We start from the raw sequence: 143,586 nt of genomic DNA on the forward strand, positions 1-143,586 counted from the left end.
GCTTGCATAGTACTAGATGGGTAAATCCACATCCCTAACCTTAAATTACTTAATGATTAAAATGTTAACTTTGGCATTACATTAGGAATGGACTAAACCCTTCTCCTCATAATATGTGACACTAGAATAGAAATATTCATGTGATCAAAGCTGAATTTTCAGCATTCAGTGTCACATGATCTTTTAGAAGTCATTCTAATATGCTGATTTGGATAGTACACTGTATATTAGGGCTCTAACAAAACACGATTCAGTAACAAGTCATGATTTGGTTGATACATGACACTGATCTCACGATTCAATATGTTAAATAAAACCCAATTTGAGTTAAATTTATAAGTTTAATTTTTATTCTATAGTCTATAACACACAATAAACAGTTTAAAAAAATTACTTAATGATTAAAATGCTAACTTTGGCATTACATTAGGAATGGACTAAACCCTTCTCCTCATAATATGTGACACTAGAATAGAAATATTCCTGTGATCAAAGCTGAATTTTTAGCATTCAGTGTCACATGATCTTTTAGAAGTCATTCTAATATGCTGATTTGGAGCTTAACTATTAAGCATTCTCAATTATTAATTAATAGTTGAGCTTACTACTCTTATTATTCTATTCATATTTCATAATATTACTGTTTTGCAGTAGTTTTCATCAATAAATGCAGCCTTGGTGAGAAAAACAGAAAATATCTTAATTATTCCAAACCTTTAATCTGTTGTCTATGCTATAATTATTTAGCCACTGTATGAAAAATACCTTTGATTTTTGATTTTTAAATAAAAAAACTGACAGAACAACATGTTGAAATGACAAGATGGTTTGGAAAAATGTCATATTTCATGTCTATTCCTTTAACACTTTGCATACATAAGAAGCAGTGAAATATGCCTTTAACATTCTCTTTAAAATGAATTCATTTCAATATATATTTTAAAATGGATTTATGTCAAGTCAGGGAGAAATGTAGATTTTATCTATTCAAAACTAATTCATGTCTATAAATAAGATGAGGTCTCATTCTCTCTCATGATATCAAATGCCTAATCCACTCTCCTGATGTTATCCTATTTCATCCATCAGCTGATCTGCAGTGGTCTTCATGCCTGTCCACTCTGCCCATCTCTAAATGCCCAGCCGCGCCAGCTGGGCCTGCTTTCTGTTGTTCTGCCAGTAAACACACACAGGCCACACTCTAATGGTGATGCTTGAACATACTTGTGAGTCTTTGCAACCTCTAGCGTTCAGTTATTAACATAAAGCGAGAAGTGGATCATTAACCTTTTAAAGAAATGAAAGTGGATTGCTTCTATAAACGCATATGCTCAATTAATTCCAGTTGATTTGAAAGCTCTGATGATGGTTGTGGGCTATATTCAATTTTGGGTCATGCATCTAGAGGTTTTCTAATCCCTGTCTGTGCTCTTGACCCATTGAAGAGGTTTTAGAAGATTACCGGTTCAAAGACAGAACATGTTCAGACAAGCATATTGCTTAGAGCACAGTAAACACTATAAAACAAACTGCTGCTGTTAAAAATAGCATGCAAACCAGTATATATTACACAATGCTAAACAATACAAAAAATAGTATGATACACTGTTGTGACATGCTAAGAGAGTCCAATCAAATCATTTTCCATTAAAATAAAAAAAGATCTAACCAAGCACATAGATTGTCTGCACATTTTTGTGGCAGATCATTAAGGTAAATCATGCATACAGAAAAGGTGGATACTGTGCAAAGTATACAAGTTGCATGTCATGAAGTAAAAATCACAACTGATAGTAGATGGTGAAGTCAAGTTGCATGCATTACAGTGTGGGATACAGTATTCCACGCAATGTGCCTGAGTCTATACTGCTATTTTTAACAAATTTAGTAGGTCATTCTAGTATTCTGTGCACAGAGAAATTCTGCAAAATGTGCTTGCATAGTACACTGTATATTAGGGCTCTAACAAAACACGATTCGGTAACAAGTCATGATTTGCTTGATACATGACACTGATCTAACGATTCAATGTTAAATAAAACTTAAAATAAAAGTTAAATTTTTATTCTATAGACTATAACACACAATAAACATTTTAAAAAATTACTTAATGATTAAAATGCTAACTTTGGCATTACATTAGGAATGGACTAAACCCTTCTCCTTATAATATGTGGCACTAGAATAGAAATATTCATGACTTTGCTTTGCAAAAATACACACACACACACATATATATATATATATATATATATATATATATATACATACATATTCATTATGCTAGACACACATGCTTGCACTCTGTGTGTGCTTATATATATATATATATATATATATATATATATATATATATTTATGAGGCACCAAACAGGAAACAATTATATAAAATCTGAAAATATAAATGTAAACTGTGAATATATAGAAGTGAATCAGAATATATAGGTAAGGCAAGGCAAGTTTATTTATATAGCACATTTCATACACAAAGGTAATTCAAAGTGTTTTACATAAAAGGAAGTAGAATAGTCATAAAAACAATAATAAAAACAATAATCACAAAAAAGGAAGTACAATAATCATAAAAACAATGATTACAAGACAGTTACAAATAGAAAATAATTATACATAATGCAATCAGTTTGGACACAGCACAGTGCTCAGTCAGTAAATGCACAGCTAAACAGATGAGTTTTGAGTCTAGATTTCTATGTAGCTAATGTTTTAGCACATTTGATCTCTTCTGGAAGCTGGTTCCAATTGCGGGCAGCATAATGGCTAAAAGCGGATTCCCCTTGTTTTGTGTGAACCCTTGGTATTTCTAACTGACTCGATCCTAATGATCTTGGTGGTCTGTTAGGTTTATATTCAGTGAGCGTATCTGCAATGTATTTAGGTCCTAGGCCATTGAGTGATTTATAAATGAGTAAAAGTACTTTAAAATCAATTCTAAATGTAACTGCAGCCAGTGTAGTGACTTGAGGATTGGTGTGATATGCTCAGATTTTCTGGTTCTAGTCAGAATCCTGGCAGCAGCGTTCTGGATGAACAAAACATTTAATTCTTGCAATGTTTTTGAGATGACAGTATGCTGATTTAGTTACTGCTTTGACATGACTACTGAAACTAAGGTCTGACTCCAGAATCACACCAAGATTCCTGACTTGATTTTTAGTTGATTGACCCCTAGAGCCAAGGTATGCATTCACCTTAAGAACTTCCTCTTTTTTTCCATTTATATATCGAGATTTTTTATTTGATATTCAGACTTACAACTATATATTCTGTTACATTTATATATTCAGATTTGTATTTATGTATTCTGAGTTACATTTATATATTCAGATTTTAAAATACATATTCTGATTTAATTTTATATATTCAGACTTACAAGTATATATTCAGACTTACAACTATATATTCTCAGTTTACATTTATATATTCAGATTTGTATTTATGTATTCTGAGTTACATTTATATATTCAGATTTTAAAATACATATTCTGATTTAATTCTATATATTCAGACTTACAAGTATATATTCTGATTTTTATTTATATATTCTGGTTTGCATTTATATATTCTGATTCACTTTTACATATTCAGACTTACAACAATATATTCAGATTTACTACTATATATTCTCAGTTTACATTTATATATTCAGATTTGTATTTATGTATTTTGAGTTACATTTATATATTCAGAGTTTTAAATATATATTCTGATTTATTTCTATATATTCAGACTTACAACTATATATTCTGTTACATTTATATATTCAGATTTGTATTTATGTATTCTGAGTTACATTTATATATTCAGATTTTAAAATACATATTCTGATTTAATTTTATATATTCAGACTTACAAGTATATATTCTGATTTACTACTATATATTCTCAGTTTACATTTATATATTCAGATTTGTATTTATGTATTTTGAGTTACATTTATATATTCAGATTTTTAAATATATATTCTGATTTATTTCTATATATTCAGACTTACAACTATATATTCTGATTTTTATTTATATATTCTGGTTTGCATTTATATATTCTCATTCACTTCTACATATTCAGACTTACAACAATATATTCAGATTTACTTATCTATTTTCTCAGTTTACATTTATATATTCAGGTTTGTATTTATGTATCCTGAGTTATATTTATATATTCAGATTTTTAAATATATATTCTGATTTATTTCTATATATTCAGACTTACAACTATATATTCTGATTTTTATTTATATATTCTGGTTTGCATTTATATATTCTCATTCACTTCTACATATTCAGACTTACAACAATATATTCATATTTACTTCTATATATTCTGAGTTTACATTTATATATTCAGATTTTTAAATATATATTCTGATTTAATTCTATATATTCAGACTTACAAGTATATATTCTGATTTTTATTTATATATTCTGATTCACTTCTACATATTCAGACTTACAAGTATATATTCAGATTTACTTCTATATATTCTCAGTTTACATTTATATATTCAGATTTGTATTTATGTGTTCTGAGTTACATTTATATATTCAGATTTTTAAATATATATTATGATTTAATTATATATATTCAGACTTACAAGTATATATTCTGATTTTTATTTATATATTCTGATTCGCTTCTACATATTCAGACTTACAACAATATATTCATATTTACTTCTATATATTCTCAGTTTACATTTATATATTCAGATTTTTAAATATGTATTCTGATTTAATTCTATATATTCAGACTTACAAGTATATATTCTGATTTTTATTTATATATTCTGATTCGCTTCTACATATTCAGACTTACAAGTATATATTCAGATCTACTTCTGTATATTCTCAGTTTACATTTATATATTCAGACTTTATAGAATTATTTCCTGTTTGTCGCCCCATATTATATATCCACACATATGCATATTCATCAGCACTTAGGATCACACGATAAACTGCTGTGTAATCTGTATCCATTGTGCATAGTTACCATTCTCTGAAGGAAAAGCTTGAGCTGGAGAAGCGTCTCCTTCCCTTCAGTTTGTAATGGTTATGTCTCCTGCTGTTTCAGAGTGAATCTCTTGACATGATTCACATATTTTGAAGTGTTCCTGAGTATCTGAATGCCAACGGACACCTTTCTGCGGGTATATTAACATACTTAGCGCACAGGTTAAAAACAGGTTACTACGACTTTAAATGCCGCGCGTGGTCGCTGTACAGGAAGTGGCGTCAGAGGAAGACGTCTGTATATGCGGAAGTGTCCGTCTCCCTGTGTTTTCTGTGATGTGGTGTGTGTGATAGCAAAGTAATTCATTTGATTGTGATGTCGGTGCTCCACATGGATAAATTAAGTCGTATTTATGAGCGTTATGAGGAGTATGTGAAGTCGAACCCGGCAGCCGCGTCTCATTTGGAGAGCGCAGTGCGAGCGCTGAGTTACCTGATCGCAGGTGAGAGACTCTGCATGTCAAAGTGAAAGTAAACACACTCGCTAATAGCTTATATAACAGTGTCGTGCAAGACTGAAGTTAGATGTATGGTTATTCAGTATGCAAATGTATGTATTATATTGTTATCTTCTGTATCTAACGTTAGTTACTTGTTTTCTTCCAACAGCATTAAAATGTGTCAAATGTATGCGGGAGGTGGATTTTGGATGCATTATTGTTGCTGTTTACATAAATACGTTTATACAAGTACAAATGTTTTATGTAGCCTAATTAACATGGGATTATAAAATGTAGAAAATGTTGTTTCAGTAGTTTAGATAAAGTTTAGCATGCCACTATGTGGAACATGGCTGTCACTGTTTGACTTGTCAAGCCAACGCGTTTATTGTACAATAACTTATTTTTTATTTTTATTTTTCCACAATATTTTTATGTTATTTTCATTTTTTAAACACTTTGAAATACAGCAATTTACAATCGTACATTTTTCCATATACCATACAACCACAAGATTGCTGCATTTACTCTAGAGGAATAAATCAAAATAAAACAAACAAAACAAGAACAAAAAGAAAAACACAACAACACTGAACAAGAATGTTACTCCTGTTTTAGCCCATGGTAATCTATTCAAAGTTTGCTTTTATAATCATACTGAATACAAAATGAAACAAGTATGTTAAAGATTTTATCAGTCTATGTGGTCGGAACTGCTTTTGTCCATAAAGATTAGTCATCCACTTCTTCATCCGTTAAATCCAAATCTTTAATATAATTAATGAAAGGACTCCATATGCTTTCAAACACATACTCCAATAAGTTATTTATTAGTTTGGATACACCTACTCATTTTTATTATTAGCTGCACTCTCAAAAAGGATGTGTTATTTTTTGTGTGGACTATTTTAACCCTTTAACTGTCACTCCTATTTTTGAACACAGTCATAAAAATGCACTATCCAGACTTAATTTTTTATAAATGAAAACCCAAATTTTGTGTAACTGATGCAAGCACAGTAGTGTGTTGTCCTTAACTAGACTTTTTAAGAGTGTACTGTATTCACATTTTAGAATAAAAGTCTTCAAAACTATAAAATAAACGGAAGTATGGAAACTTTACATTGACTTATCAATGCAGTCATCATTTTTATTTAAAATAATAATATAATAATATAATATTTATGAAATATTTTTAAGGATTTTTTTTAATTTAATAAATACCTTTTAAAGTCCAGACTTTTTAGTTTCGTTTTCTATGCACTGATTAAAATGTAACGCAAATCTACTGTATTTAATTTTTTTTTGTAAATAAGCTCTTCAAAGTAACCAACCTTTAGATTCTAGTTCTAGACGCACACAGGTTTTGGTGAAATTTTCCTCTTTTGCACTTTGTAATGCTTTCATCATTTTGATGATATAAAATTGTGACTTTTTTTCATGACAGGTCGCTTCTCAGACTCTCATGAAATCTCGGAGTTGGGTAGGATTCACTGCTTTATATCATCTTCTTTTGGATTAATATTGCTCTAAGAGCAAGTCTCTTTATGAATTCTGTTGTAAATTGTAAGTTTCTCACTTTGATTTGCAGTCTACTCAGCATCTAACCTTCTAGTGCTGCTGAACGATGGTATCCTGAGGAAGAATCTCTCTCGGACATTGCCTGTGGTAATGCACGTCCCTTAAAGGGATTGTATTATAAATTATTAACCATTTTCATCTTGCTAGTAAATGTTTTTGTTTCATTTTCCACCTCCCGATTTGCATTTTTATGCTGTCGTGCGTTTAGGAAACAGTGTTATCGCACATTAAATGATCCTTTCGCACAAAACTGCATTACTGTATATCTGTACTGCATTATGAAAACAATTAGTCAGAATGAAATGATTAGGGACTTAGTTAAAAGTAATCTTCAATTGGTCTTTGACGTTAGAAAATTTGCTTTAAGTGTTTTAAATGCTCTTTTTGAACTGGAGAGTTCTGACAGTTACAGTACATTATGTTGTCATGGTACATCAAACTCTTTTATCTGTTATCTAAGGATCCAGGAAACTTTGGTTTTCCATAAAATGACCCATTCTGATACATTTTCTCTTTTTTCCCTACTTTATCATCACACTTGTATAAGCACTGATATGTGCATTTGCAGTTGGCATGGCAACTACCATAAAATTGTCTACGAATGAGAGTTCTCTGTGGTGAAACTTTAGAACAGCACAGTCTGTTACTGCTTCAAGAGAGGAGATTCAAAGTTGTGGCAAGCTTTAAGTGTTCAAAGTCACAGGCTGCTGCTTTCTTTGCCTGCACATTGTCAAAGAATTTATTTTGCTCCAACTCTGTCACTGTTCTGCAATAGACTTGTTGTTACCCATCTTTTTGCTCCGCTGATGACAGCCTGATATTGCTCAAAACAGTTTTGAAATGGGCAGCATGTGAAAAATACGTCTGACCCCTGCAGACAAACGCACTCGTTTTTGGGAGCAAGCACAGTTTACTAAGCTCTTTTATTGTTTTTTTTCCCTTTATGTTTGTACTTGAGAGACATATTTATCTTTGCAGGTTGCATTGTCACGAATAAATGCTTTTAAAGACAGAGCTACTTTCACAGCGGCTCAGCCATGGGGACAGGAGGAATGAGTTTGCGTTTACAGCCATGGGCATTTGAGTCGTGACCTTAATGGACCTCCTCGGAGGCTGTTTGACTTTATATTGAGTTTATGATAGTTCAGCTAGTCTTCAGCCAGACTGAACGGCATGAAATCTAGTCCTTATTGCAACTTATTTAACCACCATTTAGACCAATATATATATATATATATATATATATATATATATTTGTGAAAGTAATGCACATAATGTAATGTTTTTATTGATATTTTTAACTAAATTAATTTTTTTTTTTTCCTCAAGATGCAGTGCTGTATAATTTATTTGAATTCACTCTGAGACTGAGATTACAGTACAGCTAACCTTTTTTAATGTTGAATGAAACATTCAAAAATATTCAACATTTCTCTGTGTTCCTGATTTAATGTTTTGTGTGTGTGTGTGTGTGTGTGTGTGTGTGTGTGTGTGTGTGTGTGTGTGTGTGTGTGTGTGTGTGTGTGTAGTGTCTATCTCAACAGAGGCTGTTAACCTGGCTGTCTGTACTGGAGTATGTGGAGGTTTTCACTGAGATGGGGGCTGCAAAGCTGTGGGGACAAGCTGGACGTTGGCTAGTTATTGTTCTTATTCAGATTGCCAAGTAAGGGCCCTGTTTCAGAGGCATTATACTTAAAGGAGAAGTCCACTTCCAGAACAACAAGTTACAAATTTATTATAATTATAATGTACTCATGTCTTTCTTTCTTCAGTCATAAAGAAATTGTTTTTTGAGGAAAACATTCATCATTTTTCCCCATATAATGGACTGCTATGGTGCCCCGAGTTTGAACTTCCAAAGTGCAGTTTAAATGCGGCTTCAAACGATCCCAAATGCGGTTGTAAAGGATCCCAGCCGAGAAAGAAGGGTCTTATCTAGCGTAACGATCGGTTAGTGTTCTGGAAGTGGACTTCTCCTTTAAGGATAGTTTACCAAGAGAATATTATCACCATTTGCACATCCTCATGTCATTTCAAACCTATATGGCTTTATTTTGTGGGACATGAAGGACATGTTTAGCAGAATGTTCCGGGTGCTCTTTTCTATACAGCGAAAGTAAATGGGGGCATTAAAGTACTATAAAAATAGTCCATATGACTGCATCATTTTCTAAGATTTTTGAAGCCATACAATAGCTTTGTTTAAAAAATGCAAAATTTGAAGTTATTTTCCACAAATCTTCTCCTCTGCTATGGCTTTTTCACTGACGCAATTGTCATGTTCAGTTAATCTGATAATAATTGCTTTATTCTAATATATGGCCTCCCATTTCTCCATTCTCTGCTGTGTTTCAGAGCGATCCTGCGTTGTCTCCTGCTTTTCTGGTACAAATCAGGCATCCAGACGTCACCACCTATAATTCCACTGGATAGAGATTCTCAGCTCGGCAGTCAAGGTGAGATGTCATAGACAAGAATCACAAGTGTATTAATATTTCAAAACAGATTTGCAAAAATAAATAGAAAACAAACAATGGAATGTTGACTTAAAGCCTTGTCTGAAAATGCATTTTTATTTGCAAGAACAAACTGACAAAGCACAAAACAAATTCGCAAATTTATTAAAAGTAAAACACTGAAATAAGTACATTGCATAAGTATTCATACACTTAACTCGGTACTTAGTTGAAGCACGTTTACAGCCTCAAGTATGATGCAACAAGTTTTGCACGTCTGCATTTGGCAATTATCTGCCATTCTTCACCTCACCACTTCACCTCTCAAGCTCTGTCAGCTTGGATGGGGCCAGATGCACATTTTCAGGTTTTTCCAGAAATTTTTGATTGTGTTCAAGCTCAGGCTGTGTCTGGGCCACTCAAGGACATTCACAAAGTTGTCTATAAGCCACTCTTGCTGTGTGTTTAGGCTCATTGTCCTGTTGGAAGGTGAACCTTCTGCCCAGTCTGAGGTTTTGAATGCTCTGGGCTGAGAGGCTTTATATTTTGGTGCATTGAGCTTTTCTTCTACTCTAATGAGTTCCTCAGTCCCTGCGGCAAAAAACAGCCCAACAACATGAGGCTGCTACCAGCACACTTTACTGTTGAAATGCTACTGTGCAGGTGATGAGCAGTGCCTGGTTTCCTTCAAACATGATGCTTGGAATTGAGGTTCATCAGACCAGAGAATCTCATTTCTCACAATCTGAGAGTCCTTTAGGCTCTGGTGCAAAGTGGGTTTTCATGTATCTTCACTGAGGAGAAGAAAGAAAGACCGGATCGGTAGAGTGTTGCAGTGATGTTTGTCCTTCTGTAAATTTCTTCCATCTGCATATATGATCTTGGGGCTTAACTAGAGTGACCCTCAGCTTCTTAGTCACCAGTCTAACCAAGGTCCTTCTTCATCAATTGCTCAGTTTGGCCAGGAGGCCAGCTTTAGGATGGGTCCTGGTTGTTTTAAACTTGTTCCATTAAGGGTAACCTAGATTACATGCTTCTGTGAAACTTCAATGCAGCTGAGTTTTCTCCACTCTTCCCCAGTGCCTTTCCAGATCATACAATCATACTCATTCAAGTGACTTTGCCACAGGTTAACACCACTCAAAGTGTAGTAATATCAACAAGTGATATGAATGCTCCTGAGCTAAATTTTAAGCGTCCCAGAAAAGGGTTTGAATACCTACGCAATGGGATAATTTCAGTTTTTTTTTTTTTAAGAAATTTGCAAAGCTGTTACAAACCTTTGCTTTGGAAAAAATTAATTATAGCAGTTTAACATAAAGCTGCAACATAACAAAACATGAAAAAAATAATACTTTCGTAAGGCACCATATATATATATATATATATATATAGATAGATAGATAGATAGATAGATAGATAGATATGTATATGTTTGACCTCAGTAAACTTAAAATGACTTAAAATGTTTTTTTAAATCTAACTCAATTAAAATGCTAAAAACTCATTTATTTGTAACTGTTGTTATTAAAGAATATACAGAGTCCAAATCTTGAATCATCTGTAATCACAAAATGAATCATGGTTAATTATTTTAATATATCAGGACTCCAAATTTCTGTTTTTTGAAAGCAAGCAGAATAGTCGTAATTACAGCAGAATTATCAGAGGAAACAGCTGAGAACCACTGCTGTAGGTAATTGTATTTATTTTTATTCATGATATTGCTGGCAATATGAAATTACACCACATTGTGTGAATTTCCAGTTGACAAAAGCACTGTGTTATATGCATATTAATTTATATACATATGATTTAAGTTATTAAATAAAATTAATCCATGTGTTTGTTTAGTGAAAAACTCTGTGGGTAATTAAGTTGATTATTTAAAACTAGATTTTTCATTGATAAAGTCACTCACCTGCAATGATCTTTGCTACTAAGTGTTCCTGGAGCTCAAACAGTAAACCATGGTGCTAGCAAGGCCAATGTCATGGGTTTGTTTCCCAAAGAATGCAAGAAGTAATAAAATGTACACCTTCAATACAATGTAAGTGAAAAGTCTGCAAAATGCATAAAGGGAAGTTATACTAACACAAAGGTTGCACACTCAGAAGTCAAAGATAATTTATTGCTGTTTTGCCGCTGCGTGACAGGAAACAAAACGAACTGAAGTGTCCCTGGAAACCACAATTCAGGACATTTAGCACAGTCACAACAAACAATTAACGCACAGCAATAAGTACAAAAACACTTCTACTGGTGACAATAAATAAACAGTGTGTGAGACAATAAGTACAGTGTATGGCCTGTACAGATAAGCTGTGATTGTGTAGTTCATTTGAGCCAGAGCCCGTCGAGCTTCTGCGGTGTGCCCTTGAGCCTAAGACCGGGAGACTTAAAAGAAACTGTCTGTTCCTGCAGTCAATGTGCTGTGGGTTTTATGTGTCTTCTGCACCGCTCATACAGTGATCTGTTGCACAGAGAACAATGGAGAAGAAGATGAGGAGGACACTTCTTTCGTAGGCCAGCGTTCAGGAAGAGTGGTGAGACCACTGGGAAGTGGTAAGACCTGACAGTTCAACCCAGTGTATCAAAAAGATCTGTGTCAATGGAAAGTTGGATTGTGTATGTTTTTTCCCTAGCACCATCATTGCAGTCTCGCCTTTGGGGTCTCCCTCGGAAAAACAAAAGTAGGAATCGAGAAGAGGAGCTTCACTCGAGCCCCACGCCTCTCGGTCTGCAGGAAACCATTGCAGAGTCCCTGTACATCGCAAGACCGCTTGTTCATTGTATCCTTACTGCTAATTCAGTTTTATGACAGCTTTCACAACAGTGGAGAGACAAAATAGTTCATTTATTCCCAAAGGTCTAGGAATAATCTGAAAGCTCAAGTGACATTTTATGTGATTGACTACATATTTTTCCCTCACAACATGGTCAAAAAACTCTAAAAATTACCAAAAAAAAAAAAAAAAAGGATGCTCTGGATGCAGTGGTTCGCAATCATTTTGTCTCCAAGGCCTCCTCTTGTCTAAAACAATATTTGAAGGTCAACGCTTCTAGTTTTTGTAATAAAAAAAAAAAAAAATTATGATTCCTGAAGTTATATAAGCTGAATGTTTTTCAAGGTTCCCAGTTTTAAGCCTGTGAATTTATATGGCTTCTTCAATCGTGATTTACTGAATAAGGATTAAGGATAAGGGTTTTTAATTTCTACCCAATAAAAGATTGTGGAGTTTTGTAATGATGCCAAAATGTAGGTTCATTATAAAATCCCCTAGAAGTTTTAAATTTCAGTAATTTATAGGACCTTTCCAGGCCTTTAAATCACACAAAAATTGGGCTACCTCATACAGTATATCCAGGATTTCCAAGACAGTTGTTGAGGGTGTGAATTAATATAAGAAATGGCTTGGATTTGAGTTTTTGCTTATTTTGATGCTTATTTTATATTGAAATGTTTAAATCATCTTGAAACCTCCTTAGAAGTTTCCTTGGTGTGTGCACATTTAATAGAATTTAGATTAAAAAGAAATCAGTAACATTTACAGTAAGACGTCATTTGTTAACATTAGTTAATGTATTACCTAACATAAACATGCTTTTAACAAAACATTTATTACAGTATTTATTAATCTTTGTTAACGTTGTTCATTGTTTATGTTAGTTCAGTGCATTAAGTAATGTTAACAAACACAACTTGTGGTTTTAATAATGTAGTAGTAATTATTAGTAGTAATGTAGTAGTAGTAGTAGTAGTAGTAAATGTTGAAATTAACATTAACTAAGATTAATAAATGCTGTAGAAGTATTGTTAATTTTTAGTTCATGTTAAAGTAGTTGAAGAAACTAATTATAACCTAATGAAACCTTATTGTAAAGTGTTACAAAAATATCTGAACATACTATAAACAAGATTAATTTACTTGAGAAGCAGAGCTGCTTATTTTAGAGAATATAACTCAGTTTAAGTTATTTTTTATTCCCAATTGGCAAATACTTTTTTCCTTTTTTTATGCAGTAATCCAACATTTATTTATTTATTTATTTTTGCAGTTAATACTTTAAAAGTTAGTGCATTGTGATTTATATTGTATGATTAAGATGTTAGTGATACTCAGCCCAAGTTGGTTTATTTTTAATGGGAAAAAAAAGATTAATCTGGATTTATTAAAATATTTATTTTTTTATTTTTTGCAGTGATGATTAAATTTATTTTAATGTTTTGACAGTTTGTCATCCATCATCCTTAACATTTGTAAGTGGCCAGTCTTGGGATTTGCGGAAAACGTTCCTGGAAACCCTGGATCATCTCTGGTCTCTTAGAGATAACCAGGTACAGAGTGCTTTGCATCTCTCGTTCACTCTGGCTGTCTTTCTCAGTCTGTCTTTGAAGGTTTAAAGAAAGTTCAGTCTGATGCTGTTTTCTGTCCAGTTTCAGTCTGTTGAGCGACATCAAGACGCTGAACCGCAGAGAAAGGGCTGAGATGAGGAGACGGGCCTTCCTGCTCTGCTACTACCTGCTCCGCTCTCCCTTCTATGACCGATACTCTGAGTCAGTGTCTCTTTTGCTGCATCTGTTGCATTAGTCTAGACTTCTCATGTGATGCACTTCTGATAGTGTATTATTCAAATACTTAAAGAAATATTTTATGCAAAATTAAAAAATGAATTAAAATGTACTTACTCTCAGTCTATCCAAGACATAGATCAGTTTGTTTCTTAAAGGAGAAGTTCACTTCCAGAACAAAAATTTACATATAAGTTACAGCACTCACCCCCTTGTCATCCAAGATATTGATGTCTTTCTTTCTTCAGTCGATAAGAAATTATGTTTCTTGAGGAAAACATTTAAGGAATGTTCTCCATATAGTGGATTTCTATGGTGCCCCAGAGTTTGAACTTCCAAAATGTAGTTTAAATGCAGCTTCAAAGGGCTCTATCCGATCCCAGACAAGGAAGAAGGGTCTTATCAAGTGAAACGATTACAATTTATATACTTTTTAAACTTAAATGCTCATTTTGTCTAGCTCTGCGATGTGTAATCCGGGTCAATACAGTTAGGGTATGTCGAAAAACTCCCATTTCATTTTCTCCTCCAATTTCAAAATCATCCTACATCGCTACAGAAGTACTGCCCCAGTGTTTACAAAGTGAACGCGCAAGGAGGGTCAAACACGCTTTACAAAAAAGGTAAAACAGCGATGTAGGACAATTTTGAAGTTGGAGGAGAAAATGAGATGGGAGTTTTTTGACATACCTTAACTGTATTGACCCGGATCACACACAGTACACATGCACATCGCAGAGCTAGACAAGACAAGCAATTTGAGGTTAAAAAGTATATAAACTGTAATTCTTTTTTTAAAGAAAATTGTCTAGAGCCCTTTAGAGCTGTATTTAAACTGCATTTTGGAAGTTGAAACTCACGGGCACCATTGAAGTCCACTATATGTAGAAGATTCCTGAAATGTTTTCCTCAAGAAACAGAATTTCTTTACAACTGAAGAAATGAACATCTTGAATGACAAGGGGGTGAGTAAATTATCTGTAATTTTTTGTTCTGGAAGTGAACTTCTCCTTTAATGGGAACAGAATTGGACAAATGTAGCATTAAATCACTTGCTCACCAATGGATCCTTTGCAGTGAATGGGTGCCGTCAGAATTAGAGTCCAAACAGCTGATAAAAACATCACAAGTAATCCAAACCACTCCAGTCCATCAATTAACGTCTTGTGAAAAGCTGCATGTTTGTAAGAAACAAATCCATCAAGATGTTTTTAATTTTAAACCATTGAAAAATACAAATCCCCTATCTATATGATTGCTTCCTCCAGTGAAAAGGTTGTGAGAGAAATATTCACAGACCAAACACTTCTAAGCAAATACTGGAGGAATTGTTATGGATTATGTTGCTGCCGGAATCAGCAGTTTGAAGTTTTTCACTTCACAAGATGTTAATTGATGGACTGGAGTGGTGTGGATTATCAGATGTTTCGACTCTCGTTCTGATGGCACCTATTCACTGCATTGGTGAGCAAGTGATGTACTAATCTCAGCTAATCAGTTTTATTTTGCACCTGCCAGACAGTAAAATTGGGAAAATATAATAAAATCCGATACAGGCTTAGCAACCACTTATCCAGTCCTAGGCCTGCATCACACGGCTATATTTTCTCAAGAAAATATAAAAGTTGAGTTTAATAACAGATCTGTTTAGATTTCACAATGTGCACTTTTACTGCATAATGGTGCTTTTTATTCCCTGATCTAATGTCTCTTTTACACTCACAGGACGAAGATCCTCTTCCTCCTTCGCTTCTTGGCAGATTATGTTCCTGGAGTCGGTTTGGTTGCACGTAAGTGCCGTATCCATCTCACCCAACGGATGTTCGATGCTGTCACACTAAAAGCTTTAGAAAAGCTCCGAGATATGTGCTGACTGGATTTCTTTTCCTGTCCTCTCAGGTCCACTGATGGAGTACTTGCCCATTTGGCAGAAGATCTACTTTTATAACTGGGGCTGACGTCAAAGTGAATCTTTCACAGGTCAGCACCGCCAAGATTTTAGCAGAATGAAAGGAAACCATTTAGAGGATGCGACAGCAACACACGAGGACTCAAATCACACCTGTGCCAGAACATTATCACATTTATTGACAAGATTTGCAGTCAGGCAGTTACAGGTACACTGCTGCCTTATGATTTTCAGAATGCGGTTTTTCGTTCTATTTTAGCTTTGCAATTTTATGCATCTGAGCCTTTTTCTGACACATTTTTTGCACTTAGAAGCATCTGTTATCAAATGACTTTTGGCCAAACTTCAAGCTCTCCTATCCCATAATCTGTATCTCAACACGAATGCCTTCCTTTTAATTTAGATGTTTATTTCCGAGGAGAATAGTTTTATTGAACACAATAATTGACTAGCTGAAATGAAGTCAATTAGACAGATGTTTGGGTTTTTATTTGTTCTGTTTTGTCAAGTTTTGTGCCACGACTGAGATGAAGTTGAATGTGATACTTTTAATTGTAGCTACAATTGCTCATTAAACAGAATGATGCATCAAATATAAAGGTCCCTCATCGTTTCACAGGACTCCAATGAGACTTTTGTACTTAAACGAGCATTATGAGCCTGTTTTTTCACTGTGTGAAATAAACTCTTTCGAGTTTTAAAACCCTTTGTTATTTTGATTGAAAGACCTGAAGCAGAAATGAAAAGCATGACTGTATTGAAATGCTGAAATTGGATAATTGGTTTTGTATATACCTCTATGCATTTAATAAATCTTTAAATAATAAGAGTCCTCATGCCTCAAGTGTTTTCCATCAGAGAGCAGAATTTATAATGCTGCTAAGAGCTGCTCGTACACATATGGGCCATAACTCAAGGTCTGATCTCACAATGTTTTCGTTCAGCTTTTCAAATCAATGTTTGAATTAAACATAAATGTGATGTATGTCCTTCAGATTCCCCCCCTCGCTCTGCTGTACTTTATACACTCATGAAAAAAGCCCTGAACTACAGTATCAGCAATGCTGAAGATGATAAACTGCTTCCTAAAGGAAGGCAAAAAAAAAAAGCGTTAGGAACAGCCAAGCTATCCGTTATAAATCCCTGTGAGGTTAAAAGATATCTCTCTTGAATTGTGCCCCTAGATATTCACTAGCTCCCCATTGCAATCCATCTCTCTTTTGCTATTTTCACTTCATGCTGAGTTCATATATTGTGGGATCCACCAGTGCTTTTGTAAGATTGCACATAACAGTCATGTAATCTGTCTAACCATGATATAATGCAATTAGTGTAATAAATTTAAAGACTTTTCACCACTAGCAAATTACCTTCCGTGTTGGGAAGGGATCAATATCTAAATCAATTCAAAAACAATTAAACCTTTATAGAGTTCATTAATCACGCCTAGAATTGATTTCCTGATAAAATGCATTTGCTTTTGTGGTGTTCCTAAATAATTTTATTGACACAAATGAATAGATGTAAAGTAACACATATGCTTTTTCAGGTATATATTATAGATACATTGCTGAATGGGCCAAAACAAAAAAATCTATCTATCTATCTGTCTGTCTGTCTGGAAATGGTTAAAAATATTTTTATTTAGTTGAATTTTAATTCTCCCCATGGCAAATAAATAAATAAATTTAAATTTAAATTAAATTAATTGAATTTTAATTCTCCTCATGACAAATAAATAAGTACATTTGAAGTTAAATTAAATTAAAGTGTCCTATATATATATATATATATATATATATAGACCATTTCATCAGATGTAAACATACTGGTCCCGATACACTTCCTGTTTCTTTTTTTTTTTTTAACTTTACACAAACATCACAAAAAAATACAACCAACATAACATTTGACTGGAAGAAAATGTTACATTAGCACCTTTAAGATGTATTTGTATATGTGAAATAAAAAAAAAAAAATAAAAAACAAAAAAAAGGAAGTGCTTCTGGACCAGTGTTGTTTACATCTAGCGAAATGGTCTATAGATAGATTTTCTAGGGCGTTGTGTGTGTGTGTATCAATATATATATATATATTGATACACACACACACAACGCCCTAGAAAATTTTTGGACAATATTGGCATGAATCCTTTTTAATTTGTGAGAATTTTGCACTGATAAGGGACAACACAAACTACGAAAACATATTGTACATAAACAGTTTATACATAGAAAAATATCCAAAATATCCACCATTAGCAGCTATTGCAGCTCTGCATAATCTGGGCCTAAATTCACTATATTCTAAACTTAATTGCCAATCAATTGTTGAAGCTATTAAGGTGTGCTGACCCAAAAATATTTTAAAAACCTGGGCCAGGTTTAAAACAGTAACCAGGCATCACAGCTGGCAAAGGGGCATGTCTGACTTTGACATATACAGTCATGTGAAAAAGTTAGGACACCCTACTGAATTCCATGGTTTTCCGAATCAGGACATCATTAAAACAAAACTGGTACTTGGCTGCTCTTAAAATTTCGAAAATAAAACCTCAGATGAACAACAATGCATGACAAATTGCACCGTGTCATTATTTACTGAACAAAAATAAAGCCAAAATGGAAAAGCCATGTGTGACAAAGTTAGGACACCCTTACTGTTAACATTGGAATTAAGAGGGTAAATAACAGTCAAGCACTGCTAATCAAATACCTTTGATTAACTGATCATCAGCAAGTCTGAGCGCTTCTATAAACGCAAAAGCTTTGGCAGTTTGCTGGTCTGGAGCCTTCAGGTGTGTGTTAACACATTGCCAAGGAGGTAAGACATCAGCAATCATCTTAGAGAAGCAGTTGTTGCTGCCATCAATCTGAGAAGAGTAATATGGCCATTTCCAAAGAATTTGAAGTTTATTCACAAGTGGAAGACATTTAAACAGACACCTCTCCTTTCAGGAGTGGACGTCCCAGAAAATTCACCCCAAGATCAGACCGTGTAAAGCTGAGAAATGGCAGACAACCCAAGAACTACACCTCAGACTCTACAAGCCTCAGTTAACATGTTAAATGATAAAGTTCATGACAATATCATTATAAAAATATGGGACAAAAATGGCATGTTTGGAAGACTTGGCAGAAGAAAGCGTCTTCTATATAAAAAAAAACAATGCAGCACAGTTTAGGTCTGCAAAGTTACATCTGAACAAAACACAAGTCTTCTAGAATAATGTCCTTTGAACAGACGAGACCGAAGTGGAGATGTTTGGCCATAATGCACAGCGCCAAGTTTGGTGAAAACCTAAAGAGCATATCAACACAAACACCTCATACCAAAAGACAAGCATGCTGGAGGAGGGCTGATCATTTTGGGCTTGTTTTGTAGCCACAGGACCTGAGCACCTCACAGTCATTGAGTTGGCCATGAACTCCTCTGTATATCAAAGTATTCTAGAGTCAAATGCGAAGGCATTTGTCCGACATCTAATATTGGGCCAAAATTGGGTCTTGCAACAGGACAATGATCCCAAGCACACCAGCAAATCTACAACAGAATGGCTGAAAAGAAAAGAATCAAGGTGTTGCAATAGCCCAGTCAAAGTCCAGAGCTCATCCTGACTCAAATACTGTGGTGAGAGCTGTGCATAAGCAAATGCCCACAAACCTCAATAAACTGGTGCAACGTTGAAAAGAAGAGTGGTCCAAATTCCTCCAGAACGATGTGAGAGACTGATAAAGTCACACAGAAAATTAATGCTTCAAGTTTTTGCTGCTAAAAGTGGATCTACAGGCAATTGACTCATAGGGTGTCCTAACTTTGTCACACATGGCCTTTCCCTCTTGGCTGTATTTTTCTTAAATAAATAATGACACTGAGGATTTATTTTCCAAATGTTAAGACCTGCCAAGGACCAGATAATTTTTTATTATGTCCTGATACAGAAAACCATGAAATTCAACAGGGTGTCCGAACTTTTTCACATGACTTTATATATTGCCATTATTATATAATCAAAATGAAAATGATTATTGCTGGTCTTCAATGATAATGTCAAGTTACTTAAATGTACTTGCACCAAAAAATGAGAAATTTATGCTGATATCTTCCAAAACCACACTTTGCCAGGGTGTTTCCAAACTTTTGGAGGGCAGTGTATATATATACATATATATATATATATATATATAGGGTTGGGAAGGTTACTTTGGAAATGTAATAGGTTACAGATTACAAGTTACTCTGTTTAAAATGTAATAAGTAGTGTAACTTTTCAATTACTTTATAAAAGTAATGTAACTTATTGAATTGTTAATATTGAGATTTAATATTTTATTAGCTAACCAAAAGCAAAGCTTCCACCAAGAAAAACTATCAAGCGCATAGCACTGACTTATGATAAATCTGATCAGTCCGGATGAGTCTGAGTTATTAGCTTTTACCAGTTGTTATTGGGGAATAACATACCTTGGAATGTCATGACTGACCAATCAGAATCAAGCGTTCCACAGAGCTGTGTAATAATTTAATTTAAAGCACAGCCACACAAATTCAGACTTATTATTAAAGTTAGTAAAGTGTTAAAGTTATTATTTACTTTGAGATAATTCTGAGGTTAAATACAGATTTGAAATCATAACAAGAAATAGTTATAACAGCTATGATACTGGTTTTGAAAACAAATGTTTGCATAAATATGACAGAAAACACTAGAATCAGTGTCTTGGAAAAAAGTAAAAAATTAATATTAAAAAATAAACTATATGCCCAAATAGGAAATAAAACGTCGTCGCCTTAGAATTATAAGGTTCTATCTGCATTCTGAGCATTTTTTATATACCGAGCTTCAAAGTTTTTGCGTTCCATAGACTTCTGTAGATAGAACCATTTTTATTTTCTAAAAAAAGGCCCAAAATGTACACAGCTTACAAAAGAAACATCACATAATGTAAATAAGTTGTCACCCAATAAGAATATGTCAATAACTCAATTTTTTAAAAAAAAAGTCAGATAGAACCTTCAAATTCTAAGGTGACGATGTGTCCTATTCTGTGTCCTAAACTCCTGAAACATTGGTGTGTCATTTTAGAGCAGTCACAATGCAATTTTAGAAAGAAGTCAATTAAATCTGTATGTGGGTGTGTGTATGTGAAAAAATTCAGATGTAACCTCCTTTGTAATCATTAACATTTTCAAAAGTAACTGTAATTTAATTACACATTTTTTCTCAGTAACTGTAACTAATTACAGTTACATTTATTTTGTAATTAAATTACGTAATTCCGTTACATGTAACTAGTTACTCCCCAACACTGTATATATATATATATATATATATATACATATATATATATACACACTGCTATATAACAATAAAAACATGATAACATAATAAAAAACATTATCAGTTATCAGTTTTTGCAATAATCTGTATAATGATTTTGTATAATCTTTAGAAAATCACATTTAAATAATGCTTTATTAATGGTTTGTTTCAATATTTTGAATGGGTGGTGATGGTGACATTGAGATGTTCGGTACAGCAGCCATGTAAAACTCTAGTTATGGGCGGAGCCAGTGACGTTAAACGTGCAGTGTTGTTTTGTCTGTTACACTACGTGCGTGCACCAACTCTAATGTCACAGTAAGTACATTACATGCGTCATTTTGTCACTTTTTAATTTTAATATTAAATTCAGGTTTTGAAACAGGAACGAGCGATTATGGTTTAGTAAATAAAGACGAAAATGTCTCTTTAACTGCTTGCGTCGTTGTTACTTCAAGTTAAGTTAACCTTAACTTTGTGTCGACGTTAGCGGGGCAAAACTATTTCAGGTAACGTTAGATTTATTATTTTTGTTATTTTTTATGTTTAGTACACATATTGGTGGCTTTTCGCTGTGCTGAAAGGAGTTCCTCAGGTCTGTATCTGTTTTTAAAATCAGTTCCTCCTCAGACAAGTTTTAACAAGTTTACATTGTGTTTCTTCTATGGCCTTATTTCGTGGAATATATTTATTTGTGGGGTAATATTTCAACTTTCACCCAATAGAGAAATGAAACCGGGAAAGTGTGGTTTCGTGGTGGGTCATTTTGTGGTTTCCGCTGATTATTCGCTTCATCCTGCGTCCGTCATGACAGCACACATACTTCATGCTGAGAGTTATACACACACACACCAACACTAATCACACACTGTGAAGAATGTATGTAAGGCATTAGTTTTGGTAGCCACAGGCATGCATGACACATTGTAATACATAACATATAATGTACTTTACATGCTATTACAGTTATTTATGAGAATATATAATGGATTGCAATGTGTATTGCAAGGCATTATGAATAACTTTTGAATGCATTATAAATACATGCTTCACAGTAAATGTTTGCATGGTTTTTCCTCCCATCTGACAATATAAGATCACAGTCTAGCCATAATGAAAATGTGGTTACATTTTACCTTTTTGAATGCATTATAAATACAGGCTCCACAGAAAATGTTTGCATGTTTTTTTTCTCCCATCTGACAGTATAAGATCACAGTCTATGTGGTTGCATTTTATTTTATACTGTCCCTGTAATAGTGTAATTACACAAATAAGTACTATGTAATAAGTAATATGTAATATTAAAAATGTGCACTTTCTGTAAAGTTTGGGTTTAGGGTTGGTTGCTTGTAATTATGAAACTTTTTGTTTTTACTATAGTAAATACTCAGTCAAAAGTTAAAATAGAAAACAGTCCTTACCATGTTTTTGATCCTTGGTGAGTTTTTTTCTTGCAAAAACATGAAAATATATTAATATTCCAAACTTTTAACAGTTAGTGTACATGTAATACTGTAAAATAAAGTGTTGCTTTGTTGCAAATTATGAAGGATTATTTTAGTATTATTGAGATATTATTGTAGTTTTCATTTATAGTTTAAATTACTTTTAGTAATTTTTTTGTTTTCCATTTCAATTAAGGTTTAAGTCATTTGTTGTGTTTTTGTCTTTTTTTAGGGTTTTGTTTTGTCTGCATAGTTTTCATTAATTTTTACTTTAATTATTTTAGTATGTAACATTAAACTAATGAAGATGATAAATGTTTTAATTTTAGTTTAAGGTTATATTTTATTTTAACGTGTTTTATAGTTTAATTAACTGTAATAGGAACATTAGGGGCTGCATTATGCCTACTATTAACATATTGGCTGTTTATTAATGCTTTTAAATCACCTATTTTGCATGACCATATTCTACATTCCTAATTCTACCCAATACTTCCTTGCTAACTATTAATAAGCAGCAAATTAGAATTTTTTTGAGGAAAAAGCCATAGTTAATGACTTGTTAATACCGAGAGTTGGACCTTAAAATAAAGTGTGACCTAATTTTTACTAATTGGGACCATCTGTACAATAAACTGAAATAGAAGCTCATCTGTCTTATTTTTCACATCATTCTCACATCATGTTTCTTCATTTTTTTTCCGCAGTCCTTTGTGTTTATATATATGTATAATGGAGGGAAAAAAATAATCTCTAAATATGGACCTCTCTAAATATTGTAAAAAGAATGTTGCCCCAAAAAATACGGCAGCTGTGGTAAAAAAAATAAATAAAATAAAATAAATCTCAGAAATGCAATTTGTTCTTTCTAGATGAACAGGGAATTGACTTGCACTTGTATTTTCTCTCTCTCTCTCTCTCACACAGAAGCTAGAAAATGAGTGAGGATGTATATGAGGTCCCTGAGGGGACGGAGTATCGTTATCTAGTGCAGGACGAAGAAGAGGAACAGATACAGTATGTCCGCCGCCACTATGTCAGTCCATTCCTGGTGGTGTCACGCAGGTGCATGTTCTTCATCGCCTGTGGTGTGATTGCGCTCCTCTCCCTCGCGGGTTACCTAGCTTATGTGGCTGAGACTCCGCCTCCAGGAGTGGCAGAGGTAGAGACGGAGTGCGGTTGGCTGCGTGGGAGCTGGAAAGGCGGAGCTTATTCTTTCAAAGGCATCCCATACGCCGTACCACCGGTGGGTGAACGTCGCTGGCGGCCCCCAGTGGATCTACTGGAGGCGGGACAGTGTTGGCAGGGCGTGTACGATGCTACTCGACCCCGTAGCGTCTGTGCGCAGGTGCAGCCCCTCCGAAAAAACGGGCGGGTCATGGGACAGGAGGACTGTCTGCATCTCAGCGTGTGGACGCCGAGTCTACAGCCCGCCAAACCCTTGCCCGTAATGGTGTGGATCCACGGAGGGTACCTCCACATGATGAGTGGCCAGGAGACAGGATACTCACCCACGGAAGAGCTGGCGGCCCGCACGCAGACGGTGTACGTCAGTCTGAATTACAGGCTCAATGCTTTCGGCTTCATGGCTCTGGAGGTGCTTAGGGAAGGCTCTCCCACCAACACCTCAGGTAAGACCGGTACCTGTCCAGTTCACTCAGGACTGCTGTCCATCTCATTAGCTCTCTGCTTGTCACTACAGCATATTAAAATTCATCAGACATCATGACATGAATGGTCTAAACTGTAGTTCACTTACTGGCCTCTTTCTGTTTGCTGTCAAAGGGAATTATGGCTTCATGGACCAGATCCAAGCACTTCAGTGGGTCCAGAGAAATATCCATAACTTCGGTGGTGATGCTGGAAGGGTTACCATATTTGGTCAAAGCTCAGGTACAACATATAATGACACCGAAAAGTATTTGAACACTTGACATGTCACGCAAGTCAGGGTTTTTCAAACATTTTGATGCCAAGGACCACCAAAATATAAGTTTAAAATCTCTCAAGTCTGTAACATGTTATATGTTATATAACTTTTTCATGCTGTCTTTTTTAAGATTTTATATTTTTTAAATATTATCTGGAAAATATTGACTTTCTAATCAGTTTTACTTTACTTTCTAATAAAACAGTAATTGTTTTCCACCCACTTGTACAATTAGTGTATAAACCTTTAAAATGAAAGCTAAATTAAATTTTATTTCTAACTGGTAAATGTACTGTTAATAGAACAGAACAAAATAATTATGATCTAGTCTCAATCCCAACCATACAGACAGTAAATGTGGTAAAAACTGTTATGCTAAAATATTTACTTTTATTTTACTTTTTTTTGTATCTACGTGCATATAATGAGCTCAGATACAGGAAAGACTGTACCTCATTTTAGTTTCATAAGGGTTACATAATCAGAGAATATTCGTTTTCAATTTGATTTCTGTAATTTCAAGCTTTTACACTTCAAGCTTTCTATAGACATATTTCTAATGTCTCTGTGTCAAGTGCGTAGAAAGTTGCTCATGGAGACCGAGATGGCAGAAAGCACACCCTGTTTGTTTTGTTTATTTTACAAAAGCACAATGTTTTGTTGTTGTTGTCAGTGTACACAAATAAAAGTAGGCCATGTCTTGTCCCAAATCACTATGATACACTTATAATAAGTGCTTATATTTGGACTATTGTAACTTGGTTGGGTCATCACCGCTGCAGAATAACACATACCTGCGTGAATTGGCATAGACAAACCTAGAGAAGTAGTTCTATTTATTAACAGCTAAAGTGCAAAAGGTTACATAGTGTTGCTTTAAGGTCAGTAACAGCATTGAAGGCTGTTATTTTTGTTTTCAAAAAGTATTCTCGTAGCCTCATAACATTACGGTTGAACCACTGATGTCACATGGACTATTTTAACAATGTTCTTACTACCTTTCTGGGCCTTGAACGTGTCAGTTGTATTGCTGTCTATGCAGGGTCAGAAAGCACTCGGATTTCATCAAAAATATCGTAATTTGTGTTCAGAAGATGAATGATACACTCTGAAAAATGCTGGGTTGTTTCATCCCAATTTTGGGTCAAATATGGACTAACTTAACTGTTAGGTTATACATTTAATTTAGAAAAAAATTTAACCCAACAGGGTTAGTTCATACCTGACCCAAAGTTGGGCTGAAACAACTCAGCATTTTTCAGAGTGTAAAGTTAATAAAAGCACATTGTTGTTGCAGATGAGATATAACAGATAACATTAAATTAATATTTTTTACCAGGCTAAAATAAAGTTTAGGCTCTGCACAGTATTGACAATTTGCTGGTTTTTATTTGAATATAATATATTTGTGACCATGATCATTGAAAGGAGGTGTGAGATATGAACTAGCAGAAGCTACAGTATATATTGTAAAGAAATACATTTGAGCAAATGAATCAAGTGTTAAACAATGTGGAATATCTCAGAAAGAAGCTGGCGATTTTAGATTGATCAGAGTGTCAGCGATAAAAGAGAAGCACAGCTGCTTCAGTTATCTCTTTAGAAGCACTCCATCCTGTATTAGTACCATAGCCATCCCAGTCCAAGCTCGTAAAGTCCCCACACTGTCTAGGGACGGCCTCAGGAAAGTGTCCACCTCCACCAATACAGAACTGCAACGATATGAGTACATTACTAACAACAAAACAGATCTACACACTTCTTCTGTTGACACTGGTGACACGATTATTTCCATTGCAAATGTATTCCTATCAATGCATTATGTGGTGATTAACAGCATGTCACAAATGCTGTCCATACATATTGATTTAAAGGGGTCATTGCATGCCCATTTTCCACAAATTGATATGATTCTTTAGGGTCTCAATGAAAAGTATATAACATACTTTGGTTAAACTTTCTCAATGGTTTTGTAAAACAACACCCTTTTTATCTTGTCAAAAACAGCTCTGTTCACAGCAAACCATTTTAGTGCACGTCCTTTTAAATGCTAATGAGCTCTGCTCACCCCGCCCCTTTAGCCACGAAACTTGCTAACTAGCACATTATTAGGAAAGGCGATTTGCAAAGATTCATAAAAACCCTTATATTTACTTCTTCTGTAAGTGAAGCTGGATCACGAATGATTTGCGTGAACATAGACGCGTTTAGGTAGATCGGAGGGCGCATTCCCTTCATAAACAAAAGTAATCCTCACCATCTTCAGCAACTCAGATATTGGAAGTAAATGACGACTGCTATGTTCATTATTATCTAAAAACAAAATGCCTCAATTGCTTAGGAGCCATTCTTGTCTACTCTTGCTCCGGCGTCAAAACAATGGCGGACTGTTCACAGCTCACTTAGGGCGTGTCTGTGCTAAAACGGCCGTGTCATTCAATAGTCGTGGGAAGGGCCTGTGCAGAACTACGTCATTCTGCCAGGAGTCTCAGAACAGCTTGATCTGAGAAAGGGATTATTATTGGGGATTTTAAAAAAAATTGGGGGAATTTTTATCATTATAGGATGTTTGTGTACACACACTGCCAACACAGATTTATGTTCAAACAACATGTAAAAGTGAATTTTGCATCCAATGACCCCTTGAGGTAATCCAGAATATTATGTTAACTCACATGTTCAGTGTGGCAGCCGGTTGGTTTGACACCTGAACAAAGAGCCATGGCTGCCTTTTCGGTATTAAAGACTCTGAATGCGATGAATCCAGGGGTAAATATTGCTACAGAAATTCAGAGAATATATCACATATGGCTTTCATTTATTAAACTGATTGAGTCTCAACAACGATGCCTTGTAAATTGCAGACTATCACTGATTAAAGCACAGATGTAGCTACTTTCTTTAAAAATATTAGAAAAATACTGGCTCAAGACAATTTGCCATACTTCTTGAATTGGGACCATACAAATTTTTGTTGAAATCCACATTTCCAGTATCATACACTATTGGAATAGCAGGTCCATTATTAGTGAGGCATGCCCCTAATCCAAACCTCACAGGGAATTTCTGGAAAAATGAAGATAAAAATTCAGTTCAATTCAGTATTTTTGTAAATAAAAAAATAAGTAGTTTTTCAAACTCAAAACTGGCATCCAGGTTCATCTGACCTTGAATAAATTGAAAAGGTTTCCTCCGTAGAGATTTAAGAAGTGATTTTCAGTGTGATATCGCAGGATGGCGGTAGCAGACCACAGTTCCAAATCATTATTATTAGGAACATGCCACACAGACACATCTTGTGCTGTAATGTCATAGTATCCGGGATTCTGTGACAGAAAGGAAACAGACTGTCATTTCAAATTCCACATAAACATCATTTTGATTGTCTGTCTAGTGCACAGGTGTCAAACCCAGTTCCTGGACGGCCGCAGCCCTCCACTGCAGAGTTTAGCTCCAACCCTGCTCCATCACATATACAGTTTTCAAATAATCTTCAGTGTTTCCCACAGAATTACACTCTATGTGTGGCAGGGCTTCCCCTATATATAACGGTTCAGCTCTGCGTGTTTCCTGCATAAAACCATCAGCTGATTTTCGTGTTGGTCTGAATGAAAATGCAAATTCATTATTTGCCACTAGGTGCCGCTTTTGGAGCGGCAAAAATAGCTGTCTCCCCGGTAAAGGCTGTACATAAACCAGCACTTAGCTCTCGAAGGCTGCTTAATCAGGCATTACAGGCATGATGAAATGGAAATGAAATCAATCATTTCCTGAAGACAGTCAGTTTCCTTCAGATAATATAACACTAATATAAAAACACTAGCGCTGCGTTTTGATTTTAAAACATGCAGTGCTCATGTTTATTCAGCGATGTCAAAGCCTTTTGAAAGATCTATTTGTGGCGGTCAGTTCTGATATTATTTGTGGCTGGCCGCCACAAATAAATCAATGTAAGGAAAACACTGAAGCCTAAAGGACTTGATTAGCTGGATCAGGTGTTTTAATTAGGGTTTATACAACGGGGCCGTTGAATGCGTGAATCTGATTGGTTGGTGAACGTTCTAAGGTGTGCAATTATTTTCAGGGAAATGCACTGCGAACATAGTTCCAGGCAGGTCTTGACTGCATTACATGTCTGTATCACTTCGCCACATGATTTTAGTCATTTCAAAGGTCCTTACTGCCTAAAACAGCACAATAACCAAAACCTACAACGACAGTGGCAAAACAAATAAATATAGTAAACAATAGGATAAAAAAGACAGATTATTTTCATGTTTTTGCCACAAAATTACGTAAATTACTTATATAAACTGTGCAGGGCTGTGCAGAGTGTGACACCCCTGGTCTAGTGTCTCAGTGAACTTTATGTTGCTCCTGTTTAACTAGATTTATAAAGTCAGAAATGTAATAAAAATACCTTATAATCATCGCTTGTAGAGGACTCTGCTGTTCCGAATGTGACTGTGTTTGCCCATGTCCCTTCACCATCAGGCCGGTTTGGGTCACTGCCCTGCTGATTAGACCAGCGATCACCAATAGTACACTTTCCGTACATGTTGTTTTCATGAACACTGGCAACCAGCGTCCAGCCACCACCAGCAGTGGTCATATCACAGAACGTCTGGTAAAGGACTCCTCTTGATGAGTTCAGGTAGTATAGGCCATCTGCAGGAACAGAAGAAGAGTTACTAAAATGCAGTTGTTTCTTAAGACAAAATAATAACATTAAATGAGCGTACCATCATAAATCTGATGCTTTTCATGCAGTTCCTTGCAGCTTCGGGCAGCATGTTTAATTCTGCCCTGAAGTATTGCATCCTCAAGTCTGGCATTGGTATCACCAGTTTTGACATATGGTACTTCTTGTTGATCCACTACAATGTGAAACACAAAGACTTAGTGGAATGTATTGTGCTTTAAAAAAAATTCATTTCAATCCAAACAAATTATTACATTTATTACTTACAAATGATCACACTTGCAGCCTCACAGAGACATAAATTCAGTGAGAGACTGAAAAGGACCTCTAAAAACACTGGCGCAAGAATCATAGTCTGCAAACAAAAGGAGAAAAGTTCTTCTGATTGCTTACTACAAGCATATAGGCTTTGTATATTTTAAAAGTTCATTTTTATGGTACAACAATGTTTGTTTCTTGTCTTGTGTTTCTCACCTCTGAGTTGGTGAGCGCTGTTGAGGTTATTGGCTTCTGGCTGGTCTGAGAATAAAGCTCAGACATACTCACTCAGGTTACTTATACTTCCTCTGAGGCATAAGTGGAACGTAGAATGAGGAAGTATACTTGAGCCAGAGCCAAAAGTGTGTTCAGCTCCGGCTTTTGGAATATGTTACTGTAGTGGGGTTTTTTAGGGGCAGCCTATATTTTGTTTTCCGCATTCCGTCTTGTCTCATTAGGCCCTGAACAAAGGTTGGCCACAAAGGTCCACATCCCCCACGTTGAATGTTTTGGTGGGATCAAGGCCTTTAATTGGAGTAAATAAGTTCATAAATAAAATAGGACTGAAACCGATAACAATATATATTATTAAATAGACTACAAATGCAGTCAACAATGTTAATATTGGATTTTGTCACACAGAAACGGACATTTGACAACAAAGCACTGATTTTGAGCTAGGATGCTACAAAGTGATATTTTGAAGAATGTTTGTAACAAAACCATTCTGGTTACCATTGACTTCTACTGTATGGGCAAAAACAGACTTTTTTTTTTATACGGGGTTAGAATAACATGAGGGTGAATAAATTATGACAGATTTTTTTTTTTTTGGATGAACTACCCCATTCATCAACAATAACATTTATTAAAAGCTAACACCTAATTTATGTAAACATTGATATTGATCTTTCATCAGATTCTTATTTAATTATTTTCAATAATTTAAATCTACAGTACGGGTAAATAAACAAAGCAAATTTGCCTGTGAACACATTTTATAAATACAAAATAGGTTGGCCTTATCTGTGTGATCACTTATATCAACGTTATATATATATAACATATTTCTCTTATATATTTACATAATGGTGCTTGTATTTATATATACATAATAATTACACACACATTATATATCGTCATATCATCCAGCTTAAAAATGTATATAGTTTTTGTCAGTGTTTATGTAAAAACACCCAGTTATGCCGAATATAAGATGGTAAATATTTAATTGAGTTGTCAACATGATATATTAAAATTAGGGCTGGCAAACAATTAATCGCATACAAAATAAAAGTTTAAGTTTGTCTAATATATGTGTGTACTGTGTGTAATAAATACAAGCACATTCATGTATATATATATATATATATATATATATATATAAGAAATATTTACAAGTATATGTATTTATTATAGTTTTTATATCATTTATATTATATATAAATCTAAATATTTTGCACATAAATAACATATTTCTCTTAAATATATACATGAATGTGCTTGTATTTATATATACATAATTTTTATTTTGTATGCTATTAATCGTTTGCCAGCCCTAATTATAATACAATATATAGGGTATGATTTTACTGAAAAATGTAACATATTAACATAAAATGATAACTGCAAATCTGTGTTTTGCTGCCTGGAGTCCATTTGTTTCTGTGAATTGCAGGAATCCATTTGCTTCTCTTTTCTGTAGTGTTTCATTGGGTACCGCTGTTAAGACGGCAGTGCTTCGCATGTTAACCACTGATCTATAATAGAGAGCATGGTTCAGTGGTATTAACAGTAAATGATAATGATAATGTAAATGTAAATGTATTAATTGAAATGCATTATACAAAGGCAAGATGAAGTTTCCCTCAGAAACACATCCATATAAAATTCAGTATTTAGGATTTTCTTCCTATGTTTTGCACATCGTGATCAGTGATCTTGTTCTGCCTGCTATAGTATTTTCTATCTTTGCGTTCATCTTCAGCGTCTCTAGCCTCTGTTAACGGCCGTTTACTCATACTCTTTTCCACATGCTATGCTTTGGGAGACAGTTATTCTAATCTCACATACTATTTAGGATCGCTTTCCCAACTCCTTTTTGTGTTCGCATCTTAGAGGGAACATTGCTACAAAGTCACTGTATGGATTAAATACACAATTATTCTTATTAAAGCTACAAAAAAAGTCAAGAACAGTGAGCTTTTAATTCACATTAATGGCACAGACAGCATGGCCTAATGCACGGATGCAATATACTGACACATATCCCATTTTCTCTCAACTGGTTATGTTCACTTAATACAAAGCCAACTGTCTAAATACAGACAGGCAGTTTGACATTTTGTGTGTATTTGGCCATTTAGATGCAGAGCCACAGACATGACATACAGGGGAAAACAAAATATATCACAGCAATAAATTAAGGATTTGTTTCCACAACTTATTAATTCATTCCCTCACGAGGCGACGTAACTGATTCTTTTAAGGCTGTCAAAAAAGAAGATTCATAGCAAGCAAATAGTGGAGAATAAACAAAGCACTGCAATGCATTTGTTATTCAGGTGTCAACAGAAAGGTTAATTTGCAGTGTTACACCCGTCTCTGCAAACATTTGCTAAACATGTTTTATGAACACGTTTGCCATAAATCAGTATCAAAACTCTTCTTGAAGCTGCTCTTCTGCTATGCATAAAGGGTGAATGCTATAACCTGTTTTTATGGCTTACATTTATAGTTTAGATTTATATTAAATGCAATTAGTTTTAAGTGCTATTTAAGTAATCCATTCAAGTACATTTAGAATTTGACAATGTGAAGAAAAGTTTTTCCTGTTTTTCCCAAAATCCCAAACATGACCTTACATAGCTGCTTTGAAACATCTATATTGTATAAAGTATAGAACTATAGAAATGTGATCTGTAGGAATATGTGCATAAAATACCATCTATGTTTGCTAATGTCCACTATGTTATCTTTACTGGGTAACACAGTTGACAGGGAACTTAGTTGACTTTTTTAGCGTTTTGGGCCTGTACTCAACATGGAAGCCTAGAACTACTGAGCATATGGTTTGTTTAGAAATATATTTTCATAAACAAAACATAAGTTTTAGTTAAATTGTCTTGTTAAAATTTGCAATAATACTTGTGTAATACTGTTGACAGTCAATTAATCCACTCTTGAAACAGGTTTGCTAGTTTAACCAATATTAGGGGAAAGAGAGAGAACACAACTTCTAGTGTTTCATCCATGTGCTGCTGGAGGAAATATCGTCATACTGTGCAAATTATGCGAGAATGGGACAAACTCTTCCTTTTTAAGGTGAGGTTTCTAGTGTTTAACTTAGTGGACAATGATTTTTCGGACACAAATAAAACAACAGTTATATCACAATAAACACTTATTATTTTTGAAGCGCACACCCAAATGTCTTGATAAGCTAATCTAACTGAAGGCAAAACTATGAAATGAATTTATATTTGAGGTAATTTTTTTGCTTAAATGCAGAGTAGAATTAACAACTTACAAAATCGGATAGCTAAATACCAGGGTTGTATGTGATATGAACATTTTTGAACTAAAGATATGGGTTTTTCAACATATAGTGATTGGGGATATATAATTGTGTAATGGAAAATTAAGCCTCAGGGCTTTAAATTGATGAAAATATATTCAAAATATACTTCACGGACATGAATGTAATTTCATAATTACTTCTGTTGTTTTTGAAATGCGGTTAAAGGGGTCATTGGTTGCAAAGTTCACTTTTACATGTTGTTTGAACATTAATGTGTGTTGGCAGTGTATGTACAAATCTACCCTATAATGATAAAAATCCATGCAGTGGTTTTTAATTAATCTGTAAAAATAATATCCCCTTTTTCAAATCGAGCCTTTCTTAGATGCCTGTCATTGTGGCATCACACCAACAGAGGCCGCTCCCACAATAGTTGATTGACATGAGCGTCTTACCTCAGATCAGCTTTCACAGTCCGACCTCCATTATTTCGATGCTGGAGCAGGAATGTAAGTTAGACAAGAATATCTCTGAGCGATATATTATGTTCGCACAAATCATTCGTGATCCAGCTTCACTTACAGCAAAAGTGAGTATAAGGGGTATTTTATGAATCCCTGCAATCAGCTTTCCTAATAACGTGCTAGTTAGCAAGTTTAGCAGCTAAATGCGGCTAAAGTAAACAGGCTCGTCAGTCCACAGAGAGAAGAGAGGGGTGGGGCGAGCAGAGCTCATTAACATTTAAAGCAGCCTGGATGATTTTTGCAGAGCTGATTTTGGCAAGGTAAAAAGAGTGTTGTTTTACACAACAATTGAGAATTTTTAACCAAAGTATATTATAGACTTCTCATTAAGACCCTAAAGAATCATATCAACTTGTGGAAAATGGGCATCTGATGACCCCTTTAAAATGTATTGCCAAATGTACTGACAAGCATTTATGGTAAACTAAAACATACTTTAATGTCATTTGTACCGAGACTTGTCATGTATTTAAATATATTTGGAAAAATATACATTTATAATGATGAAGCATACATGCAGAACGATGTATTATTACAACAGTTAATATAAGATTATTATTATGTACATGTGTTTAGTATATTAGTAAACTCAATAAAAATTAAAGTACTTTAAACACATTTTAAACAGTGATTTAAAATGATTTAAGTTTTTAAAAGTGTACTAAAGTATATTAAGAAACATGAAAGTGTACTATTTTTAAGTACATTAAGGTGGCCTTTATTTCATTAATATCATAATATATTATCTGCACGTACAGTTTTTTTAAAATATACGTTTAAGATTTGAAGTTCACTACAAGTTACATTCAGTATAATTAAATGCACTTCTTTTCAACAAGGTTTGCCTTATACATGTATGGTATGTATTTCTGTCCTTGTGTGATCATCAGGAGGAACTTCGGTTTGGACCTTGATGATGTCTCCACTAGCCAAAGGACTCTTTCATGGCGCGATTGACATGAGCGGCTCGTATGTGTATAATGCTTCCCTGGAGTCAGCAGAAAAAGACAACTTAGAATTCCTGAGGAGAACGGGCTGCAAGGACGCCATCTGCCTGAGAGGACTACACATCGCTCAAGTCCTTCAGGTGAGAAATTTATGGCCGAGCTTGTAACCTTCCTCAGCAAGGCAGCTGCAGAGTCATGGCTGACTAACAACAGATTCAACCTTTTGGCCCCTTCGTCCGTAAACTCTCTTTGATAAATCATCAAACCTCGACCGCCTGCCAGGTCTCGCCGAACGCTCAATGAATTCCCGATGAAAATCTGCCGATGAGGTTTAATTTCTCTAAATGGTGGTAATATATCAGAAATGGGTCTGTAGTTGAATTAATGTCAGTGATTTGTATCTGACTCAGGCAATCCCATGGCAGGAGTACCCATCATGGGCAGCCGACGAATTAACCGATGTTCCAGTCAAAGGTGTTTTTATTGGCCCAGTTGCAGTAGTTGACAACCATGTTCTCAAAGCTCCTCCGTTCGAGACCTGGGAGAAGGGTGGACCCGGATCCTATAACGACGTCCCGTTTGTGGTTGGAACAACTGAACAGGAGACTGATTTTGCGTAAGCTGCTTTTTTCAGTTATCAGCTGTAAAATGAAAAAACTGTCTTCAATGTTCACGAATTTGAATGTTGTCAGGATGCAGAATTATAATTTGGAGTTGAATTCAATGAATGAAATGCAAAGAAACATTATACATCACAAAATTATAATTATTTAAAGTTAATGTATTTAAATGTTATGTGTGTGTGTGTATGAAATTCATATAAATTAATATTCATTAAGTATTATTAGAATCTCAATACATTATATTTCATTAATAAATTAATATGCTGCATCTAAATAAAATTATATATATACAAATACAAAAATGATTATATTATTTAATATTATAATTCATATAATTAAGCATTATTATAAACACACACACACATATATATATATATATAATTATTTAGAATATATATCTTTTATTTCATTAAGACATATACTACCGTTCAAAAGTTTGGGGTCAGTACATTTTTATTGTTTCTTTTTTTTTTAAGAAATTAATACTTTTATTCACCAAGGATGTATTAAGTTAATAATTAAAAGTTTATTAAAAGTTAATAATAAATAATTTACATTGTTATAAAATATTTATATTTTGAATAAACACTGTACTTTTTACACTTGTTATTCATGAAAGAATCCTGAAAAAAAAAAAATCACAGGTTCCAAAAAATATTTGGCAGCACAACTGTTGATATTATCCAGCATTGATCATTCTAATAATAAATCTGCATATTAGAATGATTTCTGAAGGATCATGTGACACTTAAGACTGGAGTAACAGCTGATAAAAATTCAGCTTTTCATCACAGGAATAAATTCTATTTTAAAGTGTGTTAAAATAAAAAACATTATTTTATATTGTAAAAACATTTTGCAATATTACTGTTTTTTTTCTATATTTTTAATCAAATAAATGCAGCCTTGATGAGCATAAGAGACTTCTTTAAAGACTATTACAAGTCTTAATTTTTAATATAATAATTTATATAAATTATTATCTATTAAGTATTATAATCTGAATAAATAATAGTTCTAATATTTCATTAATAAATTAATATGCTGCATCTAAATAAAAAAAAATACAAATACAAAAATTATTATATTATTGAATATAATAATTCATAATATAATCATATATAGATATATACCCACACATATGTATATATATATATATTTCATATCTAACATAATATTTACATAAATTATATTTTATTATTAAATATGCTGCATCTAAATAAAATTATATATATATTTAATATAATAATTTATATAAATTAATATTTATTTTCATATTTATTTATTTATTTTCATATTTATTTTAAGTATTATAATCTGAATAAATTATATTTTATTAATAAACTAATATGCTGCATCTAAATACATTTATATATATATATATAGTATTATTATATATATATTGATTATATAATTAATGCCTCATTAATACATTAAGGCACTACGTCTATTATTCTACAGGGAATAAATAAGCATAATTAATCAACATATGTGTAATTAATCATTACATATAATTTTTCATAGACTAATAACATTTTTCTAAATCAAATGAGTTAATCACTCTTCCTGTCATTCCTATTTAAATTCTGATTTTAACATCCTGTGGAGAGTGGCCAATTCAATTCAAATTAATTTTCAGAAGCCAATTCATTACATTCAGATTTTACCCAACCCTGAAAATTACATTTTGAACATGACATTATATACATTTACTCTAGTCCTCCATATGAAAACATCTCAGCATGGACTTGGGGGGACTATCGGTGGATTGTGACAAGTAAGTCACTCAAAACAGACATTTGAAAAAAATATGAACAAGTTTCTATATAGGTGAACATGTTTTTCCTCACCATATCTCTGTTGATTGGTCACTCAGACAAACTGACGCCTTTCGGAGAGGCCGTGACCAATCAGACGCTGAGGCTGTACAATAGCTCCGCCCCGTGTCCGACCTCTGACCGGTGTACAGAGAGGCTCTTCACCACCATGGTCTCTGACATGAGGGCCACCTGTCCCATGAACGACCTGGCTAAGAGAGCAGCAGGTTCAAATGAATTTTTCATTGCACAGTTCACAATTAAAAAAGGAACTGAGCTTTATCAGCACTCTGAATATTTTATCATTTGTGAGCTCCAATAAATATTTCATGGTAAGTGGCTGTATAATAAGCAGGATAATGAACAGTGAGCTGATCATTATCGCAAAATAAACCCCTTCAGGATCATACAAGACCTCTCTGCTACTGACTGTACGTTATGTTTAAATTTGTGTTTTATAGTCAGCTGTTTAAATCTAAATCTTTTCATTGATGTCTCATGTATTCCAGGAGCCTTAAAGAGCCCAGTGTACCGTTATCTGGTGACTTACACTCCATCAAAGCAGGCAAACGCCTCCAGCTGGCTTCCCTTCCCCAGTCGCTTTTCCTTTCATCTTCTAGACAGCCTGGCCTTCTTCGAGGGTCTTGAAATGGTGCTGGGGACCCTGTCACCGGCTGATGTCAACTTCCAGGAAATGATCACCAAGTATTTTGTACATTTTGCCAAAGAAGGTAAGCGTAATGTGAGATCTCCCATATTACTGCTTGACCCTGTTTCTTGAGATTTAATGTTTTGAGTATATTCGCTAACGTTCAAAAGTTTGGGGTCAGTAATTATGTAGTTGTTGACAGAAAACAAATCTTTTATTCAACAAGGATGCATTATATTGATCAAAATTGGCAGTAAAACGTGTATATTACAAATTAAAAATAAAATAATAAATTCAGTTCTTTAAAACTTTCTATTCATCAAAGAATCTTGAAAAAATGTGTGATGGCTTCTAAAACAATATGAAGGAGCACAACTGTTTTCAGCATTGATAATAATCAGAAATTGGTTTCTTGAGCAGCAATGAGGCATATTAGAATGATTTTTAAAGGGTCATGTGACACTGAAGACTGGAGTAATGATGCTGAAAATTTAGCTTTGATCATGGGAAAAAATTACATTTTACAATACAGTTGAGGTCAACAGTTTACATACGCCTTGCAGAATTTGCAAAACGTTAATTATTTGACCAAAATAAGAGGGATCATACAAAATGCATGTTATTTTTTTATGTAGCACTGACCTGAATAAGATATTTCACATAAAGACGTTTACATATAGTTCACAAGAGAAAACAATAGATGAATTTATAAAAATGACCCCGTTCAAAAGTTTACATCCCCTTGATTCTTAATACCGTGTTTTTACCTGAATGATCCACAGCTCTGTTTTTTTGTTTAGCGATGGTTGTTCACAAGTCCCCTGTTTGTCCTGAACAGTTAAACTGCCTGTTGTTGTTCAGAAAAGTCCTCCAGGTCCCACAAATTCTTTGGTTTTTCAACATTTTTGTGTATTCGAACTCTTTCAAACAATGACTGTATGATTTTGAGATCCTTTTCACACTGAGGACAACTGAGGGACTCATATGCAACTATTACAGAAGGTTCTATCGCTCACTGATGATCCACAAGGAGAGGCAATGCATTAAGAGCTGGGGGGTGAAAACTTTTGAACACAATAAAGATGTGTACGTTTTTCTTATTTTGCCTAAATATCATATTTTTTCATTTAGTACTGCCCTTCAGAAGCTACAGAAGATACTTACATGTTACTCAGAAGACAAAATAAGTTACATTTACCCTGATCTTCAAATTCAAAAAGTTTTCACCCCCCAGCTCTTAATGCATCGTTTTTCCTTCTGGAGCATCAGTGAGTGTTTGAACCTTCTGTAATTGTTGCATATGAGTCCCTCAGTTGTCCTCAGTGTGAAAGATGGATCTCAAAATCATACAGTCATTGTTGGAAAGGGTTCAAATACACAAAAATGCTGGAAAACCAAAGAATTTGTGCGACCTGAAGGATTTTTCTGAAGAACAGTGGGCAGTTTAACTGTTTAATCTTGCCCATAACAACCCAAAACTCTTGCTAACCTCACAGGTAGGATGCCAGAGGACTGGCCGGAGTACCCCTCACACGTCGCCCTGCTGGACAAGAACATTTCTTTCGTAACAAGCTACTCACGCGAGAGGTGTGACTTGTGGGAGAAGAACGGCTTCTACTCGTACGCCTGGATCAACTGAGCCACAACATCATCATCATCATACTCACTGGTTATATCCATCCACTGTATTTTCATCTGACCGTGTGACACCAGCAAAGCTTTAGTGTGTGATTATACAGTACTGACACATTTTATAGGACTTCGCAGAGCGTAGAGTGCATTTAGTACGCGGTTGTTTGCACCTACAGGAAAAGAGGTCAGTTCATAGGAAATGAAAATCACAGAGACCTCTTCAGTGTCTCAATAGTCTATGAAAGTCTATGGGGAAAGTCTATGACACTACAAAATCTATTTTTTTCCAAGACCAAATTATCTGAGCTATTTTATAGCTTGTTTTTGGGACAAACATCCCAGACAAAGTTAGGGATAAAAGGGGATAAAGGGATAACTCACCCAAAATGTCTGTTTCTGTACATATAATGAAAGTCAGTGCAGTCCAACATTGTTGTGGACCCCATTGACTTTGTTGTTCTATTGTCTAATCTATCATCCTCTCTACCATTCCTTCATTCTATCTATTTGTTCTATTGTTTTATCTATCATTCTTTTTTCTATCTGTCATTCTTTCATTCATTGTTATTTCTTCTGTTCTATCATCTTTTCACCTAAGCTGCGAGTGAGCTACTTCTGCATTTAATTTAACTTCCACAAGCTGAGAATGGAATTGAATTTACTCAGCGAGTCTGAATGTGCATTTGAATGAGTGAATCCGAAGGCTGTTTTAAGCCATAAATCCCCATTATTCAGGTTTTCCCTTGATTGTTTGTTACACTAATCGGCTCCTTTCATATATTTACCGAATATAGCCAGTCTGCTGTTTCTAAACCTGTTATTCTTTGATTATGTGACTAAGCAAATCCAAGGCTTTGACATGGATGAGAAGCCAGAGACACAATGAGGGTCTACAAAGGGATAATGCGGCTCTCTGATCGGCCTCTTTTAATTTAACTGCTGTGCAAATAAGACCGAAGGAGGACTTACGCTTACATTGATCTTTTGTTTGTATGTAGATGCCGTAGATCCTCGCTATCGATGCAGTAACAGAAGGTGACATTTATGTGTGTTTTTGTACCTGTGATCAAAGTGTCTTGTACCACTCCTGAACAGACGTAAGAATCAAGGCCTTCGGAAGCAGGAACGTGTAACGCCTGAAGCGCTATCAAACTAAATCTGATCTAGTTGTGTTTTATAATACAGACCCATTTCCCTGGCATGCCTGAATGAATGGAGAGGTCAGAGGCCGCTCTGCCCCTGTGCAACAGGATGAAAGACGTCTGTTAAATGAGAGCACATGAAAGCCCTGACCTGCATACAGACTGTTTTTAATCCTGTAAAGCCTGACATATTAAAGGAGAAGTTTCCTGATAATTTAATCACCCCCACATCATCCAAGATGTTCATGTCTTTCTTTCTTCGGTCAAAGAGAAATTACGTTTTGAAGAAATCCATATGGTGGACTTTAATGGAGATCAACAGTTTGAAGGTCCAAACTGCAGTTTCAATGCAGCTTCAAAGGGCTCTAAACGTTCCCAGCTGAGGAATAAGGGTCTTATCTAGCAAAACGATCTGTAATTTTCTTTGAAAAAAAAAAAAATTATACCCTTTTTAACCACAAATGCTCACCTTGCACTAGCTCTACACTGCGCACTTTTACACATTACGTAATCACGTTGACAAGGTCACGCATGGTTAGTTCTTCAACTGTGTACTTCTGTTCAAAAGCGTAGGGTAAGGTGAAAAACTCTGTCTCATTGTCTCCTCAAACCTTAAAAAAGTCTGACTTTCTTTGCACGTTGGCTTTATAAACACTGGGTTCATACTTCTGCCTACATCAAACATTTGTATTTGAAAATTACCAATCGTTTCTCTAGATAAGATATTTATTCCTCGGCTGGGATCATGTAGAGCCCTGCAGTTTGGACCTTCAACCTGTTGGCTCCCATTGATGTCCACTATGTGGAGAAAAATCCTGGAATGCTTTCCTCAAAAACCTTCATTTCTTTTCGACTGAAGACAGAAAGACATGAACATCTTGGATGACATGGGGGTGAATAAATAATTAGGAAATTTTCATTCTGAAAGTGAAATAATCCTTTAAATAATAGTGTGAAAATGTGAATTTTTGACATTGAACAGTTTAGTGAATCATCAAAGTTGATCACGTAGAAATTCATATATTATATATGATACCATAGGCTTTATAGGGTTAAAGGAGTAGTTCACTACCAGAACAAAAATTTACAGATAATTTACTCACCCCCTTGCCATCCAAGATGAAAACACTTCGGGAATGTTCTCCATAGAGGACGTATATGGTACCCGTGAGTTTAAACTTCCAAAATGCAGTTTCAGTGCAGCTTCAAAGGGCTCTAAACGATTCCAGCCGAGGAAGAAGGGTCTTATCTAATGAAACGATCGGTTATTTATAAAAAAAAAAAAATTACAATTTATATACTTTTTAACCTCAAATGCTCGTCTCGTCTATTCTCTGCGATGCGCATTCATATTCTGTGTATTGTGGCTCAATATAGTTAGGGTATATAAAAAAACTCCCATCTCATTTTCTCCTCAAACTTCAAAGTCTTCCTGTTTCGATGTTGAAGTTGTTTTCCAAAATCGCTGTTTTACCTTCTTTGCATGTTCACTTTGTAAACACTGGGTCGGTGCTTCTGCAGTGATGCAGGATGATTTTGAAGTTGGAGGAGAAAATGAGATGAGAGTTTTTCCACATACCCTAACTATATTGACCCGGATTACACAGTTCACATGCGCGTCGCAGAGATGTTAAAAAATATATAAATTGTCTATTTGTTTCAAAAATAACGGATCGTTTCGCTAGATAAGACCCTTCTTCCTCACCTCATTTATAGCCCTTTGAATATGTATTTAAACTGCATTTCGGATGTTCAAAATCGCAGGCACCATAGAAAAATTCTGTAATGTTTTCCTCAAGAAACTATTTCTTTACGACTGAAGAAAGAAAGACATGAACATCTTGGATGACAAGGGGGTGAGTAAATTATCTGTAAATTTTGGTCTGGAATTGAACGTCGTCCACACACGTTACTGTTACTGTATTAGGGTTAAAGTGTCAACACTTACTTTGTATGCGTTAATTGTGCCATTACCACTCTTGTTTGTTTTGCACTTTATCTGTAAGCCTTCTGTCATGAAATGATTGTTGTGTTTATTGAATCAAAGTCTTAAGCAGCTGTTGTGGGCGATTTCAGTCTTTATTCACACAAATCTCAATAGATTCCTCTTAACAGGCTACAATAAATAGCTTTTATTCCAGATGGTAGTTGGATTGTTGTTCTTTATTTTCAAATTTAGCATCGGGATACAAACGGACAGGCAGACAAATACCATTCGCCAATCTGGCAAAAACCCAAAAGAAAAGGAAAGAAAGGCTGTAATGCATGTACTAGGAAACAATATCGCACATGCACATTACCAGAAAACAGACGACAGTGGGTGAATTTTAAATAAAAAACAAATTTTGTCAGCTGTCACTTTATCATTTAAACTGAGGGCGTCTTATTTAATTGTCGTTGTTTAAATCGCATCACTGTAAACCTCCTCAATCCGCTTGGCGTCTTGAGCATTTTCTCTGCAAATACGAGTGAATGCTGGAAATCTGATACAGCACCAGTGTCTTCGGCTTATGCTGGCATGCAAAACAAACACGATTCAGTTTAAAATCATCGGCCCTGAAAACTCAAACTCCAGGAATCACTCACACATCCTCAAGAACTCGTCCTTGACATGACAGGACATATTGCACAACATTACTGTTAATTAATGTCACTCAAACTTTGTCATTATAATAACTAATAATGTAAAATCATCATAACGCATTAAAATCTTATAGATTGCATTTAGGAAATGGGCTCAAAATATTCAAAATGTATAAATATACCATACGGGGTTCCCTTTCCTTGTTTACTCAATGCACTGACGTCTTCCGTTACCGTTAAAATACAAAAAGAATGTCATGAGAACATATTAACGCTCTAAGTTTAGTTATACGTTTAATTCCAGACAGAATACTTTTCAGATCCATACCTATTTGAAATCAAAGACCGGTACATGGCATAGAAAACAGGACTGTTAGTTCAGACAGAAAGCACTGCAATTCTGAAAACAAACTTTACACTCTTCCCAGTGCTTCTGTTGTCATCTGAAAATAAAACAAGAGTCTTCGAAAAGAAATTAAAATACTGTCAGCGAGAGTGTCTACAGTGGTCTGGGGAGAGATTGGGAGCTCCCGGGTCTTGGTCTTCCTCTCTCTCTCTCTCAGATGTGTGTTCATGTAAGAAAGACAGACCAGAGCCAATCAGCAGTGATGTGCGTCCTGTTTGATGCAACTTCCGTTTCAGTCTGATGCGGTCCTTTCAGTAAGATCCATAGCGATCCTTAACGCACACAATCAAACAGAGTTAATACAGCTGATGTGGAAGTGTTAAATATGTATATAGTCAAGACTGAAATGTGTGCGTTTACCTGAATGGTGTTCATAACTCCATTAGCCAGCACTGCCATCTTTCCTGCAACAGTCTTCACTCCTTGTTTGAACTGGGCAATATCTGGACCGGAGGGAAGCACGCTGTCAAATCCTGATGAGCCTACAAGGACACGCACATAATCGGAACAGAGTGAGCACCAGAGCTGAAGTCTTGTTATATTACATTGCATCAAATATAAGATATTTGTCCATGTTTACCAGAGGAACGGACACTTCCATCACCAAACAGGTCAGCAGAGCTGATGGAGGTGCTTCCAGACATGCCTTCTAGACGAGTCTTTGCTTCATACTAGTGAGGAAAAATACAAAATGTAAATGAATATTAAAAAAAAAAAAAAAAAAAAATTATATTATATTTATATATATATATATATATATATATAGAAAACATTGCATGTTAAAAAAAAAAAATTCATTTCCATATGTAAATGAATATGTTTCAAAAAATAATAAAAATCACAAATTAGTGGAACTTTTTTGTGGAAACCTGGGATAAGTAAGATTAAGTAACTTTATTACTGTGACCTTGATGAATAAAGACATTCATAAATTCTGAAATTAATGCTCTAATTTTCAATTCATCTAAGAACCCAGAAAAAAAAAAAAAAGCAGCAGCTAAAACTTTCATTATATTACATATAGCATATTATATCATTTATAGTATGTGTATTTCTTATGTATATTAGGGGGGAAAAAACATGTACTAAAATATTTAGATTGTATAAATACGAGTAAATTGTAATTGTATAAAAATGTATAAAAATAGTAAAAAAAAAAATATATATATATACAATTTATATAATACAAATTACATATACACATACATATACATATATATACACAAATTAGGTGTTTTCTATTTAAGATTTATTTTAAAATGGAATTTATTCCTATAATGCAAAGCTAAATTTTCAGCATCATTATTTTAGTCTTAAGTGTCCTTACATGATCCTTCAGAAATCATTTGAATATGCTGATTATCAATGTTGAAAACAATTGTGCTGCTTAATATTTAGTTGGAACCTGTGAAACTTTTTTCAGGATTCTTTAATGAATAAAAAGTTAAAAATAACTGCATTTATTTAAAATGGAAATCTTTTGTAACAATATAAACTACCATTTAAAGGTTTGTGGTCAGTAAATTTTTCTTCTCTTCTTTTGAAAGAAATGAAGACTTTTATTCAACAAGGATGTGTTAAATTGATAAAAAGTGATAGCAAAGACTTAAACTGTTAGAAAAGATTTCTATTAAAAAAAAAAAAAAAAGCTGTTCTTTTTAAACTTTCTATTCATCAAAGAATCATGGAAAAAAAGAATCACAGGTTCCACAAAAATATTAAGCAGCACAACTGTTTCCAACACTAGAATGATTTCTGAAGAATCATCATCAAGCCTGGAGTAATGATGTTGAAAATTCAGCTTTGCATTACAGGAATAAATTACATTTTAATGTATTCAAATACATAATGTGATCAAGTAGCCTAGATGGGCATAAGAGAATTCGATGGAACTCAATGTACTAAAGGTTTACTGTGCTCACTGTACCTCTGGGTTGCTCTCACGGCCAAAGAACATGTCCGATGAGATTGCTTTAGCATTGGCAAACTTCTGTCGTGCTTCACTGGACTCCGTGACTGGCACGGACACGTCAGGCTTCCGTCGGCTGGGCAACCTGAGACAAATTGTCAACAGTCATAAACCTGGCCACAAATCACATCACCGTCTACTGGAACAGGACTTTGTTCAGAACGGCAGAAAGACGCACCGTTCTCCGATTGGCTGGATGCTTGAGATGGTGACCTCACTCTCTTTAGGCTCCTCCTTCTCCAGAGCCCAGGAAGAGAACGATGATCCTCCATCATTGTCCCATCGTGAGCCAAAGCTGTCTCCTGATGTAAAAGGGTTGTCCTTGTACCTGAGATCACAATGATTGACAAATTACACACGTGGAACCACATTCACAAATGCTGTCTGAAACAAACATACTTTGGCGGTCCGGAGGCGAACCCGGGCTCATCAAACATGTCCAGCTTAGAGCGAGAAGAGGATTTGACTCCCACCGGGGTCTCCTGCTCGATCACCTGCATCTCAGCCATCACGGAATGAGACACGGCACTGCGGAAGATCAAAGTCACATCGTATGAGCCTCATTAAGCTGAACGTACAATAAAATTAACAAAACAAACATCCAGACACACATCGCTCAGCATTCTGGGCTATTAATCTGCCGCAGACAGTGATGTCACGCTCGAGGGGAGTGATGTAATTAACGTGACAGAGGTTTAATCGAGGTTGCCGCCGTGTCTTTACCTCCTGTTGCCAAATCCCATGCCCAGCCTCTCCGCCTGCTCCTTCTTCTTCCCCTCTAGGTTCTTCAGTTTCTTCTCCTCCATCTTCCTGTCAATCTCCAGCTCTTTGTAGGCCAGTCGCATCGAGGCCACTCTGTGAGAAAAGAGGGAACGCAATCAGGAAAAGCTGTGCTTCAACTACAGAAGCTATAGTTCTGACTGCACTGCTAGAGGAGCCATCGCCTTACTCATACATACGGTTGACCGTTCAACAGAAAATATTCAAAATCCTTTAAGAGAAAAAATATCTGCAAATGTCCACTGTTGAATTTGTGGCATCTGGAGACTCACATGGACTCTTCGGCTTGTTTCTTGGCCTCAGCGACCTGTTCCTCTCTCATCTTCTCTGCCACCTGGGCTTGTTTTTCCACCTCAGTGAAGCTCTTGCTGCTCACCTTCTGGGCACCAAGACCTTTTTTAGCACCAAGCTAAAACCAAAATGATAATAGAGTGTTAAGACATTATTTATTACATTTTGAACAAAGTAGCACCTGCAAAGTGACAGTATATGCTTCTATAAATGGTTTATATTTTATATGGGCCATTCTATAGAATTGGTCCAAAGTCAGAGATGGACATTTTCCAAATAATCTGTATGTATGCAAATTGTATAATATCTAAGGTACACATTTCAAGTAATTGTGCAGTTAATTCTCATATTGCATTTTCAGGAAGTTTTGGAATATTTGTCCATCTTCAAATTTGTCACTACAAATTTTTAAACAATATTTCAAGTGTAATTTATGAGATTTGTTGTATTTTGAATCCAGTTTTTCTTTGTAAAAGGCAAAAAGTTGATCATACTGATTTAAAAGGTAAGGATTCATTAGTTTAAATATACATTGAACCAAAAATCATAACATCTTAGCTGATAATTTAGTATACTTTCTTTTTGACAAAACATCCCATGTTTTGGTAGTGACAGCACATTTTCAGTAGTGACAGTAATGATTTGGTAGTGACCACATCACATTACAGAATTTTAACTTGCATACTAAAACACTACTAAAACATACTAAAATACTAAAAATTTGCATAACAGTACGAAAATTGTTTATTTCCCCCCGAATATGAGGATTGTGTCTTCCCTTTTGCCACTGCTGAAACAATGATGACATGTTTCAGTCGTGACTGTTTAAGTAGTGACAATTTTATGAGATGACACCCAAAAAAAAAAAAAAAAAAAAAACCTACGAAACTGCACCAAATGTTTCGGTGGTGACAATTTTAGACACATTTGAAGCTAGCTTACAGATGACGATCAGTATATGTTTTGCTAAGCACAGTTCTGAACAGCTGTACACATAAAAACCAAATTTTTTGGAATAGCTCCCAAAAAAGTGTGCTTAATTGCAGAAAAAAAAAAGGTGTTTGGTAGTTACATTCCCTAAACTTGCAGATTTTTCAGACTTTTGAACACATTTACCTCAAAATGATGAGACCTATCTACTTGTACCTTGTGGCTGTGAGAGAGAGAGAGAGAGAGGGACACAGGAATATTTCCTGATCATAAATTTATAGGCCTCGCCAATGGACTAAAACATACACTGTGTGCAGAATTATTAGGCATGTTGATATTCTGGTCATATTTTTTTTCCAAACACATTTTACCAATTCCAAACCACATCAGTCTTAATAACTACTGTCAATTTTGTATTTAATCATTTATGTGATATATAATTGTCCGTGAAGGGTGGAAGTGAAAAACTCCTTATATTCAGGTGTGCATAATTATTAGGCATGTTTTCTTTTACAGATAAAATGAGCCAAAAAAGATATTTAACCCAGACTGAAAAGTCCAAATTATTTCGCTGTCCAATGGTCAAGCCTTAACTTTGCAAATTCTTGTATTGCATTAGTATTGCATTCTTCTCACGGGCATTTAATAATTTGGACTTTTCAGTCTGGGTTAAATATCTTTTTTGGCTCATTTTATCTGTAAAAGAAAACATGCCTAATAATTATGCACACCTGAATATAAGGAGTTTTTCACTTCCACCCTTCACGGACAATTATATATCACATATAAATGATTAAATACAAAATTAACAGTAGTTATTAAGACTGATGTGGTTTGGAATTGGTAAAATGTGTTTGGAAAAAAAATATGACCAGAATATCAACATGCCTAATAATTCTGCATACAGTGTACACTGTTTTGATAGTGACATTAAAATGCAGGATACTTTTTAAAAAAAAATTATATATATATATATATATATATATAAGAGTGCCTAATGAAACTCATGTAAATACTAACACACACATATATACTGTATATTATAAAACATGTTATAATCATGTTTTTTTATTGTGCATTCCAATATATTCCATTCCACAAAAAAAAAGAAAGATGGGGAAAACAATCACCAAAAAAGTATATTAGCACACATTCAATGGATTAATCTAAATACTATTAGAAGAATTAATCAGAGTAAGGCATGTGAATAATTATTGATTTTTTTAGTTTTAGTTAGAGCCACTGTTTTAGCTTATGCTAAAACAAGACTGCAGCAAGACTGACACCTGCTGACAGAACAAAAACTGAACACTGCAAGATCAGGAAGCACAACTCCCTCAACAGGAAGTGACTGAGAGCACTGATTGTTCACTTACCCCTTTCTTTGCAGCGACTGGTTTCTTCTTTCCAATAATGGAGGGTTTCACTTCTGAAAACAGACAGCACAGTAAGAAAAAAGTAAACAGAAAACCATTTCCTCCTACATTATTCCAGAGAACACAACTTCTCCAGACAAGGATCATTAGTGCATGGCGATAGAGGCCACAGCCAACAGCGCCCTGAGAAATATCATGCCGGCAAAGCCTGAGGAAAGGGGAAAAAAGGTCACGCCTCACACAATTAATTCCATTATAAGAGCAAGAGTGTGTTTAAAGTGCACACATGAACACTGGGAACATTCATGCAGCCTTACTATGGCATACTGAACCAATGAGTTACATAAATCAGCAGAAAATTGGGGCTAAGACGAATGCTGAAATTGGTTTTAAGATTTACACCCTCTGCATCCTGATCAACAATGAAAAGCTGCTCTAATCTCATTCTGGATCGGAGGCTCACTTCAGAAATAACACGGCGTAAGTCTGAGTCCAGACTGGAAAGTGTCTGAGAGCTCCTTATGAGATCAGGAAACCCTACACTACACCCTTCGTGTCAGTGAGCCAGAGGGAAAAGTGAGGTCAGATACACCACTTCTGAGTTAAAGTAACAGTTCACCTAAAATAAAAACTTGAGCCCAAACAGCTGATAAAAACATGACAATGACCCAAAGTAATCCACATCACTGCAGTCCATCAGTTAATGACTTGTGAAGAGAAAAGCTGCGTATTAGTAGGAAACTAACCCTTTATTAAGACATTTTAACTTTACACTGTCACTTGTGGCCAAAATAGTCCATAATCCATAAAAATACTTCCTCCAGTGAAGTCCATCCCCTTTCTGCTTTTGAGGAGACAAGTTTGTCACTGTAGAAAGCAATAGTACAAATCAAGGACTTATTTTAGAAAAAAAAAAATAAAGGCTTGATTTGTTTTTTCTTTTTACAAATACACAGCTTTTTACTTCACAGGATGTTGACTGATGAACTGGAGTGGTGTGGATTACTTGTGGATAATTGTGATGTTTTTAATCAACAGTTTGGACTCATTCTGACGGCACCCATTCACTGCAGATGAACCACTGGCAAATCATGTAATGCTACATATCTCCAAATCTGTTCTGATGAAGAAAAACTCAGGCCACAAAACATGGTCCGGTGACATGTTAGAAGTAAGAACTGGCAAATACCTTGTAAATTTGCATAATTATATAGTATATGTGTTAGTTCTGCTACAAATACAGATACAAGGGATGTCCACATCAGCAGAAATGTTTGTAGTTTAGTCATTAAAATGATAAATTCCAAGCAATGTTCCAGGTTCAACAGAAGTGCAGCCCAAAGTATAGTTCAGTTTCTGTGTGTAAACTAAGGTATAAATACAGTGCACATAATGTTATCATCAGCATAGTATGAATGTATTGTATGCTCTCAGCCAGATTTTGGATACTCTGTACGCCCATCCCATACATGTGCAACCACAGTTGACTCTTTTCACATTTTTAGGGTTCTCAGAAGCAGGAAAAAAAAAAAAAAAAAAAAAAAAATATATATATATATATATATATATATATATATATATATATATATATATATATATATATATATATATATATATATATATATATATATATATATATATATATATATATATATATATATATATATATATATATATATATATATATATATATATATATATATATATATATATATATATACACATATATATATACACACACACACACACACACACACACACACACACACACACACACACAGGGTACGGAAAGTATTCAGACCCCCTTAAATGTTTCACTCTTTGTTATATTGTAGCCATTTGCTAAAATCATTTAAGGTCAAAACAGAGAAAGCACTGAATCTGTTGTCACTCCCTCAGTTGAAGTGTTACACACCCACACACTAGCATTAACTAGTTTCCTAAAATTCATTAACAATGTAATACATATAAAACAATGTATAGTGTCATAAATGCATGTGAATTTTCATTTCAAATGAAAATATAAAGAAATGCATCATCAGTCTATAAACTACTGGAGACAGCAACTAACTATATGGACGGTCATGTTGACGAGCACTTCTGTGAGAGAATACCCACAACTCTAGTTTAAGCAAGTACAAAGACATTTTTACTGCTCATAAGAAATTAGCAAGAAATATCGCAGACACTGGACAAGGATGAAACCATCTTCAGATGTTTGCATACGCTAAGCATCCGTGTCAAAACTGATTTATACTTTGGGCTTTAAGGTCTATTAAAGGTGAAGTTCACTTCCAAAACAAAAATGTACAGATAATTTACTCACCCAGTTGTCATCCAAGATGTTCATGTCTTTCTTTCTTCAGTCGTAAAGAAATTATGGTTTTTGAGGAAAACATTTCAGGATTTCTCTATATAGTGGACTTTAAAGGTGCTCATGAGTTTGAACTTCCAAAATGCAGTTATATATTATATGCAGCTCCAAAGAGCTCTAAACAATCCCAGACGAGTAATAAGGGTCTTATCTAGTGAAACGATCTGTCATTTTATAAAATTTTTTTTTTTACAGTTCATATAATTTTTAACTTTAAATGCGCGTCTTGTCTAGCCCTGGGAATTGTGTATTCTAATTCAAGACAGTTAGGGTATAAAACCCTCATTTCAAAATCACCCTACATCGCTGTTTTACCTTTTTTGTAAAGGGCATTTGATCTTCTTTGCATGTTCACCAAGTTTGAGGAGAAAATGAGATGGGAGTTGACATACCCTAACTGTGTTTGAATCGGAATACACAGAGTTCACGCAGAGCTAGACAAGATGAGGTTAAATGAGGTTAGAGCATTTGAGGTTAAAAAGTATATAAATTCTCAACTTGTTTAGAAAACAGCTGTTCGTTTTGCTAGATAAGAGCCTTCTTCCTCAGCTGGAATCGTTTAGAGCCCTTTGAAGCTGCATTTAAACTGCATTTTGGAAGTTCAGACTTGCGGGAACCACAGAAGTCCACTATATGGAGAGAAATCCTTAAATGTTTTCCTCAAAAAACTATTTCTTATCAACTGAAGAAATACATGAACATCTAGGATGACAAGGGGGTGAGTACATTATCTGTAAATTTTTGTTCTGGAAATGAACTTCAACAGCATATTTCATAATGTTGATCAGCACTGAATTTCTCAATTTTAAATTAAACAAATTAAATCCCAGTCAGCAACTGTGTCAGTGCAATATATACTGTACATTGTCCCTGATGACACCCAGAATAAATACGAACTGTAAGAAAATGCATTATTATCTAAAAGCAGTATGAATACTGTTTGTACAGTAACACCAAGCTTTAAAATATGAGCAGCTTTGCATTAATCATTATTATGATAAAGAGGAAGGGGTGGAGCCAAAGCGGCACACACACTCAAATTAAGTGTCAGTCAAGCGCAGAACCATGCTGCTTCATTCTCAACAGCCAATAGGCCTCCTGGCTTTTCAAAATCATTCAAATCACCTTTAGAAGACTCTTCAGACGTCAATCTCATTGAGTCATCTACATTAACAGAACAGACAGTTTCAATTCATTTGCAAAAAAAATGTTGCAGAACTGCATTTACTGGCTTGCCATTACACACAAAAATGATTTTAAAGAGACTTACGTGTTTTTGTCATATTTATACAATGTTTTTAAACTTTGCAATTTCACAAGTAACAAGCATTTTTTTTCCATTATTCACTGTTGTCCCTAAAATGTTGGTTGATACTTCATTAGTTTTCCAACCAGGTCCTGGAGCTTGACTTACTTAAGTGATTCATCAGTGTTTGGTGAGAAATATGGGGAATTAGGTAGTGAAGGGAGAAACAGAAACGTGGGGATGATGTGATGATAATGCACATTCTGCCTGAGCACTCAAACACACAAGCCCCAAACACTCACCTATTGTAGCTTTAGGACTTGTGCTCAGTCCTTCGATGCTCGGACCCTCTTCAGACTCTGCATCACATGGACAAGAAATTATTACATGTAGGACAAAATGCATGTGTTATGATGCATAATGAGAAACACTCACGAGTGCTGGTCTCTGAACTCTTAGGATTGCCCTGCTCCAGTTGAGGGGTAACAGTTTCAGCTCCATTCTGGTCCGTTAGGGATGGGGATGCCATGTTCCAGCTGTTGGCAGGCTGCAGGTAAGAGAACAATGATCAAATTTAACACATCAAGCCATAATTAAAAGCGACATATCTGCATGAGCACAATCGTAAACAGATACAAACTGAACTAAAATCCTGAAATGTTTTCCTCAAAAACTAAAACTTCTTCACGACTGAAGACAGAAACACACAAACATCTTGGATGACAAGGGAGTGAGTAAATTACTTGTAAATTGTTGTTTCAGCTGTTGTATTAGAAACTTCTACAGTGTTAACTAGTATTATGTAATTTAATGCAAGGTAATATAACACATGGTATGATGTTAAAATTGCATATGAATTTTGAACGTAATTTCAATAGGAATTTTTCACACATTTAAATACAAGAAACTGCTAGATTTACTATGTTATTAACTGTGGAACAGCATCACTGAAGTCTGTAAAAGGGCTTCAGTACAAAATTCCCTGATATTTCTAGGTTTCTTAAAACTTTGAGAATCCTGTTTCTGGCACTAAAAAATTATCAGGCACTAAAAAAATTATCAGGCAACTTGAGGGCTTAGTCAAACTTTTTTTTTTAATAAATACATCAAAACTCATTTACAATTCAAAATGCACAACTCTGTGTGTCCTACCTGTGTGTGCTCATCAAAGAAATCAGTCTCTCTCTTCTCCACAGGTGATTGCTGAGCACAGCTTGAGTTGTCAATCCACAGCTAAATGATAAAAAGGGGGAGAAAAAGAGTCTAAATAAATGTCTCCAAACACACTGGCTGTCTGTTGTGCTTTCATAAATAGTGAGTCTGGCCATATTGTGACTGTGTACGACGTGGAGTTTGTTCAATGATTCAAGTTCAAAGTCTACTCAATATCACAAACACAACAGATGCATATTAGGAGATAAAATTCAAACAACTCTTTGCATTACAACAACATACAGTTGAGGTCAAAAGTTTATTATTTGAGCAAAATAAGAGGGATCATACAAAATGCATGTTATTTTTTATTTAGTACTGACCTGAATAAGATATTTCACATAAAAGATGTTACATATAGTCCACAAGAAAAAAAATAATAGTTGAAAGAAATTCAAAAATCAGGGTAAATTTCACTTTTTTTTTTTTCTTGGGAACATGTAAGTATCTTCTGTAGCTTCTAAAGGACAGTACTGAATAGGAAAAAAAGAGATATGTAGGTAAAATAAGAAAAATGTACACATCTTCATTCTGTTCAAAAGTTTACACCCCTGGCTCATAATGCATTGTTTTTCATTCTGGAGCACAGTGAGCGTTTGAACCTTCTGTAATAGTTGCACATGAGTCCCTCAGTTGTCCTCAGTGTGAAAAGATGGATCTCAAAATCATACAGTCTTTCTTGGAAAGGGTTCAAATATACAAAAATTTGTATTTTGTCTTTTATGTGAAACATCTTATTCAGGTTAGTACTAAATAAAAAAAAACATGAATTTTGTATGATCCCTCTTATTTTGGTAAAATAGTTAACATTTTGCAGATTCTGCAAGGTGTATCTAAACGTTTGACCTCAACTGTATATTCAAATATATTAAGATCTATATGAATATATATATGACCCAGACTACATTAAATACAAGTTAATTTACAACAAGTATAAACATGGTTTGTGCTAACCACAAATGTGTAGTTCTGTGAATTATTGGGGGTTTAGAAACTAAACATTCAGGCTACTTAAATAAATAAAGACAGGTCTGTTGTAATACAATATAAGGATGTGGTCCAATGTAAAATCTTGGCCATCTGGAAGGCTCTGCTTTAAGAGTAATGTTAATAGCATGACACTAAAATATCTATTAATAACCAATACTGACAACACATCCAGGAGGCACTGTTTATTTTCTAGGCAGTGATAATGTTGGAACAGTATGAGGTTTGTATACTCACATCAGTGCCATACTTTGAGAGCGCAGCGTTGGCAAGCTGTCGAATCTTCTCTCTGTACATCTGAGCCGCACGACTGTTATACTTCGCATTGGTGTCATTGGTGGTACAGCCATGTTGGCGGAAAAATCCCATCTGTGCACAAAAGAAAAAAAAATGGAGTGATGAAGTGACTTAACATGTACAGTGTCTACACTATAGGTTAAGTTTTAATAACAGAACTGATGCAACTACATGCATATTACAGGGTAGGGAAAAAGAACTAACCGCGTTGGCATTTCCTCCAACCTGCATACATCTCAGCTGAAACCAGCTCCAGTTGGAATCCAGCTCTGTGGATCTGATAAGACAACACCCTACACTCACTAACTCACATTCTAAGTCTTAATAAACGAATTAAGGAATGAATGAAACATTCTGTGACACCACGGATGAATAAAAACTTTGGCAGACATTCACATGACTACATAATTTAAAAACAATAGAGATCCAGACTGACCTGATAAAGCTCAAGTGCACTCCCAATGAGCGATGTATCCCAGAACAGTCAATGCACAGAAACACTCCATATGGAATACTGGCCCAACTCGGGTTCTTAGCAGCACAATCAAAGCATGCCTAAAAACAAACACATTTAATTTCATTACATTTCCTTCATTAAAAACTCCATAAAGTATAGTCAATCCTCAAAATCACAATTCCCTCATGTGTCTCATGCTAAATGGTTGAAAAGCACTTAAAGACTGTAGACAGACAGATGTTATGGTTCAAACATGTTAAAAAATATATATACAGTAATATATTGAAATATGAGATAAAACAGTTTTAACTAAAAACACTTTTAACTAAACTGAATGTACATTAATTCAAGATTTCATTCTCTAATATACATATTTTACGATTGTGTACGAGTTTGATCCATCTTTGGGACATTCCGCACAGGCAACTCCATGGGTTTTGAAGTACATTATTACAGGGTGAGTCATTTTCCATCGCCACTGCGTCATTCTCGTGTAACAGATAGAGCCGGTAAACACGCAAAAAACTGATTTCTTTCAAGACAACTCATTTAGTCCTAATATCCCGTCGATATTAAGTCATTAGTGTTTGATAAGCTGACACAGGTCTGTTTTTCAGGTGTGAAGTTGACAGTAAACATTACGTTCTAGGTAAGACCCAGGCCCCATCAGCACCGGCTTAACGACAAACAAATGACACGTAATCCCACACGAAACACACATATGGATATCTCTGAATAGGCTAGAACGACAATTAAAACATTCAGAGATACATTTCAATATGAGTTCGTATGTTACCTTGTTTGTAGGTATGGAGCGCAAACGTTTAAATATGGTGAGAATTTCTGTCTTGTTCGGTTCCGACGCCATCTTGCCAACTGAGCAGAGGGAAAACAGAAACCAGAAAGACGGTTAAAAGACCTACCGGAAGTGATGTGTGTGGAAAATACAACATTGCAACACGAGACAACATTATATACTACAGAAAACACATTATATAATACAGAATAAACTAATAAACTAAATGTCATAAAACGTGAAAATACATATACAATATTGAGTTTAATTTGGGCCCTACTGCTTTATGCACAAACGTGCAAAAGAATGCAAAGCACGCGAAAATAAAATAGAAAAAAATACAATAAAAATTGGAGAATCAGTGTATTATTAAAAGTGGATTTTTTTATGTATTTGGAGTTGTTTTCTTTTTAGAAGAATAAATTTGCATTTAGAAATCAAATATTGATTCAAAACGTATTTTAAGTATTCGTTAGAAAATTGGAATTTTCTTATGTATTAAATATAAAATAATAAAAAAATAAAAATTTTATTTTATTTTTTTTATTGAAGAACATGTAAACAACATTATTACAGAAAAACAGGCATCAAAAACAGAAGCTCTAAAGATGTTTAAAGAACAAAAACAAAAAGGAAGACATTCACAGGACGAGAAAAATACAGATTCGTAATAAAAAATAAATAAATAAATAAATCTTAACCAGATACAGATCAACACAATAATGGATGACAATATAATAAAATAAAACAGGAAGACAACAAAGGCAAAACAACAACAAAAAATAAAAATAAAAATAATAATAATAATAAGAGTAACAGAGGTTGCATCTCAGATTACACATTCATCAAATCAGTACAGATTTTCACAAATTTGACACTTTTTTTGTTGTTAATGTTTTTAAGTGTTAAAATTAGGTAGTTGAGGTCACAAAGAAAATTATGTAATTTGGGTAATGTTGAAGAAAATGTACATTTATGAATATAATATTTTGCCAGTAAAATAAATACATTTTCTATATATTCTATGTCATGTTTACAATGAGAGAAATAACAGAATACATCGCACACAGTGAAATCAATGTTTAAATTGGATTTTGAAGCAAGGAATTTTGACAAATCAATCCAAAGATTTTTAACAAGTGGGCATTTGAAAAAAAGATGATCAGTTGACTCAGTATTGAAATTAAAGTGAGCATTACCAAACTTGGAAGTAATCTCATTAGTGGGATATATATTATGCACAATTTTTAAATGTAATTCTTTAACTTTGTTGGGTACACAAAATTTATAAGGTAAGAGCCATGCTTTTTTCCAGTTAATCTTATCTATTAAAGAATTCCCCCAAAAAATTCCCCTCGATGTAACTCTTTTGTTTGACTGAAACATATTTCTTATATTTTTGTTACTACATCCTGGGTCGTAAATATTTTTGCCATCAACCAAAAACGTCTGCTCACTTTTAAATAAATCATTTTTTTTTACAAATCGCTCCACGGGAAGTTGCGTCACTTCCTCACTGAGCCACTGACGTGTCTGATCGTGAGCTGAGTGTTCATACTGACGGCAGGCAGCGCTGCGCACGTTAGCTCAAGCGCAGAACAACTTTTGGGCACTTATTTATTTTTTACACGTTTTGTTTTTTTGTCGAACGGTGTTTGTTTTGTTCCTCGTAGTATTGGGTTCGTTCGTGATTGGCAAAGATGCTGGACTTCTTCGCCATCTTCAGTAAAGGGGGGATCGTGTTGTGGTGTTTTCAAGGGGCCGGAGTGACTGAATCCTTCACCGGGCCCGTCAACGCTCTCATCCGCTCCGTCATTCTGCAGGTAAAGTCCCCGCACGGCCTGCCGTGGGTTCAAACCATCCTATTACTGTGGTGTCCAGTGTATCTATGGCACCAGGGCAGATATGAGCTGTCTGGCCAAAGCAAACACATGGGTTGAGCTGTGAGGGGGTAATGTAGGTTACTATAGTTACTGTGTAGGATGGTGTAAAACAGCGCGAATATTGACAGGTGAATACAGGTCAATTTGAGTCAGAGTTTCGTGTTGGACAGTCATTTGTGTTGCGTAATACTGCATGAGCCAGCCCAGACAAACAGAGAGGAGGGAGACCTCAAAGTAGACGATTTTCATATTCATAATAAATATATTCTTATTATTATTCCTTGTAAAAACAAATTATATAATTTTTTTTTTTCAGGGTGTTGATATACAGTACTGTGCAAAAGTCTTAGGCCACTAGTATTTTCACCAGCTAAAAAATGGTTTAAAGTAAGTTATTTCTATCTTTTGCTGTAGTGTGTCAGTAAAAATTACCGGTTAACATTTCCAAACATTCTGTTTGCCATTAATTGTAATAATCTAGTGAGATTTTTGTCTCAAAAACAGCCAGTGCTCCACACAGAGATCTGTTCTCACCATCATCCAGTCTGTCTCTGGAATGACATGACGAAACAGAAAAACTGAGACAGACTAAATCCAGAAGAACTGTGGCAACATCTCCAAGATGTTTCAAGTAACCTATCTGCAAAGCTACCTGAAAAAGTGCACATAGGGCAAAAGCTGCTTTAAACGCTAAGGATGGTCACATCAAATGCTTATTTATTTTAGTTAATAGAAGTTCATTGATAAAGAAAATCTATTTATGACATTGTTTTTGACAGCATCCTCATTTTATGTGCCTAACTGCCTAAAAATGTTAACAGTACTGTAGCTTTGTAGGTGTAGATCTCTTAAAGCATCTTGGAGATGTTGCCACAGTTCTTCTGGATTTAGTCTGTCTCCGTTTTTTCTGTTTTTTTAAGACAGACTGGATTGAATGATGGAGAGATCAGATCTCTGTTTGCACAAGAAGTTTGACAACAGCCTGTGCTCCATACAGAAAATCTCACTGGATTATTACAATGAATGGCAAAATGAATGTTTAGAAATGTAAACTGGTATTTCCTACTAACACACTACAGCAAAAGACTGACTTCAACTGACTTTGAACCATTTTTAGCTGATGAAAATACTAGTGGCCTAAGACTTTTGCACAGTACTGTATATCTGAATTCTTTAAAGGACTCTAAAATAAATTGTAAGATTCTGTGGTGTAAAACAAGTTCTTAGTTAATTTCAGAATTTAATGTATATTGATTTTTTGCTTGTATTTTTTCTTGCAGTAAAAAAGAGAGAGCTTAGACTGTCAAATCAAAGTTTATTGGTTGTATTATAAGTATACAGCAAAAATAATTACTCTTATGATGAATATAATTACTTTTATAAAATATTTTGTCATATACACTAAAGTATTTAAACTGTAAAATTTTTAATGTTTTTAAAGAAGTCTCTTCTGCTCACCAAGCCTGCATTTATTAAAAAACAAAACAAAAAAAAAAACAGCAAAAGCAGTAAATTGATGTGAGAGATTTATATTTCAGATAAATGCTGTTTTTTCTGAACTTTCCATTCATTAACGAAAGCTGAAAAAATCCTATTCAGCTGTTTTCAACATAATATTAATAATAATAATAATTATTATTATTATTATTTTTTTTATTATTATTATAAATGTTTTTTAGCGGTAAATCAGAATATTAGAATGATTTCTGAAGGATAATGTGACAGGTGTAATGATGCTAAAATTTCATCCTTGAAATGTACAATTTACAGGCTTGGTGAACAGAAGAGACTTCTTTAAAAACGTAAAAAAAATCTTACTGTCCAAAAACTTTTGACTGGCACAGGAAAAAAAAATAGGTTATTTATTTTACAATTTGCACTGTTCCTCACAATTCTGAGTTTATATCTCACGTTTCAGAGTGGAAAAAAGTCAGAGTTGTGACAAACTCGGAATTGGGAGATAAAAACTCACAATTCTGAGAAGAGAAGTATGAACTTTGAGAAGAAAAGTCTCAAAAATTATATATTTTTTATTCTCTGGTGGAGAATTATGAGAAACAAGTTGCAATTGCACTCAGAAATTGGAGAAAATCAGAATTCTCGGTTGAAAACGCATCAAGTGTCTGTATCACGTCCTTCAAAATTATAATTTTATTTTGTTCCACCTCCTCAACCACATCCAACAGTAAATATGATGAAAGATTTCAGGTTGAACTCTATATTCAAAGAATATGTTAAGACACATTTAAAGTTGAATGTTTGCTTTTTTGTGTTCTTTTCTGTTTGCAGGAGAGGAGTGGGAATAACTCCTTCAACCACAATGCCCTCAGCCTTAAATACAAGCTGGACAATGAGTTTGAGCTTGTGTTTGTGGTGAGTGTTTCTTTTCCTTTCAAGGCAAATCATGTGATTCATCATGTCAGTCAGTGTCCGTATGTCTGATCGTGTGCTTCTGCTGTCTCAGGTGGGTTTTCAAAAGATCCTGACGCTGACGTATGTGGACAAGTTTATAGATGATGTCCAGCTTCATTTCAGAGATCGATACAAGAATGAGCTGGAGCAGAGAGGCGCTCTAAAGTTTCTGCTCAATAATTTCGAGTTTGGAGATGACTTCCACAGACTTCTGCGGTGAGCTAGACCTTTTTTCTGGGTCAATAAATGCAAATGTCTTTCGAAAAGCAAAGATGTTTAATGTATGCCACATTTGAAATTCTAGACATGTTCATATAAACAGCCACATTAACACTAAAAAGTTTGGGGTCAGTAAGTTTGACGTTTCATGAAGTCTTTTTTTTTTTTTTTTTTTTTTTAATCATTATCAAATAGTTTTTTTCTCTTTTTTTTTTTTTTTTTAAGAAGAAGTAGAAAGTCATATTTTTCTTTAGCAAGAATGCATTAAATTTAATCAAAAGTGACAGTAAAGACATTTATAATATTACAAAATATTTCTATTTCAAATAAATGCTGTTAACCTGCTGCGAATTAGAATGATCTCTGAAGGATCATGTGACACTGAAGACTGAAGTAATGATGCTGAAAATTCAGCTTTTATCACAGAAATAAATTACAGTTTAAAAAAAAATTGTTCATGTAAAAAATTGCACTGTATTATGCAACATTTTCAGTTTGCAAAAGGAACTATTTATCTAAAAACTATTTTAATAATTAAAAATGTACAAGTTTTATTTTTGACCCAGTTGTTGCTACATGAGGACTGTGTGACAGTCACTGAAGAATTGGATCAGTAGAAACCCATATGTGTCCACATTGTAATATTATTTTCAGCACTTGAGCTCTAGATATCATCATTTATATGATGTGTGTGTTTTGCAGGGAGGCGGAGGACAGCAGCAAAACCAAGGCCCCCGTCTACATGAGGACTTTCAAGGACTCCGAGAAATCCAAGAAAACTGTGAAGTCTATGATTGAGACAAAAGATGGAGACAAAAACAAGGAGCAAGGAGGCAAGAAAAGTAAAAATGCCAAAAAGGAAGGTGAGAAATGTGAGAGACGATTAAAAAAAGCTATACAGGTAGGTTTGTTAATGTAACCGTTCTTTCATTTCTTCTCTTCCACCCGTTGTCAGCTGAATCAGGAGGGGATCAGGCTAAAGCTGCTTCACAGACTGCCTCAAAAAAAGCTGTGGAGAATGGAAACGAGGGCTTGACCCAAGAGGAGATTATTTTGCAGAACCGTGCCAGGTTCATCAGCAAGCAGTTGGGTGGTGGAAAAGTAGAAAAGCCCAGGTAGGACACATGATAAATTGTGAGAATTTTTTTTTTTTTAAACCATAAAAAATTAATTACTTGAAATAATTACCTAAAAATAGAATGTGTGTGTGTATTGAATATTTGTTTCTAACTAGTTAGCAGTTAGTTAGCAACTAGTTAGTTATATTTCTTACTTGTTTAGTAGTAAAAATATTAAATGCAGTATAGACATAAAAAATGTAATAAAAATGTCAAAAACACACCAAAATACATTTTATAACTTTAACTTAAAGGAGAAGTCCACTTCCAAAACAAAGATTCGTAGATAATGTACTCACCCCCCTTGTCATCCAAGATGTTCATGTCTTTCTTTCTTCAGTCGTAAAAGAAATTCTGTTTTTTGAGGAAAATTTTTTTGCCTTTTTCTCCATATAATGGACTGATATGGTGCGCCAGTTTTGAACTTCCAAAATACAGTTTAAATGCGGCTTCAAACGATCCCAAATGCGGTTGTAAACAATCCCAGCCAAGGAAGAAGGGTCTTATCTAGCGAAATGATTGGTTATTTTCATTTAAAAACTACAATTTAAATACTTTTTAATCTCAAACGCTCGTCTTGCCTTTCTCTGTGTATTATGGTTCAAGGCAGTTAGGGTATGTCGAAAAACCCCAATCGTATTTTCTCCCTCAACTTCAAGAATAATTTCAAAATCATCCTACATTGCTGCAGAGGTACAGACCCAGTATTTGCAAAGTGAACATGCAAAAAAAGATCAAACACCCTTAACAAAAAAGGTAAAACAGCGAAATAAGACGATTTTGAAGTTGATGGAGAACATGAGATGGGAGTTTTTCGTCATACCCTAACTGTCACGAACCGGAAAAAAACCAGTCCAGGCAGAGCAAGACAAGACGAGCATTTGGCATTAAAAAGTATATAAATTGTATTATTTTTATTAAAATAACTGATTGTTTCGCTAGATAAGGCCCTTCTTCCTCAGCTGGGATTGTTTACAACCTCATTTGGGATTGTTTGAAGCCACATTTAAACTGCATTTTGGAAGTTCAAAATCGGGGCACCATATCAGTCCAGTATATGGAGAAAAATGCTGAAATGTTTTCCTCAAAAAACATAATTTCTTTATGGCTGAAGAAAGAAAGACATGAACATCTTGGATGACGAGGGGGTGAATACATTATATGTGAATCATTATATGTGAGTCCTTTAAACTGAAAATGTAGCAATTCTAAATATTTACAAAAATTATAATAGTATGTTAATGATACTAAAATAACATTGGTTTAGATGGGCCATATGATGTTGCTAAAAAGAACATTATTTTGTGAATTTGGTGTAATGCAATGTGTTTCCGTGGTTTGAGGTTAAAAAAAAACATTATTTTCCACATATTGTACATTATTGTTGCTCCTCTCTGGCCCACATGTCTGAAGCATCCAGTGAGGACATAATTACGGACTATAATGAGTCATACTGTCTTTTTATGCGTTGCCATGCCACGTAAACATGACACCATGTCTGCATTTGTGATTGTAGAAATGAGAAAAACTGCTCAACTGGTGTTTGAATAGCCAGTAGCAAATTCTTAAAATATAAAAAAGTTTGTGCATAGCTGGCATTGTAGGCTACTCTCCCAGGTTCAAAAAAACAGTCCTTTGTCAAATGCGCAGCACATACTCAAATATTTGCATTGTACTGTTCTGGCACAGTGTTGTAAATATGACTTGACCATTGATTTCTAGTTGTGTCCTCATTTGGAAGGCCAAACAAAGTAGTTTCACTTTCACAAAGAAACACACAGCGTCTCTACAACATGCCGGCGACTGCAACAATACTATAGTGGGCCTTCTTTCTTTGCGTATACATTTGGACAGTGTCATGCAAATCTTCCCACACCATGACGTAGACATGTTTGAACAGAGACGTGTTTGAATGAGCCGTTTTAGGAAGGTGTGGCTGAGTCTTAACTTTTATAAAGAATATCTCTTTGGGTTTGAGACTTTAATCTTTGCATTCTTTACAGATCTTATATGTGCACGAAAAGCTTGTAACACTCCAAAAACAAAGGAAACATGAAATCGCATCGTATGACCCTTTTAAAGTGAAATCTTTTTATTTCTGTTGCATTGCACAGTAAGTCCCCTAAACCCCAGAAGCCAAAAGGGAAGGCGAACCGGGTGTGGGATATGAGCGGGAGGAGCACTGGAGATCTGGACTACAGCGGAACCAATGGCAACAACTTCAGTGATGCACAAAACCAAGACCCTGATGCCACAGTTGAACCAGTGAGCAGTCCATTATTACTCCTGACAAAAAGTCTAAAATTCACTGCACCATCATGGTTGTAATTTGCATTGCTTTTCAGTGAAATTCAGATATTGCAGATGAAATTAAGTAACACACTGTTTCTCCCAGATGATCCAGGTGGATTCAATGAAAGGGGACCTGCGAGGTGTTGATTACGAGTCCTCAGATGATGAGGAAGAAGAAGTACAAGAAGAGGAGAGAGTTGTGGTGGCAAACACTAACAAGAAAGGGTAAGATTTTAAACTCACTATTACTCTGCTTTTTTTAACATGGGCTCAAAATGTAAAATTTCTTCATCCGAATTTGTTGCTGCTGCACATACAAACATACATTCTGTGTGTTTTCTCTGCAGAGCTAAAAAGGGTGGTTTTGGGGGAATGTTTGGGATGCTGAAAGGCCTGGTGGGATCTAAAAATCTGACTCAGGAGGACATGGAGCCAGTTTTGGACAAGATGAAGGATCATCTCATCAGTATGGCATTGCTCATTCCCTATGGCACCTCATTCAAAACACGTTTTGTTTTTTAGAATAGAATTTATTTTTTCCTGTCATTGAAAAACTGGGAAAATTGTAAAATGGTGTTTTCTATGCCTGGAAAAGTCATGGAAATTTTTACTGTACATATATATGCTTTGTTCTAACATATTTAATTAGTTAGATCAGGGGAGTAGGGTAAGGGCTAGGATTTAAAAAAAATGTTTAAATAAATAATCTGGAAAATTAATTAAATCATTAGAAGAAGTTAAAATAAATAAATGATATAATTAAAAATTAATTCATCCAAAATTACAGTACTACATGTAGAAAATTTGTAATAAAGTTTTGATTACAAAAGTTTGAGTAAATTAATAATTTCTTAAAAAATAAAAATTGATATAAATGAATAATGTAAATAAACAATACAGTAAAAGAAAACCATAATATTTTTATTAAAATAAAAAGATTGAGTAAAATAAATAAAAATTATGCAAATGCATAAAAATAATTTATTTAAATATTTTTTATTTTATTTTTTAGTATTTTTAGAATTTTAAAATTTTCAACTTTAAAAGTTTAATTTTAAAAGTATATCATTTGAATCTGTTTTATTTCACTTATCTTCTACCTTTAGATTTATAACAGTACAGTATTAAAGGTAAAAGATAAGTGAAATAAAATGTATTCAAATTACATTATTTTGATTAAAAAAAAGTCAATGAGGATAAATTATTTAAATAAAATGACAAATAATACATCTAATAGTACAGTATGATACATAGCAAATAAGTAAAATTTTATTAAATAAACATTTATTTAAATAAATACATCCAACAATTTAATAAAAAAAAAAGCGATTAAAATAAATTAAAATGAGATTAAATAAAAATAGATAAAAATGACATATAATATTAGAGTAATACAGGTTAAAAAAAATATATTTTACACATTTATAATATTAAATTGTTTTACAGATAAATAAATCAGATGTTTATTCGTGGAAACTTTTCTGTTCTTTTCAGTCAGTAGTTTTAATGAATTTATTGAAAAGTTCACAAATCAGTCTTAATGATTCTTTAGTGATTCTGGCCTGATCAAAATAATGCTTTAAGATTCTAGAATCACCAAAAACTAGAAACTAGTCTATATATTGTGTGTGACATCCTACATTATAAATGGATCAAGCCAGTTGCTAGTTGCAAACTGTCATTTTATTATTTTTTTTTGTTTTGTTTTTCCAGCCAAGAATGTAGCAGCCGAAATAGCCTCCCAGCTCTGTGACTCTGTGGCCAAGAAACTGGAAGGCAAAGTCATGGGCACTTTCACCAGTGAGTACAGTGCACACCTGCTGAACAGCCCGTCCAAACAAGAGCTTTCCCACACACGTGTTTGTCTTCTGTCTTGATTTTTGGCCTTCCTGAAATATTTTGCTCTTCTAAATCTTTTCTTGCCTTTTCTGTCTCCAGCTGTGGCCTCTACAGTAAAGCAGGCTCTGCAGGACTCTCTGGTGCAGATCCTGCAGCCCAAGCGGCGTGTGGACATCTTGAGGGACGTGCTGGAGGCTCGTTCTCAGCGCAAACCCTTCGTCATCACCTTCTGTGGGGTGAACGGCGTCGGCAAATCTACCAACCTTGCCAAGGTAAAAAAAAAAAAAAAAACTCACAAGGTCCTTAAAAAGCTTGAATTTGGCTTATAGAAATGTAAGGTCTGGAAGAATTGAAAATTGGCTTTTGTTAAGAAGTGTTTATATTTTAAAGAAATGTGTATGCTGTTTTTATGTTTTCTGTTTTCATGCATGCAAAATGCATTACAGGTCAAAAGTTTTAAGTAATTTATTTTTTTAATGTTCTTGAAAGAAGTCTCTTATTCTCAAGGCTGCATTTATTGGATCAAAAATGCTGAAAAATATTATTACAACTAAAACTTTTATATTACCAACTAACTTTTATATTTTAAAATATAACAAGAATATATTTTAAAATGTAATTTATTCCTGTGATCAAAGCTGAATTTTTAGCATCATTACTCCAGTTTTCAGTATCACATGATCCTTCAGAAATCATTCTAATATGCTGATTTGCTGTTCAAGATTTTTTCTTCTTCTTATTATTATTATTATCAATATTTAAAACAGTTTAACAGAGTTTTTTTTTTCAGGATTCTTTGAATAAAAAGCATTTATCTGAAATAAAAAGCTTTTGTAACATTATACACTATACCATTTAAAAGTTTGGAGTCAGTACAATTTTTATTTTTATTTTTGGGGGTGAAAGAAATTATTGAAATTAATACTTTTATTTAGCAGGGATGTTTTAAATTGATCAAAAGTGATGATAAAAACATTCATAATTTTACTAAAGATTTCTGTTTCAGATGAATCCGTTTTTCTGAACTTTTTACTTGATACATTTCTACTCGGCTGTTTTCAGCGTAATAATAATAATAATAAATGTTTTTAAGCAGCAAATCAGCATATTAGAATGATTCTGAAGGATCATGTGACACTGAAGACTGGAGTAATGATGCTGAAAATGTAGCTTTGATCACAGGAATAAATTACATTTTAAAATATATTAAAATGGAAAACAGTTATTTTAAATAGTAAAAATATTTAGAAATGTTACTGTTTTTTTCTGTACTTTGGATCAAATAAATGCAGGCTTGGTGAGCAGAAGAGACTTCTTTAAAAAACAAAAAATTCTTACTGTTCAAAAGCTTTTCACTGGTAGTATACATTTGAAACAGACATTTGTAACATTACAAATGTATTTACTGTCAGTTATCATTCTTATAAAAATATTAAATCTTAAATATTTAAATATTAAGCAGCACAACTGTTTTCAACATTGATCATAAATATTTCTTGAGCATCAAATCAACCACTGAATATAAAATAAAGATCACAGAGGTCATGTAACATGTATTTTGTGTGTGTGTGTACAGATCTCTTATTGGTTGATCGAGAACGGCTTCACGGTGCTCATCGCGGCCTGTGACACGTTCCGTGCTGGTGCCGTGGAGCAGCTGAGGACTCATCAGCGTCGTCTAAACTCTCTGCACCCCCCTGAGAAACACGGTGGACGTCATGCCGTACAGCTCTTCGAGAAGGGCTACGGCAAGGATGCTGCTGGGATCGCCATGGAGGCTATCGCCTTTGGTAAAAACCATGTGATTATAGAGAAAATTAAACTTTACAAGAATTCATTTGTTAACACCTCTTTCCTTCTATCGCTACAGCTCGTAACCAGGGCTTTGATGTGGTGTTGATCGATACCGCCGGCCGTATGCAGGATAACGCTCCTCTGATGACGGCTCTGGCTAAGCTGATCGCGGTCAACACCCCGGACCTCGTCCTGTTTGTGGGGGAAGCACTGGTGGGCAATGAGGCTGTGGATCAGCTGGTAGGTGTAATGCCATTGTATCGCCTGTAGAAGGCAGCGTGTCATAGTGATACTTCCAGTTTTATGAAGTGTCTGTCTTTGGAGAGCAACTGTTTCTTGACAGTACAAAGTGATTTTGCACTAGGGAGTGCTTGATGTTTCAGAAAGCCATTTATGCACTAAAATAGAGGGTTGTGACAAATAACAGCCTGCTGGTGGACAGCTTTTCAGTTAATTTAATGATGCTTTTGTACCATTTATCAACCCCGGTCTGCTTCTGCTTTTATTAAATTGAAAAGTGTGGCAAAGAAATTTACACTTGTGTCGTTCAAGGAAGAAAGCCATTCAAGTTCAGAATGAATTTTCAGAGTTTTTTTAATAGATGTTGATATTTTTAGTAAGCAAGGATGCATTAAATAAATCAAGTTACAGTAAATACACTACCAGTCAAAAGTGTTTGAACAGTAAGATTTTTAATTTTCTAAAGAAGTCTCTTCTGCTCACCAAGCCTGCATTTATTCGATCAAAAGTACTGCAAAACCAGTAACATAATACAAAACAAATAATTTTACTATTTAAAATAACTGCTTTCTATTTGAATAAATTTTAAAATGTAATTTATTCCTGTAATTTCAAAGCTGTGTTTTCATCATTACTCCAGTCACATGATCCTTCAGAAATCATTCTAATATTCTGATTTGCTGTTCAAAAAACAGTTTTTATTATTATGTTGAAAAAGCTGAGTAGTTCAGAAGAACAGCATTTGTCTGCAACATTATAAATGTCTTTATCGTCACTTTTGATCAATTTAAAGCATCCTTGCTAAATAAAATTGTAATATTTTATGGACCATTCTCACATTTCCGGGTTTCTCATAGCGGAAGTCATCATAGTTGGGTTAAATCCAAGAGCAGTGAATGGGAGAGTACCACTAATATTTTTTTTTTTGCGTTCCTATTTGCTCAAATAACAAAAGTAAATCTCCATGATTTTTTCTTTTTGACTTGCAAACAATGGAAAAAAATTGAGAGATTGATATCGGCAGTCGGAAGAGAGAACGATGTCAAATTTACTGTCCCATAGACGTGGCATTAGAAACACCCTCGCATAAGCATTTAAAAAAAGAAATTTGTTTTGTAACTTGATGAAAAGGTGATGTATTTCATATAAGTATCGTGTTATAAATTTTACATTAATTTAAAAAAAAAAATCTAAATATGAAAAATTTAAGGATTTATGATGATGATGACCATTGAAACACATTATCATAGTCTTGTGAAAAAGATCCATTTAAATTTTACTTCTTTTTATTTCAGATAAATGCTGATTTTTGGTTCTTTTCTATTCATCAAAGAATCCTGAAACAAAAAATTTACTCTTTTAAATATTGATAGTAATAATAATAATAATACATGTTTTTCAAGCAGTAAATCAGAATATTACACAGTAATATTCTGATACAGTTTTTGATAAGTTACGTAAAGTAAATTACAGTTTTTGTTACTATTTATTTTCTATTTTCAGGTTATTTTTTAAGTTTTAGTAATTTTGTGTGTGTGTTTTTTTTTTTTTTTTTTTTTTTTTTAAATCTATATTGGATAGGATTTTAGTAGTTTGCTATTTTTAGTTTAGAGAAATGTTGTCCTGGCAAGTTTGGCAACTAGCTGAATTTTTATAGTAACCCTGCACTGGAGTAATGGTGGGCCCTGGAAAGTTTTTGAAAATGAAAAAAAACATATATACAGGTCCTTGAAAGTGCTTGAATGTGTTTTGTGCAAGAAATTTTATGGAATAATTCCATATTATTCTCTCCGGTCCACTAATGTGTTATTTTGCCAACACTTAGTGGCCTATGCATACTAGCTTTCCTGATTTTACATTAGTTACGTGCATTTACATGTTACGTTAATTTAACGTTACGTGAGCCTAAGCTCTTTTCAGTAATTAAAAGTTAATATCAAATCATTTTAGAATACAGGGTAGGATGTACAAAATATTCTTTGGTTTTATGCAAAACAGAAATACGACAAATAGAATATCGTATCTATGTCACATTGCCAAAAACAAACAAAAAAAAATGCTTTTGTGCATAGTTGTGTTTGACACATGAAAACTGTAACAATGTATCTTATAAGATAACACGATGTAACACTTGAAATGTGTCCCCAGAATAAATCCTTGAAGTTGAGGGTATTGGACCTGGAAAGTCCTTGAAAGGTCCTTGAATGGTCCTTGAATTTGAAGTTAACCAAGGTGTGGGAACCCTGCATCACAGAAATAACATTTTTAAAACAGAAAACTGACATTTTAAATTGTAGTAACATTTCACAATATTACTATAAATGCAGGCTTGGTAAGCAAACATACAATTGAGGTCGAAAGTTCAGCACATCTTACAGAAACAGCAAAATGTTAATTATTTGACCAAAATAAGAGGGATCATACAAAATGCATGTTATTTTTATTTAGTACTGACCTGAATAAGATATTTCACATAGAAGACGTTTGCATAAAGTCTACAAGAGAAAATAATAGTTGAATTTATAAAAATGACCCCGTTCATAAGTTTACATACACTTGATTCTTAATACTGTGTTACATGAATGACCCACAGCTGTGTTTTTTTTTATTTAGTGATAGTTGTTCATGAGTCCCTTGTTTGACCTGAAGTTAAACTGCCTGCTGTTCTTCAGAAAAATCCTTCAGGTCCCACAAACTCTTTGGGTTTTTTTTTTTAGCATTTTTGTGTATTTGAACCCTTTCTGGCAATGACTGTATGATTTTGAGATCCATCTTTTCACACTGAGGACAACTGAGGGACTCATGTGCAACTATTACAGAAGGTTCAAACGCTCACCGATGCTTCAAAAGGAAAAACCATGCATTAAGAGTCGGGGGGGGAAAACTTTTTGATTTTGAAGATCAAGGTAAATTATTTTGTCTTCTGGGAAACTACCTTCTGAAGAGCAGTACTAAATGAACAATCTATGATACATAGGCAAAATACGAAAAATCCACACATCTTCAAAAGTTTTCACTCCCAGCTCTTAATGCGTTGTGTTTCCTCCTTCAGCCCTGAGCTTCTCAGAAATATTCCAGATCATTATGTAGTGAATGTTTTCTGCTTTGTTGTAGGTTAAATTTAATCAAGCGCTGGCTGATCATTCCAAGACTGACAAACCCAGGCTTATCGACGGCATCGTTCTCACCAAGTTTGACACCATTGATGACAAGGTATGAGTTCGGGACCCTTTTTCATTGCACGTTCTTATAAAACGGATGTTTGTTAGTAAAAACTCCACATTGTCTCCTGTAGGTGGGTGCTGCTATCTCCATGACCTACATCACAGGTCAGCCCATCGTGTTTGTGGGCACCGGGCAGACGTACAGCGACCTGCGCAGCCTCAACGCCAGGGCTGTGGTCAGCGCGCTCATGAAGGCCTAAGAACCTACAGGACCTGCCTCTGCTGCTCCAGCCACTTTCACGGTTTCGCTACAGCTAGATATGAGACCCTGTGACCCTCTCAGCTTCCCGTGAATGCAGACATGCCTATGTGTTGAAGTACTAGGTGTTTTTTTGCTTTCCAACAGGTTTAACTGAAATTCAGTTCACATTAGGATCCTTCTTGTGTTTTGTTTCAGAAAAAAGTGTTTAATTCAGTTTAATGAGTGGAAGGAATATCATCACCTCAGCAGACATTTTTGATTGACATGCAACAGACAGCAGCGGTTTGGTTTTCAGAAAGAGAATGAGAATAAGGAAAGTATTTTTGCACTTTTCCGCATCTGTTCTCTACGATTAAGTGGTGTTGTATTTCCTGCCCACCAAAAAATGATGGACTGAGGTGTTATTCCAATGTTATAACAGAGATATAATATATTCTAAATGTATTTTGTCTACTTTTTATTTGATTAATGTAGGTATATTCAGATGTTGGCCCGCCACCCAAACTGTCTCATGAAATCACTACCATAGTGCCTCAGCTCATTAGCCGTTGTTCCCGAATCAATTCTGTACAAGCGCTGCCTTTTCTCATTCTTCCTTTTATACTCAGGCTTTTCATGTCTCTGGATATGAAAGGTGTTATAAGGTATTGTAAGATTTGGTGCTGGAGGTTTAAAGGCGCCTCAGCAGAACGTTCTAAAATGCTGTGTATACCAAACTATCTGAAGCCCTACGATGTTACATATTTGTTTTAATTCAGTCACTGTACTGCCATTTTGTTTTCTTTCGGATCCTTTCATCCTTTCATTTTAGAACAAAGTCAGGTCTTAATTCTCTTTCACCTCATATTAATTTGTGCTAGCACAATGGCAAGACTGGAGAGCTTCATAGAGAAGATTTGTTGTACTTTGAGAATGTGTAATATTTCTTAAATAAAGCTGCTATAATAGCTTGTATTGACTTGTCATGTTTGGTACTAGTAGTTTGTAAATATTCACCAAAGCTTAATTCTAAGAAAGCCCTTTCTGCCATGCTGTAAAAAAATGTAATTGCAAGTTTTTATCTTGCAGTTCTGAACTTTTAAAGATGATATAAACTCAAGAGTTTTGACTTTTCTCACAACAATTCTGTTTTTTTCCCCTCTCTCTTTCTCAAAGGAGAAGTTCACTTCTAGAATAAAAATTTACACTTAATTTACTCACCCCCTTGTCATTCAAGATGTTCATGTCTTTCCTCAGTCGTAAAGAAATTTTTTTTTTTTTTTTTTTTTTTTTTTTTTTTTTTTTAAGGAAAACATTTCAGGATTTCTCTCCATATAGTGGATGCCTATGGTTTCTGTGAGTTCGAACTTCCAAAATGTAGTTTAAATGACACTTTAAAGGGCTCTAAATGATCCCAGCCGAGGAAGAAGGGTCTTATCTAGCAAAACGATTGGTTATTTTCAAAAAAAAAAAAATTACAATTTCTATACTTTTTAACCTCAAATGCTCAGCTTGTCTAGCTCTGTGTGAAATCTGATTTAATACAGTTAGGGTATGTTGGAAAAACTCCCATCTCACTTTCTCTTCCAACTTTAAAGGAGAAGTCTACTTCCAGAACAATTTACAAATAATTTACTCACCGCCTTGTCACTCAAGATGTTCATGTCTTTTTGTCTTCAGTCGTAAAGAAATTATGGTTTTTGAGGAAAACGTTTCAGCATTTTTCTCCATATAATAGACATTGGTGCCCCGATTTTGAAATGTAGTTTAAATGCAGCTTCAAAGGGCTCTAAAAGATCCCAGCCAAGAAAGAAGGGTCTTATCTATCATCAATTTTTTCGAAAAATATAAATTTGTATATTTTTTTTTAAGCACAAAAGCGGCTAAAGAACTGGAAGTCTTACCCATAGGCTTACTTCCGCAGTGAGGGAAATATCCTGGATTTCTATTCAAGTCATAATTGTGAGACATAAAACAGGAATTGCATAAACTGAGTCATAAACTGATCAAATTAGCAGTTACCTATTTCATTCATTTATTCCGCTGTGAAAATAAGCTTCCACATAATTCACATTCAGTGCATTTTTACTGAAATAATACAAATGTTTATGTCTATTGCATTGCAAAACAAAATTTACCTCACGTGTAGTCTGATTCTCTAAAATCATGACTTGTGAATTACAAATAAATGAGTTATAGATTATGTTTGAGATGCACCCTACCTGCAAATCAGTCATCAAAGCTACGCCTCCTTCAAAACACAAACACCCACAAGCAGACGTTGGTGGACAGTTGAATGCAACGCTGTCAGATTACCTCATGGTGAGAAAACATTACCGTACAAAGCGCATAATAGGCCTATTACCAGTGTTGGGGAGTAACGGAATTACGTAATTTAATTACAAAATAAATGTAATTGTAATTAGTTACAGTTACTGAGAAAAAATATGTAATTTAATTAGAGTTACTTTTGAAAAATGCCAGTGATTACAAAGGGGATTACATCCGAATTTTTTCACACACCCACCCCCACTAACAGATTTAATTGACTTCTTTTAAATTGCATTGACTGCTCTAAAATGACACCAATGTTTCAGGAGTTTAGGACACAGAATAGGACACATGCTTATTCGATAACTGTTTTATTTCCTATTTGGGTTTATGTATAAACTTTATTTTTTAAGATTGTTTTCCCCAGGTATTGTTAAATGCTAGTGTTTTCTGTCATAACTATGCAAACATTTGATTTTTAAACCCAGTATCATAGCTATTAAACTATTTCTTGTTATGATGTTATTTATGTTATGATCTTGTTATGACATATGGCGCAACTGCGCTCACGGTGACCCGAGTTCGATTCCCGTCTCGAGGTCCTTTGCCGACCCCGCTCCCCTCTCTCCTCCCAGCTCTTTCCTGTCATCTCTCTACTGTCCTATCACAATAAAAGGCATAAAAAGCCCAAAAATATAAGTAAAAAAAAAAAAAAAGTCTGAATTTGTGGAGGCTGTGCTTTAAATTAAATTATTACACAGCTCAGACTATTTTGGGGCAACTTAAGTCAGTGCTATATGCTTGATCATTTTTCTTGGCGGAAGCTTTGTGTTTGGTTAGCTAATAAAATATTAAAGCTTAATTCAATATTATGTGGACAATTTCTTAATTCTGTCATCCTGGTATTGTGGACTTGCTCTATTGTTTCATACAAAAGCAGCCGCTGACTTTTTTTTTTTTTTTTTTTTTGTACATTGTAATGGATTATAAGATAACTAACAAACTAGTACTACTACTTAATTATTTATGTGGTGAAATGTTGTGTAAGAAAACTGGTATGACTGCACTGTTTCCCTAAAATGTCTAGTTTGAACTTGCCGTTTGCTGGCAACTGATTTCTTCATGGAAACTTTGCGTTCAAATATTTCAACTCAGATCAGTGTTTCGTGTCTAATAATTTTGACACGGAACATCTAAATAATCTATCAAGCAGCTGTGTAATAAGTGAGGTAATGTACATTCAGCCAGTTGTTATCGCAAAATAAAGATGTATGTTATCCCTTACTTATTATAATCTTAATTCAAGTGATAAAGGATTTTAAAAGTCTGACAGTAATCAGTGTTAAGTGCTACTGTAAGGTTAACTCTGCCTGGTTTAAATGTTTCAAAATGATTAACAGTTGAAAATATTAGAAATTTAGAAAAGTAATCAAAAAGTAATTAAAAGTAATGTTACATTACTTTAATAAAGTAATTGAAAATTTACACTACTTATTACATTTTAAATCAAGTAACTTGTAATCTGTAACCTATTACATTTCCAAAGTAACCTTCCCAACACTGCCTATTACAATAATAACGCCTCCTATTCTCGTTCGGTCTGCAATAGAGCAATGGAGCTTTATCAGTATAGTCACCAAATCCAGCAGGGTGGTTACTGAGCTAACAGTTGATTCACTGACTGGAAGTTTATGACAGCATACAATCAAACATTTTCACAGAAAAAGTTCTGATGCAACGTAGTACTGTTCAGTTAAGTATGTAGATGCTGCTTGATCCACCTTATTTTGCAAAGCTATTTTCTTTGACTGTATGAGACTGCGATTCATTAGCCTCTATAGATAAAGTGAAAAACGGTTACTATTTTCTACAAACCCGTGTGTTTATGATTACTATAATAAATTAAAATAATCTAAAAAAATACCTAAAGCAGCATAACAAGCTGTTTTGTACAGGTAACGTAAAGTAACTGGAAGAAGATGACACCGGAAGTCTCGCACGTTAAAGGGTTACTCCACCCCAAAATGAACATTTTGCCATTAATCACTTACCCCCATGTCGTTCCAAACCCATAAAAGCTTTGTTCGTCTTCGGAACACAATTTAAGATATTTTGGATGAAACCCGGGAAGATTTTGACTGTCCCATTGACTGCCAGGTGAATACCACTGTCAAGACCCCAAAAAAAAAAAAAATGATGACTTTATTCAACAATAACGACTTTATTCAACGATTCGTCTCCTCCGCGTCACCTTGCGTATCCAAAATGGCACAGAGGTGACGTGGAGGAGACGAATTGTTGAATAAAGTCATTGTTTTTACTTTTTTTGCGTACAAGAAGTATTCTCGTCGCTTCATAAAATTCAGATTGAACTACTGATGGCAGATGGACTATTTTGACGACATCTTTCATACTTTTCTGGACCTTGACAGTGGGTATTTACCTGGCAGTCAATGAGACAGTCAAAATCCCCCAGTTCTCATCCAAAATATCTTAAATTGTGTTCCGAAGACGAATGAAGCTTTTACGGGTTGGGAGCAACAAGGGGGTAAGTGCTCAATGGCAAAATGTTCATTTTGGGGTGGAGTAACCCTTTAAAGTTAAAAATGTCTGCTCTCGCTCATGCGTTAAAAAATGAGGTGTGTCGATGTAATTTCTGAAAACAAATTCACTGCATGTATTTGCTTTCATTAATGACAACAACACATTTGGTACCAAACAGATGCTTTATTTTAAAATAGCATATAAATACCTAAAAGACATTTGTGGACAGAGATGATAAAACAGTGGACCACTGGAGTTAAAATACAAAAGAGTTATAAACAACTGTTCACATATCTTCTTTTGAGCATTACTGACCAAGCATTTATATGACTATAAATGGGGACTGTCAAAGTGCAATAAAATGTATTGAAAGTTGTGTGGCTTGAGAAGAATGATGGCATTACATCATTATCCTCAGTCTCGTGACAAGTTCAAGTAGATTGAAGGAAGCTGAGATGCTTCTAAGTAAAGCCTGAGAAATCACATGAATTTTGATTCACATCTCAGTCACCGTGACCGTGCTTTTATTGCATTTCCTCCTTACAGGACGTATTTAGTAATAAAGGAATGTCCTGAGTCATCGTTCAACCAATAAAAAACAATGTGTGTGTATACTGTAATATGGAAGCTTGTTTCCACAACAGAATAAAAAATAAAAAGGTAAATGCAACTTTTTATCTTATACTTTTAGTGCATTTGCGAGTTTATATCTAACATTTCAGACTTTTCTTAAAATTACAAGCTTATATCTCAAGCTTATATCTTGCAATTCTGACTTTTATCTTAAATTTTTGAGAAAAAAAAGTGAGATACTGTGAGACAAAACGTCACAATTTGCTTTTGTGTGTGTATATAGACTACCAGTCAAATGTTTTTAAAAAGTAAGATTTTTAATGTTTTTAAAAGTCTCTTCTGCTCACCAAGCCTGCATTTATTTGATCCAAAATACACCAGAAGCAGTAATATTGTGAAATATTTTTACTATTTAAAATAACTGCTTTTTATTTAAATATATTTTAAAATGTAATTTATTCCTGTGATCAAAGCTACATTTTCAGCATCATTACTCCAGTCTTCAGTGTCACATGATCCTTAAAAAATCATTCTAATATGCTTATTTGCTGCTCAGGAAACATTTATTATTATTATTATCAATATTTAAAACAAAAGCTTTTGTAATATTATACACTATACCATTCAAAAGCCTGGAGTCAGTATAATTTTTTTTATAAGAAATTATAGAAATTAATATGTTTATTTAGCAAGGATGCTTTAAATTGATCAACAGTGATGATAAAGACATTTAGATCTTTTTTAGATCTATTTCTATTTCTATTCATCAAAGAATCCTGAAAAAAAAATCAGCTGGTTTCAACATAATAATAATAATAATAATAATAATAATAATAATAATAATAATAATAATAAATGTTTCTTGAGCATCAAAGCAGCATATTAGAATGAAGACTGGAATAATGATGCTTAAAATTCAGCTTTGAAATCACAGGAATAAATTACATTTTAAAACATATTCAAATAGAAAATAGTTTTTTTTAAATAGTAAAAATATTTCATTTTTTGCTGTACTTTGGATCAAATAAATGCAGGCTTGGTGAGCAGAAAAAACTTATTTAAAAAACATTAAAAATCTTACTGTTCAAAAACGTTTGACTGGTAGTGTACGGTATTGCCTTTTCTCTTATTTGCAAAAGTAATGAAAACTACATTTTTATAAAATCAGTATTTCAATTCATTATTCAGCACAGCAAATGCTATTATTAAACATACAATTGTACTGTACTATGTAAAATAGTACAAATACTTTTTTTTTTTTTTTTACAGAAATTAGGATTTTTTTTTTTTACATTCCAGTAAATGCAAACATAAAGGTGGGCAGTTTTTAAGTTTGATAAGAAATAATGTTGCAATGCAAAATTAATTGTGTTAACAGTCCAAAATTGATACACACACACATTCTTATTTAGGTGTGAAATATGACATGGACATTTCTTGATAATTTTGTGTGGTTCACACAATGACCATTTAAATATTGCTGGTGCATTTACTGATGTGAAAAATGGGAAGTGACACTGCACTGCTACAACTCTCCAGTTCAACTGTTTTGGTATTTGACAGTTCATGTTTAAGATCAGACTGGCCTTAAACATCATTCTTGGTCCACACTTCACTTAAAACCACATTTAAAAAAAATCTCCCTCACTCACATAAACATTTTCTGAGTTGCAGGAGTTCACAGTTTGCTTGGTGGTGCTTTTACTGACGCCTTTCCCGCGTGAAGCGAACCGGTACTGGCGGCGCTCGGCTTAAGTATGAGAAATGAGTCTGTTGTGCGTGAAGATCTAGTCATACCAGATCCGAGCGGAACGGGGCGACGGAGCTGTGGAAACGTTCCCAGACTGCCACTTGTGTCACGAGTGGTAGTCTGGACAGGGAGAGAGGAAGAGCTACAATGAAGATCTCGTTACAACAGTACGCATCAGCTCATTTCATCACGGGAAGCCACGGGTGCAGAGGACAGTGGGAAGGTGAGTATAAAACAACAGAAGCTCTTGTGCTGCATTCATGGTTCTATGGTTCTAGAAGCATGCACTGAAAGAAAGAAGGGAAAAGGAAAAACGCGTCGTCATGCTCCAGTCAAATGCCCTTTAGCATGCAAGCTGATTGAGATGCCAACACAAAAGCTGTCCTAACCTTGCACGAGGTTTTTCTGGGTCGTAAAGCCATTTTGGCTTTCTTCGCCTTGTGAGATGGGAGATCCTGAATCAATCCAGCAAATGAATAAGTGAAAAAAAACACTGATTGTATGTAATCTAAAATGTAAAATCAACTTACCCCAACCATTGATCACCACGTCCCGGTCCACATCCCGGTTGCAAATCTCATTGGCCAGTCGTTCAAAGTACTCCGGCAGGTCGGCGTATTCGTTGCCATATGAGATGACCTTAATGCCCTTGTCCAGCATGTTGTCTCGGAGCTTCTTGAATTCGCCCACGTCCTCTCGCCGCACCAGCATGAAATGCTCCAGGTCGGACTTGTGTTTGACCGCCTCGAGAAACAGCGCCTGGAAGGTGGTGTCGTCCACTGTCCTTCCGCAGCCCAGGAACACAAAAGACTTTGTTTCGTAGAGTTTCTGGATCTCCCTCTGCAAAAACATGCAACAATTTAATGACTGAAGTTGTGGACTAATGATTTCCTAAAACTTTGAACACATTTGTGTCTATGCAAAAAAAGGTCAAATTATCTGATAATTTGAGAGACTTGTTAACCTTGACATACAATCATGAAGGGGTTTTTATTATATAATTTATTTTATTTTGCATGTTAGTCTCACCACCAGTTTTCATTTCATTAATTTAATTCTTTCTTTTCTTCATTTTGATAGCAGAACTATTTTGGGGGGGGTTAAAAACCCAGGTGTGGTTTGCTTGTTTATAAAGTAAACTTGTAAAGTTTTGTGATTATACATCAATATGGCTATAAAATAATATAAAAAAAATAAATGAATAATAATAATAATACTAATAATATAACTTTTTACATTTTATTTATTTATTATTATTTGATCTTTTTTTTTTTTACTATTATTTTAATAATATTACTACTAAATAAAAAAAATGGAAAAAAAATATTACTATTGTAATGTCACTGTAAAATAAAAAAGATTACTTAAGGAAATCAATATTTAATCATTTAAGACTTTATTATTATTATTATTTGATCTTTTTATTATTTTTATTTTACTACTACAACAAAAATATATAAATAACAAAAAAGAAATATTACTACAGTAATATTTCACTGTAAACAAAATATTACTTAAAAACTTTTTATAAATAATAAAAACAATTTTTTTTATTACTATTTTAGTACTACTACTACATAAAAAATATAGAAATAACAAAAAGAAATATTACTAGTGTAATATTTCACTGTAAATATAAAAAAATAAATACAGCATTAATTGATTTAACATTTTATTATTATTATTTGATCTTCTTTATTATTACTATTTTACTACTACTACTACTACTACTACTACTACAAAAATATAGAAATAACAAAAAATAAAATATTACTGTAATATTTTACAGTAAAATATTTTTTAAAAAAAAAAAAGATTACTTAAAAAAAACAATATTTTTAAAGTTACATTACTAATATTTTTGGACGTCTTCATTTCTTCATTTTCAAACACTAAACCGTCAAACTTTTATTTTGATAAAATGCCATCCTTTTTATTTAATTAAATTTTTTATTTAAATAAATTAAATTTGATAATCACATTAAGCCATATTGCAATTTCAGTTTTATTTCAATTAATCATGCTGCCCTGTTTCACCCTGACATTTTTGACTTCATGTCCCTGAAAACTTACCAAAATAATTTCAATTCAGAAATTTAAACAAGCTCATCATAAAAGAGGTGTATTCAATGTATGAACTAGATAGATCAGTTAATTTACTAAAAGACAAAAAAACTGCATTATGTCACAGACCATCATACCATCAGAAATGATGTTATGCTGCTTTTATCAGTGTCATATAAAATTCATATGCTGATAATGCTGTCACAACAGTTTGTATTTGGGTAAATTATTTCAAGGACTGGACAGTGAGCAATAAAAACTGACACAAAAGGGAGTATCTCTTCAGCCCAGAGTGCTTTGGTTCACAGTGTCCTCCACCCCAGTGAATTATCAACGTTCCAGCGGTGTGACTTTATTTTCTCCTGAGAGCAGAAAACATGCACTCACCATGACTTCTGTGTTCCTCAGAACATTCTGGTAGCCAGCAGGATGCAGTACGATGCCGCTGGGGTTGGTGTAAACACCGTGAATATGGAGTACGCTCAGTCTTCTCTTCTCCTGGGCCCACTCCAGAACCTGCACACACAAGCACACGGCGGCATTTCATACTCCGCTGCTCCCAATCCGGCTCCCACTAGGAGCGTCCAGCTGCTTTTAATGACTGCGGGTTCTAATCAAGAGGCATCTGATGGAAAAGGTGCATAAACACCCTGCCTAAAGGCCACGCTATGGAAAACCACACACACGGCCTGATGAATAAAGACACAGGGAACTGAACATGCAGTCACTTGTGTTTCAGAGGGCCCTTCAGGTGAGCTGCTGTAGAGCTTACATGCACTAATGCACTACGTGACGCTCGGCCGGAGACCATAAGGTCGATTTTATGACCTATAGCTGAAGCTTTCACTGCTTTGTCCTGAAGGAAATTTATGGCCAAAAGCAAACAGAGATGAACCCGATGCACTGAACATCTGAGGAACAGCGTTTCACAGCTTTATTCAAAGCACACATTGTTTTTAGTTTAAGCCTCAAGCAACTGATCATCTGACGATGGGTATTTTTGTACAAGTTCTCATGGTCTCTTCTTCAGATGATTTCTTGTCTGTAATTTATCAGTGACTGATTTATCTCAGACAGTTATTTCGTCCTAAACAATGCAGTTCAATCATAGACTAAATAATTGTGCCTAATATGACGTCACATTGCTGATGGACTAATCTTTATTTTCAGGATGTTTTAAGTTCCTAAATAATTTAAGTATTTGTGTGTGTATTTTCTTTCTTTTCTCTGCAAAATGTTAATTATTTTACCAAAATAAGAGGTATCGTACAAAATGCATGTTATTTTTTTTAATAAGATAGTTCACATAAAAGATGTTTACATAAAAAGAGAAAATAAGTTGAACTTATTAAAAATGACCCCGTTCAAAAGTTTATTCTCAATACTGTGTTGTTACGTGAATGATCCACAGCTGTGTGTTTTTGTTAAGTAATAGTTGTTCATGAGTCCCTTGTTTGTCCTGAACAGTTAAACTGCCTGTTGTTCTTCAGAAAAATCCTTCAGGCCCCACAAATTCTTCGGTTTTTCAGCATTTTTGTGTATTTGAACCCTTTCCAACAATGACTGCATGATTTTGAGATCCATCTTTTCTCACTGAGGACAACTGAGGGACTCATGTGCAACTATTACAGAAGGTTCAAACACTCACTGATGCCCCAGAAAGAAAAAAACGATGCATTAAGAGCCAGGGGTTGAAAACTTGTTAAATTTGAAGATCAGGGTAAATTTAACTTCTATAAACGTCTTTTATGTGAAATATCTTATTCAGGTCAGTACTACATAAAAAATAACATGCATTTTGTATGATCCCTTATATTTTGGTAAAATATTTAACATTTTGCAGATTCTGCACTTATATCTGCATATAAGGAAACTTGTGACCTTAAAAGTATATATATATATATACTTTTGATATATATATATATAATTTTTTAGGGGATGGAACGATTCTCTGTAAAAAAAAAAAAAAAAAAAAGGAACCATACGGTTCTCCACACATGGTTTGGAACGCACTAGGACTGTGGTTCAACTTAAATCTGACAATGCATCCGTAATATGGTTTGTTATAGAACGTAAAACAAAAAGGGTTCGACTATTGTATGTTTCTGTTGATGGATGCGCATTCTGGCTTCCCAGTAAGTTACAACTACAGTAATTAAAAACTCCTTGCTGAACGTGATTGATTTCGAAAGCAAAAGTGGAACTTAACCATGATTAAGTTGAACTGTTCCACCCCTAATATAATATAGCAAAATAATAATATAGCAGTGCATTATTCTCCACACAGCGCAATCTGAATCCTGAACACATAGTGTCAAAAAAGCCAGTATTGTCCACTTTCAAGGCATCGCGAGTTCATGTTTTACTGTAGAAGGTGGCAAGCGCCCTTGTTGTTTTTGAACAGAAGCCGAAGTCCATTTTAGCGAATCAGTGTGCTGCATTCAGGTCAGATGACAAGGCTGCCAGTTACTTTGAAAAGACTAGATGAGAGGAGTTACTTCAAAGATGACTAAAAGTGATTGAGGATGGATAATTTCAACGAACTTTAACTATTAACTTTAACTATTAACTATTAACCTGTGATTTCTTCTTAATGGCATAAGAGGAACTTTTTGACAGAACCTTGTAAAAGCAGCGCATTACAATGATAAGGGAAAAGCTGCTCCCTGTATTGCATCACAACCATACAGTCTATGATCACAGGCATCTACATTGTCATCTGATGAGATTACAAAGATAAAATGAGTGTTTTTTAAAACTCTGAAACATGAAATGTGGAGTTATCTGCTTTTTCCAAAAAAACAACTGTTGGAGTTATCTGCTTTTGCTATTAAACAAGCTTGTAATATATATAAAAAACTCACTTTCAATGAACTTTAATTTTGTTACCTGCATTTGTTTAAGTTTTTATTACTTAATCAAAACAACCCAACTGCAGTTTGATTGATATTACTTGGAATGCACAATAAAAAACATGCTTTCTGAAAGTAAACAAAAATAGAGTTATCTGTTTTTGCAAATAAACTCTTCATAATATATATAGATATATATAAAACATTTTGCAGATTCTGCAAGGTGTATGTAAACTTGTGACCTCAAGAGTGGCCAATATTTTTATTTATATACATAAAAATGTATGTTATATAGAATGATTTTTTTGTGAATTCATTATACTGTATGTAATTTATACACAGACAAAATTCAATCCAAATTACTCCAAAAACTAAATTGTAAAACTTGGAAGTATTTTAGAATGTATTGAACTGCATCATGATTTATACAATTTAGTATTTTATTATGATTTTGAAAAGACTTTGCCCAAGATTGTTGCTTCAGAAATTAAAAAAAAAAAAAAAAAGATTATTTAAGTATCTTCTTTCACTGACACTACATTTATGCATTGACCAAATCCAAATCTAAAAGTTAAAGCTCCTTCACCATTCAAATGTAAAACATTGCTACCATCCAATAAGGCAATGTGAACAGCAATTCTAATTCATCTAATTTATTAGAAAACAGCTTGTACCTTTTTCTCATCTGTGAGATCCAGAGACTCCAGCTTGGTCCCTTGGTGGGCAGCGTAGATCTCTAGTAGATTATCAAAGTTGGTGGTGAGGACCAAAGCGCCGCTTTCCATCAACTGCAACACAGAGCGGAGGAGATGCTTCCCAGCATTCTCCATCTTACATTCCAGGTCATCAAACACCTCGTAGAGGCAGTCTTTAAAAAAGGTGGAGCGTACATTTCCTGTCCGCTACAGAGAAGAGAAAAGAAAGAAATCTGAGATGTATGAAAAAAAAAAACAAATCAGCTTCAAGAGTATTCAAATAACTTTTCTGGGAATGCAGTGTTACAGGTGTGGACCAACGCAGGCTTCTAGAGGGGAAAATAAACATTATCTTCTTCAAGGGCATTGAAATGTGCTCTGCTGAACATATCAAAGCAAATTAAACACTTCATTCATATACTTAGGCTGAAATTATAGGCAATTAAATTAAACTGATTTTAACCTTTTCTGTGGTGGTATTCACTCATGCAAACTTCAATCCTGATAACAGGAATCTCACATAAGTAGAAGTACTTCAGTTAAATATTTAGGCTATATTTGTAGACAATTAGAAACTGCATAGAATTTGATTCCAGAGTATGTGGGAGGTTGTGAAGAGAGAGTGCTGAGAATAGAGGAGTTTTGACAGCAGTGCCCTTGTCCTGGTCAGACTCAATCTCATTACACTGATCTGAATTTATTCTCTGAGCCTGGCAGAGGCATACGGAAAACCAGAGAGAAAAGAGAGAGAGAGGTTGCTATGAATAGTTGGCAGAATCCACTTTCTCAGGAAGAGACTAATTATCAGTACCTCCACACCTGACATGAACTTATGTCTCTGATCTCAGAGGTGTAAATGTCTTTCAACTGTTTACACATGGTATTAACCTCTATCTTGACATCTAATTGTATGCAATCAGCATTAAAATCAGATGTAAATGAGATCCAAAACTTTTTTTCCTTATTGAACCATTCAAGCCACATTTGCAGGGCTCCAGACTACCTAAAACAGTCCATTTGAGACCAAAAACATTAAAATGCATATTACATTTTTATTATCACCACTAGTGAAAATATGAATTTACATGTTATGATTAAGACATCTGCATGTCAACTTGTATGTTCTGTGAGAAGTCCATCATATAATTTGTTGCGATGATACAATAAAATTAGATGATGCTCATGCAAGTTCGAGTAAGAAAAAAAAAAAGAAAAAACGAATAAAATTGATAATCCTGGAAAAGGAAGTAATTAAATAAATAAATTAGTTGGGTTTTTCTTAAAGGAGAAAATGGCTCCTTAAAAGAATAGTTCACTTCAAAAATTTAAATTAGATAAAGATGTACTCATCCTCAGGCCATCCAAGAATATACACTACCAGTCAAAAGATTTTTAATGTTTTTTTAAAGACGTCTCTTCTGCTCACAAAGTCTTTGATCCAAAGTATAGCAAAAGCAGTAATATTGCGAATTGTACTATTTAAAATAACTGCTTTCTATCTGAATATATTTTACAATGTAATTTAGTCCTGATTTCAAAGCTGAATTTTCAGCATCATTACTTCAGTCACATGATCCTTAAGAAATCATTCTAATATTTTTAAGCAGCAAATCAGAATATTAGAATGATTTCTGAAGGATCATGCGACACTGGTGTAATGATGTTAAAAATTCAGCTTTAAAAATCACAGGAATAAATTACATTTTAAAATATATTCAAATAGAGAACAGCTATTTTAAATAGCAAAACATATTTCAAAATGTTGCTGTACAAAATAAATCAAAATCAAATAAATGCAGGCTTTGTGAGCAGAAGAGACCTATTTAAAAAAACAAATCTGCCAGTCAAAAAAAACTTTTAGGACCTTTATATAATAAATGCAATTGTAAAGACTATAAGTTTATCCCTTATAGCCTTGTTTTTATCTGTGTAAAATTCAAAGCCCTGCTTTGGGTACTCAATGAAAAATAACAGCATTGAGCAACAAGCATTCAGAAATGAGATGAACACGCAATCATTCTTGGAAAGATAATCGGGGGTTTTTGTGCTTATCAACATGGTCGCTCAATAACTGCCTGAATTAAAAAAGCAGTTTAAATGCCTCAGGCATGACTTCATGCCCAAACATGTCGAAGTGCAAATGTGAACATTTATTTTGACTGTCATCCACTGACTTGCTGTGAACATTACAAAGAATGCATGACTAAAGAAATACGTAATGCCAAAGCTAAATGGCTCAACGTCTAGTCGCGGCATGTTGTTGTGGAGGTGTGAATCCTGGATGAATGTTCAGATTAGCCTAATTTTTTGCGCCACCGGTGTCTGCTCTGCTCATGTGAGGCTCAACACTCACCGAAGTAGGTTAAATCACTGAAAGACCTCACACTAACAATAACAAACAAACTGACAAAGTGAGCTTGGCAATTCACTGGAATGGAGATAGAAAGCTGGCTGACGTTTTTCTAGGACAGTTGTTTTCTTTTTTGACGTGAACTGTTCAGCTACAACCATTCAAGGCAATGAAACCCCAGCACTGGAGCTGAAATTCATTACCTAACTCCCTTTCAGAGGCCTAATGCCATGTAAATCCTCTAGTGACACTAGTTTGGATGCAACTGATACCGGGGCTTGACAATGAAAAACGGGGACAAATCACTGAGTGCTGTTTTGACGGGGCGACAAAAACAAAAACACAGGCGGCACGTGGTTCTACAGTCCATTTTGGCTGGAGAGAAAGGGAATAATGATGGACAAATGCATCGCCTGGCATCAAACTCATGATACACATAATTATTAGGAATCAACAATGCAGACTTTTTCCTTGCCCTGCTAACTTTTTCACTAACCCCACCACAGAAATTGGAACAATGAATTTTTAGCAAATACTTCTACATGTTTAAAAAATAATATCTATACTATTCATGAAAAGTTACTTTTTTATATTTATAACAAATTCACTGTGATTTTGACACTATTAAATGTGACATACGATGTCATTGCAGCTGCATCATTTCAGCTTTTGAACCGATCAACTCTTTCTTTTTACTACTGGTTATTGCACAAAATAAACATTAACAAACATGAAATGCTATGTTGAAAAAAACTGAAATATGCTGAAATGTTTCATGTAATTGCTCAATCATTATTTCAAGATAAATAGTACATGAAACAGTTTGTAAACTTTTAAATGTCAACGGTTACATTTACCTCAGAAGACCCATTCATTGTTCATAACTCGATAGTTACCAAGAAAAATATTTTTTGCAGCATTTTCATAAATATATGAAATAATAACAAAAATATAACATCTTACTGGTGAAAGTTTCTGGATGAGGTCATGAGCAACATGCACTAGGTTCTTGTCTTCTTGCAGACTTTTCTGGAAGCGGCGGCTCTCTTCCTCCTCAAGCAGATCAAAGTCATTAGCAGCATCTAGAAGCGCCTGGATAAGACCTTTCCAGGAGCGCAGCGCGGGCACCTGAGGAGCTACGGCTGAACTCACCCCCGTGCCGATCACCAACACCAGCTCAGGTGCACGCTTGGTCTTCAGGCTGGGCAACAACTTCCTTTAGTCAGCCGAGGAGGAGGAAATGCAATCAGGTCAGAGGAAACATGCATATGGACGGAACTATGCTACAGAGTTGCATGCAAAAGCATGGCTTAAACTGACTTTAAAAATATGATCTGAAACTTTTAAACAAATGATCAGTAAAAGGCGTTTTTTTAAGTGTCAGAAAAACATCAACCTCATGAGCCGTTTTCTAATTATTCTCTATGACATCAGTGATTTTTGCATCTTCTTTTGTGTTCTGCTGCAGAACACGAGAAATCATTTTGAGAAATGTTGGTAACAAAATGGTTTCAAATCCCATTGACTTCCAATGCAGGGACAAAAATTACAATGGAAATCAATGGGAAGCGAAACTGTTTGGTTACCATACGTTCTCCAAAATATCTTCAAGTTCCTCAGAAGAAAGAAAGTCATGCAGGTTTGAAACAACATGAGGGTGTGTAATTTTTTGGGTGGACTATTAGGTTTTTTTTTTTTTCAAAGAATAGGAAAAAAACATTTGGTGAAGTCATTCTTATCAGGAAGCACGGGTCTTTGAAAAATCCCATGTTCATCAGAACAGGTCAGCAAACAGGAGCTGACTTCAATGAAAAATATTTGGCTCTGCCTGGGAATGTGCTGGCAGCAAAGCAAGACACGAACATCTGTTGTTTTCATACCTGGCCTTCTTAGCCACTGTGTCGCCATCCTCAGAGTCATGGGAAGGACGTTTCTCTGTCTTCACTGTAACAACAGAGGCCATTCGACTCCTGACAAACAAAGATCCCCAAATGCAATTCATTTATCAAGCAACAAGCACTGACTACCAGCCCACACATCAGATAGAGAGCTTTCATTTGTTTACTACAGAGTACTACACAGTTTATAATGCAATTACACTATATCTAACCCTGGTGATTTTAAGATTACTGTACTAGGAATTAGACTAACGTCAAGTGTTCATTTAGAAGGTTAATAAAGCTTAATTAAATTAACTGTCCCTTGCCATCTTGACATTGAAAGAGATTTGTTCTCCTCTGGATGGAGGAACCAGTTTCAGACTATTTACATGCTGATGATGTGAGTCGTGAGAAATCTGAAGATGCTACAGTGATTTGTTGTTCATTCTTCACTCAAAAGCTAACGTCAACACCTTGTTAGGGCATGTCTCTTTTATTTAAGTTTTCTCTGTTTTTCTTTCATATTCATGCCTGACGCACATGAAAAAAAAAATCTGAATCAATCATAAACTATAACAACAAACAACAGCCTCCCGAGCTAGCAAGCTAACAGGCTAGCCACAATGGTCTTTAATCGCCTCATAATCGAATTATTATAAACTAATAACTGATGTTTCCCTGTTAATCTTTGAAACCAATCTATTACGAGTAGTTATAACGTAATAATTATTCTATAACATGTTTTGGTTGCTTTAGCGAGGACGTGTAACGTTAGTTAAAGCCCTCAGTCACCTGTTGCTTTTGTTCCATATGTGACACAATACAGCTTTAGCATGCAGGCTAATATTATACTATTGTGTGTAGGGATAACAATTAATCTCAAAACCTCAAAACTAAACTGTTATAAAATAAAAATACGCTTTAAGTTACACTTCGTTCAAATGGAAAGACGAGATAACGGAAAAGATGAGATTTACCAATCCGCTAACGTACATAAACGCAACTAAAATAACGTCAACAACACTGAAACAAATATCAAATCTTAAAAATTTAAAAACAAGACTTACCCAGATGAACAGAGAGGGAGAAAATGAGGATCCGAGTAACGTACTTTCTTAAATTTACTCGAAACGTTTACTAATGATAAATCAAAACACTAAGAAAACAAACTCTCTTCTTTATCGAACAAACTTTAAGTGGTTTCCTGTATGAGATCTCAATGCCGGTAGGATATCAGTGCCAGTCAGCCTTCAGAGTAAAAACCACTAAAGGCCTTGAATGAATCAGTTTAGCCTTTAGCGAAGTACCTGTCCAGAGACTTTCCTCTGCGGATCCTTGTGTACACAGACTGAGGCTTACACGTGTCCGCGTGTTTCTATATGGGATGTAATGGTTTAATCCACCAGACTGACACAGTAACACACACTTACAGGCGGTGGCTCCCAAAGTCAGAGTAGTCATTTACATTTTAAAAACTCTAATTCTCATTCTAGACACATTAAATGATGTGTGTAACTTAGCTGGCACAGTTTTAATTATATTATTATTATTATTATTATTCTTACTTTGATAACATAAGAGTATAAAATAAAAAAACGCAGCTTAAAGGACACAAACGTAGCTTTCTACCTTGTTTCTGCAGAAGTAATAGTGTTTTCTAGCATTCGCTTTCTTTGTCGTCTTCTCTGTTGTGCTTTCCTCCATTCGTCTCTTTTGCTTTGTTTCTCGCTGTCACTCAGCTCTGCGATTGGTCTAACCTTTCCATGCCTTATTAGTCTGTACCAGGTCTCTCTTTGCTTTTCTAAATAATGTGCCCTTCTTGAGGGATCAGCATCCCGTCGAGCCCTGTATCTTCGCTGTTTCTCTGCTGCTGACATCTGCAGAAATCATGGAAAGCGTTAATTAGGTTGCACATTAATTGTATAACCGTTTAAAATAAGGTGTCAGACAGATTTTTGGTTTTGATCAATTTAATAAGCATGCATTAAATTCATTTCTAATGACACAAAAGATTCGATTTCACATACCTGCTGTTTATTGAACTTTATATTCATCAAAGAATCCTGAATAAAATGTATAACGTTATTAAGCAGCAACTGTTTTCAACATTCATACTAATAATTATTTTTTTGAGCTGCAAAGCAGCATATTAGAATCGTTTCTGAAAGATTATGTGACTTGACAATGAAAATTCTTGATCACAGGAATGAATTACATTTTAAAATATATTCAAATAGAAAAAAAAAATGTTAATTTCAATATTTCACAAAACTTACAGCATCAACTAAGACTTAAATATAACAAATCATGTCTGACTAACATAGCTGACACTGCTAGTAACATAGTTGACTGGTAGCATAGTTGACATGTATAATCTGCAATCTCACTATATGAAATAATATCAATAAAATATTGAAGATTAGTGCACTTACCATTTTGTTTTTGTCTGAAGGCAATGCAGTCATGTGATGTAGGTCATATGGTATTGGAACAAACTATTGCTCAGTTAAATGGGGGTGTTGTATTAGTAACACAGTTGACAACAGCAAAATGAGATGTTCATAACAGAACTATTGGATACTTGGATAACATTGGATACATATAAAATAATGTCCATATTAAATATGCTTTGTGCATTTTGAATCCCAACTCCACTGTTTGCTAAAAGCAAATGTACATCATATATATAATTTCTAGCATTTGCAAACATGCAGCTCAATGGCAGATGGCTGTAGAAAGAGCTTTAGTCTATATGTTGCTCCTTTTATAGCAGCTCATTCTCAGTGAAAGTAGGATATGTTCCCATTCAAATGCTGCCTACCATAAAAACGTTAATGGGTTAATGGCAGGGCATGCTCTGTTTTGGACAGGTCATGATGTGCCTGTGGTTAATGAAGCTTTAAGTTTTTTATAGCCTCTTGCGCAGAGACATTAGAGCATTCTTATTTCGGTGCTTTCTTCTAGTGTTGTCTCTTTTCACCCACTGGCCATGTATTTGATTGCTTCTCACTGACTGCACATGAAAATCGACATGATGTAAATTAAACGGGTAACTGTAGATTCTGTGATCAGACCAGTGATCAGCAATGAGTATGTTTACCTTAATAAATCTGCAGTGATTTCTGGGCATGAGCAGATGCAAAAGTGACAGCCTGTTTTTATTTCTAGGGATTTGATGGTAATAACATGGTTATATTTGTATCATTTTTTGATGATGAATGACGGCTCATGGGTTAGTAGATGTACAATGGTTGAGGAAAAAAAACACTGTTCTTTAGAGATTTTATTACATCAACAAATGTTGATAAATTACGTAGCCATTTCCAAATGGTCATTTTGTGGGTGATGCTGAAGTGATCAATCCCAAACCAAGGCATTATGGTATATCCAGGTCTGATACTGCAGGAAAACCAGGACTGCATTTCCAAGTATATTAGGATATTACTTTGGTTTAAATTGATATTTATAGATAAGCAAACACAGATCCATTTGATCCAATTAATTCATTAAGACGTCCACAATAACTGCAGATGCTGTTCTTTGAAAATTATTACTAGCAATTTCTGATTTTCTGAACAAGATCAGTTTAACATTCAGTAATTACAGGAACTCAACTGTATGACGCTGAAAATTCAATTCTGCAAGCCTTCACACAAAACAAGCAAGCCTTCCATTGAATTATGTAGATAAAGTCATATATTCTTAATGCGTGCTTCAAAAATAATCAGTATTTCAATCAGTATTTACTGAAGCATCACAACATTAATCTTAAAACGGTTTCTTGTTTTTATAGTGTTTTACAAAATGCTGTACAGAGTAAAGGCACTGTGCTTACTGTTTCTCAGCTCAATGAAAAAGTACTTGCAAAAAATGCCCAAGCTCACATTTCAGGAAAAAAAAAAAAAAAAAAAAGAAAGAAAAAGATGTATACACTACCAGTTAAAAGTTTAAACAGTAAGATTTTTAATGTTTTTTTTAAAGACATCTCTTCTGCTCACCAAGCCTGCATTTATTTAATCCAAAATACAGCAAAAGCAGTAATATTGTTTTATTTTTTTTATTATATTTAAAATAATTGCTTTCTATTTGAATATATTTTAAAATGTAATTTATTTCTGTGATCAAAGCTGAATTTTCAGCATCATTACTCCAGTCTTCAGTGTCACATGATCCTTCAGAAATCATTCTAATATACTGATTTGCTGTTTAAAAACATTTCTGATTATTACTATTATTATTATTATTATTATTATTAATAAACAGCTGAATACAATTTTATTAGGATTCTTTGACGAACAGAAATATCCCATATCAGCATTATCTGAAATAAAAAGCGTTTGTAACATTATACACTATACCATTCAAAAGCCTGGAGTCAGTATATATATTTTTTTTTAGTAAGGATGATTTAAATTAATCAAAAGTGATGATAAAAACATTTATAATGTTAGAAAAGATTTCTATTTCAAATAAATGCTGTTCTTCTAAAATATTTTAACATTTTACTGATTTTGCTGTACTTTGGATCAAATAAACGCAGGCTTGGTAAGCAGAAGAGACTTCTTTAAAAAAAAACTTAAAAAATCTTACTGTTCAAAAAAACATGTAGTAACTGGTTATATATATATATATATATATATATATATAAAATCAGCATTAAAATATAATTTAAATAATATAATAATATAATAATATATTATTTTCTCCCTTTTTTGCTTTATTGTAATTAGAGTTGTGGGGAAATATAATATCATAATAGAAAAAAAAAAATCTTAATGATCCTAAACCAGCTTTATTTCCTTTAAACATTATATAATTGACTTATTTTGGTTTTGGGATGATCTATGACCGAGACATGTTCTTGAGAACTCTGAATTAAACACTGCATTAGTCACAACGTAACAGAAGAAATATTTTTGAACATCTGATATGTTGTTGCTTGGATCTCTTTAAAAAAAATCAGCTGAATCCGTATAACCTAGTAAAGGGTGTGTCGTACAGTTATATTTGTATTGTGAGCATGACAACACAAGAAAGACTTTGGGTATCTAGGCAGGATGGTGCACAGTGTTTCTCTCTAAACTGAGATTGAACCTTCCCTAAAGTTGGTCTTTCCGATCAGAACGTTCAGCAGAACGGCCTTTCCCTCTCTGCACTCCTTCTGCGCCTTTTTAATTATGTCATCAAGCTGCGACTCATCCTCTCGGCCAATTAGGTAACCTTTGCCTCCGTAACCATCGGCTACAATGTGATAATCTGCAAGGAGGAAATAGAACAGAACAATATTTACCTTTGAAAAAGAGCTTAATCATTATATCAAACATTTTTGTGGCTCATTAGACAAAGTTTTACTGCAGATTTTAAACATTTAAACATGCAATGAACAACCAAACCCCCTCACCTGTAAAGGCAAGACCACAGGCTACGTTGCTCCCGAGCATAGGCACTTGTTCTCTGGAGATCTGACTCCAGCACGCATCATTTCCCACCAGAGAGATCACTGGGGTCTGACGTGAGATAACAGTGGGGTTGTTAAAGGTTTTCAAAAGAAAAGCAGAACAAAGCCACAGCAAGGATGTTTTTGAAAGAACATTCCAGGTTAAAGGATGCCAACTAACATCAGTTTCCACAGAAAATAACAAAGTAGGTTCAGATAAACAAAGTTACACTGCACATTATTAGAGCTCACAATAGAGGTCTATGGGACAAATGTCACAGATGCTTTTGAGGCAGCTTAATAAAGCAACGAGCCCCAAGAAGCCGTGGTTTACAGCAAATTTATAACAGCTAAGCGGCGTGGTTAGACAAGACGCGAAGTGGAGTGCCTAAAATCACCTTAGCTGTTATAAATTCACTGTAAACCACAGCTTTACGGGACTTATTGCTTTTATTCTTTATACGCAGTAAGGCTTCACAAAATAAAAGAGCAAATAAAGTGTATTGATATAACTAAAAACAGTATTCTTCCACCAAACAATGTAGTTCTTCAGAAACTTGTGGTTGCAACATAGTGGTTGCCAAGCAACACACAGAAGTAAACAAAGGTGTATGTTTGTAGAGTAATTTACAACGGTTTCAAACGCGGCTCAACCAATCAGAATCAAGGACCGAAGCGATCCGTTTTATAAAATGCATTTTACCCAGAATCTCAATTTAAAGGGATAGTGCACTCAAAAACGAGTGTTCTGTCATCATTTACTCACCCTCATGTTGTTTTAAACTCATTAGACTTACGTTCATCTTAATGAAGATATTTTTAATATTATCTTATCATTTTTGTCCCTCCATTGAAAGTGCTCAAAAAGTTTGTAAAGACATCGTAAACTTAGCCCATATTAATAAATCAAGTATCATCCATGAGAAACAAGCAATTTATAAGATGAACAGATTTAAGCAATAATTCACACATAAACATTCACACGTGTCACACAAGCACATTTCAAGCTTCTGCAAGAGCCATTGAGGTTTGTTCTTGAGTCTTAAGCACTTAGGGCTTTGCTGATATATTAATATGTATCTATTTGAATAAAAGCATAAAAATAAAACTGTTCATCATATAATGTGATCGTATTTTTTAAAAAGACTTGGATTAAACTGTTTGATTGACTTTTATGATATCTTTATAAACTTTTTGAAGCGTCAAAGTTTCAGTGGCCTTTCAGTGGATCTCTTAGATGTCATCATTTCAGCCATCTTCATTTGTGTCTTGAAGATGAATGAAAGTCTTATGGGTTTGAAATGACATGACAGTGAGTAACTGATGACAGAAATTTAATTTTGTGTGAGCTAGAAGAGGTTAGCTTTTTTATAAAACACACATTACAATACATTCTGAACTTGATACTGTAAAAATCACAATCAGTGTTGTAAGGGTTTGTTACAAATGTTATGGATGCTACCTTGTGGCGTGTGAAGGTATCATACTCAGCAACGCTATATCCGAGAGAACCATCACCGTAAACGATCCATACCTGTCAATGAGATATTGGCTATGTTTACATGCACTCTTATAATGTGATTAAGATTATATTGTGACTAAACTGGAGAAAGAAAAAAATATTTGATTTCACGTTGACTTCAAAATCTTACCTCAGACTCAGGTCGACAAAGCTTCGCTCCCAAAGCAAACCCTCCTCCAACACCCAGAGTCCCAAAGGCCCCTGGTGCAAAGAGAAACCCAACACAAAAAAATGAAACACAAACACTGAGAGTGGATTTGTCAGAGCTGGAGATTATTTTGGAATTAGATCTGTACCAAAACTGAACATGACTTCACAAGGAATGAACAAAAATATAAAACTCTGAAAAAGAAAAAAAACGAAGTCAATGGCAAAAACAAGCCATTCAAATAAAATGTCAAAACAATCAACTTGCTACACAACATTTCATTCACCATTGTGAGGGCCGAGGCCGCACATAAATTCATTTAATTTGATTTAAATGTTTAAGTTGTGATATGTGGGGATTTGTGTATTGTATTGTTTATACGGTTTGTTTGATTTGTCTAAATATGTATGCTTTTGTTAGGAAATTAGGTTGTCTTCTTTATGCGCGCTGAAGGAGGGCAGTATTTCCTAATAATTCTTTCCATACTCTAGAGTGCACGCTGGTGAATGGAAGGTGTAACAACGAGCAAGGACAAAGATTGTTGTTGTTGTTTTGTTTATGATTTGTGTTGATGTATATTAATATGGGTTTTGACTTGTGTTGGGTTTGCTTTGTTGTGATCTAAGTATGAATTTAGATAATTAAGTCACTTAAATGTATTGTGTTTGGATGACCCCTTTGTTATCAATGGTATGGTCCTGAGAATATAAGGACCAGGTGTGATATTTAAGGTGGTCTTTTGGGGAAGGGATCCCAACTGAAACATCTGTGCCCCAGAATTCCAAAGTTTTTCTTTATTTGTGTAGTTTTTTTTTGTGTGTTTTGTTTGTGTTTGTGTTTTGGACGGATCCTGACAACCATTACGGCAGAAACTTTTCATGTGGGCAGCCTGGGGTAACTTAATGTAACCAAGATAATCAACAATCTACAAAAATTGTATTCCTGTACTGTATGCAACAGGTCTCTTTTTTAACCCATAAAAATGAATGATCCTTTTTGAATTCTTGAATCTTTCTTTATGATTGTCCATACAAAAATCAATATATGATGTTCACCTAATCTTTCTTTATTATAAAGGATGCCTATTATCATCGGATGCCTATTATCCACAAGTTGATTTGATTCTTTAGGGTCTTAATGAAAAGTCTATAACATACTTTGGTTAAAAATTCTCAATGGTTGTGTAAAACAACACCCTTTTTACCTTGTCAAAATAAGCTCTGCAAAAATCATCTCATTCTGGTCGAGGCTGCTTTAAATGTTAATGAGCTCTGCTCGCCCCGCCTCCCATCTCTCTGTGGAGTGACGAGCCTGTTTACTTTAGCCGCATGTAGCCATGTTTAGCCGCTAAACCTATTAGGAAAGGTGATCGCAAAGATTCATAAAAAAAAAAAAACCTTGTACTCACTTCTGCTGTAAGTGAGGCTGGATCACGAATGATTTGCGTGAACATAGACAGATGTATGTAGATGTGACGCCACAATGACAGGCATCTGAGAATGGCTCGATTTGAAAAAGGGGATATTATTTTTACAGATTAATTAAAAACCACTGCATGGATTTTTACCATTACAGGGTAGATTTGTACATACACTGCCAACACACATTAATGTTCAAACAGCATGTAAAAGTGAACTTAGCATCCGATGACCCCTTTAATGTTACTTGTCAGGATTGAAGATGAATAGATTGAAGATAGAAATAATTTATATATATATATATATATATATATATGTGTGTGTATATATTTATATAGATAGATAGATAGATATAGATATAGATATAGATATATATGTTCATTTTAAACGGATAAAAAGTGTGTTTATGAAGCTTTGAATCATCTTATGTTGTCTACAAAGTCAGACGTAACAGAACATAATCCATGAAGTCAGATTTTATTGCAGACACTTTCAAAGCTACTCAAATGCTAACAGCCGGCTCTGTTTCTAACCTGGATCCAGCCAGCGGAGCGGGCCCCGTGGTCTCATGATATACGCAGCGCTGCCGACAAAATCACCCCCATCAGCCACTATGATGCTGTCCTCAGCCAAGAGCTCATCCACACGATGCAAAACACTCAGAGGGTTTAAATGCCTCTCTGTCTTCTCATCTGCTTTTGCTCTGAGGGCAAAAACTGGCATTATGAGGACCGACACTGATGGGTAACATCAAACACAGTATATGGACAGACATCCATTCCAATTAACAAGAGGAATACTGCCAATTGTTTAGTTGTCCACGTTTTTGACCATGTAAAGTAGGCCTAATTCTTTCTCAGATGTATCCAAGCAGCTGAGATAAGATCACCTGTTAGCTTTCTCTTTGATAGAATCTCCCTCTTTCAGACTTCTAGGCCATTCCTCTGGACATCGGTGTCCCTTCAGGGCTTTTGAGAGACGAAGGAGGAAAGAACCAGCATCGCCTAAGTAAGTTGGAAAAAGAAAACCTTGTTAAATAACGTAACAGGATACATTATCTTTAAAGGAGAAGATCACTTACAGAACAAATGCTTATAGATAATGTAATCACCCCATTGTCATCCAAGATATTCACGTCTTTCTTTCTTCAGTCTTAATGTAATTATGTTTTTTGAGGAAAACATTTCAGGAATTCTCTCCATATAGTGGACTTTTATGATGCCCATGAGTGTAAACTTCCAGAATACTTCCAGAACTTCCAGTGTAAATGCAGATTCAAATGTGGCATTTTAACCTCAAATGCTCGTCTTGTCTAGCTCTGTGTGAACTGTGTGTATTCTGGTTCAAGACAGTTAGGGTATGTCGAAAAACTCCCACCTTATTTTCTCCTCCAAATTCAAAATCGACCTACATTGCTGCTGAAGTACCAACCCAGTGCTTACAAAGTGATCATGCAAAAAAAGATCAAATGCCCTTTACAAAAAATAGGTAAAACAGCGATGTAAGATAATTTTGAAGTTGGAAAAGAAAATGAGATGGGAGTTTTATGACATACCCTAACTGTTTTGAACCAGAATACACAGAGTTCACACAGAACTAGACAATATGAGCATTTGAGGTTAAAAAGTAAATTGTAATTTTTTTTTTTTAGAAAATAACTGATCGTTTCGCTAGATAAGACCCTTCTTCCACGGCTGGGATCATTTAGAGCCCTTTGAAGCTGCATTTAAACTGCATTTTGGAAGTTCAAATTTGGGGGCACCATAGAAGTCCATTATATGGAAAGAAATCCTGAAATATTTTCCTCAAGAAACATAATTTCTTTACAAATGAAGAGAGAAAGACATGAACATTTTGGATGGCAAGGGGGTGAATAAATGATCTGTAAATTTTTGTTCTGGAAGTGAACTTCTCCATTAAAGTTTCATTTTAGTGAATTAGTTTACTGATGCATTTAAAGGAGAACAATTTACAGATAATATACTCACCCCTTTGTCATCCAAGATGTTCATGTGTTTCTTTCTTCAGTCGTAAAAAAATTATGTTTTTTTAAGGAAAACACTTCAGGATTTTTCTCCATGTAATGGACTGCTATGGTTTCATTTCGCTAAATTAGACCATTCTTCCTCAGCTGGGATCGTTTACAACCGCATTTGGGATCGTTTGAAGCTGCATTTAAACTGCATTTTGGAAGTTCAAACTCGGGGCACCATATCAGTCCATTATATGAAGAAAAATCCTAAAATGTTCTCTTCAAAAAAACAATTTCTTTACGACTGAAGAAAGAAAGACATGAACATTTTGGATGACAAGGGGGTGAGTACATTATCTGTAAATTGTTGTTCTGGAAGTAGACTCCTCATTTAAGCCACTGCTTACTGAGTTATTAGCATGTAGTATGTTTTATTTTAACTTCCAGAACTGCTTTAGTATTAAAGGGTCACACCAAAGATCTCTCCAACAGAAAACACCTGCCTGAAACGCTTCATTTGTAGTCCTAGCATTATTTCCATGACTTAGCTACGTCACTATTTTACACATTTGCATTAAGTCTGTCCACTGGTTACTTTGGCTTTTCAGAAAAGTGGGCTTTAAAGAGACAGGAGTGTTTCAAACAGAGGGTGAAAAGAGGTGCTGCTAAAATGCAAAGTATAAGAAAACTACTGTTTTTTAAAACATTAAATTATGTCAATGTATTCTAGCAGACCTCAAAAATAAAATTAAACTGTAAAATGTATGTGTTCACCTTGAATGGCCACTGTTGGCTTCCAGAACATGTCCGAGTTCTTCAGTAGCTGACTCTTGTCTCTGTTGACTGCAATGATTTTGCTCCGTCTGTTCAACACTCTTCCATAACTCAGTCTGAAATCACACACCGTACCTGTGCACCAAAACACAGACATTTAGGAGCAAGCACTAGCCTTTCTTTTTTACTTTTTAGAAATGTATTGATTGACTTTTCCAGCCATGGAAATCGCAATTTAGAAAGTTGACTAATATTTCTAGTAGACTTTCCAAACATACAGAGTATGTGTATGTAGAACATGAGTTCTGCAATTATTCCAACTGTTCAGTAGGTGGCGATGTTTCCCACCTGCCAGCAGCACGAGATCAGCATCTTTTAGGGCATCTCTCCTGTTTTGTCTAATGTGCAGTGGACTGTTCTTTCCCAGCATCCCCCGGGACATTCCACCTAGGAAGCAGGGAATGCCTAAAGATTCTAAGGCCTTTCTGTGACAGAAGCACAGAAAAAAAAAAAAACTTAAAATCTGACTCAAAATTGACTTCAGGCATGAGCTATGGGTGCTTTTGATCAATCATGTAAATCACTGGTTGTTGTTGTTTTGGACTTGGAAACCAAATGCATTTTAGATCAATGTAATCTATTTACAGTACCAAAAGACAAAAGTCAAATGTCTGGAGACACTTATTGAATTTATGTTTCTTAGGATCTTAGAAAACATTCTGGTCTAGAGATTTATGCAGAAATATATGAAATGTCATTTCGTAGATACATTTACACAGCTGTGCCTTGGTATTATTTAATCATTTTAATACGCTTTAAAAGCACAAATTACAGAGTGGGAAGCGAAGCTGACACACACATAATCTTTTTAATACTGTTTTACAACATCTCAGGATGCATTTCATAAATCTAGACAAGGATTGTGACACCATTAACAAAATATAAGATGGAGCACATTTTAGTTCACTACATAATTCTCATACTTCATTTGCTATCTTATACTTTTTACGTTTTTGAGCAGGTGCGTCCACATGTCTGACTGGCAATGTATGAATTCATTTATATCAGTATTATATCAGTTGTAGTGGGAAAATCTGGACTGGTGACCCAAAGGTCAGAGGTTTACAGACATGAAAATGCAAACTCTGAACTTTTCAATGAACATCTGAAGAGATGGCTGCTCGATTTACCTGATATCATCTGCTGGTGTAGGGGGTAAAGTTGCCTGACTGCCTAACAGTATGACAGGTTTCTTGGCTCTGCTCACCAATTCCACACACCTTTGAACCTAGGAAGAGTAAAAGGTTAAGAGCCACTCGAGGGCCATGTGATCTTATCTTCTGTACTTGGGGCAAAATCCACATTTCAACACTTTTCCTACAGCTCTGAGCTTTCTTTCCTGGGGACGGTTGCAGAAAGGTTAAGACTAATCTTACAAGCTAGTCATCTTACAAGCTAGTCTTTTTTTTATTCAGTTACATAAAAACATAGATTAGTCTAAGTTGAATACAAAAATAAGACTGATTATCTCTTGGCTAACTGCTAGTTTGTCAGACAAAGTCTTAACATGCAGGCTAAGTTTATGCAACTGGCCCCTGGTCTACTTTACGTAATGTGTTATATTGAGGCTCGATTATGATGAAAGAATCTTGATCATTATCATGATCAGTTGCATCTACAGTACATCTAACTTCCAATATATACCACGACAGAGTAGACAAGTTTCACCTCATCATCTGTGGCGTGTGGGATGTGAACAGGAAGTGGGGACAGATCACGTGTCTCCCAAGCTCCAGCAAACAAGTTTGATAAATGATTCCGGAGATACCTAATGGATGACAAGAACGACAATTGTTTCAGTCATGCTAAAGACAGTTATTAAAAAAACCTCACTTGTCATTTAATAACAAAGTCATGTGCAAGAATTATAGTATGTGAATAGGGAGAAATGCTTATACCATGCAATGATTTTCCCCATCAGGCCTTTGGGAGTGTTTTTAGGTGCAAACTCTTTTTCCACCACATGGTAAGGGTACAGTGTGTCTATGGGAAACTCTATAAACACTGGGCCTGTGAAGAGACAATTCAAAGAAATATTGTAGAATTATACTCACAGTATTACAAACAGGTTCATTTACAAATAGCTATATAATTTATAAATGCAATTAAATTTGCTCACTGATGGATAAAACCAAAAAAGTTACATAATTTGTATTGTAGTAACATATTGTAGTAACATAATTTGTATTGTAGTAACGCTTTTATCCAAAGTGACTTACAATTGGGGAATGCATCAAGCAAATCATCCTAAAGAGGCAAATTGACATAGGAAGTGCTCATTATACCATATATCTGGCATTGTTCAGATAAGTACAAGCTAGAAAGGGAGGAATAAGAAAAGTCTAATAAAACAAAAACATATTAAAAATTAAAAATGACTGAAATCATTTTGGAGGAAATTCTAATTGAAGTTCATGTTTGGGAAAACAAATAAACTAGATTTATTAAATTTATTAGAACTGAAATGATTCCATTGCATAAGTATTCATACCCTTTTCTAGGACACTTGAAATTTAGCTCAGGAGCATTCATATCACTTGTAAATGTTACTACACTTTGAGTGTAATTAACCTGTGGCAAATTCAATTGAACGGATATGATTTGGAAAAGCACACATCTCAATAAAAGGTCTAACAGCTGAAAATGCATATCAGAGCAAAAGCCAAGCTCTGAGGTCAAAAGAACTGCCTGTAGAGCACAGAGACAGGATTGCATCAAGCCACAAATTTGGGGAAGAGTTCAGACAAAATTTTGCTGCACTGAAGGTTCACAGAAGCATGTAGCCTCCATTATCCATAATGGAAGAAGTTTGAAACAGCCAGTACTCTTCCTAGAGCTGGCCTCCTGCCAAACTGAGCAACTGATGGAGAACGCCTTTGATTTGACTGGCGACAAAGAAGCTCTAGTTGAGCTCCATGATTATACTGTATACGCAGATGGGTGAAACCCACAGAACGACAACCATCAGTGCAACACTCTACCGATTTGGTCTTTAATGGCGGTGTGGCCAAACTCAGTCGCTGTGTAGACACATGAAAACCAACTTGGAATTTGCAATTTAGTGCCTGAAGAACTCTCTGACTATGAGAAACAATATTCTCTGGTCTGATGAACCTCAATTCCAAGCATCATGTTGGAAGGAAACCAGGCACTGCTCATCACCTGCAGAGTACCATCCCAAAAGTAAAGTGTGCTGGTAGTAGCCTCATTCTCTGGGGCTGTTTTTCAGTAGCAGGGACTAAGGGACTTGTCAGAGGAGAAGGAAAGCTCAATGTACCAAAATATAAAGATAGCATTAATGAAAGCCCAGTCTAGAGCATTCAGAATCTCAGACTGGACAGAAGGTTCACCTTCCAACAGGACAATGACCCTAGGCACACAGAAAGAGTGGCTTATAGACAACTCTGTGAATGTCCTTGAATGGCCCAGCCACAGCCTGGGCTTGAACGCAATCAAACATTTCTGAAGAAACCTGAAAATGTGCGCCTGCCCCTATCCAAGCTAACAGAGCTTGAGAGGTGAAGAGGTTAGGTGAAGAATGGCAGATAATTGCCAAATGCTGATGTGCAAAACTTATCGCATCATTCCCAAAAAGACTTGAGGCTGTAAAGGTGCTTCAACTCAAGTACTGAATTAAGGGTATGAATACTTATGCAATGTACTTATTTCAGTTAATAAATTGGCAAATTTGTCACAAATTTGTTTTTTGCTTTGTCATTATGGTGTATGGAGTGGAGATTGATGTGGAGTGAAAAAAAAAAAAATGAAAAAAAAAAGCAGTTTAACAAAGCTGCGACATATAAATTAAGGGGTTTAAATACTTTTGCAAGACACTGTATATAGCAAAAAGTTTGCAGGTACATTTCAGCGCAACTATACCTGGTGTGCCAGACTGTGCGATGGCCAAGGCTTTTCTGACAGTGGGAACAATTTCTCTCACAGTTCTCACTGATGCACAGAATTTACAGAGGGGCTTGAAGAGGGACATTTGGTCAATATCCTGCAGTGCACCTCTACCCTGCAAAAGAAACCATCAGAAATAATATTAATGACAACGATTATGTTGCAGGTGACACCCAACAATTATTTCTCTGAAATTTAAGCCTGTTCAAACCAAAGATGATAACTGTAACTATCAAGTTGGAATAATCATATTTATCATTGTCTGTGACTTCTGAGTGCTTCCAAGCAACGTAAGTCAAACTTGTTAGTTACCAAACAGTCATACAGGTTTGAAATACGATGAGGTGAGTAAATGATTGGAAAATACCCTTTTTGGGTAAATGATTTTTTTTAAATGATTTTTAAAATCAAATCTCTGCTATCATAGTTCAAGGCTGGTTCCTTAATAATCTCTCCTGAGTTAAGATAAAGTCCAGTGTTTACACAAGACACAGATAGAAATATGAAGAAAAGATACGGCAGTTACTAAGGTCTAAGCCAACCAGAGCAGAGAGCAAATATGCAGGTGACAATGTGCATAAGTGCATGTGACTTTTAATCTGACCTGTAGGAGAGTAGCAGCAGCACCGCCAATCAGAAGCAGCGGTGATTCGGCCATCTGTGCATTCTTCACCGCAGTCACTGTATTTGTCAGTCCCGGCCCCGCTGTCACCGCAGCCACACCGACTGTACCTATATCAGCAAAACAAAAGATTATCAGCTTCTCCTACATCTTCTAAAATGATGTGTCCACTTTTCTGATTCAGTCTTACCGGAAAGTCTTGCTACGGCATCGGCAGCAAACACAGCTGTGGCTTCATGGCGTGTGTCGACGATGCGGATGCCTAGTTTTTCACAGGCCACCAGGATGGGTGAGATGTGTCCTCCCACCAATGTAAAGACAAATTTGACCCCATGAGAACGCAAAACCTCCGCCACGCTCTCTCCTCCATGTCGAGGGCTCTGTCTCTCTGTCTGGTAATGATAAACATTAAAGTTGCAATGAAACGGAAGTACCAACAGATCTTTTCATATTGTAATGTACACACTGCAAAAAAAATAAATAAATTTTACATAAAGATTATTGGAGCATGTTTTACAAAAAAAAAAAAAAAAAATACTTCAAAAGTTAGTGCACCCAAAAATGAAAACTCTGTCATTATGTACTCACCCTCATGTTGTTCCAAACCTGTAAGATCTTCGTTCATCTTCAGATTGTTTATCCTTGCTGCCTATGGAGGGTTAGAACGTTCTCCGATTTCATCAAAAATATCTTAATTTGCGTTTGTGCGAAGATGAACGAATGTCTTACAGGTTTGCAATGACACGAGAGTGAGTAATTAATGACAGAATTTTCATTTTTGGGTGAACTATCCCTTTAATGCAATTTGTTACTTGCTCTTTTTTGGTAAATATTTGTTACATTTATTTAAGTGAAAATTGTATATACACCTATTTTTTTTTTCTCACTGTATCCAAGTCCAATGGATAATTGGAAAAAAAATATATGACGGGACTTGGTTTTATGCATCAGTTGTTAATTGGATGTTGAAATGTAGGAGCTGCAATCAAAAAGGGAGGCAGATGAATGTGAGCGTGTTGGAGCAGGTTTAAGTGATGATTTAGAAAAGTCCTGCATGCATCACCAGAGAGAAAACTGTCATTTTCACTGCAAGGTACAGTTATGCTATTTTGAACATTATGAGGTCCAAAAGGATCACAAGAAGATCTACAACACGCATTTGTAAAATAGATGCATGCATTTAAAAAAATAGGTGAATTTTCATTTCATGATGACTTTAATGATTATTGCAGCATTTGTCAGAATGGAGAAGTTCACTTCCAGAACAAAAATGACATAATTTACTCACCCCCCTTGTCATCCAAGATGTGCATGTCTTACTTTTCTCAGTCATAAAGAAATTATGTTTTCTGAGGAAAACATTTTAGCATTTTTCTAAATTTAAATTTAGTTTAAATGCAACTTCAAGGGCTCTAAACAATCTCAGCTGAGGAATAAGGGTATTATCTAACAAAACAAAACAAAAAAAATCAGTCGTATTTACATACTTTTTATATACTTTATAACCTCAAATGCTCATCTTGTCTAGGCCTGCGTGTACTCTTTGTATTCCAGTTCAAGACAGTTAGTGTAGGGTGAAAACTCCCATCTTATTTTCTCCTCCAACTTCAACATCTTCCTAAATCGCTACAGAAGTACCGGCCCAGTATTTACAAAGTGAACGTGCAATGAAGATCAAACACCCTTTACAAAAAAAAAGGTAAAACAGCGATGTAAGGCGATTTTGAAGTTGGAAAAGAAAATGAGATGGGAGTTTTGCGACAAACCTTAATTGTCTTGAACTGGAATACACAGAGTTCACGCAGAGCTAGACAAGATGAGCGGTTGAGGTTAAAAGTATATAAATTGTAAAAACAAAAAATTAGAAAATAACCGACTGTTTCAAGACCCTTTTTCATTGGCTGGGATCGTTTAGAGCCCTTTGAAGCTGCATTGAAACTGCATTTTGGAAGTTTAAACTTTGGGGCACCATATCTTTGGGGAAATGTTTTCCTCAAAAAACATAATTTCCTTACGACTGAAGAAAGAAAGACATGAACATCTTGGATTACAAAAGGGTAAATTATCTGTAAATATCTGTTCTGGAAGTGAACTTCTCCTTTAATGCTTCAGTTGATCTTTTTCAAAAACTATGAATAATTACTTCATGAATCAGATCGATTTGATTTTTTAATTCAACTCACTGACTCACCTCACTCGCAGAAGTTAGCAATGAGCAGTGAGCCATTTAATTTCAGTTCTCACACAAAGCTATCATTTGACTTAAGAAAAAAAAAAAGTAATGCCAGTCTAATCTTACGGTGTTCCTCTGAACTGTGAAACTGTGTTCCTGGTTAGTGCCCAGACACTGATTACCAGTTTTACTTGTTTTACTTGTACTTAATCCTTACAAATCAAACTAATATGCTGTTATATGAATTTCTGAAAATGCAATACAAATGCTTAACAGGTGGAAAATTGTTAGGTTGGAGTCTGGCCAGATGAAAGCACGTCTGTTATTAGAGCATCACAGCACCTTTTGTTTTGTGGGGAAAAAAATAGATAAACAATAACCCAATTTCTGCTGTTGTTGTTATGCAGGAGTCCTACGCATGTACAACTGAAACACATACAATCCTCCTGCAAAACTGTGCTTCTGCACTTGCTAGCTTACAATTATTGCAGAGTTATTAAACATGGCATGACTTCTATGTAGCAAGCAATCTGAATGAAAACTAGGCGAAGGTGTCAAACTGTTGTGAAACATAGATAGATAGATAGATATCAAACTGTGTTGAGAAAAGTTCATATATTATAATGCAGTTTTGTTACAGTGTTTCATACCTTATGAAATAGTTGGTAAAGCAAGCCCAGTTTATAAGCTGCAAAGATCATACCCCCAAGGGCAGCACCCAGAGAGCAGCCCAAAACCACAGAAATGTCCATCACTGTGGGTTGGTGCTTTACGACCTTATGTCCACCTGTCCTGCTAGAAACCTGTGCAGCAAAAGCAGGAAAACAAACAAATAAGCAAGCCGCTTACAATGTCGTGGAGTTCAAAGTTGACTTTTACCCTGGACAAATGGCGAGACGCAGGTCATTATTCAACACGCTGTCATGTCTGATTTTGTTATGGCCTGGTTAAGGTCAAACAACACTGTACCTGCCAGCTCTTCCCCCCGCTGCAGTTGCTGCTGAGGCCGATGAATGCGCTCCTATTCACTGCGTTAGTAACACAAACAAAAAGCACTGAATGGACCGAGTGAGAGCGTGTTACGCAATATGCGGAAAAACTGCTCCGGTAGTTGAGTAATTGTCCGTACTTGCACATTCAGCGCTCTCAGTTGATTCACTTTGTGAATAGCAGTTTGCGCCATTACGTGATTGACAGCGCAGTCATCCAATCGGAGGCTGAAACGTATTCTGCTACTCTAGAAACCACCACCAGGAAACTCATGGCGAGTATTAATTATTATTATTATTATTTTTAATAACTGGTTATTTGTTTGTTTTTTAATTTAAAATTGTTTTGTTAAAAATGCATTTTTAAATTTATTTAAATTTAACGGAATCGATGTAGGTGACACGTATAAAACAGAAATGACCTTTGCTCTAATAATGTTGAACAAAAGAACTTTGACAGCTGCCTATCATAACAGGAGTGTCACCTTTAGACATATACTCACGTTACACAGCCATCTGTAATCATTGTTGGGGAAAGTTACTTTTAAAAGTAATGCATAACTAATTACATTAGTTACTTTTTATAGAAAGTAATTTGTTACGTTACCTTTGCGCTACCTTTTAAATCTAGGCAGGGCTTTCTTGTTTGTTTTATATATAAAAAGTAATTTTTGCTTATTAGCAGTGTTGGGGTAAGTTACTTTTAAAAGTAATGCATTATTATTTTGTGTTACTCCCTAAAAAATTAATTACACTTAGTTAGTTTTTAAATAAAGTAATGTGTTACGTTACTTTTGCATTACTTCCTAAATCTGGCTTGTTTGTTTTACTATAAAAAGTTCTATTTTTGGCAAATGTAAAAGCCCTTTCACACCAAGCTTCAGCTTCAGGCTGAAGGAAAAGTAAATTTACATCTGTACAGTAGAATGCAGAAGATGAAAGCTCAACACCCTTCAGCAATAAAAAAAAAGAAGAAGGACAAATGTTAATTTATTTTGGATAATTATTGCTTATTAATATGATTGAAGTGGATCATCAAAGGTCAGCAGCAAATACATTGATTAATAAACTGAGATTATAATACATAAAAGATATTTGTATTATTTAACATATTTAATTATTGCAGGTTTGCATCATGTTCTGAGTTGCATTCAACTGTTTTTATTAATTTTGAGGAAAACGTTTTTTTGTGAGTGAGATGAATTAATGCATCTTCACATTTATTGTAGAACTAACACTAAAGTAACATCTTTCTTCCGATTTCTCTCAGCATGGGGACAGGAGAGCTTTCGATTAATAAATAGGAAAAAGAAAGTAATTGGTGTTACTTATTTAAAAAAGTAACTCAGATATTTTCTTGTAAATTAAAAAAATAAAGTGTTACTTTACTAGTGTAACGAAGTGAACGAGACGAGAGGCGAGCGGATCCATATGCAAGCTTTTATTTAAAACGCGAGACAAAGACATGGTCGTACAGGCTGGGTCGAGACGGGAGCAGACAGGAATATCAAAGGCAGTGGGAGAGAGTAATCCAATAAACGTGAGCAATAGTCCAAAAGGCAGGCGGCTAGACAGTCCAAACGAGAAACCAGGCGAGAGAACAAAACCAGGAACGAGGAAACTAGGAAACGCTAATAATAACAACAACAACAGGAAAATACAACCAACCGTGAAGTGCACTAAAAAGGAGCGGGGTTTTTATAGGGCGCCTGATTGGTCACGGGGACTGACGCAATAAGAGCGGTGGAGGATGGGAGATGCAGTCCGAGATGTATAGTGACAGTCAGAGTGCGTAAGTGATGCGAGAGTGACATCTGGTGGTTGGTGGACAGCGGGACACAGACCAGATTCGTGACATAGCCCCCCCCCAAGGAGCGGCTTCCAGACGCTCTAAGGGAACAACAGTCCAGGGGTGCGGTGGGGTGGGAGTGAGACAGGGCGAGGGTTGGAGGGCCAGGTCCATGTGGAGGGCCCAGTGATTGAGGCAGGGCCGACAGAGCAGGTACCCTCCAGGGCGGAGCCGGAGGCGGAGCAGGAGCCCTCCAGGGGAGAGCCGGAGACGCGGGGCCCTCCAGGGCGGAGCAGGAGGCGCCGGAGTCCTCCAGGACGGAGCCGGAGGCGGATCAGGAGGCGCAGGAGCCCTCCAGGGTGGAGCCGGAGGCGGGACAAGCGACACAAGAGCCCTCCAGGGCGGAGCCGGAGGCAGAGCGTGAGGCGCGGGCGCCCTCCAGGGTGGAGCAGGAGGCGCAGGAGCCCTCCAGGGCGAAACAGGAGGCGGAGCAGGAGGTGCCGCAGCCCTCCGGGGCGGAACAGGAGGCGGAGCGGCCCTCCGGGGCGGAACAGGAGGTGGAGCAGGAGGCGGAGCAGCCCTCTCGGGTGAAACAGGAATCTGGGTCACGGTCTGGGACCTGGGGAAAGCAGGGACAGTGGAGGCAGACAGAATAGGGGGAGAAGGTGCAGCAGCCCTCCTGGGCGGAACAGGAGGCGGAGCAGGTGCCGCAGCCCTCCGGGGCGGAACAGGAGGCGCAGCAGCCCTCCGGGGCGGAACAGGAGGCGCAGCAGCCCTCCGGGGCGGAACTGGAACCTGCGTCATGGTCTGGAACCTGGGGAGAACAGGGACAGAGGAGGTAGACAGAATAGGGGGAGAAGCAGAGAGCTTGTAAGGGGACGCCACCTCCAAGGGAGGATCCACAGCCGAAGCTGACACCTCAGGAGGTATTGGCGCGGCTTCTCCGACCGAGGGGAGCTCTGGAACAGGCCAGTGACCAGACGGGAGCTCTGGAACAGGCTTGTGACCAGACGGGAGTTCTGGAGCAGGCTTGTGACCAGACGTGACCTCTGGAGCAGACTTGAGACCAGACGGAAGCTCTAGAGCAGGCTTGTGAGCTGACGTGGCCTCAGGAGCTGACTCGAGACCAGACGGGACCTCTGGAGCAGACTCGAGACCAGACGGGACCTCTGGAGCAGACTCGAGACCAGACGGGACCTCTGGAGCAGACTCGAGACCAGACGGGACCTCTGGAGCAGACTCGAGACCAGACGGGACCTCTGGAGCAGACTCGAGACCAGACGGGGGCTCTGGAGCAGACTTGAGATCAGGCGTGACCTCAGGAGCACAGTGTGCAGCCCACACACACCAAATGGCAACCGCCGTAAAGGGAAGAGCAGTGGCGGGTGAAAGGACCTCTTTGATGATGGATCTTGGCGATGTTGGTGCCGCTGAGATGTTCACTGCCCTCACTGACCCCTGTGGTGGGTCCAGCATACTGACCATCATAGTAGGCTGTGAACTTGGGATATCAGACAAGGCATGGCACTGCTCTGGAAGGTCAGACGAGACGTGACTTGACTCTGAGCGGTCGGACGAGGCGTGACTTGACTCTGGGCGGTCGGACGAGGCGTGACTTGACTCTGGGCGGTCGGACGAGACGTGACTTGAGTCTGGGCGGTCGGACGAGACGTGACTTGAGTCTGGGCGGTCGGACGAGACGTGACTTGAGTCTGGGCGGTCGGACGAGACGTGACTTGAGTCTCTGGGCGGTCGGACGAGACGTGACTTGAGTCTGGGCGGTCGGACGAGACGTGACTTGAGTCTGGGCGGTCGGACGAGACGTGACTTGAGTCTGGGCGGTCGGACGAGACGTGACTTGAGTCTGGAACAGCAGCAATAACTTCATTTGGCACATGAATATCAGCTGTGGTTTGACTTAGTTTGTGGAGATTGGCCGTGACTTCACTTGATTCGTGAAGCTCAGTAGTCAGCTGACTTGACTCTTGGAGATCAGCGGTGACTTGACTTGGCTCATGGAGATCAGCGGTGTCTTGAACTGGCTTGTGAGGAGCAATGACTTTACTTGACTCCGTAACCACGGCCCTGACGTTGCCTGACGCAGGAACGATCGCCTTGACGTTGCTGGATTTGGAAGCTTGACTGGACTTGGAAACTTGACTGGACTTGGAAGCTACAGCCGTAGCCTCACTTGACTCTGGAGCAGCGGCTGAAGCTTGACTTGGCTCTGGAACGACAGCAGCAGCTTGGCCTGGTTCATGGAGATCCGTTGTAACGGGACTTGGCTCCTGAACAACATGGCTTGACTCAGGAACAACAGCTGTAACGTGACTTGACTCGTGGGGAACAGCTGTGACCTGGCTTGACTCGAGGGGCACAGCCGTGACCTGGCTTGACTCTGTGTCTTGACTTGATTCGGGGGTAGCCGCCGTGGCATTAAGGAGCACCATTTTAGCCGCCCTTACAGTCACTAGAGAAGTGTCCAGCACGTGGGCCATCATGATAGGCTGTGATCTTGAAATGTCGAATGAGACCTGGCGAGGCTCGGGGCCTTCAGGCAGGACGTAACTCGACTCAGGGGCCAGGACTGTGACTTTGCTTGACTCAGGAACCACTTCAGGAAGTGCGGCCATGAGGGGTGTAGAACCAGGAGCAGAAAACATGACGTGAACAGGCTGTGGCTTGACGGAGATGTCCTGAGCAGGCTGTGGTTTGGCTGACGTGGCGTTAGCGGGCGCTGGCTTGACAGACGTGGCGTTAGCGGGCGCTGGCTTAGCGGCCATCCTTGCGACAGACTCTGGCGTGGCAGCCATCTTGTGCAGTGGCTCTGGCGGGGCAGCCATCTTGTGCAGTGGCTCAGGAAAGATGGCTGTAACTTGACTTGCCTTAGGAGGAGCAGCTCTGACTTGACTTGATGTAGAAACAGGAGCTGTAATCTTGCTTGACTTGGAGACTTGACTTAACTCGGGAAATGCAGCTGTAAATTGACTTAAATTGGAAACTTGACTTGACTCAGGAAATGTAACTGCAACTTTAAATGGCTCTTGTATGGCGGCTGTGACGTGACAGAGCTCTGTTCTCGCCGCCATCTTGTGTACGGGCTCCGCCTTCGCCGCCCTTGTGTGGACGCGCTCCGACGCGGCCGCCATTTTGTGAACGGGCACCGCTGTCGCCGCTATCGCGTTAACGCGCTCCGTCGCGGCCGCCATCTTGTGCGCGGGCTGTGCTGACGCCGCCATCGCTCGAGCACGCTCTGTTACGGCCGCCATTTCACGAGCGATCCAGGCAGAAAACCTGTTTGTGGCGTCGTGATCAGGCGTTACCGCCAATCTGCGAGAGGGTTGCGCGGCTGATCTGTCTGCGTTGTCGCGTACCTCCTTCGCGATCCCCACAGTACACGACGAGCCCACACACAAAAACGCAAAGTTCATAAAAGCCACTAGCGAAGAGCGCGGACCCTCGCGTCTCAGCCTCGCTCTTAGTGGCTCATTGACGCCATCAGCAAACAGTTCAATAATAATGCAGTCCGGGAGGGTAGAGTAGTTAGTAATGGCCAAAAACTCACGGATGTATTGTTCGAGTGTACGTTGTCCTTGCTTGATCCTTGCTAAGATCAGGTCTGTGTCCATGTCGGAAGATTGTCCGGGTGAAAAGCTGCTGGATCCTGTAGTGACGGTTGGTTCTGTAACGAAGTGAACGAGACGAGAGGCGAGCGGATCCATATGCAAGCTTTTATTTAAAACGCGAGACAAAGACATGGTCGTACAGGCTGGGTCGAGACGGGAGCAGACAGGAATATCAAAGGCAGTGGGAGAGAGTAATCCAATAAACGTGAGCAATAGTCCAAAAGGCAGGCGGCTAGACAGTCCAAACGAGAAACCAGGCGAGAGAACAAAACCAGGAACGAGGAAACTAGGAAACGCTAATAATAACAACAACAACAGGAAAATACAACCAACCGTGAAGTGCACTAAAAAGGAGCGGGGTTTTTATAGGGCGCCTGATTGGTCACGGGGACTGACGCAATAAGAGCGGTGGAGGATGGGAGATGCAGTCCGAGATGTATAGTGACAGTCAGAGTGCGTAAGTGATGCGAGAGTGACATCTGGTGGTTGGTGGACAGCGGGACACAGACCAGATTCGTGACAACTAGTTACTTTAAAAAAATAATCTGATTACATTACTTGCGTTACTTGTAATGCGTTATCCCCAACACTACTTATTAGTATGGTTAAATTAGATAATTGAAGGTCAGCGGGAATGTAAAACATAAAGAATGTTTGTGTTATTTACTTCTGAACTTACTCCCGAGTTGTCAGAGCTGTCAGTCAATAAAAGAGAAAACAAAAACACTCAGATATTTTCTTGTAAATGAAAAAGTAATTTGCTACTTTACTAGTTCCTTGAAAAAAGTAATCTGATTCTGTAGCTCGCAACACTTGTAATGCGTTATCCTCATGCCGTGTAGTGTAAAAAAAATTATATTTGATATTTTTGTAATGAACGATCCTCATGCCGTGCAGTGTAAAAAAGTAATATTTAATATTTATAAGTCTTTTCTAAACAGCTACTTAGGGTAGTCTGAATAAGGCTGTTAAACAGATAATTTAATCATAAGGTATTTTTAGATCACACCTGCACACCAGAAATATACGATCTGGCCCTGAGCACCAGATCCTGTCAGAAAATATTTGACTGGTAACAGAACAACTAGTCAGCAAAGTTGTCTAATGCCCAAAACCCGTTAACTGCAATTCTTGTCTGGTACCTAAAACTGTATTAACAGTGTTTTATCAGCCAAGAAATTGAGTGTGTGAATCCAGAAAAGAGCAGAAGCAACAGACGTTATGATGATAAAAAAGAAGCAGAAGCAGTTTATTGATATTCCAGTGCTCAGACTTCGTCTGACCAGCACAAATCCAGTAAGTGTTATTACAGTACAAGTTATAGAAATGGTAAGTTACTGCTTCACAACATGCTGTGATGTTAAAAACTTGAAATGGAGACAAATATTTCTTAAAACCAGGTTCCTACTAAGAACCCTTAGATCATTAATTTTTTTCCTCTTGATTATATAAAAACATTAGAGTAGTCAAGCCAACTTCCATAATTATCATCAAAAACATACTTTGAAAAGTTCGGGTGATTCGGCCGTACTTTTCCCTTCAAAAGAACAGGTCACTTCTGTCATAAAACAAAACTTCTGTCAATTAGCGAAATGTGTCTCTGACTGTTGTCTTACACAGTGATCTGACAAAGCAAATTGACACTCTTATGGCAGTGTGTTATGTCTAGCATGTTCTTTTATTTTAGAGAATCATGTTGCAATTAACATGTGTTTTGTAACATGTGTACAAATGTTTTATTCCTGTTTATATTCTGAAGGTTTTTACAGTTTTCTGTATATATCATTAGCCTCATTTATATAATATTTTATTCTTAAAAACATGTTTAAATTCCCTTTCTTGCTTTTGACATTTTCTGATTTATGAACTGATAAAAAGAGACTGATCTAAATTCTGTTAAACAAATTATTTAATCAAATCATGTCTCATTTGCATATTTAAACATATTTCAGAAACCCGAAATACAAAATAGTTGTATTAACTTAATATGATTAATCATCTGGGGAAGTCTATTGCTAAATCTACTCTTTTCACTTGTGATGTCTTGCTTTAAGTAATTCAAGTTCAGATTTGTTTTGATGGATGTGAGCCTAAGATTCATTGTAAAGCTGCAGGTGTGTTTTCACAACAGGGTGCAAAACAGTTGGGTAGATACGTCCACTGTCTTGCCATATTCCGGATTTTCAGCAAACTGGATTGTTTCTGCAGCTTTGAGTTCCTCAAACACAATAATCTAGATGATCAAAAGGCAAGAAAAGACTGACATGTATTACAATGCAGATATTTAAAGGAAGGCAGAGTATTGATTAATGCAGAATAAATTGTCTAGAACAAGTGTAGGCATGAATGACGGCTTTTGCCATACTTCACCACAGTCAAATCCTTATTTGCCTTCATATTTACATGCAGTTACTCACCTCATTATTTCCACTCTTGAGCCAGGGAGCAGGAAGATAGAGGGCATTCTGAGGACCAATCGACCAGTGGCGTCCAAGATTTTGCCCGTTCACAAAAACCACTCCTTTACTCCAATTCTGCCAACAATACAGAACAACTGTGTCATCTGTGTTTTACGGCTATGAGGAAACATGTCGGTCAAGGATAAAAAGAAAACGTAAGGAAATAAAACTGCAGAAATTTGCGGCATACTTACTGGCAGCTTCACAAATGTATCTGTGGGCTGATCCACTACCAGGGATCCTCTGAAAAACGCAGGGTAGGTGGGCTTCGTACCGACAGGCGTCCATTTCTGGGACTGCAGTCTAAGAAAAATTTAGAGATTGAAGAAAAATTTCACAAAATTTGCTGAAATTTACTCACCCTCAGGCCATCAAAAATGTAGATGTGCTTGCTCTTCATCCAAACAGATTTGGAGAAATTTAGCATTACTTCACTTGCTCACCATTGAATCCTCTGCAGTGAATGGGTGCCATCAGATTGAGAGTCCAAACAGCTGATAAAAACATCATAGTACAAGCAATCCACAAGTTTCTAGTAAACAAATCATCACTAAGATGTTTTTAACTTAAAAACATTGCTTCCAACTAAAATACAAGCCCTCTATGCATAATACTGCTTTCAAGTCATGTCATCTGAATCATGAGAGAAATATGAACAGATTAAACACTTTTTACAAGTGAAAACAGTCCAAAACAGACTGTCTAAACAAATACGTTGGTGGATTTTAATGTGAGAGAACAATTATTTTGGATTATGGACTGGTTATTTTGGCCAGAAGCAATGGCTTAAAGTCAAAATGCCTTAATGATGGATTTGTTTCTTACAAACACGTCATTTTCACTTCATAAGATGTTAACTGATGGACTGGAGTGGTGTGGAATACTTGTGGATTTATGTGATGTTTTTATAAGTTGTTTGGACTCTTGTTCTGACGGCACCCATTTACTCCAAAGGATCCATTGGTGAGCAAGTGATGTAATGCTACATTTCTCCAGATCTGTTGCAGTGAAGAAACAAACTTATCTACATCTTGAAAGTAAACTGTCAGCAATTTGTAATTTTTGGGTAAACTCTTTCTTACAGTTTTGTCCTATGCTTTTAAAAACTATCAAACGTGAGTATTGTTTACCCTAAAAATGTTTTTAGAATGATAATGAGTAATTAATAAGTTTTAAACGGTGTGGGTGTAAACAGTTACTAAGTAATTAGTTACTGTAATTTAATTATTTTTCCCTTGCAAAAGTAAAGGGATTACTCTTATTTTTCTGTAATGTAATTATAGGTACTTCTTAGGTAACTGAACTTAATACAGACTGTAGAACATTTATATACAATACAATAGTGGATTTAACATCAAAAGTTAAGTTACTTTTTATGTACCGTAATCAATTATAGTAATCAATTACTATTCTGGACTTAACTTACCCAACACTGGTTGTAAACACAGAAGGATTGAAAAAAGGATGACATTCTCATTCATTTCACATGTAGCAATTATATCTTGAGTAAGTACCAAAGGTAAGGCATGATACCAGTTCTTAAACCCCAGGTAAACCAGTTATGCCAGTATCTCCTGCAACTGAAGTTACCTGGTTTAGTTTAGCACTACAAACACACAACACAGAGGTAAATACTCCGAATTAACCTGTTTATGAAACTGCTCTTCATATCCAAACAGTACATGGTGAACTTTTTTAGAGGGACATTGTCCAAAGTTATATCTCCAACAAGACCTGTGTGGAAAAACATAAAATTGATCAAGTATGTTAGTATGGTCACTACACTCCTGCTCATATCTATTATAGTATAGTGAGATGCAATTCAACCATGTCAATATTTGATCATTTTTACTACACTGTTATTACACCTTTCTGTTGGTTGGCAAGGGCTGGACCATAGTTCACTCGTCCACAGTTCTCCACAAGCAAACTCAAGGTCCTCTCATTCTGTAAACAGTCGTTAGGAAAACGCACATGTATTATTCATAAAATGTAATTAGCACAACATTATATTAATACATTTCAGAAAAAAGAATGAAATCAAAGACAAAAAATTTATGTGTTATTATTATGCAATAAAAATACATTTATTTTAGTTTGAGGTTTGTTTGGCAAGATTAGTTTAATTAGTCTTGTGTAAAACTTTAATATACCAACAGTGCATCATATTTACCTTACTAGGAGATATTTTAACCTTCTGTGTTTTATTGTCCAAAACACCGATGAGTTCTTTGTCAATAAACACCTTAAAAAATACAAATTAAAATTCAGTTAATTTAATTTGTTCTTTATTGTCATCCATAATAACCTTTATAAAGGCTAAGATTGATAGTAAAAGGTCTTACTAGAGCTCTGTCACGAACGTTGTTCTTTGAGTTGAGTTCTCCACCTGAATAAATGTCAGTCTGATAGAGCGTATATCCATACGACTGACCATTGTTGTGGTTTACTGGCAGGTTCTCCATGCTGACAGGATCATCAGCTTTGAAAGGCTATAGGACAAATGGTTTTAGTCATTTTGGGAACACCTTATACCATGAACTGCCTTTTAACATGAAGCAGCATTTACAAACCCATTATTCTTCCTTAAAGGAGAAGTCCACCTCCAGAGTAACAATTTACAGATAATGTACTCACCCCCTTGTCATCCAAGATGTTTGTGTCTTTATTTCTTCAGTCGGAAGGAAGTTATGGTTTTTGAGGAAAACATTTCAGGATTTTTCTCCATGTAATGGACTGATATTGTGCCCCGATTTTGAACTTTCAAAATGCAGTTTAAATGTGGCTTAAAAAACCCAAATGCGGTTGTAAACGATCCCAGCCGAGGAAGAAGGGTCTTATCTAGTGAAACGATTGGTTATTTTCATTTAAAAAATACAATTTAAATACTTTTTAATCTCAAACTTTCATCTTCCCTTTCTTCTCCCTGAACTGTATTCTGACTCTACATTGCTGCAGAAGTTCCGACCCAGTATTTGCAAAGTGAACATGCAAAGAAGATCAAACACCCTTAACAAAAAAGGTAAAACAGCAATATAGGACGATTTTGAAGTTGAGGGAGAACATGAGATGGGAGTTTTTCGACATACCCTAACTGTCATGAACCGTAAAAAGACAGAGGTCGGGAAGAGTAAGACAAGACGAGCGTTTGACATTAAAAAGTATACAAGTTGTATTATTTTTATGAAAATAACCAATCATTTTGTTAGATAAGACCCTTCTTCCTCGGCTGGGATCGTTTACAACTGCATTTGGGATCGTTTGTAGCCGCATTTAAACTGCATTTTGGAAGCTCAAACTCGGGGCACCATATCAGTCCATTATATGGAGAAAAATGCTGAAATGTTTTCCTCAAAAAACATAATTTCTTTACGACTGGAGAAAGAAAGACATGAACATCTTGGATGACAAGGGGGTGAGTACATTATCTGTAAATTGTTGCTCTGAAAGTGGACTTCTCATTTAATGTGACACATTTACTAGTGAAACAGGATATTTAATGATAAAACTGTGTATAATGGGTCAGTTTTGATAAAATGGAGGCTGAAACGTGTATGTCTGATGCACAAAAACAAATAAGGTTTATTCTCACAAGTCAAACAAGCACAGTTGAGCTTGTTTACAATATCTGTTGAGCCAGTGTAAATAAAATGTGAAATCTGTTCATCATATAAAGTGATCATGTCTTTTCAGAAGGCTTGGACAGAAGTGCTCTATCCTTACGGAGTTCTTTTATAATTGTTTTTATGAACGTTTTGAAATTTGAATATTTAAACCAATATTTTTTTGTGCGTTCCATTTTTGGGGAAGAGTAAAGAAGTACATGACAAATGTATTAGTGGGATACACTTTTCTTACTGTTTCTGCACACTGAAGACTCTCCCACAGTGAAATATAATGAGTGACAGCCACTGGCTCATATGCTCGTCTGTTCTGCACAGCTGGTAGCTCTGATGTTGGCTCCTCTGTCATAAATAGAGATAGACAGACATTAAGAAACAAGAACAGAGGGACAGAGAGCTTCAGCTCCATTAATACACTTAAAACATCAGATTCTGTAATCAGGGACAACATTGTAGAAACATACTGCTGTAGGTGCTCAGCAGGTTCTTCAAGAGATGATACTTGGTTGTATAATCACCGCTTTCACTCAGTGGGCATCATAATCTAAAAGAGATGCAAAGGCGATGATGTTTAAGTGCTAATTTTTAAAAGAGTAAAAGCATGCATTCACTACCATTCAAAAGACTTTTTAATGATTTTTTACTGTTCTTAAGCTGCATTTGTTGGATCACAAGCAGTAACATTATGAAATATTATTACAATTTAAAATCTATTTGAATATGTTGTAAAATTGTATTCCTGTGATGCAAACCTAAATCAGCATCATTACTCCAGTCTTCAGTGTCACATCATGCTGCAGAAATCATTATAATATAAAAAATCTAAAGTGACTGAAATTTTGAATGGTAGTATATATTGTCCCAGCAGTTATGAATATTAAAACTACTGAACCATAGCTGCTCGTCTGTGGTTTGTAGGTTCCCAAGTCAAGAGCTCCATTCATGAATCCAAAGCTGGTTCCTCCATGAAACATGTAGAGATTGATGGAGATGCCACGATCCAGAAGCTCTCGCACTATAGAGGTCATCTCTGTCATAGCAGAAGAGATGCAGACACAACACATGTCAAAGCAGAAAGAATTTATCAGACAGTAGAATATATGCTGACAAGAGGAAATGGATTATGCGAGGCAAAAGGATTGTTTTTCATACATTCGTTTTACATACACCTTGCAGAATCTGCAAATTGTTAATTATTTTACCAAAATAAGAAGGATCATACAATACAAAATGCATGTTATTTTTTATTTAGTACTGACCTGAATAAGAAGTTTACATAAAATACATTTACATATTGTAAAGTACACTAAGGAACTCATATGCAACTATTACAGAAGGTTCAAATGCTCACTGATGCGTCAGACGGACAAACGATGCAGTAAGAACCAGGGGTGTAAACTTTTGAACAGAATGAAGACGTGCACATTTTGCTTAAATTTCATATTTTTTTCATTTAGTACTGCCCTTCACAAGCTACAGAAGATACTTACATGTTCTTCAAAAGACAAAATAAGTTAAATTTACCCTGATTTTCAAATTCCAAAAGTTTTCACCCCCGGATCCTAATGCATTGTGTTTCCTTCTGAAGCATCAGTGAGTGTTTGAACCTTCTGTAATAGTTGCATATGAGTCCCTCAGTTGTCCTCAGTGTGAAAAGATGGATCTCAAAATCATACAATCATTGTTGGAAAGGGCTGAGATTCTAGGTGGTCTGTTGATCTGTGTCAATGTTCACCTGCTCATTTTGAGGCATGATGAGGGAGATTCTTTACCTTCCGCAGGGAAAACGTGATGAGGTTCCCCCCAGACATCAAACCAGCCAGACCAATATTCCATCACCATCAGCGGCTTTTGCGGCTGCAGCAAAGAAAACGTTCAAATCCCTTTGTGCTGTCTATATGTTGTAGGTTATATTTATGTATTGTTTATTTTATAAAAGTTTTTAGGGATTCCTTGGTTTAAGTCATATTTCTTAATCATACTTAATCATACATACAGTATAAGAGTTTTTAATTGTGCTGCAGGATTTAGTAGATATTTGTTCTAAAAATACAGCTGTGGGAATTTTAACACAGTAAATTGATAAATGCAATTGTAAATAAACGTTAATAAATAAATGTTTACTGACCTGCATTTCTGCTAAATGCTGTACATCACCGAACGTCAGTTTCTGTAGGTTTACTGTCTGCAAGACTTTTAAAAGAAGTGACAATCACACATAATTCGTGGTAGAAGAATTTTACTTACCTACACTAATGTTCAAAAGTACTTTCTATTCATCAAAGAATACAAAATGTGTCATGGTTTGCACAAAAAATATTAAGCAGCATAACTGTTTTAACATTAATAATTATAATAAGAAATGTTTCTTGAGCACCAAATGAGCATATTAAAATTTTAATATAACAAGAATTATGTGAAGCAATACTGAAATAATGGCTGCTAAAAATTCAGCTTTCCCAATTTAGGAGTACATTACATTTTAAAATATTAAAACAGTTAATCTAAATCGTAATAATATTTCAGAATATTACTGTTTTTACTGTATTTTATCAAATAAATGCAGCCTTAGTCAGCATGAGAGACTTCTTTCAGAAACATTAAAAAAATTGGTAACACTTTACTTTAAGCCTTTATGTGTAACACATTATAAATGTAGTTTTAATGCATTAATTATGCGTTGTAATGCACCCTATAAAGCATTGTACAATCTCATGAATGATTAATACAACACTTATCCATTCACTGTTACAATATGCATTTTAAATTCGGTTAGAATTATTTACGACAATATATAATGTATTACAACACACATTAGCATGAATAACAGGATAAATAATCATAATGCATTATACCCTTTAAAAACCCTTTATAATGCATTTCACATAAAGGCTTTAAGTGTTACCAAAACATTTTTTGAATAGAAGTTCACAATAAAATTATTTCACTTTTGCAAAATACAGTTAGTATCACATTATTAACTAGCAGTGGGGACCACAGTACCTCCATCTACCACTCCAAGCTTTAACCCGTCATGGTTGTCTGATGTGACGAGAAACTCTGAGATTCCCCGGGACAGTAATGCCTTTTGATTTTAAGAACAAACTCTATAGGTATAAAAGAACTGGCTCATCATAATGCAAAGTAAACGATAATGATCACACTATACCTCTTTGATGAACGGCAAGTACTTCTCATCCTTTGCATATGAACCATATTCATTCTCTACTTGAACAGCAATAATAGGGCCTCCACTCTTATACTGCAATAAGAGCAGTGGAGACAAATTCAAGATCAAAAGCAAACAAATAAAACATTGTCAAACAAAAAAAACACATATTTGACCTGGAATGGTGTGATTCTTGGAATGAGCTTATCAAAGTACGTGTTCACGGCACTTGTGAAACCAGAGTAGGTCGTTCTTAATTTCATGTTCTTATCTTGCAGCAGCCAGCTGATAAAAACATATAAACGTTAATAATGCACACATCTGATGTTAGGATCAAAGACTAAAGAAAAAACAAGAGATATATATCTTCATAACAGGTGAGGCACAAACCTTGGTAATCCACCCAAATCCCACTCTGCACATATGTACGGCCCCGGACGCAGAATCACCCATAGACCTAATTCCCCTGCTAGACGAATGTATGCCCTACAAGCAAGTAAAAGTAATGAATACATTTGCAAAAATAGAAATGTTTATTCCTGAGGCAAGCTTCAATGTGGCTCATACGCCAAAAACAGTACTATTGTAAATAGTACTACAATTCAAAAGAACTGTTTCCTATTTGAATATAAATGTGACCCAGGACCACGAAACATAAGGGTCAATTTTTTTAAACTAAGATTTATACATTAAAACGTCTAAAACGTTTAAGGTCTAATACGTCTAAAAGCTGAATAAATAGGCTTCCCATTGATGTATGGTTTGTTAGGACAGGACAATATTTGGCCAAAATACAACTATCTGAATATCTGGAATCTGAGGGTGCAAAAAAATCAAAATATTGAGAAAATCACCTTTAAAGTTGTCGAAATGAAGTTCTTAGCAATGTATATTACTAATCAAGAATTAAGTTTTGATATATTTACAGTAGAAAATTTACAAAATATCTTAATGAACCACGCTTTTTACTTCATGTCCTAATGATTTTTGGCATAAAAGCAAAATCAATAATTTTGTCCCATACAGTGTAAAAATTATTATTCCTGTGATGCACAGTTAAATTTTTAGCAGCCATTACTCAAATCTTCAATGTCACATGATCCTTCAGAAATTAGAATTTGGTGCATATTAGAATCAATTCAGCATATTAAGACCTTTTCTCCAAAAATATTAAGCAGGAAAAACTGTTTTTAACATTAATAATAATATAAAATGCTTCTTTAGCAGCAAATCAGCATATTATAATGATTTCTGAAGGATCATGTAACACTAAAGACTGGAGTAATGATACTGAAAATTCAGCTTTGCATCATAGGAATAAATTACATTTGAAAACATATTCACATATAACAGCTTTTTAAAACACAGTATTTCATAATATCACTGTTTTTACTGTATTTTCGATCAAATAAATGCAGTCTTGGTAAACATAAAATACTTCTTACTATTTCAAAGTTTTGTTTTCAAAAAAAACAAGTAAGAATTCAATTTACATACAACTTGCAAATATGAAAACCAATATACATGTATCAGAGACTAATCATCTAGATGTATTTTGCCACTAATACTTTCTTCATCAAATGTAAATCTCTAACTGATCTTATTCTTATAGTTCAGAAACATCATTAAATAAATAAATAACTAAACATCACTTACTCCAGATCCAGCTCCTCCTGAAACAGATAGACTCCTCTTTCTGGTTCATGAAGATTCCACGGCACATACCTGACAGACAGAACATGAATTAGACTAATATGGCTCTCCAACATTGTAAAAAACAATTTGTTGAGTAAACTTAAAATAATTTGTTACCTGGCTGCCTTACAATTTTAAGTTCAGTCAACTCAAAAACAGTTTATTCAGCTTGAAATGTTAAATTATACTAAGTGACAACAAATATTTGAGTTGATTCAACTTAACATTTTAAGGCAGCTTACCCATCTGTTAAGTTTAGCAAACACAAATATCTAAGTTGTTACTTAGTACAACTTAACATTTCAAGTTGACTAAATTTATTTGAGTTGACTGAACTTAAAATTTTAAGGCAGCAGAGTAACAAATTATTTTAAGCTGACTCAACAAATTGTGTTTTTTAATTTTTACAGTAAAGAAGTTTATAAGAGGAAAAACAAGGCTGTTCTTGCATGCAAGTCTTACGTGGTGAGAGTATTGAGACCACAGGCTTTGAGTTTCAGCAGCCGATCTTTCCAGTACGCCCTGGGGACCCGAAAGTAATGGATGGACCCTCCGAGGATCCGAAAAGGGGCTCCATCTAAAGTGAAGTGAGTGGAGTCTGCCCTCAGTCCCTGCCTCTCTGACATTCTATGAAAGAGCCACAAGATCAAAAATGACAGAATATTTATATAAAATGCAGTAATCAAGAAAAAAAAAAAAAAAAAACGTTTGTGTAATTACTGCATTTGGCCTTTGTGTCCTTAAAAACATTTTTAAAGCATAAGACATTATACTCAAACTTTTTTACTAATGCATTTTAATAATGCATTAGTAAATGATGAAATTAACATTAACTAAGATAAATAAATGCTGTAGAAGTATTGTTCATTCTTAGTTCATGTTAAGTAATGAATGTTAACTAATGAACCTTTATAAAGTGTTACCATTATTATATTTCACACTTACTAGCAGGTGCAGTGTCAAAGCAAATATAAAAAGCAATGTTGCTGTAACATCTGGTGTATCTGCTCAATGAGAATATTTAAAATATAAAATGAAGTGTGAGTAATTGTATTGAATGCGCACTTGTGTACTTTGTGTACTTCAAATTAAAGAGTATATTTAAAAAAAAAACCTTGCAGATACACTGTAAAAACAATCTGTTGAGTATTCAGCTTGAAATGTTTAGTTATACTAAGTGAAAACTTAGATTTTTAAGTTGATTCAACTTAAATTTTTAAGGCAGCTGAGTTACTTACCCAGCTTTTAAGTTTAACAAACACAAATATCCAAGTTGTCACTTAATACAACTTAACATTTCAAGCTGACTGAACTTAAAATGTTAGATTTTAAGGCAGCAGGGTAAAAAATTATTTTAAGTTGACTCAACAAATTGTGTTTTTTGTTTTTTACAGTATATCAGAAAGTCAGCTTAAGAGTATAAAGAAAGTACACTTTCATGACTGTTTAAATACATATAATTTGATGAAATGCTAAAACTACAGCACATGTAAAATATTTGCTTATATTTTAACTGTAGTGTTTTATTCAGTAGTACAGTTTAAATTGACAAATTTAAAGTTAAATCAATATAAATGTGTAGTTACAAGTGTATTTAAATACCTGACATGCAAGTCGCAATAGAAATTAGTATATTGTAGTTTACGAAATGCTTGTCAGCAGCAGCAGATTTTAACCATATTTCAAAGACAATAGATAAGTAATTTTGAGATTACATACAAAACATGTACTTAAAGCACTTAATTCACTTTTGTCTTTAACATATACACACATTTATATAATTTTATATAATTGTACATAACAATTAAGTGTCCAAAAGCATTACATTTAACCCTGTTTACATCTGGTATTAAGATTTTGAACTTTAGTCTATCGGATGACAAGTGCTCATTCTCGTTCACACCTGATGTTTTAATCCGTATTCTGTCCAATTTTGACTACTTCTGTCCTGATTTCTTTAGAAGGGAGGGTCTATGGACCAGTGTGTACTTTTACTGATCTTTCGATCTGACCTTGTAAAATATACTCGCACATTGCACATATAGTAGTCAAAATTGCGACAAAGGGAAAAATAGTTGCATATGATTTGTCAGCAAATCCTTTACATTTTATCGGTATTTAGAACAGATTAAGATAAAAATCAGAAAATATAAGTAGCTATTATAAAATTACAGCACAAAATTCTACATGCAATTATAAAATAAAACACAAATTACGTTTTCCTCCGTTTTCTCCTGTTTATGCGTATGCAAAACTAAACCACTAAATGATTAACCTAACATTTATTTTAACGAGTCACATACATTTATCCATTGCAATTTAATTTAAATCTAATTTAACATTTTTTGTTTTATGCCATAATTTTGACAGCTCGAATGGGTGGTAGAAAGTGAACAAGCTCAAAACGATTCTGTTCACACCTGTATTTAGCATTAAATCGGATCTTTTTACAAGGGTTAGTAACAAGTTGTAAAGTTATTAGAACACTGAGCAATTTAAATCAAATTGGTCTGATTAAAAATAACAATCTACACACAAAAAATGTGATGCACAAATTATATATCAGCCATACTATGAGTCTTACCTTGCAAACAAAAGCGTACAACACTATTACACCGGCAGATGTTCAGAGAGGAGCACTAATCGAAGCTGTGCCACTGTACCAGCTGGATCAAATGGATTCAATGAAGCAAAGTCCAGAATACACTGATACAAAGAGAACAAGGCAGGCTTTGTTTTGAGGAGCAAACAAACATATAGAATGCTGTTGTCCTGCTTTGGGGTGGAGGACTCAATATAAGCATATGCTTATAGCTATATCTTATTATCCATGTGATTCCGAATGTTTATTTAATTTTTTATTTTCTTGCATGTTTATATATGTTTTCTCAGCGCTGTTTAATTATTTTAATCCACTCTTTAAGAAATGCCTTTTGCTACATTGACCACACACTGCCACCATGTGGTGTAAACCATTCCACACAAAATTCAATGTTCACTGCTTCAGTATTTTTAACAAACAAAACAATAACTGTTTTCCTACAGCAAGCATCAGTTCCATTTTTTGACAACAGCATGACAAAAAGAACTGGGAGAAACACTGAATAAGCATCACTGAATAACATATATCTCAATTTGACTTCATGGAATGAAAAATACAAGTAGTCACTTTAGAAAGTCACCACTGTAAATCATTTACACTTTTTGCGTGTTCAGTACTTGACATAACGAAACTTGTGGTTTTAATTTACTAAACGTGTACAAAACAAATTCAAAAAGCATGCATTCATACAAACATTAACATAAAAACAGCAAAAAGTCCATAGCATGGACACTTCGTCTATCAACTACCCTTGAATTGTCTCGACGAGCGCAGTTTTCTTCGATGTGTTGACATTCCTTATGAGACAGGAAGTCGGGCGGGACATAACGACAGGTTTAACCAATAACCTTCAGCTTACGTCTGGCATTTTATTTCTGCACCGTAAAAATAAACCACTCACTTTAACATAATCTTATTTTAGTCAGTTGCTTCAGCACTGGTTCCAACATGTGTCACTCCCACCTAATCTGTGTTGTTGAGCGACATCTACTGACATTATAGCCGACACATATTTACAGTATGGAGATTACTAGCCTACATACATACAGTGCCCTCCACTAATATTGGCACCCTTGGTAAATATGAGCAAAGGTGGCTGTGAGAATAAATCTGCATTGTTTATCTTTTTAATATTTAATTAAAAAAATTCACAATATTCTAACCTATCATTTAAGTAAAACTGTGGAAATCAGGGGAAAAATCTTACTATGAAATAAATGTTTTTCTTTAGTTCATGTTGACCACAATTATTGGCACCCAATTATTGCAACGTCCTTTATTCAGGATGACAGCTCTGAGTTTTCTCCTTTAATGCCTGAAGAGTTTGGAGAACACCTGACAAGAGATCAGAGACCATTCCTTCATACAGAAACTCTTCAGATCCTTTAGTTTCCCAGCTCCATGCAGGTGCTTCTTCTCTTCAGTTCATCTCACGCATTTTCTTTAGGGTTGAGGTTAGGCAACTGGGAGGGCCATGGCAAAAGCTTCATTTTATGCTCAGTGACACATTTTTGTGTTGATTTTGATGTTTGATTTGGATCACCGTCCTGATGGAAGAGCCAACCACAGCTCATTATAGAACTTCTAACACATGCAGTCAGGTTTACATTTTTTATCTGTTGGTATTTGCTAGAATCCATGATGTCATGTATCTGAACAAGATGTCTGGGACCTCTGGCAAGAAAATAAGCCCACAACATTAAAGATCCAGCTGTATAATTAACCGTGAGCATGGGGTACTTTTTGTACCAAACCTATCTTGAGTGTTTGCTGCCAGAAAGCTCTTTTTTTTAGTTTCATCTGACCACAGAAGCCAGTCCCATTTGAAATACAAGTTGTGTCTGACAACTGATTATGCTGAAGTTTGTTTTTGGATGAGCAAGGAGGATTTTTCTTAAAACCCTCCTGAACAACATGTGGTGACGTAGGGGCTGTTTGAATTTTTTTTTTAGTCTTTTGACCAAGACCAAGACTCAACTTCTCTCTGCAATTCTCCTACTGTGATCCTTGGAGAGTCTTTGGACACTTAAACTCTCCTCCTCACCATGCATTAGGACGATATAGACACACGTCCTTTTCCAGGCAGATTTGTAACATCTTTAGTTGATTGGAATTCTTAATTATTGTCCTAATGATAGAAATTGGGATATTCAATGCTTTAGCTCTTTTCTTACAGCCATTTTCTATTTTGTGAAGCTCAACAATCTTGTTCTGCACATCAGAACTATATTATTTGGTTTTATTCCTTGTGATGGATGATTAAGGAAATGTGGCCTTTGTGCTCCTCATATTTATAATCCTGTGAAACAGGAAGTTATTGCTGGACAATATCATTCTAGTGTGCTAAATAAATGCAAATATGAATGGGAATATACTTTAGAGATATTTTACTCATTATAATTTCTAAGGGTGCCAATAATTGTGCCCAACATGCATATGAGAAAAACATTTATTTCATAACGTAAGTTTCCCCCCACTTTTAATTGTTTTACTTCAATGAAAGGTTAGCATTTTGTGAATTTTTTGAATGTAAGATCATAAAGATAAACAAAGCAGATTTATTTTCATAGCCGTCTTTGCTCATATTTACCAAGGGTGCCAATATTAATGGAGGGCACTGTAAAAGTATTGACTCCAGATCAACGAGCTCCAATTTCTATCTGATTTATAATTTGTATAATTTTGACTGTTGTTAATTATTTAGGATGTAGGGTAGACTTGGGGGAAACGCCTCCTTAAGAAGTGTGTAATTTAAGTTAAACCAAGTTTTCATGTTATTCGATTTTTAACAAAAAATAAATTTGTACCAAGGGGCCGTTTTGCCCCACAGGTGGCAGTCTAACAAAGCGATTTGCTTTAAACATACAGCAAAATCAGAGTATTAAAAGAATAATCAATAATTATGAATTACAAAATTATAATACCCTGTCTGAAAAAAAATGTTAGCTGATGCTAACTGGCTAGCTAAATAGCTACCTGATGCTAATTTGAGGTTTTTTTTTTTGTTTTTTGTTTTTTTAATATAAAGATAAAGTCCAAATATTTTTATCTAACCAACTAGTTATACATTTGATTGAAAAACAAAGGATTTGCTGTTCAGAACAGAGTAACTTACAGTAATTGCCAATTGCTCTCTGGGGACGTTTTACCCCACTATGTTTTTTTTTTTTTTTTTATTATTATTATTATTATTATTAAATAACACTTATTCCCTATCTACAGGCCATACTATTCTCATATCATATATAGGGTGAATTAAGGGTGACTGGGACAAAAAGTAAAATGGGACAGTATAACTATACAGAATTTATTTTTTCACCTAATGAGGGAAAATAAAAACTTTTTAGTCCTAGAACACATAATTAAAATGGGATGCCCACATTGGTGTGACATCTTGTAGGTGGGTGGGGCATGCATCAAACAGGAAGTTGACCGTGAAAAGCATGAAAGGAGGAAAATAACGTAAGCTTTTGCTAGTTTTCATAATAAGGTCCTAAAATTGTCATAGCAACTATATTATACAAAGTTTTAATGGAAACATAAATATGATGCACTACTTCTACAAAATCAGTAAAAAAAAAAAAAAAATGTTAATATCTTGTCTTAATATCTTGTTAATATCTTGTTTTTATTTATTTTGTCCCAACCACCCAAACACAGTTTGGGACAGCATAATTTTGGGTGATTGGAACAGTGCTTAAAGGCTTTGCTAATTAAGAAAATGTTTGACCTTGTAATAGAAAACCATTGCATATGCTGTTTATGCCTTAAATAAATGGTTTCCTTCCTTTTTATTTGTGCAAGCCCTGCACAAATGTTTTTTTGTAATAAACCATATTCATGTTTCTGTTAAAGGTTTGTGCAGGTTAAATGTGTTTGTTAATTGGTGATGGGGCCGCCCCACATTTATTTATTTATTTATTTTTAGATCTTAAGCTTTTTTTTATTTTTAAATGTTTCAATGACTTTTGGATTTCAGGCCTTCTTTTACCTCAGTTACATGTGTTGTACTGTGTGAATTTTGGATAGATTTATGAACTGAGAAATAAAGTTGAACAGAAATAAACATGGCCACTAAATAATGATGAACAGAAAAGAAAATATTGCATATAAAAATTCTTACACTACCCTAAATCAGTGAAAAATGTGCTGTCCAAATCACCCAAATGTTACAAAAAATTGTTTTTGGCTCAGTTTACAGAAAAGTGTATGCCACACATCCTTTCATTCTAATATAACATTGTTTCCTCCTCAGATGGGTAGTTAACATCTTCAGTATTACAGAAATATATAATGTGTTGGGCTGATGTTTTAAATTTATGGCAAAAAACCTTGCACGATGTGGAATTTCAAAAACTGCCCCAATAACCCTTAATTCACCCTAACGGCGATGTTCTACAAAACAACAAGCTTTAAAACACTTTTTTTCTTACTGCTGAAAATGAGATAATTTACTGTTAAATCAGTTTTCTCTCTGGTACATCACCAGTGTAAGCTTCATAGTGAATACTTTTACATCACTCTTGTCAACGTAGACAATAGTTACAATAAAAATGTAACTTTATTTAGTGGATAAAAACAAAAACAGGGGGCGTTTTCCGTGAAGCTGGATCACGACTGATTCGTGCGAACATAGATGGATATATGCAGATCGGGAGGCGCATTCCCTTCACAAACAAACATAATCCACTGCATCTTCAGCGGCTCAGATATCGGGAGTAAATGACAACCACAACACAACACCTTGATCGCTCAATCTGAGATATTCTTGTCTAACTTACATCCCTGTTCCGGCATCGAAACAAAGAGGGTGGACTGTTACAGCAGATCTGAGGTAAAACGCTCATGTCAATCAACTATCATGGAAGCGGCCTCTGTCGGTGTGACGCCACAAGGACAGGCATCTGAGAATGGCTCGATTTGAAAAAGGGGATATTAGTTTTACAGATTAATTAAAAACCACTGCATGGATTTTGATCATTATAGGGTAGATGTGTACATACACTGCCAACACACATTGATGTTAAAACAACATGTAAAAGTGAACTTAGCATCCGATGACCCCTTTAAATCACTAAGATTTTGCTTAATATGAAAAATAAATAAATGATGTCTGTATTTGTTAAAATTACTTCTCAGTTAAAAGACCCAGATACCAATGTGGAATAAGACACAAATCGAAGGCATCTACATTTAGGTTGTCCAGAAGAAATTGTTACTGCTGGCATACCTGATGGTAAATATATTAATACTTAAATATATAAACACTTCACACATTCTTTTAAGGCATTCATAATATGATAATGTAGAAGAGTTATCTGTAGGTCTATATGAATTAATCCTTGACAGACATGAATCATGAAATTGTTTTGCTTTTCTGTTTTAGTCACCCACAAGATTCTCAACCCTCAGCACAAGTGCTCATTCTCTCATTCTCTTCAGCTGACCACAAAGAGGCAAAATCAATAAGCATCGGCCAGCAAAAGCTTTAGCATAGATGCTAAGGCAAATGGGTATGTATGCATGTTTTTGTCACTGTAATAATTCCCTTCCATCATTTTACTAGTCCTAAGTTGTCACCTGTATTGTTGTCATGTTTAATCAGACTGTCCAAGATGCCCTGGAAAAACAGTCCAGTGATGATGAAGAAAATTAGGCAAATACCATTATGATGCTTCAGAAAGTTAATAAAGAAATCATAAAACTAATCCATATGAATTGAGTGGTTTATTCTATATTTTCTGAAGAGACTTGATCACTTTCTGTGATAAACAGATTGAATTTAGGCTTTTTATTCACATATAAACCTTTATCAACTGAAACATCAGATATGGTAAACGGAAGTTCAAGCATGAGAACCAGTGAGATTCATTCTCGTATTATGCAGTATCGTTTGTGTTTTCACAGGAACCATTTGTTTGCTGATCACCGTTTGTGAATAAAAGCCTAATTTCAATCTGTTCTTCATACAAGGTGACTGTCTAGTCAAAAAATGTGGACTAAACTGCTCAATTCATATAAATTAGTTTTGCAATCTCTTTAAGAACTTTTTAAGCATCAAGGTCGTAGCTGTGTGGACTCGATGCATGGACAAAAATCTCTCAGTTTTCATTAAAGTATATTCACTTGTGTTTCAAAGATGAACAAAAGACCTTTGAGCGTGGAACAACATGAGGGTCAGTAAATTATGTGTTTTTAGTTAAACTGAATGCAGATTACATTTAATGACAAATCAGGGTTTGTATGAACACTATATAAAGTATAGAAATAACTCCCTTGGTGTTGGTGCTATTGACACTCCTAGTGTAATTTCAACACTATTTAAAGTGTTAGTTTAACTTGCTTTAGTGTGGACCTATATAAACACTGAAAAACTGTTAATTTTAACACTGAGAGTGTGAATTTAACACTTTCAATTTTTTTGTGGGAGGTGGATGGATTATCTCGGCAAAGGAGAGGTATGTGAACAATATTTGACAGAAGTAGGCCTTTTGTGTACATAGAAAAAGTTTTAGATCTTTGAGTTCAGCTCATGAAAAATGGGGGCATGAACATGATGAATAGGACATGTGGCTTTGCATGGTTAAATGACATGGGTGCACTCACTTTTGTTGCCAGCTATTTTGACGATAATGGCTGTATGATGAGTTATTTTCAGAGGACAGTAAATATTCACTGCTATACAAGCTGCACATTGACTACTCTAAAAATATATCCACGTTTCATTTCTATAGTATTGTTCCTTAAGAAGATATACTAAAAATGTTGCTGAAATGGGAGGGCTGTACTCACTTTTGTGAGATACTGTATATATTTATATTAGGGATGTCAGTCGATTAAAATTTTAAATCTAATTAATCGCAAATTGATCGCACATCAAATTTGGCTGAGAAATTACTCCCAAAAGATTATTTAAAGTCATAGTTGTGTAAGGCATCAAACAGACATTACAAAAAGTAGCTTCAGCAAGAAATAATTTGTTTAATAAAATGTATTTTACTCAATTCAAAATAGAATGTATTATAAACATTTAGGCTGCAACGGCCTAAAATGAACTATGGAAAAGAAGATCATTTGATAAACATCTCAGTATTTCAGTGTTTCTTCAAAATACTTTCTTTTATGTTCCACAAAAGAAAGGTTTGAAAGGACATGAGGGTGAATAAACGATGACAGAATTATTATTATTATTATTATTATTATTATTATTTTTTTTTTTTTTTTTGGTGAACTATCCCTTGAATGTTTTTATTTTTATTCTTCTTATTTTTTATTTTTTATTATTATTTTTTTTTTTTTAAATGACACTCTAAATAAGAAACTAAATCTGTCAGCAGGGAGTAAATGTCTTCAGATCGTTCAGATGGCTGCTTCACTCAGGAATGAAGTAAATGGCTCTCTTTATGAATTGGGCCTTTGAATCATTGGTTCATGAGTTTAAAACGCTGATTCATTCAGAAACTTAACACTGCTAATTCTAATTCTGCAAAAGTAATACGTTCTCTGCAAAACTGAGCAAAAACACATAATATAGTGTTTAAAATGTAACATAATATCAACTCATCTTATTTACTGAACTGTTGTATAAAATCACATTTAAGCTCATGATAGATCAGGTCAAAATCTGCACTCTTGTCCTATGAAGTTCCTGTAAAGTAAGGCTGCATACTTCATCATTACTATAAAAAAATTGCTCTGTTTATTAATCATATGTTTAATTCATTTTTTTTTTTTTTTTCATTTATTCACCCTTCATCTGGCCAGAGGAGAACTGGCCTCCCGACTGAGCCTGGTTTCTCCCAAGGTTTTTTTCTCCATTTCTGTCACCGATGGAGTTTTGGTTCCTCTGGTCTGGCCGCTTAGTTGCGGGCACTTAATTTCCAGTGATATTGTATTTGAACTGAACTGAGCTGGATGATGACATTACTGAATTCAATAATGAACTGCCTTTAACTGGAAATGGAGTGTTTACTGTTGTTCTTTTGCATTATTGACACACTATTTCCTATTTAATACTGTAAAGCTGCTTTGACACAATCTGTATTGTTTAAAGCGCTTTAAATAAAGGTGACTTGACTTGACCCTCTTGTCCATCCAAACCTATCTGACGATTCTGTCCATGATATACAATAAGATGTTTTGCTCTTTTACAACACTTTATTATGATATAAAAGTATCTGATAGATGGTTTGCAAGCATAATTATTTTTTTTTTTCATGATCTAAAGGTCTTGCGTGGACTTTTCTGCCATTTTATTATCTTCACAAAATCTTGTTTGCGTCTGCTTCCTTTCTCTACAGTTATCATGTCTGTATCATTGCGTGAAAGCATATGTGAGCAGTCTGCCCTTACGAAAAGAAGTTTATTCAAGTGTGCTATTAGTATACTTCTTTTAAACTAAAAACAGGAAAGTATACTTTTAGTCTACCTTTTTTGTACTTCTCAGAAATGTGCTTTATATACTTAACAGAAATATACTTAAAATGACATTTAAATATACTTGACTTATACTTCGAAAAAGTCTAAATATACTATACTTATTACATATTATCATGCTGTCTAATCAGCATCTTGATATGCCACACCTGTGAGGTGGATGGATTATCTCGGCAAAGGAGAAGTGCTCACTAACACAGATATAGACAGGTTTGTGAAAAATATTTGAGAGAAAAAGGCCTTTTGTGTATAGAAAACGTTGTAGATCTTTGAGTTCAGCTCACGAAAAATTGTTGTGTTTATAATTTTGGTCAGTGTATTTACAGTAGGAAATTTTCACAAAATATCTTTATGGAACATAATCTTTACTCGATATCCTAATGATTTTTGGCATAAAAGAAAAATTGGTAATTTGACCCATACAATGTATTGTTGGCTATTGCTACAAATATGCCCGTGCTACTTAAGACTGGTTTTGTAGTACAGGGTCATTTTAGGTTGTTTTTCATCTGGCTTTGTCTTTTACTGATGATTTATTTTCATTAACTGGGGACTCTTGAGATTATGCAGACCATAAGATTAATAAAGTCATGGATGAAATCCTAAACATGATTAAAATAGTAATGATTTAAAAAATACATTTTATAAAAATATTTAATAGGTAGTTTGAAATGAATGAGAATATTTTTTTTTCTTTACTTCTGCCTTTTGCATTTAAGATCTGTTCTTAGACTAACATAGACTTTATCATCTTTAACTTCCTCATATTCAATTTTCTGTTGGTGTTAAAATGAGTCAAGTGGCATGATGTTTAACTACTGTGAACTGCAGCTTCCTGTGAGATACTGTGACTGCACCACAACACTGAAACAACAGGTCACTCACACACAATCTGTGGTGCTGTTTAGTCTCATGAAAAATTATTTTTGGTAAATCACATTTGTTTTGAATTATTTGAAGTTTCATTGAAATTATTTAATTACAATGTACATTTTAACTTGATTTCTAAATACACAGCTCATCTCAGGGTGTACTTACATGTTTTAAACCATGATGATACAATATATTCCGTTCCAATGGGTGTGCATGAGTGAATATTCATGAGTTTCCCCTTTTGTGGGCTTAAGACAATGCCCAAAAATTGGACCAAAAATAATATTAGTGTACAGTCCTCAAATCACTGCTTTTTTAATGTATTGTTTTTGAAAGTTAATGACGTTTCAGTGTTAAGCATTAGAGCATTAACTGCAACAGTGTCAAAACAATGCATAGTTTGTGAAAATATGACAAATTGTCTATAATCTGTTTCGCTTGATTACAGGCACACAGCAACACAAAAAAAATAAGCCAAACCGATGCTAAGCTCGGTTAATATAGTTTTTTTACTCTTTGATGTATTTAATGTTTTATATATTTAATGTGTGTGGGGCTTTCATTTTTGTTTGAATAGTGTGATTAGCCTATACTAGTTGTCATTGGTGACTAGGCCTTTTACTGCAGTGTGTATACGTGAAACAAACTTATACAAATGTATCTGCGGCATAAAATGCATAAAAACTAGGTGTGATGTGTCATTCATGTAATTTTTTCTTGCAGTTAAAATGTTAATATTGTAATAATTAGAATTTGTAATCGATCATACAGTACATAAACCATAAAGCATTGTTCTGATGGCACAGTCTTCTTGTAGCTCATCAACTACTCCAAGAATATTATTTTAAATTGGGATAAGAAATCATACATATGTTAAAACTTACATATATTAATTATCATGTAAAGTCGCTGTCTATTTCAGATTGGATGTGAGAGCTTAAGTCACTGGTAGCTGATCATTGTGCGAACTGGATGTTGAAGTGGATATATATGGAGGCTGTTTTAATTGAATGCCAAGGCCCTGTTTTAATAATTATCCTAGACACCATAGTCACTTAATTTTGCATTGCCTCATTCTACATACACATACTTTCACACAACTTCCCTTCTCTTTTCAATTTGAGTTATAATACAATTACTTATGTATCTGTCATAGTAATATTTCATGAATGTAATTAATATTTGTATACTTGACAATATTGATTTTTTGAGTATCATTTTGATATAAACAGTCAAAATAAAACACTAAAAAAGACACTTTGATGTGTTTATGTCAACATAAAAATGTGTTGTTTATTAAATGACTGAAATATTAAATTCAATTACTCTCAGAAGATATTCATCTCAGGAGGAGACAGGACAACAGAGTTTGGCTGACAAAAGCATTTGGGTTTCATTGTATGTCCCTGCTAAAAAAATCAAGCATTGCTGGTCACCAATATAAGGTATGTTTTGCACGCTGGGACCAGCATGGGATGCCGGTTGCTGGTTTACTGATCCCCAGCATGGGATGTTGGTTGCTGGTGTGCCAGTCCCCAGCATGAGATTCTGATTGCTGGTTTGCTGGTACCCAGCATGAGATGCTGGTTGCTGGTTTGCTGGTCCCCCAGCCTGAGATGTTGGTTGCTGGTGTGCTGGTCCCCAGCATAGGATGCTGGTTACTGGTGTGCTGGTCCCCAGCATGAGATGCTGGTTGCTGGTTTGCTGGTACCCAGCATGAGATGTTGGTTGCTGGTGTGCTGGTCCCCAGCATGAGATGTTGGTTGCTGGTGTGCTGGTCCCCAGCATGGGGTGCTGGTTGCTGGTCCCCAGCATGAGATGCTGGTTGCTGGTCCCCAGCATGAGATGCTGATTGCTGGTTTGCTGGTACCCAGCATTAGATGTTGGTTGCTGGTGTGCTGGTCCCCAGCATGGGATGCCGGTTGCTGGTGTGCTGGCCCCCAGCATGAGATGCCGGTTGCTGGTTTGCTGGTCCCCCAGCCTGAGATGTTGGTTGCTGGTACCCAGCATGAAATGTTGGTTACTGGTGTGCTGGTCCCCAGCATGAGATGCTGGTTGCTGGTTCGCTGGTCCCCCAGCATGAGATGCTGGTTGCTGGTTTGCTGGTCCCCCAGCATGAAATGTTGGTTGCTGGTGTGCTGGTCCCCAGCATGGGGTGCTGGTTACTGGTGTGCTGGTCCCCAGCATGAAATGTTGGTTGTTGGTGTGCTGGTCCCCAGCATAGGATGCTGGTTACTGGTGTGCTGGTCCCCAGCATGAGATGCTGGTTGTTGGTGTGCTGGTCCCCAGCATAGGATGCTGGTTACTGGTGTGCTGGTAGGTTACTGGTGTGCTGGTTACTGGTGTGCAGTAGGAAATTTTCACAAAATATCTTTATGGAACATAATCTTTACTCGATATCCTAATGATTTTTGGCATAAAAGAAAAATTGGTAATTTGACCCATACAATGTATTGTTGGCTATTGCTACAAATATGCCCGTGCTACTTAAGACTGGTTTTGTAGTACAGGGTCATTTTAGGTTGTTTTTCATCTGGCTTTGTCTTTTACTGATGATTTATTTTCATTAACTGGGGACTCTTGAGATTATGCAGACCATAAGATTAATAAAGTCATGGATGAAATCCTAAACATGATTAAAATAGTAATGATTTAAAAAAAAAATACATTTTATAAAAATATTTAATAGGTAGTTTGAAATGAATGAGAATATTTTTTTTCTTTACTTCTGCCTTTTGCATTTAAGATCTGTTCTTAGACTAACATAGACTTTATCATCTTTAACTTCCTCATATTCAATTTTCTGTTGGTGTTAAAATGAGTCAAGTGGCATGATGTTTAACTACTGTGAACTGCAGCTTCCTGTGAGATACTGTGACTGCACCACAACACTGAAACAACAGGTCACTCACACACAATCTGTGGTGCTGTTTAGTCTCATGAAAAATTATTTTTGGTAAATCACATTTGTTTTGAATTATTTGAAGTTTCATTGAAATTATTTAATTACAATGTACATTTTAACTTGATTTCTAAATACACAGCTCATCTCAGGGTGTACTTACATGTTTTAAACCATGATGATACAATATATTCCGTTCCAATGGGTGTGCATGAGTGAATATTCATGAGTTTCCCCTTTTGTGGGCTTAAGACAATGCCCAAAAATTGGACCAAAAATAATATTAGTGTACAGTCCTCAAATCACTGCTTTTTTAATGTATTGTTTTTGAAAGTTAATGACGTTTCAGTGTTAAGCATTAGAGCATTAACTGCAACAGTGTCAAAACAATGCATAGTTTGTGAAAATATGACAAATTGTCTATAATCTGTTTCGCTTGATTACAGGCACACAGCAACACAAAAAAAAATAAGCCAAACCGATGCTAAGCTCGGTTAATATAGTTTTTTTACTCTTTGATGTATTTAATGTTTTATATATTTAATGTGTGTGGGGCTTTCATTTTTGTTTGAATAGTGTGATTAGCCTATACTAGTTGTCATTGGTGACTAGGCCTTTTACTGCAGTGTGTATACGTGAAACAAACTTATACAAATGTATCTGCGGCATAAAATGCATAAAAACTAGTGTGTGATGTGTCATTCATGTAATTTTTTCTTGCAGTTAAAATGTTAATATTGTAATAATTAGAATTTGTAATCGATCATACAGTACATAAACCATAAAGCATTGTTCTGATGGCACAGTCTTCTTGTAGCTCATCAACTACTCCAAGAATATTATTTTAAATTGGGATAAGAAATCATACATATGTTAAAACTTACATATATTAATTATCATGTAAAGTCGCTGTCTATTTCAGATTGGATGTGAGAGCTTAAGTCACTGGTAGCTGATCATTGTGCGAACTGGATGTTGAAGTGGATATATATGGAGGCTGTTTTAATTGAATGCCAAGGCCCTGTTTTAATAATTATCCTAGACACCATAGTCACTTAATTTTGCATTGCCTCATTCTACATACACATACTTTCACACAACTTCCCTTCTCTTTTCAATTTGAGTTATAATACAATTACTTATGTATCTGTCATAGTAATATTTCATGAATGTAATTAATATTTGTATACTTGACAATATTGATTTTTGAGTATCATTTTGATATAAACAGTCAAAATAAAACACTAAAAAAGACACTTTGATGTGTTTATGTCAACATAAAAATGTGTTGTTTATTAAATGACTGAAATATTAAATTCAATTACTCTCAGAAGATATTCATCTCAGGAGGAGACAGGACAACAGAGTTTGGCTGACAAAAGCATTTGGGTTTCATTGTATGTCCCTGCTAAAAAAATCAAGCATTGCTGGTCACCAATATAAGGTATGTTTTGCACGCTGGGACCAGCATGGGATGCCGGTTGCTGGTTTACTGATCCCCAGCATGGGATGTTGGTTGCTGGTGTGCCAGTCCCCAGCATGAGATTCTGATTGCTGGTTTGCTGGTACCCAGCATGAGATGCTGGTTGCTGGTTTGCTGGTCCCCCAGCCTGAGATGTTGGTTGCTGGTGTGCTGGTCCCCAGCATAGGATGCTGGTTACTGGTGTGCTGGTCCCCAGCATGAGATGCTGGTTGCTGGTTTGCTGGTACCCAGCATGAGATGTTGGTTGCTGGTGTGCTGGTCCCCAGCATGAGATGTTGGTTGCTGGTGTGCTGGTCCTGGTTTGCTGGTACCCAGCACATGATGGGTTGGGCATGTGCTGGTCCCCAGCATGAGATGTTGGTTGCTGGTTTGCTGGTCCCCAGCATGTGCTGTTGCTTGCTGGGTGCTGGTCCCCAGCATGAGATGCTGGTTGCTGGTCCCCAGCATGAGATGCTGATTGCTGGTTTGCTGGTACCCAGCATTAGATGTTGGTTGCTGGTGTGCTGGTCCCCAGCATGGGATGCCGGTTGCTGGTGTGCTGGCCCCCAGCATGAGATGCCGGTTGCTGGTTTGCTGGTCCCCCAGCCTGAGATGTTGGTTGCTGGTCCCCAGCATGAAATGTTGGTTACTGGTGTGCTGGTCCCCAGCATGAGATGCTGGTTGCTGGTTCGCTGGTCCCCCAGCATGAGATGCTGGTTGCTGGTTTGCTGGTCCCCCAGCATGAAATGTTGGTTGCTGGTGTGCTGGTCCCCAGCATGGGGTGCTGGTTACTGGTGTGCTGGTCCCCAGCATGAAATGTTGGTTGTTGGTGGTGCATGGTGCTGGTTACTGGTGTGCTGGTCCCCAGCATAGGATGCTGGTTACTGGTGTGCTGGTCCCCAGCATGAGACTGGTGTGCTGGTCCCCAGCATGAGATGCTGGTTGCTGGTTTGCTGGTCCCCAGCCTGAGATGTTGGTTGCTGGTGTGCTGGTCCCCAGCATAGGATGCTGGTTACTGGTGTGCTGGTCCCCAGCATGAGATGCTGGTTGCTGGTTTGCTGGTACCCGGCATGAGATGTTGGTAGCTGGTGTGCTGGTCCCCAGCATGAGATGTTGGTTGCTGGTGTGCTGGTCCCCAGCATGGGGTGCTGGTTGCTGGTCCCCAGCATGAGATGCTGGTTGCTGGTCCCCAGCATGAGATGCTGATTGCTGGTTTGCTGGTACCCAGCATTAGATGTTGGTTGCTGGTGTGCTGGTCCCCAGCATGGGATGCCGGTTGCTGGTGTGCTGGCCCCCAGCATGAGATGCCGGTTGCTGGTACCCAGCATGAGATTCTGATTGCTGGTTTGCTGGTACCCAGCATGGGGTGCTGGTTACTGGTGTGCTGGTCCCCAGTATGAGATGTTGGTTGCTGGTTTGCTGGTCCCCCAGCCTGAGATGTTGGTTGCTGGTACCCAGCATGAAATGTTGGTTACTGGTGTGCTGGTCCCCAGCATGAGATGCTGGTTGCTGGTTCGCTGGTCCCCCAACATGAGATGCTGGTTGCTGGTTTGCTGGTCCCCCAGCATGAAATGTTGGTTGCTGGTGTGCTGGTCCCCAGCATGGGGTGCTGGTTACTGGTGTGCTGGTCCCCAGCATGAAATGTTGGTTGTTGGTGTGTTGGTCCCCAGCATGGGGTGCTGGTTGCTGGTGTGCTGGTCCCCAGCATGAGATGCTGGTTGCTGGTACCCAGCACAGTAAGCAGATGTGCTGGTGGACCAGCATTTTGCACAACAAAACTTGTGTATGTGTTAAATATCACATTTCTTTTGAAACTTGTTTGTGTTTGTAGTTAAAGACCATGATCATTTTCCAAATCAAACACATTGGTTACATTTACAGAGTAAAATCCCCAGTGTTAAAAAGCTAATTTTCACTGATTTTAACTGATTTGTATACAGATCTTACGAAACAGGAGACAATTCCTTTGATGCTTTGAAACATTTTACCAGTTTATCAATGAAATTAATTAATAATGTAATCATAAAGCAATTAAAATTTTCAGTTCTACCTTCAGCAGAGGGAGCAAAAGAAATTTCAAAGTTACCATATAATGCAATAAATCATGTTTTAAGATTATATTGTTTTTTCTGTTGCATTATTAATGTGTTAAATAGAGAAACATGCAAGCAAAAACTATGTTTGTCCCCAAAACACTAACTTGCATACAGACAGCTGCCCTATTGACACTCTGCCCTGCAAGACCATGCTGGTGAACCAACCTCACCAGCTCCCTTTTGCTTGAGAACAACATGAATATGAATAGACCTAGATGAATAGACATGAATAGACCAGCACTATACCAGCACTAACCAGCATAAACCAGCTTGGACCACCTTGGAATCCATGCTTTTCAGCAGGGGTATACTTGAAAAATGTGAAAACATTTTTGAATAAGATTTTCAAATGTTAAATATGATTAACAACACTATGGATCATGAAATTTTGGATGTTTTCACAGACTTAAACATGACATAAAAGAGACTGTTCTTCAGTGCAACATTTTGCCAAAAAGACACAATGTATGCCTATGTATGATATTTATTATAATATTTATTAGTAGTCCCTTTCCAAAAAGAAGTATACTTGAAGTTTATTTCATTAAGTATACTTAAGTAAAGTTCAAGTATATTTTTTAAACATACTTTATGTAGTAAGTATACAAATATCAGCATATCAGCAGTATACTTCTCAGTGTACTACTTTAATACTCCTTGGGACTAAATTGGCCCACTTTCTAGTACATAAAAGTACACTTTTAAGTATATCCAGGAAATGGATACAAGTGGCTGAAAGTATCTAGGCCTCAAAACTAGATACACAACCCTCAAGAATGGTGGCAATCAGCAAATATTAAAAAGATGAGATCTTTACGTCACAGTACAACAAATAACTAACAATAATGACAAAACAACAACAAAAAAAGTTTAAATGAAGTCAGCAAACAGCAAAACAATAATCCTATAACAGTAACTGGATAATTTATTCATGTTGCAATGCATGCCGGGAACTTACAAAGCCTTAAAATTTCAACAATATGAAATTCTTTGCTCAGACAACTGTGTTTGACTAGTTGGGACAACATTTGTGTAATTTTGTTGGTCTGACAAGGGTTTTTAGTTTAAAAAAATAACATTTTTTAGTATTTGAGACAAAATGTTTTGTAAAATGGAAAATATGTATTTGCATTTTTTACAGTGTGTTTCCTTTGTGTTTTCGCTTGTGTTTTGGAACTTTTGTACAGAAGATGTGTAATAGCATCTCTCATGTATAACAATGAAAATACAGATTCTCAGAGCACAAGTATAGTTCAAATCCTTTTTCTAAGTATAAATCAAGTATACTTAAATGTAATTTTAAGTATATTTCTGATAAGTATATAAAGCACATTTCTGAGAAGTACATAAAAAGTAGACTGAAAGTATACTTTCCTATTTTTTAGTTTAAGAGAAGTATACTAATAGCACACTTAAATAAACTTCTTTTTCATAAGGGGTAGTA

At 35.5% G+C, this 143,586-nt stretch overlaps 8 protein-coding genes and 1 long non-coding RNA gene across 13 annotated transcripts; 4 read left to right on the forward strand and 5 right to left on the reverse strand.

Moving 5' to 3' along the window:
• The first annotated feature begins 5,247 nt into the window (after positions 1-5,247).
• pex16 (peroxisomal biogenesis factor 16) lies at positions 5,248-16,821 on the forward strand. Its single transcript, XM_051134879.1, has 11 exons — positions 5,248-5,476; positions 6,921-6,956; positions 7,065-7,141; positions 8,584-8,717; positions 9,410-9,510; positions 11,995-12,075; positions 12,156-12,302; positions 13,777-13,849; positions 13,949-14,068; positions 15,809-15,873; positions 15,983-16,821. The coding sequence occupies exons 1-11, from the start codon at positions 5,350-5,352 to the stop codon at positions 16,039-16,041; spliced, it is 1,020 nt and encodes a 339-aa protein (XP_050990836.1). The 5' UTR covers positions 5,248-5,349; the 3' UTR covers positions 16,042-16,821.
• A 4,735-nt stretch (positions 16,822-21,556) lies between these two features.
• si:ch211-71n6.4 (para-nitrobenzyl esterase) lies at positions 21,557-42,647 on the forward strand. Of its 2 annotated transcripts, XM_051134872.1 has the most exons (10): positions 21,571-21,633; positions 21,866-21,910; positions 23,691-24,394; positions 24,549-24,656; positions 34,588-34,784; positions 35,055-35,260; positions 36,986-37,044; positions 37,144-37,311; positions 37,594-37,815; positions 39,230-42,647. In XM_051134872.1, exons 3-10 carry the CDS (start codon positions 23,701-23,703, stop codon positions 39,370-39,372), a joined length of 1,797 nt encoding a protein of 598 aa, XP_050990829.1. In that variant the 5' UTR covers positions 21,571-21,633; positions 21,866-21,910; positions 23,691-23,700; the 3' UTR covers positions 39,373-42,647. The 2 variants fall into 2 exon arrangements, with proteins under 2 accessions (XP_050990830.1, XP_050990829.1); XM_051134873.1 differs by lacking the exon at positions 21,866-21,910 and having other exon boundaries at positions 21,557-21,633.
• LOC127180675 (intelectin) lies at positions 26,063-29,925 on the reverse strand. The gene is made up of 8 exons (XM_051134881.1): positions 29,870-29,925; positions 29,663-29,750; positions 29,436-29,570; positions 29,114-29,361; positions 27,861-28,019; positions 27,639-27,759; positions 27,369-27,472; positions 26,063-26,405 (listed from the first exon to the last, which is right to left on the reverse strand). Exons 2-8 carry the CDS (start codon positions 29,745-29,747, stop codon positions 26,253-26,255), a joined length of 1,005 nt encoding a protein of 334 aa, XP_050990838.1. The 5' UTR covers positions 29,748-29,750; positions 29,870-29,925; the 3' UTR covers positions 26,063-26,252.
• A 4-nt stretch (positions 42,648-42,651) lies between the features above and the next one.
• arfgap2 (ADP-ribosylation factor GTPase activating protein 2) lies at positions 42,652-56,346 on the reverse strand. Of its 2 annotated transcripts, XM_051134874.1 has the most exons (17): positions 56,212-56,346; positions 55,395-55,513; positions 55,163-55,235; positions 54,899-55,030; positions 53,615-53,695; positions 52,898-53,009; positions 52,765-52,821; positions 52,342-52,380; positions 48,843-48,895; positions 46,518-46,654; positions 46,189-46,320; positions 45,865-45,993; positions 45,644-45,793; positions 45,424-45,550; positions 44,077-44,167; positions 43,857-43,978; positions 42,652-43,768 (listed from the first exon to the last, which is right to left on the reverse strand). In XM_051134874.1, exons 1-17 carry the CDS (start codon positions 56,281-56,283, stop codon positions 43,748-43,750), a joined length of 1,647 nt encoding a protein of 548 aa, XP_050990831.1. In that variant the 5' UTR covers positions 56,284-56,346; the 3' UTR covers positions 42,652-43,747. The 2 variants fall into 2 exon arrangements, with proteins under 2 accessions (XP_050990831.1, XP_050990832.1); XM_051134875.1 differs by lacking the exon at positions 52,342-52,380.
• A 1,385-nt stretch (positions 56,347-57,731) lies between these two features.
• On the forward strand, positions 57,732-72,388 carry srpra (SRP receptor subunit alpha). Its single transcript, XM_051134870.1, has 14 exons — positions 57,732-58,034; positions 60,384-60,467; positions 60,559-60,722; positions 61,428-61,588; positions 61,681-61,840; positions 63,958-64,108; positions 64,239-64,360; positions 64,483-64,601; positions 65,849-65,935; positions 66,074-66,246; positions 67,551-67,764; positions 67,845-68,008; positions 71,123-71,221; positions 71,304-72,388. The coding sequence occupies exons 1-14, from the start codon at positions 57,912-57,914 to the stop codon at positions 71,430-71,432; spliced, it is 1,950 nt and encodes a 649-aa protein (XP_050990827.1). The 5' UTR covers positions 57,732-57,911; the 3' UTR covers positions 71,433-72,388.
• Positions 72,389-76,288: 3,900 nt separating this feature from the next.
• Positions 76,289-90,872, reverse strand: fam118b (family with sequence similarity 118 member B). Of its 3 annotated transcripts, none has more exons than XM_051134877.1 (10): positions 90,825-90,872; positions 90,420-90,455; positions 90,022-90,269; positions 88,393-88,482; positions 87,476-87,728; positions 84,142-84,369; positions 81,003-81,131; positions 79,082-79,391; positions 78,941-79,006; positions 76,289-78,671 (listed from the first exon to the last, which is right to left on the reverse strand). In XM_051134877.1, exons 1-10 carry the CDS (start codon positions 90,855-90,857, stop codon positions 78,658-78,660), a joined length of 1,407 nt encoding a protein of 468 aa, XP_050990834.1. In that variant the 5' UTR covers positions 90,858-90,872; the 3' UTR covers positions 76,289-78,657. The 3 variants fall into 3 exon arrangements, with proteins under 3 accessions (XP_050990834.1, XP_050990833.1, XP_050990835.1); XM_051134876.1 differs by having other exon boundaries at positions 76,289-78,838; XM_051134878.1 differs by lacking the exons at positions 90,022-90,269; positions 90,420-90,455; positions 90,825-90,872 and adding an exon at positions 89,460-90,015 and having other exon boundaries at positions 76,290-78,838.
• A 788-nt stretch (positions 90,873-91,660) lies between these two features.
• On the reverse strand, positions 91,661-107,571 carry ilvbl (ilvB (bacterial acetolactate synthase)-like). The gene is made up of 16 exons (XM_051134869.1): positions 107,391-107,571; positions 107,072-107,224; positions 104,439-104,640; positions 104,231-104,358; positions 103,603-103,741; positions 101,622-101,733; positions 101,392-101,491; positions 100,854-100,951; positions 100,012-100,148; positions 99,664-99,798; positions 97,807-97,921; positions 97,451-97,620; positions 95,482-95,552; positions 95,292-95,363; positions 93,794-93,899; positions 91,661-93,648 (listed from the first exon to the last, which is right to left on the reverse strand). Exons 1-16 carry the CDS (start codon positions 107,556-107,558, stop codon positions 93,470-93,472), a joined length of 2,085 nt encoding a protein of 694 aa, XP_050990826.1. The 5' UTR covers positions 107,559-107,571; the 3' UTR covers positions 91,661-93,469.
• A 6,466-nt stretch (positions 107,572-114,037) lies between these two features.
• On the reverse strand, positions 114,038-124,397 carry glb1l2 (galactosidase beta 1 like 2). Its single transcript, XM_051135910.1, is given in 19 exon segments — positions 114,038-115,058; positions 115,243-115,359; positions 115,479-115,587; positions 116,931-117,018; positions 117,153-117,231; positions 117,458-117,529; positions 117,630-117,776; positions 119,143-119,249; positions 119,372-119,443; positions 119,446-119,451; positions 119,800-119,937; positions 120,680-120,764; positions 121,036-121,100; positions 121,911-121,992; positions 122,077-122,169; positions 122,253-122,361; positions 122,467-122,562; positions 123,733-123,801; positions 124,234-124,397. Coding segments are annotated over 19 exon segments (1,809 nt in total). The 3' UTR covers positions 114,038-114,947.
• A 7,074-nt stretch (positions 124,398-131,471) lies between these two features.
• LOC127181171 (uncharacterized) lies at positions 131,472-132,026 on the forward strand. Its single transcript, XR_007829738.1, has 3 exons — positions 131,472-131,609; positions 131,760-131,886; positions 131,979-132,026. It is a non-coding gene; the product is annotated as an uncharacterized LOC127181171 (long non-coding RNA).
• Positions 132,027-143,586: the final 11,560 nt, after the last annotated feature.

Source organism: Labeo rohita, chromosome 18, assembly GCF_022985175.1.
Source record: "Labeo rohita strain BAU-BD-2019 chromosome 18, IGBB_LRoh.1.0, whole genome shotgun sequence".
In the NCBI taxonomy this organism is placed as follows: Eukaryota; Metazoa; Chordata; class Actinopteri; order Cypriniformes; family Cyprinidae; genus Labeo; species Labeo rohita.

Coding starts and splice junctions, on each gene's coding strand:
- LOC127180675 (XM_051134881.1), bottom strand. CDS start 29,747: ATGATTCTTGCGCCAGTGTTTTTAGAGGTCCTTTTCAGTCTCTCACTG. Junction 29,571..29,662: donor GGCTGCAAGTGTGATCATTT/GTAAGTAATAAA, acceptor TTCACATTGTAG/TGGATCAACAAGAAGTACCA. Junction 26,406..27,368: donor CCGGCTGCCACACTGAACAT/GTGAGTTAACAT, acceptor ATATCGTTGCAG/TTCTGTATTGGTGGAGGTGG.
- fam118b (XM_051134876.1), bottom strand. CDS start 90,857: ATGACTGCATTGCCTTCAGACAAAAACAAAATG. Junction 90,270..90,419: donor TAAAGTTCAATAAACAGCAG/GTATGTGAAATC, acceptor TGATTTCTGCAG/ATGTCAGCAGCAGAGAAACA. Junction 81,132..84,141: donor ATCTCACAGATGAGAAAAAG/GTACAAGCTGTT, acceptor TTGTGTGTGCAG/GTTCTGGAGTGGGCCCAGGA.
- arfgap2 (XM_051134874.1), bottom strand. CDS start 56,283: ATGGCGTCGGAACCGAACAAGACAGAAATTCTCACCATATTTAAACGT. Junction 55,514..56,211: donor GCTCCATACCTACAAACAAG/GTAACATACGAA, acceptor GTTTGTTTTTAG/GCATGCTTTGATTGTGCTGC. Junction 55,236..55,394: donor GTGCACTTGAGCTTTATCAG/GTCAGTCTGGAT, acceptor TTGTCTTATCAG/ATCCACAGAGCTGGATTCCA.
- ilvbl (XM_051134869.1), bottom strand. CDS start 107,558: ATGTGCAAGTACGGACAATTACTCAACTACCGGAGCAGTTTTTCCGCA. Junction 107,225..107,390: donor GCGGGGGGAAGAGCTGGCAG/GTACAGTGTTGT, acceptor TTTGCTGCACAG/GTTTCTAGCAGGACAGGTGG. Junction 95,553..97,450: donor GCTCCGCTGGCTGGATCCAG/GTTAGAAACAGA, acceptor TCTTTGCACCAG/GGGCCTTTGGGACTCTGGGT.
- srpra (XM_051134870.1), top strand. CDS start 57,912: ATGCTGGACTTCTTCGCCATCTTCAGTAAAGGGGGGATCGTGTTGTGG. Junction 61,589..61,680: donor TAAAAATGCCAAAAAGGAAG/GTGAGAAATGTG, acceptor ACCCGTTGTCAG/CTGAATCAGGAGGGGATCAG. Junction 66,247..67,550: donor AATCTACCAACCTTGCCAAG/GTAAAAAAAAAA, acceptor GTGTGTGTACAG/ATCTCTTATTGGTTGATCGA.
- si:ch211-71n6.4 (XM_051134873.1), top strand. CDS start 23,701: ATGAGTGAGGATGTATATGAGGTCCCTGAGGGGACGGAGTATCGTTAT. Junction 34,785..35,054: donor ACATCGCTCAAGTCCTTCAG/GTGAGAAATTTA, acceptor TATCTGACTCAG/GCAATCCCATGGCAGGAGTA. Junction 35,261..36,985: donor GAACAGGAGACTGATTTTGC/GTAAGCTGCTTT, acceptor CATTTACTCTAG/TCCTCCATATGAAAACATCT.
- pex16 (XM_051134879.1), top strand. CDS start 5,350: ATGTCGGTGCTCCACATGGATAAATTAAGTCGTATTTATGAGCGTTAT. Junction 5,477..6,920: donor GCTGAGTTACCTGATCGCAG/GTGAGAGACTCT, acceptor TTTTCATGACAG/GTCGCTTCTCAGACTCTCAT. Junction 8,718..9,409: donor GTTCTTATTCAGATTGCCAA/GTAAGGGCCCTG, acceptor GCTGTGTTTCAG/AGCGATCCTGCGTTGTCTCC.